We start from the raw sequence: 102,634 nt of genomic DNA, 5'->3' as shown, positions 1-102,634 counted from the left end.
CTGTGGCACCACAGACTACCTGATCTGGCCCTGGCTAGGCACAGATCCCGACTACCAGCCACGCGAAGTCGGCCCTCAGAAGGACATCGACCTTCGCTGCTCTGGCCGGCCCTTAGAAGGACAGCGACCAGAGGAGTTCCAGGGACGAGCTTGCTGGCCTTCGATCTTCACTGGCTCTTCATCTTGACCCGTTCCAAACGTATGCCCCGAGCTCTCTGGCTCTCCGCCTTTTATACCCACTTGCCACCGAGGGGCGGGGCTGTGTGGGATCACAGCATCCTCCCACAGCCCCCCAGGGTGGTTTGCGGACCGTCCGTTTCCCTCCCGTGACACCCCTACACAGGTACGCAACTTAATTATTTAATGCAGCCGGCGGTGGACTATCTGTTTACTTAAACACGTTAATATTATTAATCCTTGATCGTTTCTGCGTGGATTAAATATCGGCCGTTCTGTAGGATTCTGGGAGGGGGGGGGGGGTGCGTCAAGCGTACGTACGCAGGTGGGGGGGGGGGGTTAAAAGTCCGCGTGCGTACAGGGAGGGGGAGAGGGGTCAAGTTTTGACAGATTTTTGCGTACCTACTAAATGGATGGCCCCTTAAGTCGTATCAGTTAACGTCGTATCGTTTTAACGTCGTTCGCAAATAGGGGGCATTGTCACTCACTATTAAGTTGTGCTTTTGTGTTGCGCTATTGCGTTAGCAAAGCGACTACAATATTAACATATGGAAAAAAAACTGAAGTAACATTTTAAATAAATAGTGCATAAAGCCTGTCTTCGCCAGGCAAACATTTTCAATACATATAATAAGTAACTTGATATGGTTGAATTTTTTTTTATTTACGATCAGACATTGTTGCGGGCATTGCTTAGTGGGGTCTGCCAAGGCACGAGACGCTCGAGACACGAGACGACACAGATAATCCTTATTTAAGTTACAATAAATTTAACACATTCATCAGTAGCACGTGGCCTTCAAATAAAAATATATATGAGAGGTGACGTTTCTAACAATGGCCCTTCTTCAGAGCACATTGAGGCCAGAGATAGAGTAACGGGTGACTGCACTTTATACCATTCGGTCTGATGAGGATTTAAAATGTTTAATGTATTACGATGACGTTTTTTAATAGGCACGTGCAAGCCATATAACCATAATAGCTTTTGAATATACGAGACAATATCATGAAAAAAACTATAAATAGTATTACTCAGCACCGGGAATTATCAGTTTAATTCGGGGTTACAATTCTTGGAAAACACTACTTAAACTGATACGACGTTAACTGATTCCCTATTTCCCGTTAAAACGAACTAAAATACAGGAGGTACGTCCCACAGGACTCCAATACTCCACATGTAAAGTCTTAATAAATCACAATTGATATTGAAAATATTGTATTTTTACTGTACAGCATTAAAATAAGAAAAAATTACACAAATAAAAGAAAGCGTATTGTCAAATATATTCACGCTTAACAATGTAGTCTTCGGTGCAGTCATAAGGTTGCAATTGCCCACCAAACACCGCGCGCTGATTGGTCGAAACGACTATAAACATTTTCACCATCGCGATGCACAACACTCGACATAATTGTTTTTCTTTATGTAGCACTGTAGATGGACAATGTTATTATGTATTGATTTTAGTGTATCCATATAAAGAACTTAATCTGTATGTCTCAAAAACACCTCGAGGGTACTCTCCGACAAGGTAGAAAGCTGAAATTTGGTGCAGAGGTAGCTTTTAGGACACGAACAACAGGAACGAAAATTCGATTTTTATTTTTATTTTAAAGCGCCCAAATCTAGATTGTAAGTGCCCCATAAACATGTTTGTGCGTGTCATTCAGAAACCGTTCAAAATATAAGATTGCGATCTTAATTTTAGAACTTTCGTGACTGCAGGAATTATTATTTGGTTCTTTCGGTTAAGTCACGTCTAAAGATAAAATAATAAATTAAATTAAATAATAGAATACGACGTTTCGATTGCAACACAAGCAATCATCATCAGGTATAATGAAATAGCGACATAATATCTAACCAGAAAACTATAGACAGACATATTAGCAGACAGATATCACAAGATACATACATAGCGAGAGCAACACAGGTGACAGAGAGGGGTGATCGTCTCTGTGGGGTGGCCTTAAATAGACAGAGGGGGGGCGGAGGCAGAGAGAGGGAGGGGGGTTAGAAAAAATTAGCATATCAATGAGTGGTCCAAAAGAAAACGTGGTGCTGCGAGTACGATGGCACAGCAAGCAAGCCTGAAAATCAGGAGAAAGACACACTAAAATTAAATAACCTAGTAAAATATCGAAATGTAATGTAATACAACACAGAGGGTCGGTCAACACACAATTAACGCATAGCCTGGTTGATTACGTATTTCAAAGATTGCTAAGTTAGAATTTAAGTGTGAACATTCTAAAGAGGACACAGGCAGAGAAAACAAGTCGCCAGAGAGAGAGAAAAAAGATAAGCTTAAAACTTCCCCGTAGAAGTGGTTCAATCTTAATTTTAGAACTTTCGTGACTGCAGGAATTATTATTTGGTTCTTTCGGTTAAGTCACGTCTAAAGATAAAATAATAAATTAAATTAAATAATAGAATACGACGTTTCGATTGCAACACAAACATAATATCTAACCAGAAAACTGGTTAGATATTATGTCGCTATTTCATTATACCTGATGATGATTGCTTGTGTTGCAATCGAAACGTCGTATTCTATTATTTAATTTAATTTATTATTTTATCTTTAGACGTGACTTAACCGAAAGAACCAAATAATAATTCCTGCAGTCACGAAAGTTCTAAAATTAAGATTGAACCACTTCTACGGGGAAGTTTTAAGCTTATCTTTTTTCTCTCTCTCTGGCGACTTGTTTTCTCTGCCTGTGTCCTCTTTAGAATGTTCACACTTAAATTCTAACTTAGCAATCTTTGAAATACGTAATCAACCAGGCTATGCGTTAATTGTGTGTTGACCGACCCTCTGTGTTGTATTACATTACATTTCGATATTTTACTAGGTTATTTAATTTTAGTGTGTCTTTCTCCTGATTTTCAGGCTTGCTTGCTGTGCCATCGTACTCGCAGCACCACGTTTTCTTTTGGACCACTCATTGATATGCTAATTTTTTCTAACCCCCCTCCCTCTCTCTGCCTCCGCCCCCCCTCTGTCTATTTAAGGCCACCCCACAGAGACGATCACCCCTCTCTGTCACCTGTGTTGCTCTCGCTATGTATGTATCTTGTGATATCTGTCTGCTAATATGTCTGTCTATAGTTTTCTGGTTAGATATTATGTCGCTATTTCATTATACCTGATGATGATTGCTTGTGTTGCAATCGAAACGTCGTATTCTATTATTTAATTTAATTTATTATTTTATCTTTAGACGTGACTTAACCGAAAGAACCAAATAATAATTCCTGCAGTCACGAAAGTTCTAAAATTAAGATCGCAATCTTATATTTTGAACGGTTTCTGAATGACACGCACAAACATGTTTATGGGGCACTTACAATCTAGATTTGGGCGCTTTAAAATAAAAATAAAAATCGAATTTTCGTTCCTGTTGTTCGTGTCCTAAAAGCTACCTCTGCACCAAATTTCAGCTTTCTACCTTGTCGGAGAGTACCCTCGAGGTGTTTTTGAGACATACAGATTAAGTTCTTTATATGGATACACTAAAATCAATACATAATAACATTGTCCATCTACAGTGCTACATAAAGAAAAACAATTATGTCGAGTGTTGTGCATCGCGATGGTGAAAATGTTTATAGTCGTTTCGACCAATCAGCGCGCGGTGTTTGGTGGGCAATTGCAACCTTATGACTGCACCGAAGACTACATTGTTAAGCGTGAATATATTTGACAATACGCTTTCTTTTATTTGTATAATTTTTTCTTATTTTAATGCTGTACAGTAAAAATACAATATTTTCAATATCAATTGTGATTTATTAAGACTTTACATGTGGAGTATTGGAGTCCTGTGGGACGTACCTCCTGTATTTTAGTTCGTTTTAACGGGAAATAGGGAATCAGTTAACGTCGTATCAGTTTAAGTAGTGTTTTCCAAGAATTGTAACCCCGAATTAAACTGATAATTCCCGGTGCTGAGTAATACTATTTATAGTTTTTTTCATGATATTGTCTCGTATATTCAAAAGCTATTATGGTTATATGGCTTGCACGTGCCTATTAAAAACGTCATCGTAATACATTAAACATTTTAAATCCTCATCAGACCGAATGGTATAAAGTGCAGTCACCCGTTACTCTATCTCTGGCCTCAATGTGCTCTGAAGAAGGGCCATTGTTAGAAACGTCACCTCTCATATATATTTTTATTTGAAGGCCACGTGCTACTGATGAATGTGTTAAATTTATTGTAACTTAAATAAGGATTATCTGTGTCGTCTCGTGTCTCGAGCGTCTCGTGCCTTGGCAGACCCCACTAAGCAATGCCCGCAACAATGGGAGATACTTTCATACATTTTATTGCAAATGACAACGTTGTACAGCTTCTGGGATGTCAGAAAATTATTGCCATGATTCCCATATTCTTAGGTTTTTTCGGTAAAGTCACGTAGGTAAAACATCAAAATTAATGAAAATAAAATAAAATAAAAACAAAAATCACGACGTTTCGGAGGCAACACAAGTCTCCGTCATCAGGTGGGACCGTCACAGCCGAATTAGCTGCATCACTTGATGATGCATCACTTGATGCAGCTAATCCGGCTGTGACGGTCCCACCTGATGACGGAGACTTGTGTTGCCTCCGAAACGTCGTGATTTTTATTTTTATTTTATTTTATTTTCATTAATTTTGATGTTTTACCTACGTGACTTTACCGAAAAAACCTAAGAATATGATTCCTTGCAGTCACGAAAGCTTCAAATCTAGAAGCCATGATTCCCGTCGCAGCCCGCTACCCGGATGTGTTCAAGTTTTTCTCCTCAGTTCTGTCAACTCACCACCAACCACCTCTCCACACGCCCCAGTTCTTCTCTCCTATATAGAACTTGCAGAAACTCCCAGGTACCTTTTCTATCTTCCCAACATTCACATTTCTTTTATCCATAAGTCCCCACCACTCATCGCTCTTGCCCATTCCAAATAATTAATGAATTCCTGGTTAATCATCCTCTGATTCAGATTATAATCCGTTTAAATTGAACATTGTGTCCTTGTTAACCTTACCATGTTTACCGGACTAGTAATACCCGCATACAAACAACCTTCAGTGTGCAGGTAAGGCTGTTTCTGAGTCATCCAGATTAACCAAATCCGCATTCAAATCTCTCTGTTGCAGCACGTGTATTCAGTCACCAGTAACCCACGCAACAATGTCACTATGTCTCCGAGAAATATGCAATGGACATAGCCAAGGCAGGACGTAAATATATCATATTTGTTTTTTTGGAGGCATCAATCCACCCGAGTGCTTAAGCAGCAATATATGCGACCAAATGTTGTGATATTTATAATCGCAAAGGCAAACATTCCTGTTTCACGTTGAGACACATTTTATTTCAGAGATGCTTAATTTGCAACAATACGTGTGGTTCTTGATGGGCACATCGCTTATTGTATCTTCATCCTTGTGTCAGTTGTGACATTTTTTTTGCGTAAAGATAAATTATATATCGTTGCTGAAACTCTAACAAATGAGCACTGGTCCGTGGTCATCACCGTTATCATTGTTGGAAATAACAGATGCGTGATTCTAAGCAAAATAAAGTATTAAATACTGCACGTCACACGCAAACCCAAAGCGCCACCATCTAAAGCATCAATGGCAAACGAGCATGAAGGACAAAAAAAACCAGAAGAAATCTGAATACCAAGCACTCTATTCTTAATTTAACATTTAAATACATTGAACATCTGTCTCCAAGATCTTTTTCTATATCTCCCGCTCTCGCAATATAGCAGCTGCTACACGATGCAACACTCTTGCCTTAGACATTTTAAATGAGCCACCAGCAAATTATAATATCACGGTGCTATATTTCATTAGACATTCTAGGTTGCAGAATAAAGCAAATTATCTGTACAGCGGCTAGAGATGCGGTTGCATTTAGATGCCACGATAATCCAAGTTATATCACTCTTTGTAATACTAAGAGTAAAAAAAAGCTATCATTGCTGACGTTCTTCTTCTTGGTTCTTTCGGTAAAGTCACGTAGAAGGGAAGTAATAAAATAATACAAATAAAACATAATAAAATAATTATCACGACGTTTCGGCCACAACGCAAGCAGCCGTGACTTTACCGAAAGAACCAAGAAGATGAATCCCTGCAGTCACGAAAGCTTTAAATCGAAATTTAACATTGATGACGTTATCATTGGTTTGAGTCTGTGGTATGCATGTCGCTCTGTCGCAGTAAAGCATGTGTGACAGCTCGAGATGCGAGGAGTAGCATCCGTGCCGGATGCCGTGCGATTGGGAATGACCCGCAGCGCATTTCCAGCTTGTATCGTCTCTTTTGAGGCAATTAAGCAGAAGCTTGCGCTACAAGACCCGACGCAAAAGCCGAGTGATAATTAGTCATCGCGAACCCACTGCGAGCCGAGTACACAGCCACACGCAGCTCGCTTCGCGCAATTACATTTCTGCAAAGATAATTTAAAAAAACGTGGAATTGTGTGACACGCCAAAAAAAAAATCGCGTGTCAACAACGGGGTTTTAGGTAATTACAAAAAAAAACCTCATTTAATATGGAGAGTGGGAATAAAAAAAAATCTCTGTTAACAGCAATAACAAAATTATGAATTAGTGGCTAAAGCGGGAACGTATCAAAATTTGCCAGACGTAATTGCTCGGGTTGCACGCATGCAGTAAAATGTTGACAGGCATTTAATGTTGCGCACGTGTGACCCCTGCATGGCAGCTAGAAAGCTAATTTTAAACGGACCCCTCGCCATTTGATAAATGCTGCATTTAATACAGTTGCGAAGATTGACATTGATTTTTGTTTGTACTCTACGCGTTCCCCAGAATCTGCATTCATTCCGCACACCTGTAGACTGGTGAACTTACAAACATTCACTCAGAACACATGCATGCAGGTGAAGTGCATGGCCGCATATCCATCACTTGATAATCTGCCTCCAGGTGGATTTCAAATCGTTTACTGGGAACATTGGGCAAGCAGATTATTCCATATTCTTCACTTGACACCTGCACGCAGGCAGATTGTATCATTGTTCAATCGGGTCACCTGCATGGAGGTGAATTTAATCTTTTTATTTATACACCTGTGTGCAGGTGGCTTCCACACGGTGCACTCGACACCTGCACGCAGGCAGATTGTATCATTGTTCAATCGGGACACCTGCATGGAGGTGAATTTAATCTTTTTATTTATACACCTGTGTGGCTTCCACACGATGCACTCGACACTTGCATGCAGGTGGTGTACACATAACTCAGTGTTCAGGTTGACTCTCCGTAGCTCACTCTGCGCACCTGCACACGCGTTATTCTCTCTCTCTCTCTATGTATATCTGTGATCACTCGGCACCACTGTTGGTTCCTGCGGGAGGCTCCTCGCTGCTGCTCTGAGTGCCCAGCTCGTCGATGGCCATGTCCGGGGCAGTGCGGCTGATGAAGATGAGGCTGGGTCGGCGAGATCTGGCGAATGGGGGGTTCATGCCTCCAGATTCCTGCTCCTTTTTCCCAATCTCCTCTCGCTCCTTCTCTTCGTCATCATCTCGGTCGTCATCATCCTCGTCCTCATCGTCGTCGTCTTTCGGGTACAGGTGCTTTGCCCTCGCCAGAAATGCTTCTCCAATGTCGAGAGTAATCAGGCGGTCCTGCATATTCAGACAAGCAACACACAAATGCACGTGTCTTAGGAGCGTTCTATAATTCGTTTCGTGTAAAGAAATCTGAATACCAAGCACTCTATTCTTAATTTAACATTTAAATGCATTGAACATCTGTCACCAAGATCATTTTCTATATCTCCCGCTCTCGCAATATAACAGCTGCTACACGATGCAACAGCCCGTTGTTCATCCAACAGTGGATGAACAACGGGCATGTAAATGATCACACATTGTTACAATCATCAACGCCACGCTGGGCTGTGCGGGGTTTTTTTGAAGAGTGGGGGAGGTGTCATAGCCGTTTCAGATATAAATCGTCACTCGTCAGGTTAGCCGTGGATAGGAATCAAACTCATGTTGCCAGGTTCCGATTGTACTATATTGCTGCACCATTATAATTCTTTTTACATTTAAGACGACGCAGCAGAGGTGATCACATGGCACCAATAACCCTTGGTGACACCATTTCACAGTCTCTTGTCGCAAAAAGCTTTACTTTCCAAAAAACATTTCCAGTCGTATATCTCAATTCCGTCTGTGCCGTTAGGAGTGTGCAGAGGTGTAAATTTAAAAAAATGCACGCGTGAGGGAATGAGGACAGAGGTTTAACCCTCAACATCCTCTCTGGATGCGCTCTCCTGGTTCCACACCGCGACGTGTAGACATTTGTTTTTTGTACCGTGTTAGGAGCGCATCGTTTACCGTGGCTCATTGACCTCTATGCAAGGCGCCTAATTTGTCACTGATAATTGTCCGGGTCGCTGGTAAGGCTAGGAGTAGACACGTGACTGGTAGCCACGGCCAAAGCGAGAGGCACGCTGATGGCGTTGTGTTCCCGGGTGTGAGAAGAGAGCTCTTGTCTTTTCCAGGTTGCCCACCCGGAAGGACCCGGCTAAAATGTAGTCCTGATTATAAGGGAGGTATGATCTGTCACTAAATCTAATGATACAACCCGCATTTGTCTTGCCAGAAATCCAGTTATTGCTCGTTAAAATGAGTTCCACTGCGAATAGCATTTGGATTTAGGTACGTGTACTGCCCAATTCATACTCTTAGTTCTTTCGGTAAAGTCACGTAGGTAAAAAAATAAATTTAATTTAATAAAAATAAAACAATAACTTTAATTTCATTTTTTACCTACGTGACTTTACCGAAATAACTAAGAGTATGAATCCTTGCAGTCACGAAAGCTTCAAATCTAGAATTACTGCCCAATTGTCCATCCACTGCTGGATGAGGGCCTCCCCATGCCGTGTGGTTCATCGGGGGTTGTTTGATCATAATTCCCCATGCTGGTCAGTGCAGGTTGGTGAAGGCAGAGGAGCATAAACGTGGGAGCATAGTACACTGCAATGTATGTATGCATGTTGAACAACATTGCATGTTGCCGCACTGTAACAAATAAGATGAACATTCGCCTACTAAGAGGTATATTTGTGGGGCTATTTTGGTTGGGAGGGAGTGGGAGTGTAGAAAGCTGCAAGGGTAGAGCGGAAATGAGACAGTAGTGTGGTTAAGATGGAAACAAACATTACTCATGACTCAAAGTTATTCAAATGTAGCGGAGATCACAAAAGTCCGAAGGCTAGGCTTGTGCAGGGATAGGGTCTTGGCAGTGCAATGAACCAGAAAGGAGGAATTTGAGGCCACACTTTGTGGGAAATTGAATGGTCATTTTACTCATAGACTATCCTTTACCATAGGAATGTGAAATTCCTACCACTTGGCTAAGGACCGCAAAACGAGATGAACTCGAAATCGATTGCTTGTTTTAACAGGGACATACTCTGACTCTCCATGCACGGGGTGTGTATGTGTTTGTCGCTCAACTCACCAGAACGAATATATATCTCTCAGGAGGGCCCGAGATATCCTTGAAGATGCTGGTGTCCTCAGCCAGAAGCTGCAGAATTTCCTTGGCTCTGGTGACATTCTTCATGTTGTTGAGTGAGCTGGAGCCTGTGACGGACAGGAGGGTGTCTGCCTCCTTCTCGAATCCTGTGGGAGGATGAGCCGTGGTGTCCTTTGTTTACACGGGGGTGACGATGCTGCAGCGTGGTGAAGTATGGTCAAATCGATCACCCACACAGTGGATTGGCAATACATGCTGAGAGCAAGTTGGGGTGCCTTTGGAAATATGAACTTGAGAATGAAAATGGAAGAACGTGTTTAATTGGTGCGTACTACCTGCTATGACATTTATTCAGAAACTCGTCGATTCACAAAACAGTAGAGCGAAAACTGAGCGCCTTCTTAATCTAAATATCTTCTTATTATTAAAGGTGTGCAGAGAAGCATGTGGAGATGAGTGCTTGGAATTACATTGTATCTGTACCTGAGAATTATGAGGTGCATTGTGGGAAAATCTTTATGGCATGGGAGGCGGAATGAGGAAGTTTGAGCTGAAGCAGGGGCAAGGTGCCACGGTGGCGAGATATCAACTCCCTCGCCTGGTATGGAGCAGGCCATGGGCTCGATCCAGACCATGACGCCTGTATATTTGGAGTTTGTGTGTCTCTTTCTTCGTGGTCGCCTGGGTTTTTCTCCGCGTTCTCCGGGTTTCCCTCCACATTTGAAAACATGCGTTTAAAGTTATTGGCTGCTATACATTTCCACATGATAAGCCACTTCGTTGAGCTATCATTTGTAGCCAAGTCACTTCTGAAAAAGAGCTATATAGATCAGTGGGCCTTACCTGGTGAAATACAAAGTTTAGTTTAGCTAATATTGTTGAGGTCAGGAAGGCGAGACTCAATATGTTTGGGCACATGTTGAGAAAAAACAAAAACATGAAATTTGAAGAACTATGGATATTAGAGACTCAGACTCACATAGAGACCCACCGTCTAACTTAAGAGACCCATAGACTCATATAGAGGTATATATTCATACAGAAACTCATGCAGAGACCCACCGACTCACACTGATACCCATAGACAAACACAGAGACCCATGGACTCGCATAGAGACCCATACATTAGAAGGGCTATGGATATGCCACTGGTCCAGGGGCAGGAGTAGAGGGAGACTGAAGGTGAGAGGGAAGGATGTTGTGAAACTAGGTGTGAAGAGAGTGAATGTGACGAGAGAATAGGCACAGAATAGAAGCTCATGGGGAAATAAAATACGAGCAGCCCACCGTAGGCAGTAATGGGATTTCTGGCTTAGAAGAGGAGGAAGTGAGACTTATGCAGTGTTCACAATCAGAGATGTCCTTCTTTGAGGAGGCTTTTGAGATGTTCTGCACACACAAGGTGTGATTATAGGTGGTGTGTGCTGGGAACGTTATCTGCATTAAGCCTTAGAAGTAATCCAGCATCGATATAATATACACTATAGTGGATCTTGTGCAAGTATATCAGCCTTGTGTGATTCAATTTCTCCAGATTAGCTTTTTGGGCCCTATTTAATTCTATGGGCCCTCTGTAGGCTGATAGATCCTATGGGAGTTTATGGGCCCTATGTAAGTCTATAGACCATACGGGCGTCTATGGGTCCTTAGGTAAGTCTATAGGCCATATGAGTGTGCATGCGTCCTGTGTAAGTGTAGTGACGTAAATGGGGTCACTATAGTGTATAGCGCCAGCTACTGTCACGAGAGTGGAACTGTGCGTCTTGAGCCTCTCTCTGGCACCAGAGTGGGCATGACATGGAAGCGGGCCTTAGGGGGCATGGTTCTGGTGATGGTCAGAGAGAGGGTAAGTAAGGACGTGACAGTTTGGGTAAACCCGAGAGGGCACGTGACCAGAACACGGTAGCGAGGGGGCCCAAAGTGTGGTTTGAGGGACACGTGATGCTCGGTCGAGAACCTTCTGGTGAGATCCAGAAGGGGGCGTGGCCAAAGGCGGAGCGAGGCCACACCTCTCGGGAGCATTAAAGGGAGGTCCCGAGAGCAATCGCGGCTGTCTGCTGGATGAAACCATCGGTGCTACGTCTCTTCGGTCTTTGGTCGTTACACTCGGCATCGCGGATCAGGCAGTGTGTCGCTGACCTGACCCGTTTATGTAGTTACCCTGTTGGGGTCTAGTAACTGTGTGCGTTCATGTAGAAACGCTGTTGGAGTGTTATAATAAACGTGTTGCCTCCAGGTCAAGTGTGTACCTCCGTAGAACCCACTACATAATTAGATGGGTCCTGCGTAGGTCTATTGGTCCTATGTAAGTCCATAGGCCCAGTGGAAGTCTATGGAACGTTTGTAATTATATGGGCCCAATGTGAGTCGATGGACGATATGCACGTCTAGTGCTATAAAACTCTATTTAAAGTGTAAATAAATCTACCGGCCCAAATGTAAGTTATTGGCTCTCCAATGTTGGTTGAGTGACCATTATGTAAGTCTGTAGAGCTCAATGTTCATCTCTGAGCCTTATGAGGATAACAATGGCACATTATATGACAATAGTCTCCTCAAATAGCTGCAATGCTCACATAGCTCACGATATTATTTTCTGATTATCGGGGATTCAGAACGGGCGTCCACTTAGGGTGGCTCGACCTTTTCTCACGCCTCATTTTAAACCTCATTTCACCATGACCTGTCAACTTGTTACTGAATACACACGATGGCAGTAGCAGATTCGACTGACGCCAAAGCTAGATCATTAATAGCACGGCTTTATTGGCACCCCTCTGTCGTTGTGGCTGCTGCCAGAAGAGGCAATAACGGCACGTCTAAGCATAACCTACTTTCACCCGGGCTGCATATGAATATTTGCCAGCATTTTTTTTTATAAACTTATGCTGCACGGCTGGATAATGACGGTGTTCATCTTTTTGTTTTTTTCGGTAAAGTCACGTAGAAGGGAAGTAATAAAATAATAAAAATAAAACATAATAAAATGAAACAATTCTTACGACGTTTCGGCCACAACGCAAGCAGCCGTCCTCAGGTGAAGAATGAGACACTTCAAGCTAGGAACTTACATATAAGCTGGGTTGGGGGTGGTAGAAGAGCGCCTTAACAAAAAGAATGTGCATATCAAGATGAGTTTAGCATATACATGGGAAATGCGCAGGGGGCGGGGGGGCTTCAAAGTCAAACCATGCCCACGCACTATGCAGGATCAAGAGCATGACGGTGTTAATGCTGAGAGATGTTGTTACAACACCCTATGATGCTGTCCGTCTGTCATCGATCAATTTAAGGCACCCCATAAACAGTATGAAGGGATTCATTATTTTATATTGTATCTCGAGTGGGGTTTTCAAGCTCGTTGTTTTCCTGGGTGCCTGGAGACGAAGACGATAAAAGCAGCTGATTCTCTCCTTGTTCGTGGGAGTTGGTGGGAGGGGGGGGGGGTTCCACGGACCGGGGTTAAAGGTGCAGCCCTGCAATTGCTATCTCTCGCCATTGCTGGTGGAAGGGCCTCTCCGCTCGTAGAGAGTCCCTAATGGAAGGTGTTTTAACCTACTTTTCACATTGGCCAGGTGAGGAGTGAGTACTCACACTTTACCCCACCACGGGTACATTGGACAGGATGGGTGGGGTTCATTCCCTAGGCAAACCAGCTGTTGGCACTGGCTTTAGAATAACAGTCAACTGTGCAGCCCATTTTTCGATTTAAAGCTTTCGTGACTGCAGGGATTCATCTTCTTGGTTCTTTCGGTAAAGTCACGTAGAAGGGAAGTAATACAAGTAATAAAATAATAATTATATTATTATAGTACAATATTTAATATTATTATATTATTTTATTATTTTATTTCATTATGTTTTATTTTTATGATTTTATTACTTCCCTTCTACGTGACTTTACCGAAAGAACCAATAAGATGTTCAGCTCATTTTATGGTAAAGCATGTTGAAATTATTTCAAAACCACAAACGTCTAAACATTTATATTTTTTTATTGCAAATATCTGGCATCCCTCTTGCAAGAAATGTCTGTTTCCTCCAAAGTGGTCATCCATGATAAACGGGATGCATTGTTTGGCAAATCTGAGTGCAAATGCTTTTAATAACTGTTTTTATCGAATATGTTAAATTATTTTGAGAAGTTATAATTTTCTTATGCAAATCTCTTTTTTAAGCGTGCAAGTTTTTGCTCGCAGATATTCACGTTGTGCAGTTCTTCAAAGGGTGGCTATTCTAACCAGGAGGTCGAAGAGCAATGTTTGGTCTCCGGGGTGGCATTAGTTTCCACACCAAGTAATCGTTGACCACAATTGGCAGAGCACGCTTCACAGGGAGAACCACATATGCGGCTGCCACCATCCATGATCCATCCCTATTGATGATGGATGGTGCATTTGTCTTCAATCTCGTTTTGTGTTGCAACCCAGATCCCCTTTTGAAAACAAAGACTGTAAAATTGGAACATATCGTGACCTAATTTAAAACAACGGCTCTGTTTGTTACTACGGCAAGAGGCCTGTGTTTTTCAATTCCTGACTCTGGTAGCTTTCTGTGTGGCGTTTGTATATTCTCCCCCTGTTCTGCATGGCTTTCTTCCATGCTGCCATAGCTAAACAATGCGACTGGTATTAGTCAAACATCCCTGTGCTGGCAAAACATTTTCCCAATTAGGATGACACATAGCAACATCACCCCTTACAGTAAAAACTTACTGCGAAAAGAGACCTAATGACACTTTTCTAGGTAAACAAGCGTAAAAATAATAATTTGAGAGTATTGGACCTTCTACAGTTTTTGGGCCCCTTATTGAGAAACACCGAACTTAAGGACACTGCCGCACCCACCAAGATAGGAGAGTATCATCCTCCAACGGTCTTTGGCGTCACGCCGCACCTGGCGCAGCATGCCGATGTCCACACTCAGCTTTCGCCAGCCCTGCCAACGTGGGAAAGACGGAGAGGGGAGGGACTCCGGTCACTTGCAGTCCCAATAATTCCAATTTGTATTCTGAACAGGTGTAGAATGACGCATCGATTCATAGAATCGTACCGAGCTCGAAGTGTACGATACAAGTATTGCGTTGCGTGTGCGAAGAATTGATGTTAGATTCGCAAATGCTGTACGAAATGGGTTCCGTGACACCCCTACAACCGAACAGGTAGGTCATGGAATAATTATTTCATTGCACCAGGGTCCTGCCAACCCGGGTTCGATTCCTGATAATGTAACGCCAGTGATGGATGTTATCTCCAGAACGGATCTGGCAGTTCCCTAAATCACCTTCAAATGTCTTCTTGGTTCTTTCGGTAAAGTCACGTAGAATGGAAATAATAAAATAATAAAAATAAAACATAACAAAATAATTCTCACGACGTTTCGGCCACAACGCAAGCAGCCGTCCTCAGGTGAAGAATAGGTCTGTCGAGAAGACAGCGTCTGAATGAAACAACCCCAGGCTTGGAGCATCTATTTAAGCTGGGTTGGAGGGGGAAGAGCGCCTTGACAAAATAATTTGCATATCAAGAAGAATTCAAATGGTGCATCGTGATCAATAATTAGCACACAGCGGTGGGAATGGGCCATACCACCATGTATTTCATTCCAGTCAGTGCCGTATTGACCTCCAAACTCTTTAATTCGTCTGACTGCCATTTCTTGCGTTGTCTCTCTTTCTGATCCTCCTTTTTTTCGCTCTCTACTAAAATTAAAACGATACAGAGAAGATTAGCATGGCCCCTGCGCAAGGATGACACGCAATTCTTTCGCTCTCCACTCCCACGTTAATTTTGTCTCTCATCTCTCGTCAGTTGTTCTCATTGCGTATCCTGCCACATTTCCACTCGATTTACTTCGCTTTAACAATATCATTGGCGAGCGCTGTTACTTTGCTTATTTAATAATTCCTCCTGAACCTATTTTCTTCGAATTACAGTGCCCCGAAAATACTTCTCTCGGCAGATCACCAGCAAGGATCCGGGGAAACACTGAACCCTGGTGGGAACGTCACTTACAGCTTGTCACCTACCTCGGAGCCCCGACGGGTGTGCTCCAGGCGCTGGAGTTTGTTGAAGAGCTCCCGGTCCTCATCAGTGGCCGTGTGGGACCGGTCGTGGGGCTCGTGCCAGAGGTTTGCCAGGTCCTCACGCTGCCGCTGCGACTCCATGCCATAGTAGAGTGGCAGCACCTCCCTGCGTCCGTGGCGGTGGTGGTTGGTGGTTGTGGTGGGCCCGTGGTCGGTCGTTGACGGTTGTGTGTGGTTGTGGTGGTTCGATTGGGTGATTGTGTGGTTGTCGATGGTTATGGTGGTGGTTGTGGTCGTAGTGTGTGGTCGTGGTGGTGGTAACGGTGTGTTGATTATATTGATAGTCATGGTCGTGTGTTTGTGGTGATTTGGTTGGGGTAATTGTGGTGGTGGTTATTTTTGCGGTGATCATGGTTGTATGATTGTTGTGATGAATTTATGGTGGTGGTGGTGGTGGTGGTGATGGCAGTGGTGTGTGTGTGGTGTGTGATGGCAGCAATTGTAGCAGCAGTGGTGTGGGTGGTGATGGGGTCATATTCTCCATTATACTATACATCTCTGCACAGTCCCCAACACAGTATCGGCACAAATGTAGACTCACATGTCCACACGTTAACATGCACAGACAAAAGCCTATTGCGACTCGGAGCCTGTTAACACATTGGATGGTCACCTCTTTTGCAAGGAAGACTTGCGGCAACCACATGTTAATGGAACAAGGGTTTTCAAATATGTCCCGCTGTACGCATGCTTGGTATGGCCAGTCCCACTGCAGTGTGTCAATCCACTGCTGGATGAGGGCCTCTTCACGCTGTGCTGGTCATGGGGGATATTTGACCATATTTCACCACACCAGTCAGTGGGGGTTGGTGAAGGTGTGTGGGGGGGGGCAGGACAGGTAGAGCCAGAGGCGTAGCTAGGATATTTTGCGCCCGGGGACGAACTATAAAATTGGCGCCCACCCCCTCCCTTTAATCACATTTTCCTATTACATCGAATAAGGAATGACAAGTTAAATTTTAATGAAACATTGTATTTAAAGAATCAAATTTATAGAAATTATATTACATGGCTCACTCAGTCACTGTCGTAGACTGGTTGACATAGTCTACAAAATATAAATTTTTCTTGATTTCACTGTTGCAAACTGGTCAATCACTATTTGTTTCTTTCGGTTAAGTCACGTCTAAAGATAAAATAATAAATTAAATTAAATAATTTAATTATATAAATAATAATTCCTGCAGTCACGAAAGTTCTAAAATTAAGATTGGTCAATCACGTAATCAAAATCTGTTTTTTCCAATGTTTCTTTTTCAACGCTAAGAAGAGCAAGATCGCTGAGACGATCTTGTCCCATTGAAGCACGTAAATACGACAAAATAAGTTTCAATTTGCTGAACGACCGCTCACAGCTTGCAATTGAAACTGCTATTGTTAATAAAATTTGCAGTGAAATTGGGAAATATGTCGTCTCCATAAAACACAATAAAACCAAGAAGATCCAAAGGAGTTTCTGGTAGAACTTCATTTTGGTTACTGAGCAGCATTTTGCAATCTCCAATTTCTGTGAAAAATTCGTGGCCATTGATGTCGGTGTCTTAGAAATTTCCAAAATCTGTGCAATTTCGACGAATTGCATCGACATCTGTGTCGGATAGAAGAGTTTTGACGTCCAGCAGAAATCCAAATTTTGTGTTCAGGTCTTTTAGTCGTAAAAACCGTATTGACATGTCTTGTCGAAGTCGATAAAAAACGCTCTTCATAAAGCGCACAATTTGTTCTTCTGCTGAAAGTCCTGCATTTCTTGCCAGTTCTCCTGGCATCTTCCGACGTCGCCTAATTCTTCTGTCCACATCGATCCCCCAGGCTGTGCATCTTATTTTGGCGTTTTCTACAGCAACTTGGCTCAAATCATCACGAAACTTGACAAATTCATGCTCCAAAGATTCAAGATCAGTTGCTGCTTCCTTGAAATTCATAGTAGGATCCTGTAAGCGCTTCTGAACACGATACATTTTTCCAAGAATGACATTCCAGAAATGTAATAAAACTATGAAGTTAAAATTTAATACGCATGCCTGCAACTTGTCTGCATCACTTCTGGTTTCAGACGTCATAGTTACGTCCTCCGATAATTTGTCTAGCAGCCATACTAGTTCATCCAGTTCTTCATAGATAGCTTTAACAGCTTCTGATTGTGTACTCCAGCGTGTTTCAGACTCCCGCTTTACTGTGATGGGCACAGCTTTTTTTTTTACTCTTCCCAACGAATTGTTGAACGAGAGAAAAACAAATATATACTTTCAACTGTTACAAAAAATGTGACGACAAGTGGATCCTGCTTAGCTGAGTACTCCGGCTAAGTTTAAGCTGTGGTTGTCACAGTTGACAAACAATGCTCTAATTTTTGTCACATATTCGTTGTTGAAGGCCGGATATATGCCCAGTCATCACAGCAGCATTGTCATAACATTGTGCCCGACATTCGGCTAGAGGTATGTTGTCAGATTTCAGTCTCTCGACGATGACTCTTTTTAGGCTTGCTGCATCTTTTGCATGTATCTCGATATAACCTAAAAATTATTATTTGATAGTTACTTTTTTAGTTTGAAAATCCACATCCACAAATCTTATGACCTGAGAAAGCTGTTCCCGATGTCCTAGATCAGGAGTTGAGTCAAGTAAGATACCGTAGTACTTGTTTTTCCTGATATCACTCAACAATTGGTTCTTTACAGTCGACGCAATTATGTGGATAAATTCATTCTGGATTTCCGGTGACAAATAAGAAACTGATCCCGGATTTTCTCCTGCGTGCTGTACGTGTTTTGCTAACAATGGGTCATACTGCGCAACGAGTTTGATCAGCGCGAGAAAGTTTCCAACATTTTTATCCTCATCCGCATTCAAATTTTCCTCATGGCCACGTAGTGCCTAATTTTGTGAAACCAGAAACTTAATACAGGTGAGTATCCTTTGCAATATATCTCGCCAACGTTGTTTTTCCAAATGAATCTGAGCTTGAACCACTGCGTCAATTCCAGTACCATCAATTATCCTTCGTTCGGCTTCCTTCCGTGCGGTGGCTAGGATTGTTTTCATGAGAATTTCGTTTTTCTGGCTTTCTCCACTTGTTGAAACCGTTTGTTAACTCAAACGAAGCTCGTGAGTTTGAACTCGATGATGTAAATAATAGACAACAGAAACAGTAAGCAGCTTTATTGATTGGTGAATATAATAGCCACGAACCATTCACTTCCTCTCCGTTCGCTAGTCGGCGTTTAAACCATGCTGATGTAATTGAACGTTCTCTGGATACTGATGATAGATTGTCTCTGTGCTGAAAAGGCAAGGATCCGAGAGTAATTTCATTGCGAAGAGGTTGTGATATTTTCGATAGCTTTGTCGTTTTATCAAATTCTAAGTAGCCAACATCGTGAAACCTTAGTACAGCAGGAACAGCATCATAATGAGTATTTTCAGCGTCTCTATCAGAAGATTCTTCTATCTCATCTTCCCCGTTACTGTCAACAAGTTCATCATCATGTCGTAGTTTCCGCCACCAAAAAACAGGCCAGTGACTAAGGCTGAAAGACTGCGCCTGTTTGTTGTTTGGGACGTTCTTCCATGTAAGTTCTTAATAGGCGTACCAAAATGTAATTACATGACATGTAGGCTGTGTGTGGCGGGATATATAAACTTTTAGGTTGAGGTGTAGATTTGTGCAGTAGTTTCAGGCTGCCGCGCCCGCCGCAATAAGTTATAATGTCACGTTGTAAGCCTCATTTTGGCGCCCCTTTACCTTGGCGCCCGGGGACATATGTACCCCCCTGCCCCCCCCTCGCTACGCCTCTGGGTAGAGCCGCTCTCGCGCTCAAACGAACCTGCTGCCGTGCATGGTGATAACCCAATTCCAATCCCATGGTCAAGGCTCCAAGTCTGCTTGGCTTTGAACATCGAACGAGATTGGGCACATCGCTGGGTGAGTTCTCGAAAATATCTGGGACGTCCTCTCTGACGCAGTCGTTTCACGCGGTCACCGCGATCACGTCACAGCAGGTGGCGCACTTGTAATAAAATGTATATATGCAGGGTGTTTTAAAAAGACAGACCCAATTTCAAAGCAGTATATTTCACGACGGCAACATGTTACAATTACACAAAAAGTTACAAACGGTTTATAATGAGTTGTCAAATTTTACTAACCATTTTATAAATGCTCTATGTGCTCTCCGCCTGCTGTACGGACAACATCGAGACGATAGTTGAATTCGTCCCAAACGCCTCTCAAAGTGTCTACTTCCACTGAAGTCAACGCTGCCGTGATTCTGTTTTTGAGGTCATCCAGATTAGTCGCTAATGGTGGCACAAAATCACGGTCTTTTGTGCCACCATGCTCTTTGACATTGGCGGATCAATGCCAAAACGCCGTTGAAACGCACGCTGCACCGCAATTACGGATTCAGTCTTGCTGAACTGCAGAACGCAAAACGCCCCTTGTGTGTTGTGGGGTCACCGTCTTGCGAATAGGTGAGGCTAGGGGCTGTTTGTGCGCTGGGAGAGGCATCGAGCGGTAATCATTTGAAACTCTATGCCCCGCCCATTCAAGTGGTAAGAGTTTCATTCATGGGCGGTATCGTGGTTGCAGAGATATAGCGATTTCCAACCGGGTCCATCTTTTTAAACACCCTGTATATTTGTTAGGCAGTGACCAGAATCGAACTGTTGTCTGCTTGCATGGTGGTCTAGCGGCCAGTGGCTCTTAATCAAGCTATGCTATATATACGACACCGTATCCTGTCAAAAAAAGTTGTGTGGGTATTTATAATATTTGGCTTGAGTGTCATTGTCTTGGTGCAAGATGACACAACATTGTGGGTAATTTCCTACCTTCATACAAAAAACTATATTTGAGCATTCGTCGTGATCCGTGTAGATATAATTTTGAAAGTCTCCACTTTTAGGGTTCACACCTCCCACCAGAAGCCCAGCGCCCCGTACCCAGCCAGCCACCCACCCACTGATCCCATCTCCTCAGTCCCTGATGGGTCCGGCAGAGGCAGGCAGTGTGGGTTGGTGCGAACTGTCATCGCTGACGTTCAAAGTCAGGTTAGCGTGGAGTAAGTATCGGCATCAACCCCGCTGGTTTTTGCACGTCGCCTATATTTAGAAAACTGTAATGCGTAGTCGCCCACTGTTACATAAGACAGAGTAGGTTTAAAAAATGAAACATATGTTTACATTGCAAACCGATGGAAGCTTGCAAGAGATTGTTGAATTTGTTACCTGATGAGCGGCTCTTTCTTGCGTAGGTCATTCCTGTCCTCGCAGTTGAAGCAGCACAGAAGCGAGAACGTCCCCATGGGTGGGATATTAATTTATGAGAGGCTTGCGGGCACAAAAAGCAGCTGTCCTCACGGACTCGCTCACTCACTGACTCGCCTCCAATTAGCACGGTTGGCCACGTACGGTGCTAAAGAAGTTCAAAATACGTGCAGCTCACAAAGTAACTGACTGGCTCACTAACTCGCTCACTGGCAATCTCACAACCCAACTCACTGACTCATTAATTCACTAACTAGTTCTACTCGCTCACCCAGTCACTACTTACTCTTGCGTGCAATGCACTTTTAAACGCTACGAGTTACCCAGGATTAACGAAGGGACTTGTGATTAAGACACTGCGCGCACACAAGCTGGGAAATGCCCTCTACGCTGGCCTGCAAGGCTCGTGGTTGTATTCTCTCACGCTTTATCTTCGTCGCTCAGGCTCGCACACTTCTGATGATTTGTAGTCGCCGTCTAAAATACAACCTCGGGTGTTTGTACTGCTCCCGACTGATCTGTGCAATATTGAATTGCATTAAAAACCCATGATGCTCTATACAACTAATAATAACAATAGTACGTATACAGCGAGAAAGAAACGCCCGCAAGCAGTAGTGCGAGATCTGAAATTGATCGCAAAAAGCCCAGCAGCGGTGTTGTGGGAGGACGCCAGTGGCCTCAGCCAAACAGAAGTAATAGGTTTCCCCACCAACAGAATACTTCAAAAAAAAGCACAAAACCACGGTTCTATTTGCTTGTGTAATTTGATTTTAGCCTTTCCCCTGCCACTCCGCGAGACACGCTCTCTGCAGCTGCAGCCTGGGGTGAGGATGATAACGTTGTGGGTGGGTGGCTACGCGCAGCTGAGTGCATTTTTATATCCACCTTAGCATGGGCGGTGCCCCTTTCTCACGAGGACGCCGGCTCCTTCAATGGGGCCTTTGTCGTTTAGTCGCCGCCAGGCACCGCGGAACGTAATGTCCAGGCTGCGTGATCCTCGTTCCAGTCTCTAATCATAAACACCGCTCACATGGACATCGCGTCCAAACGCCAAACATACATGTATTTCATTACCCAGGAAAGCCACTCTTCGGTGTCGATGTTCATCCGCGTGAGGGTCACGCTTTAGGTTGTTTGTCCCGACGACTCCGTTTTCATATCTATGATGTGTCATTGCGCTGCTGCTGTTTTGAATCAACGTCTTATTCTTTTGTACGGCTGCTGATGTCGATCCACAGCAACGGCTACAATTTCACGTGCAGGTGGTCGAGTCAGACAACCGCGTCAGGAGCGGTAGCGGATTGTGTCTCATCGCCACGATGTCTCCTTCGTATTTGTGGATTGGGGGCATTGCGTCGTCAAATGTTGTACGGTCTGATTTGGATGACCACAGTCGCACATTGGAAAGTTGTTAATTTTAGATTTGGACGTATCGGCGGTTCACCGGTGTGCGATATATAAAACAAAACAGAAAAGCACATTTTTCGCAGCAACTTTTTGTGAGTTTATTTATTTTCCCGCGATTCGCAACGCCGGTCAGAAACTCTTGCGGGGTTCATCTTCTTGGTTCTTTCGGTAAAATCACGTAGAAGGGAAGTAATAAAATAATAAAAATAAAACATAATAAAATAATTCTCACGATGTTTCGGCTACAACGCAAGCAGCCGTCTTCAGGTGAAGAATGATACACTGCCAAGCTTGGAGCTTATATATATGGCAGTGTCTCATTCTTCACCTGAAGACGGCTGCTTGCGTTGTAGCCGAAACGTCGTGAGAATTATTTTATTATGTTTTATTTGTATTATTGTATTACTTCCCTACTACGTGACTTTACCGAAAGAACCAAGAAGATGAATCCCTGCAGTCACGAAAGCTTTAAATCGAAAAAAATCTTGCGGGGTGTTCGTCAAAATCAGTTCTCGTGACGTCGAGGCGGTCGCAAGGCGAATGTGGCGAGCGGCTGAAGACGAAGAAGCTTCACGGTCTGTTGCCGTATCGCAGCACCCAGCCTGATGACGATTGGCCGCTCTGTGTTTTGGATCGTGCCCTAGACTTGGTTGGAGGGTTAGGGTGAGGTTATGGTTTGAGTAATACGAGCACTGAGCTTTCATGAAGAATTCTGCATATATTGGAAAACCTTGTCCTTAAATAGCATTTAGTTGTTCACGAGAGATGTATATGTTGACCTCATTTATTGTTGCCATGACAATAACCCTAAACCAACCCTAACGATCCTAAGGCTCTACTTGCCGTACTATCCATCGGCGGTTCAAGACGACGACGAAGATGATGATGCGTGCCCCCGACAGAATTCAGCGGTCAATATTGACCCTTCTTTAGCAAGTTTCAGTAGACCGAATAAACCTTCGAATCGAGTCCAACTTTGCGACAGGGTCAATTAAAGACTGATTTACAGATTTGCTCATTTGAGTTTTGTTTTCAGACTATTTTATGAGGACCGGTGTGTTCTGCTGCACCGGTGTGTTGCTAATACGTCCATTTGTGCATCAGGTATCCGCATCTGCCATGGCTTGTGCGGATGCGGTTTAGGATGAACCACGAACTTCGTAGAGTATTATTTTGTTTGTTATATATATACTTTCCCTGTGCAGCGTGTTTCGAAGCTTGATGTATTTGGATGCTACGCAAATTCCAAATACTCATCATTATTATTATAGGTCATCCACCTTGCCTGTCTCTTGCAGGCACATCGGCTGCCCTTGCAGGTGGGAGCTCTCATCCGCACGATCTCTGCACGAGTCAACAACCCTGGCTCCAAGCCGTTGCTATTGCAGGCGTGCGCCTCCACAGCGAATGTTGTGGTCGAGAGGCCACGCCGGCGAATGTTGTGGTGCGGTTGTTCGTCTCAAACTCTCATAAGTGGGGGGGGGGAATGTGATTACACATCTGCACATTGATTTTTGTTTGGTTTTGTTCACAAAGACAAACAATGTTGGGACGCATCAATTTGGTGACAGTTGTGTACACACCGGAGGTGTAAAGGGTGGCAACAAAAACTGAAAGGGTCGTACATTTTGATAGAAATGAGCGACAAGCAGTTTGTGGGCGAAAGACACTAAACCAGCCCCGAGTACTCGCCGTCCATGAGTACTAACTAGCCTTGCAGTAGAAGATATCAGCCTTCTCTGTCGAGTGAGACATCACGACCGATGCCATCATGGACCCGGCGAACGAACATCGATCTCCAGAGCAACCACTCGGCACGAGCCCTCTTAAGCCGACCCCAGAACCCCTTAGCTGCATCGTTCGTGCATTACCAGAGGCCGCTTGTTTTAAAATTTGTCGTTCGGATTAGAGATGGTCCATCCGAGAGTCCCCCCCCCCGCAGAGCTTTTCTCGCCATCACCTTCAGAAAGACCGACTCGCAATGTCGCCCATCTCCCATGGCGAGGACGAGGGTGCGAGGGAGTATCCCGATGGTGGATGTGTTTGTGTATCCCGATGTGTATGTATGTTGAACTTTTTTCACAACGTACGTCGCTAACCGTGCTACTCAGAGGTGCGGGGGAAGGACAGCAAACCAAACATAAATATGTAGTTCGAAAGAAATTACTTTTTTCGATCTAGATTTTTAAAAGCGCATGGTTCCAGTGGCTTCCTGATATCGTGAGGAAGAGCGTTCCAGACGGCCGTAGAAGTGCATCTGAAAGCGCGCGAATGTGGTGACCACCGCCTTTGTTCGATGGCCATCCAAAAGCCGTGATGGTCTGTGCTCCTTGACGAGATCACAAAGGTTTTGTTGTTCTTGGTTCTTTCGGTAAAGTCACGTAGAAGGGAAATAATAAAATAAAAATATAAAACAATAAAAATGTTCTTGCTGTGGATCTTGCGGTGGATTTCACACCTGATGATGATTGCTTGTATTGCAGTCGAAACGTCGTGAGAATTTTTATTGTCTTATATTTATATTTTATTATTATATTTCCCTTCTACGTGACTTTACCGAAAGAACCAAGAATATGAATCCCTGCAGTCACGAAAGCTTTAAATCAAAATTTAAAGGTTTTGTTGTTCATTTGTGGCAAACGCTTTGTGTGTAATGAGTGCGATCCTTATAAAATGTATTCGTTCGGCAACCAGAAGCCAATGCAGCTCGGCGAGCACTGGACGGACACGGTAGAAACCTTGCAGTACCCATCACGACACGTGCCAGAGAATGTTGTATACGCTGCAGCTTGGTGATGTTTCTGCCAGACGTCGGTGTTCATGTTGTGAATTCATCATAAAATCTTTTGAAAACTTTTTGTTTGTTTCATTTTGTCATTAAAATCCCCTCTACCCCGAACGTTATGCCGTTTGTACTTTCGGCGTCATGTCATGAGATGGAGTATCAATTCGGATATCCCGCAGAGTAGTACATCCCTTCGTGTTCGAGAACAGTCCACTAAAGTAGATATTACAGAGCTACCTCAGAGATCTATACAGTAGAAGGAAGCACTTGGGAGTCATTATCATCGCACGATAGTTAAGCCAATATCAATCCTCGGAGCTGAAATTTGCCAAATCAAATACAGAACCAAATTTAACGTGATGGTTTTTTTTCATTGGTAACCAGGCTGGGACCATCACTTCGCTACACTTGAGAAGCTGGCTTAACCACAAGCGACTGCCTGAAATCGAAGCCAGGATCTCAGTGGTACCAACTCAGTGCTCTAAACTCTGAGCAATTCAGCCAGTTTATATATATATGGAATTATTAAAAGTTGTTTCACTCGCAAAATCCCACTTATTTATAGGATATATCAATATTTAATACATTTGACTCCCGACCTCGATGCATTTATTCTGCTGTCGTGTGGCTTCAAGATAAGTCTAACACTGGGCGTTTGTGTCTTATATTTAGCATCATTCCAAATGCTGTGTGACTCGTCTTGCTGCGTATGTCTTTATACAATGGGGCACGCTCATATCACATTCCCCCATGCGGCTTTCCTCCACTTTTATGGGATGGTTTGATAACATTTCACTAGTTTTTTTTAATTGTATTTTTATCATAACTTCAATAGTCCGCCACCCAATGGACTTGTATGCTTGACCTACGCTCTGCTGTGCGTGATGAATGCAGATTAAGCGACTTCTTTGTAGATTCAAAATGCAGTACTTTTTATGCGTGTTCATAAATAGCCTGCTTTTTATGGGTGGTTTTTTCCATCTTTGAAATGTTGGGGCAGGATTTATTTGTTTCTGTGCATTATGCGATGTGACTTGACCCTTTTATGGGGCGAGGCAGCTGATCTAACCGGCGCCGGCTGAAAACAGTGCACGTCCTTGTGTCGAAAGAGCTCTCAAGTTATGGGACTACGGATTGAAGACCTAATTTCCAGCAACAAATGAGCCTGCCAGCCCTAAATTCTTAAGAGACATCACAGCAGCTGTGATACACACACTCTCTCCAAACACAACAACGTGTACTCGATGCCCAGGTGCATTCGGCACAAAGAGTAGGTCACCATGTTCCGGTTTTGGTTAAATGTAAGCGCCATTAGTCATCACTCATCACTTTCCTTGTGCCTATGTTTAGGATGGCGGGATTAGTGCAGCAACTATGCAAAATGACAATGCAGCATGTTTTATTTTGGAGGCTGAGTGAAGAGCAAACTGGTCCAGAGTCTCCGGTATTCACCCACCCACCACGTGGAAGATTTCCCATGAAGCCTGCTTAAACTGCTGGGCCAGTGCTGTTAGCCATCGACCGTGACAGGCAGCGCCACGCACGGAGGGTTGTGTTGGCAGCACCACGGACAGCCACCTTCGTCTCCCCAGGGCTGATGTTTGCACTCTTCAACAGGTCCACGTTTAAGGCTGAGTCGCCCTAGGGGAGGCCCAGGACCGGTTTAGATATCTCTCTGCCGTTGATGTTAAAGCCATGGCCGAGAATCGAACCCCAGTCCAGATTCATTCTGAATGTTCTGATCCGCCCCGACTGGACATTCTGTGAAAACTAGCTTTATAGTTCACCCGATTCCTCCAGTATCTAACCTATATAATTCATTTTTTGTCTGTCCGTCCGTCCGTCCGTCCGTCTGCGTACGCTCCCTTGCGGGGGATGTAACTCTCGGACCGTGGGGTTCGGCGAGATTAAATTTTGCAGGTGGGCACGCCCCCGGCCCCGCGGTAAACTTAGGCATTTCCGATTTTTCGTCTCTAAACTTTAAATCGGACCGATTATCGATTTAGTGCGATTTCTATTTATTTATTTAACGCTTTCTTTATTTATTTACTCTTGCCGGCCGGCGCGGACCACGGCGGTTGCCCCTGGCAACGGGTAGCAACGCGTTCGCTGCGGGGTGGACGCCATTTTGAATTACCATTACAAATATGCGCACGCATTAACACGCGATTCTGAGGTAAATTCATCAAAGTTTCACGTCCTCTTCACTCCCCCCCCACCCCAATGTGTGCAATTACTATTATAGGGTCGGTAGATAATACAATTATAGCGATTAGACAGTATTATTGTAGCGCGGGGGGGGGGGGGGGTTAACGGTCCCAGCACCCAGCCTCAGCCGGGTGGGCAATCTAGGCGAGGCCGGAGGCTCTGCACGGTACTAGGCCTCGACACGCAACTCTGTCAGGCGTCGACTTTGTGGTATAAACTCGATATACCCAGCGTTGCCCGGGGGAAAAATACATTTAAAATCTTCTGAAAACTTTAAAACATAACATCCCAATGAAAATACAACTGTGTAATTAAAACTCTAAACCCGACCGCGCCAAGAATCGATTCTCTGAATCGCGAAAAGGAATCGAAGGTTGTAGATTCATTTAGAATCGCCTTATTTCCGTTTAATATTAGTTGGTTATAGAGTTGATATAAACTGCTACGAATGGGAAATATCCGGCGTTGACCGGGACTAAAATATAATTAAAAACTCCTGAAAACTTTAAAACATAACATAAGACTGTAATTAAAAATGGAAACCTCCTATGCGCCAGGAATCGATTCTTTGTATCGCGCAAAGGAATCATCGAAGGTTGTAGATTCCTTTAGGATCGCCCTTAACATGTGGTGAGGGGGAGAGTGGTGAGGGGGAGAGTGGTGGTGGTGTGGGAGAGTGGTGGTGGTGTGGGAGAGTGGTGGTGGTGTGGGAGAGTGGCGGTGGTGTGGGAGAGTGGCGGTGGTGTGGGAGAGTGGCGGTGGTGTGGGAGAGTGGCGGTGGTGTGGGAGAGTGGCGGTGGTGTGGGAGAGTGGCGGTGGTGTGGGAGAGTGGTGGTGGTGTGGGTGAGTGGTGAGGGTGAGGTTGAGTGGTGAGGGTGAGTGGGGAGGGTGAGTGGCGGTTGTTAGTGGTGATTAGTGAGGGGTGAGTGGTGAGGGTTAGTGGTGAGCATGAGTGGTGAGGGTGGGTGTTGAGCGTGAGTGGTGAGGGTGAGTGGTGATTGTTGAGGGTGTGATTGGTGAGGATGAGTGGTGAGTAGTGAGGGTGAGTGGTGAGTGGTGAGTGGTGAGGGTGAGTGGCGGTTGTGAGTGGTGATTAGTGAGGGGTGAGTGGTGAGGGTGAGCGTGAGTGGTTAGGGTGAGTGGTGAGGGTGAGCAGTGAGGGTGAGCAGTGAGGGTGAGTGGTGATTGGTGAGGATAAGTGGTGAGTGGTCAGGGTGAGTGGTGAGGGTGAGTGGTGAGCGGTGAGGGTGAGTGTTGAGGGTGAGTGGTGAGTGGTGAGTGGTTAGGGTGAGTAGTGAGGGTGAGTGGTGAGCGTGTGTGGTGAGTGGTGAGCGTGACTGGTGAGGGAAAGTGGTGAGGGAGAGTGGTGAGGGAGAGTAGTGAGGGAGAGTGGTGAGGGAGAGTGGTGAGGGAGAGTGGTGAGGGAGAGTGGTGAGGGTGAGTAGTGAGGGTGAGTGGTGATTGGTGAGGGTGAGTGGTGAGGGTGAGTGGGGAGGGGGAGTGGCGGTTGTTAGTGGTGATTAGTGAGGGGTGAGTGGTGAGGGTGAGCGTGAGTGGTGAGGTTGAGTGGTGAGCAGTGAGGGTGAGTGTTGATTGGTGAGGGTGTGATTGGTGAGGATGAGTGGTGAGTGGTCAGGGTGAGTGGTGAGCGGTGAGGGTGAGTGTTGAGGGTGAGTGGTGAGCGGTGAGGGTGAGTGGTGAGGGAGAGTGGTGAGGGAAAGTGGTGAGGGTGAATGGTGAGGGTGAGTGGTGAGGGTGAATGGTGAGGGTGAGTGGTGAGGGTGATTGGTGAGGGTGAGTGGTGAGGGTGAGTGGGGAGGGTGAGTGGCAGTTGTGAGTGGTGATTAGTGAGAGGTGAGTGGTGAGGGTGAGCGTGAGTGGTGAGGGTGAGGTTGAGTGGTGAGCGGTGAGGGTGAGCAGTGAGGGTGAGTGGTGATTGGTGAGGGTGCGATTGGTGAGGATGAGTAGTGAGGGTGAGTGGTTGATGTGAGGGTGAGTGGTGAGGGTGAGTGATGAGGGTGAGTGGTAAGAGTGAGTGGTGAGGGTGAGTGACGGTTGTGAGAGGTGATTAGTGAGTGGTGAGGGTGAGTGGTGAGGGTTAGTGGTGAGGGTGAGTGTTGAGCGTGAGTGGTGAGGGTGAGTGGTGATTGTTGAGGGTGTGATTGGTGAGGATGAGTGGTGAGTGGTCAGGGTGAGTGGTGAGGGTGAGTGGTGAGGGTGAGTGGTGAGAGGTGAGGGTGAGTGTTGAGGGTGAGTGGTGAGTAGTGAGGGTGAGTGGTGAGCGTGACTGGTGAGTGGTGAGGGAGAGTGGTGAGGGAGAGTGGTGAGGGTGAATGGTGATGGTGAGTGGTGAGTGGTGAGGGTGAGTGGCAAGTGGTGAGGGTGAGTGGTGATTGGTGAGGGTGTGATTGGTGAGGATTAGTGGTGAGTGGTGAGGGTGAGTAGTGAGGGTGAGTGCTGAGCGGTGAGGGTGAGTGGTTGTTGTGAGGGTGAGTGGTGAGTGGTGAGAGTGAGTGGTGAGGGTGAGTTGTGAGGGTGAGTGGTGATTGTTGAGGGTGTGATTGGTGAGGATGAGTGGTGAGTAGTGAGGGTGAGTGGTGACGGTGAGTGGTGAGGGTGAGTGTTGAGGGTGAGTGGTGAGTGGTGAGGGTGAGTGGCGGTTATGAGTGGTGATTAGTGAGGGGTGAGTGGTGAGGGTGAGCGTGAGTGGTGAGGGTGAGCAGTGCGGGTGAGTGGTGATTGGTGAGGGTGTGATTGGTGAGGATGAGTGGTGAGTGGTCAGGGTGAGTGGTGAGGGTGAGTGGTTGTTGTGAGGGTGAGTGGTGAGGATGAGTGGTGAGGGTGAGTGGCGGTTGTGAGTGGTGATGGGTGAGTGGTGAGCGGTGAGGGGTGAGTGGTGAGGGTGAGTGGTGAGGGTGAGTGGTGAGGGTGAGTGCTGAGGGTGAGTGGTGAGAGAGTGGTTAGTTTTGAGGGTGAGTGGTGAGGTTGAGTGGTGAGGGTTAGTGGAGAGTGGTGAGTGGTGATTGGTCAGTGGTGATTGGTGAGGATGAATGGTGAGTAGCGAGGGTGAAGTTGAGTGGTGAGGGTGAGTGGTGGTTGTGACGGTGAGTGGTGAGGGTGAGGGTGAGTGGTGAGGCTGAATGGTGAGGGTGAATGGTGAGAGTGAGTGGTGAGTGGTGAGGGAGAGTGGTGAGTGAGAGTGGTGAGGGTTAGTGGTGAGGGTTAGTGGTGAGAGTGAGTGGTGAGGGTGAGTGGTGATTGGTGAGTGGTGAGGGTGAGTGGTGAGGGTGAGTGGTGAGGGTGAGTGGTGAGGGAGATTGGTGAGGGAGGTTGGTGAGTGGTGAGTTGTGAGGGTGAATGGTGAATAGTGAGTGGGAGTGGTGAGTGGTGAGGATGAGTGGTAAGGGTGAGTTGTGAGTGGTGAATGGTGAGGGTGAATGATGAGTACAGTCAATATGCACTGCTGTTATCATACCAGGTACCACCACCACAATATGTACTCCTCTCATCATAGCAGATACCACCACAGCAGTATGCACTGCTGTAATCATAGCAGGTTCCACCACAATATGCACTGCTGTCATCATAACAGGTACCAACACAGCAGTATGCACTGCTGTAGTGATAGCAGGTACGACCTCAGTCGGTATACACTGCTGTAGCGATAGTAGATACTGCTATCGAGTTGGTAGATACCGCTATAGTAAATACTAAAACAGTCAGTATATACCGCTACAGTCAGTCAATACTGCTACAGTCAGTATATACTACTATACAGTCAGTACATACTACCACGGTGAGTAGCTACTAGAGTCAGTAGATACTATTATAGAGTGAGTAGATACTGCTATAGATTTTGTAGTTACTACTATAGTCAGTGGATACAACTATAGAGTCAGCAGATACTATACAGTTAGTCGTTACGAGTATATAGTCGGTAGATACTACTGTAGGCCCAGTAAATACTACTATGGTCAGTAGTTATTACAGTCACTAAATACTACTACACAGTCAGTAGCTACTACTGGCTCAGTTGATACTACTGTACAGTCAGTAGATACTACAACAGAGTCAATATATACCACTTCCTCTGTTGTATGTAAGGTGTTGTTAGTATATATACCTACGAGGGGTAAAGATATTTTTTGAGGGGGGGGGGAGACCGCAATTTTCGGAAACCTTTTGACATCAACTATTTGCCCCACACTTTCTACAACTTTTTGGACTTGTGAAAGCCTCTTATATATTTGTTGGTGGAGAAATGTACAAACAGCCCACCGGGCTTTGACAATACCTTAGTATCTGTGTATATATATGTAAGGTTTTTAAGAAATATATTTTTCACCCGGGCAAAGCCGGGTACTTTCGCTAGTAAATACATATTCGGATACTGTGCGCTAACCGCTGTGCCACCGCTCCGTATTCAACCTACTCTAAAATGCGGTCGCTTTGTCAAGCCACTGCTGGAGGCATGCCCGCACCACGTGGGTCATGTTTTTATATCTTCACCATACATGTGAGTGCCGGTTTGGTTTTAGGGGGGGGGGGGGTCGATGAGCGGTTCAGATGTCACTCGCCACCGTTACGAGCCGTCGCGAGGACTTGAACCAAGGTCGCCGGGTTCGTAGTGCAGTGCGCTAACCACTGCGCCACCCTGCAACCCACCATGCTAACATAAACGAATGTAATCAAGTGATGACTTTAGTCCATGCGTTCCCCCCCCCCTCCTATTGTCTACTATTATATACATGTGATGTCCTTGGCTGTGATGTCTCACCGAATAGTTTTCGGGTTGCTGGTAGACTGGAGTAGCTGGCACGTGGCTCGTAATGTCAGGCTCAGCGAGGTGTAGACTGGATGTGGTGAGCCGGGCGTGGGAATATTTGTCGGGTTGCTGACACGGAGAGGCAAGGATGAAATGACGTCGCGGTAATGCTTCGTGGAGTGGTGGTGCAGTGGTTAGCGCACAGCGCTACGAACCTGACGGCCTGAGTTCGAGGCTTAGCTACAAATGAACGTCGGCGGCAAGCGATATCCGACCAGATCCTGTGTCCACTTTCCCTTAGCATTTTCCCACCAATCCGCAATGATGAAATAAGGTCAAACAATCCCCATGATCAACACTGCGTGATGAGGAAGTGTTCATCCAGCGGTGGATATGAGCTGTGAAATCAGTCAATTTAATACGTAAATGTGTGGGTTTAAAAAAAATAACATTTACAAGTGACACATCCTTGAACTGTGCAGGCTCGTGTTTAACAGAGTATAGGTCCATTTGTCTCTTGATAATAAAAAAAAAGAATCCCACCTCAACGTATACACAATGGATGTGCGAATGACAGTGAATGGAGCGAATCTCTCCATTTAACGTCACACAAAAGGGGGGACCGCGTGCGTAGGCCACGTGCCACACACATCACTTCGGTTTTTTTATCGGCTCGCGGTTTGGAAGGAGTCTATTATTTCACTGGAACATGGGAATCAGTGTGCACTTGTATTCTGTCGCGTTGAGTCTACAGCACACACACACACGAGCACGACCGTGAGAAAGCAGTCACGCGCGTGTTTTAGTCGCGTGCGCGTTGAAGTCGCCTTTGAATGGCAATGCACTGCGAGAAGAGGTTGTATGAGATTACAAAAGAAGGCTGTAAAATGTGGATATGAAATCAAGAGTCAGAGATAGAGAAAGAGGGGACACGGATTTCAGACAATACGCAGATGTAACACATGCACTACTGTATGTCAAATCGTTAAGAAAACAGGGAATGTGCAGTACACGTCACTAGGGTGGACGCTAATGATAATGTAGCGTTATGTATGATATCAATTTTGCGTCAAACCAGGACCCGTATCATTGCCTATTAACATCTGGCAGTTCACCAGCAGTGTTTCAAGCAAGCCAGACTCCGCTGAGGAGACACGCACCTCCGATTAGCACGTTTGGCTACGTACGGTGCGAAAGAAGGTCAGCATACGGTATGTCGAAAAGGGTCCTAAGTTTGCTTGGACATAATGGAGCAAGACTTTTTGAAGTTATACACGCCCAGAAGGACGTGTACGTATGTTGAACTTCTTTCGCACCGTACGTAGCCAACCATGCTCATCGGAGGTGCGACTTGTGGTTGACGAGAAGTCTACGAGAATGGATGTTTGGCAATGTTCAAGAATAGCGATGGAGTGATAGCCAAGGGATGGAACGCGTCCGAGAATACGTCCACCGAGAAGATGGATTGATGAAATCAGCTCGTGTGCTGCTGCTGCTGCCAGGTGGATTACTCACATCGCGGGAGCGCCCAAGATAGCTAAGGCTTTGTGAAGCCTTCATCCAGCAGTGGATTAGAGTGCACGTGTTGCGAGGTGGAGGGGGGGTGGCACTTGTGGTGGCACAGCCCCCAGGATGCGGCTCCAACACTACAACAGCAGCCAGGCCACGTGGATGTCAATAAGGCCGACATCGTGGGTGCTACGTGCACACACGAGGGGCCGCGACATCACGCGTAGAGAGAGCCCTTCACTGCACCACGCCCGGGCTCGATCGATTTCGACGTGGGGCATTCACTTACTGGTGCCGGTGTCTGTGCAGGTTGCGCGTGTGGAGAGAGCGCGCAGGCTTCACTTGACACCGGCTGCACGTGCATATACATTGCATTGCCGCCACTGCTGCGTGAACTGCGGAGAGTGTAAATGCTGCCATCCCAATCCGGCCTCCTTGCGGCTCCCCTTGCTGTCTTCCCGTAATCTCTCATCCTCCTCCTCCTCCACGTCCCCTGCTCGCTCGCACGAACGGACGGACGCAAGCAAAGCATCCGCGCGTGAACCCAGAGAGCGAGAGAGGTGGGGGGGTGGAGAGCAATGCTGAGCGAGGGATGTCGGCAGGGCCAGACGCCCCCGCGTATGGACCAGGGAGCGACAATCGAGCGGGCTCCGCATGCGCGACCAAGAGATCCGGGGTCGCGCTGCGCGCACGGGGAGGTGGGAGAAGTAAGGCGACGAAGCAGGGCTTCCCCGGAGTGTGGAGGGCGTTTGGGGGGGGGGGGTGGATTCAAGCTCACGGCCAACTCCAGTGATGATGATTTGAATCGATCCTGGGCCTCCCCGAGGTCGACTCAGCCTCGTATGAGCACTGTGCCTGGCGCGGTGTGCAAACACCGCCTCTTGGGAGATAACGGCGGTACGGGTGTGGTGCTGGCCATCCACCCCCTCGTGTGCCGTGCCGGCCTCCATAGGTGCTCGCAAACAGCACTCACCCCAAAAAGTATCTTAAGGTTATTCGGGTGATATTTGTCTTTGTTTGGGGTTTACACGGGTGATGTTGGTACGGAGGGGTGGGGGGGGTGTTGAAAGCGTCCCCTTCCAGCACACGGGAGGCGTGGGCAGCCCCGTTGCACGAGCGAGAGAGTGAGTGTGCAACATGCACGAATTGCGCATCTCCTGCACTTGCGTAAGCATAATGATAATTGCGCCTCGACGCACGCGCGCGCGCGCGCTCTCCGCGAGGCGCAGTGGATGCACGAACACGCGGACTCGAGGCAGCGCTGGGAAGATGCGGCTATGCACGCGTGCAGCGTGAGCAGTTTACATTTGCTCTGCTACTGCTCTCGTTCCTAGCTGCGGCTGCTACAGCTCCTGCTGCTGCTGCTGCTACGACTGCTTTCACTACTCCTCGTGCTCCTGCTGCTTCTGCTGCTATTGCTTCTGCTGTTTGCTCCTAGCTGCGACCAGGACTGCTGCTGCTGCTGCTACTGTTGCGGCTGCTGCTGCTGCTGACCCTGCTACTACTCCTGCAGCTCTTGCTGCTGATGCACTACGCATGCTATTTTAAATACACACGCACGCGTTGTGTTACTGGAAGGACACGTATGCATGTAAACACTGCAAATGTCCGCCCTGCTGTTCCTGATTGATGTTCATCGGGCGCACACACGCGCAAGCTCTTTTGTAAGACAAATCGCGAAGGACAGAGTCGCCCCACTGCAGCCGTCGACCGATATCGTAATTGTCGTGTGATGCAGGTCGCGCTATTAGACAGACGGGAGGCGTAATACATTTTGCGGTGAGCGCGGTGCATCATTGACTATCGGGGCTCACGTGAATTACGAGCCTCGGTTCCTGCCCTTTAAAGCACCCCCGGGGTGAGGTTACGCGATGCTACGGTGATTCTATGGAAGATGCAATGGCAGAAGCTAAACGGGATGCTATGGAAGATGGCAGTGAGTTGCTGTGGGAGATGCTATGAGAGGTGCTATGGAAAGTGATAAGGAGTTGCTATGGGGATTACGATGATGATACTATTGTTACTGATACGGGGAATGCTAGGAAGATGCTTTGGGGATTTTGTGGAGGAAGCAATGCGAGATGCTATGGGATATGTTTTTAGAGATGCTATGAGATATTCCATGGTAGATGCTATTGGGATGATTGGGAAATGCTGTAGGAGTGTAATGGGGGACTGTAGGGAGATGCTTGGGAGTTGCTATGACAATCCACATGATGGCAGCTGTCTCGGCAATTGAGATGCATGAGTAATAAATCATGCATGGGGTTTCCCCCCCCCCTCCCCGAACTCGCATTTGAACCGCGTGCGTGCAGAGTGCAGTCTGCCGGCGGGGTGCACTGCGACTGTTTGATTTTTACGCCGTGGGAAATTGCGCAAATGTATTTTCTTTGAACGGCCACCCAATTTGGTGCGTCTTCGTCCCGTGTTCCTCAATCCGTACCTTTCCCAAAACCATCATCGATTTTCGGACATTGGTGCAATCATTCATTAATTCGGGGATGCCAACGGGAACTTAAATTTACCACCGCGCGACGCTTTGGCTCCCAACGGAGAGGATGATGAGGAACACACAAACACACACACACAGGGGTGCAACGCGGACTGAACGTGCATTCCAATCGGCACTGGGTACCTGGGCAGCCAGGATATGTGCTCGCGTGTGTGTGTATAATGAGTGTGTGTGTATAGCGAGCGAGTGTGCGTGTGTGCAATGCGTGTTTGCCTGTGCTCGTGCCCGTATTTGCGCGCAGTGTCGCGATCATGCCGCGTGTCGTTCGTTGCAGGATCAGAGCTCTGATGGATGACCGGCGTTGCTTGCTGCGTGACGGAGACTCCATGGATTTGTGGCACTGGTGAATCTCACCACAACAAACAACAACAACAAGAGACCGGATCCAAACAACACGAGGAATTAAGTGTGGGCGTGCGTGCGTGTGAGTGTGCGTGCGTGAGCACTTGCGCGCCCCTCCTGTTCCCGAACCTCTTACCAACATCCCCGACTCGGCGACGGACGGGCGGCACAACCAAAGTAGCGCTCCACTCGCCGTTCGCTCTATCTCTCTGCGGCGCGTGCGCTCGGCCTCCGGCGTGGACGCGCGCGGGAGGCTCCACGATGCACGCACCGAGGCAGGAAGCTCACGAGGCCGCCGACTCGCGCGAGCTCACGGACGAGCGCTACCGAGATGTGCGGCGGCCCAAGGTGGTGCGTTTCTACCGCAACGGGGACCGCCACTTCAGAGCGCGCTCCCTGCACATCACGCCGCACCGCTACGCCAGCTGGTCCGAGCTGCTCACGGACCTGTCGCGCGCCGTGCCCATGCCCCACGGGGTGCGCCGGGTCTACTCCCCGCTTGGGGGGTCTCTCGTCACGGGCGGAGTGGAGGCGCTGCGAGACGGCGCCTCGTACGTGTGCGCCTCCTTCGAGCCGTTCCGACCGCTCTGCTACGGGGGAGCGTCCGACGCGACGGGCACCACCAGCGCGGCGCAGCAGCAGCAGCAGCACAGTGGACCACCGAGTCCCAGGAAGGGCCCCCCTGTGGCAGGTACCGTATGCGTATTGGCAAGGATGGGGACGTACTTTTCGATGAAGTCGTGGGAAAGTTGTGTTGTTATTGTTGTTGTTGTTTTCTCACTCGTAGCGGTGTGTCGGTGACGTGTCTAGTCTAGCGGAGACGGGGCGTCACCACGTGAATTAGAGAATTGTCTCCGAAAGAAGATTTCATAGAACTTCTTATGGGATTTCTTTATGGGATCTATTTAAATCCGCACACTAGAGGGCGCAGTTTCACACACCCCTTGCTATATTGAACATTTTTACAATCACCACGATATATTTATATTTTTTATTCTCAGATTAAATGTTGTCAAATTAAGTAAAAACCTTATTATTGTGAGTTCAGTTATTGGTGACCCGGCTGAGACCATCATTTCACTATCTCAGTCAAAGGGTCCCTTTTCCGTAGGACTTTTTTTTTATCAACGCGAATCTGTCGGTATCTACGTGTATGGCTCTCTATGCGAGTATGTGTCTCTGTAAATCTATGCATATCTGAGTACGTATGTGAGTCTCGGCGTGAGTATATGGGTACTATGTGAGTCTCTGTGTCTCTGTAGGTTTATGGACCTACCGTACAAGTAAATCACTGGTGATCGTCCGGAAACCATCAACTCTTAATCACGCGACCATAAACCCTTAAAACTTAATCTCGGGCTGCTTAAATCCTGGTTAAATCTCAGAATCTCTGCAGTACAGACTAAAACGCTCTGATCCCTGAGCAGACTCAGCCACCTTCACTCAAATACATTGGAAAGGAAGCCAACATGTAAACATAGACAGATATGCTATCTCGTGAACACCAGTGGTTTTGCTATCGAGTGTGTAGGCGGTACAACTGCACCAGGGCCCACACACCGATGGATTCAGATGCCGGGCTGCAAATAGATGGGGAGGAGGGGGGGTAAATTGGACAGGGGAAGGACTGGCCCCATTTCATTTTACTCCACCAATGCCCATGCCAGGCACGCTACTTCGCCACTGGTGAACGCGTATCCGCGCTGTACCCCAGGCTGTACGAGTACGACTCTTTTTTTTTAATCGCCGTCGAGTAAAAAAAAATACTTAAAGCCACTTTCAGGAGCGCGCTGTGGCACTCCAGTGACGTCGCTGCATTGGCACCGTCAGATTCGTTGATTACGGCCACCGCATTGACGTCACAAGAGCGCCCCCACTGCGACGCGCCCTGCAAGTGGTGTCTAAAGTATTTATTTGTTGTTGACAATATTACGAGAAGTAACGAATATTCAAACTTCACGTGATACACTTGTGTCAGCCCACTGTGGGGGTGAAGGGCCTCCTCCCCCCCCAATCCCGTGTCAGTCATGGGCGTTATTTGACCAAACTGCCTCACGTTTTTGTCAGTCTCCCGAGTTAAGTGCCCACAATGAACGTTGCGTGTGTTGAACTTCTTTCGCACCGCACGTAACCAACCGCGCCAATCGCAGACGTGAGCTCATTGTTTCTTGATTAAACGGTCGCGTGGGTGGGGATATATTTGACAAGGAAAGGGTGATAGCGTCTCACCACCGTAATTATGAACTCTTCCTTGAAACATGAGCATATGCCGTAGAGAGCATTAACGTCTATGGCGGTGAGGCCACTGAGATTGGCTGTTAAACATTTATATTTGGTGTGGTGGTGCGGAGGGCACAGTGATTAACACACTTCATTACGAAGCCGGAGACCTGGGTTCGATTCCCAGCCACGGCTAACGCCAGTGGCAAGCGATATCGAGACAGGCGCTGGGCCTCCGCTCTTCACTGCACCATGACGACATTGGGTAAAGGAATCCCGTCTACGTGATGGATGGCGACGGAGTGGGGATGCCTCCATCAAGCAGTGGAATAAATCACATACGGGCTGTACATGTGTAGTGAGTCATTCAGAGACACTATTCAGGAGGCAACAACATTTATTCTACACTTTACGCAACACCGCTACACACGGGACTAAATACACCTATTCTCACTCTTGTTACGCATAGGACCACAATACACCTATTTATCTTGCATACGGGATAACTATAATCAGAGCAGCCACGTGCTGCCTGACCCACGATGTCGAAGACGGGGACGAAGACGTAGCACTTGGGTTCCACTTTACCTGCAGACAGCCCGGATCTGTGCTCGGGGCTTCCCTTTTATCTCTCTCGGCGCGGCCTGGCTCCACCCTCGGCCGCGCCCAACGTCCAGAATATTCCCGACGGTTCCAGGCGACATCGCACCTGTTCCCACTCTGGCTCCGCCCTTAACCACGCCTCTTTCAGGAACTCTCCAGACGTTCTCAGCCACTCCCCCCCCGTGCCCCCTCGTTCACCTTTGGCCCACATTACTCACGCCGGCCCATCACGTGCTTAACCCGGTGCCGGGGTGACTCGTCCCCACATGGCCCCCACCGCACTCTCCCAGCGGCCCCCTCTGCGCCGCTTGTGGAGGCTGCAATCCCCGACTCTGTTGGTGGGACTCGTCAGCGGAGGTCGCAAACGGGTTTTGATTCCTTACCCGTACCCGGCCGCACCAGGGTCGAAAACGGGTACTCGTACCCGGCCGTACCCGTACCCTACCCGTACCCGGCCGGGTATCGGGTAGGGTACGGCTACGGGTACCCGATTGCGACCTCTGGGATGAAGCCATGTTGCAGGCGCGGGTGGGTTGATTCTAGGAACTTGAATTGTGAGAAGAGACAAGACGTTGGGAAATGAGTGACAAACGGTGACTCACCAGTGACTCACGGCCTACCCGTACCCGTACCCGGCCGCACCAGGGTCGCAAACGGGTTCCCGTACCCGGCCGGGTACGAGTTCGATTCCCGCTCACCACCAACATCGGTTTAGAAAATATGAACCTCTTATTGGTTCTTTCGGTAAAGTCACGTAGAATGGAAATAAAAAAACTACAAAAAATATAACATAATAAAATAATAATAAAAATATTTATTTTTTTATGTTTGATTTTAATTTGTATTATTTTATTATTTCCATTCTACGTGACTTTACCGAAAGAACCAAGAAGATGAATCCCTGCAATCACGAAAGCTTTAAATCGAAATATATGAACCTGTTCTCCGTCTCACCGAGATCAACTCAATCTTACATTAGTGCCTGGTGAGTTGTGCCACCATCCGTTGGCGAGACAAAGGCGGTCGGTTGTGGTGCTGGCCACACAACCTCCTCCTGTGCTATGCGGGTCTCCTTCATAGCTACTCACTCACCCAAAGTCTGTATCGCTTTAGGGAGCATCTTTTTTGTCAATTTATGTTCGTACACATACACGTGTGTGTACTCTTGTCAGTGCCTGGGGTTATTTGCCTGCTGCACGCTGTGACGAAATGCCGCATGCCGTGTTTACGATCTATACTGGATGGGTTAATGAACAATTATCAGGGTTCCCACCGAATTTCGATTTAAAGCTTTCGACACTGCAGGGATTAATCTTCTTGGTTCTTTCGGTCAAGTCACGTAGAAGGGAAATAATAAAATAATAAAAATTTTACATAATAAAATACAATTCTCACGACGTTTCGGCCACAACGCAAGCAGCCGTCCTCAGGTGAAGAACATGTCTGTCGGAAAGACAGCGTCTGAAATAATCCTGAGATTCTTAAAAAAAAAACGGTACTTCCAAGATGATGAGTGATTCAATGGTCAGGTATTGTGCCAGTGTTAATAACTGCGAGCCCTGGTGTAATCTATCATCTGTTCATTCAATCATACACTTTCATGATACATTTCTTGGAGACTCAACCTTAATACATGGTGAGCTGGCAGCCCCTCCCTCCATCAGCCCCACCTACTTTTACATAGCGACGCCCACTTAATCACTGGCTCCGCCTACTGCTGATCGGCCCACCCACTATTCAGATAGCTCCGCCCATTACAAGTAGCCCCCGCTCACTTCTCAGATTGCTCCGTCCGATACTCTGGTAGCTCCGCCCACTATACGGTTATCTCCTCCCACTATTCAATTAGCTCCGCCCTTTGACCGCACCATGAGTCAAGCATCAGGCCAACACATTGTCAGCTGGGGGCACATCCTGAATTTCGCTAAAGCTCTGTTGGGTCGGGTGTTGGGGGGGACATCGGGACAGACTTTCTGAAACCACCAGGACAGTCCCTGCCAAACTAGGACGCGTGGTAGCCTTTCTTATTGCTAACCAAATGAGAGCCAATTGAGACTACCTTTCTCAATATACTTAGACGCATCAATAATGCTCAATATACGTGGAGCCTTTGGCAAAAATCCCATGGCCCGCTTTTCAGAGAATTGTAATCCGAAGGTCGTCATCGGGGGGCGTCAGAGCAAAGCAATAATGCGAACACCCCCACCAACTTTCCCGCACTGCCGCATCAACACGATCCACAATTTCCACCGCGGAACGTGGTCGCTTTTACAGACAACAGGGGGTGCAGACGCGTGACAGGTTTCTGCCAAACATCTGGCACGGAGTAGCGCATACGGGATTCCCCTGAGCGAGCCCGCTTTCCTTGGCTGAAGCTGAAGACTTAAAATATCGCCCAAAAGCCATGGGATATCGATGACGACGATCCCGGTACCTTTTGGCTTCGGCAAATGTCACGTGGTACATCTCGAAGGCTTCCGGTAAACATCATGCATCATTAACCAATGCACCCACTCAGCCCGGAGAAAACGGAACGTGATGTGGCGCTACAAATGCAGAGTCTTTATTTAGACTGCAGGAGGAATCCGATGAGCTATGAAGCTCTTTTTCACAGATGTCCAGTAGGGCATCCGTGACACTCCAAACTTCACCACCCTACCCCACGCATCACCTAACGAGGAATAAGTAGGAAAAGATCGTTTGCTCGAGAAATTGGATTGGCATGGCTGGTGGTACTTATTATTTGGCAATCATCGTGAATAATGATTATGTATGATACTTAATAATATTGTTCTAATAATCAGCAGCGGCATTAATAATGACCATAATTACCATCGTGAGCATTCTCATCGTTGGCTGAAACGTTATCATCTAACTTTTTTAGAATCATCATCATTCATCCAATCTCATTAACCGAGTCGAGAGCCCAATGGGACTGTTTTTCAAGGGAGACACCATCATCGTTATCGTCATCATCGGCATCATCGGCATCATCGGCAGCAGCATAAATGCCATTGGTATTGGTAGAATCATCGTTATCGTCACATTATCACTGGGTGGGAGACAGCTGGCGTGTGTTCAAGCAGAGCAGGACGTTTTACTCGTATTAGTCACTTTGATTTTTATTGGTACCCTACAGCGAAACCACAATGTTATGGGTATTTTTTAAATGACGACCAATTAAAGATGTTTGGAGATGTTTTCTCTCCCTCGTTCGTTGCCAAAAAAACGAATGTCCAATTACGGTCAGATCTTGTGATATTTTCGGTCACAGAAATTTAAACCGCCTGACACTGATTTCAACCAGGAAAGCAGGCCAACTCCGAGGACTCCAATGCCTCTTATTGTTCGATGACGTTGCCCATGACCAAAGAATCCTCAGGGGCTAAGAGCATGCACAGCTGGACCAACTGTGATTCCCATCTGCCGCCAACACTCGAACACGTATTATGCGTTCTGATCATTATTAACCCTGAACATTGAAACTAGCACACACAAACGTTTTCATCTTGAGTATGTATTATTCTTATTGTATCACTTGTTTACCCAGGCAACGCTCTTTTTCAATAGGGCCTCGCCAAGTGTTCGCACTCGAACGGCAATGTTGCTGCTGTGTAAACCCCATAGAGTTATTTTGCAGTTAAATTTTCAACATTGAGATGTTTGGCCCATACCAGTTACGAGGTGTGTTTTTTTCTTCATTTCACGGTAAAGCCTCGATTCCTTCAAGTCATAAAGCGGCATCTTTCTTTTTGTATGCCTCTTGGCCTATTTCCCAAAAGCCTGCCTTGCAGGAATTTCTTTGCCAAGCTCTCACCTCTGAGAATGTGCCCAATCAACATCTTTCTCCTTTCGATTTAAAGCTTTCGTGACTGCAGGGATTCATCTTCTTGGTTCTTTCGGTAAAGTCACGTAGAAGGGAAATAATAAAATAATAAAATAAAAACATAATAAGATAAAATTATCACGACGTTTCGGCCACAACGCAAGCAGCCGTCCTCAGGTGAAGAACAGGGCTGTCGGAAAGACAGCGTCTTTCAGCTGCTTGCGTTGTGGCCGAAACGTCGTGAGAATTTTATTTTATTATGTTTTATTTTTATTGTTTTATTATTACCCTTCTTCGTGACTTTACCGAAAGAACCAAGAAGATCTTTCTCCTTTTCTGCATTGTTCCACTCACACTTGTCTCCTCCTGAACATGCTCAATAACTTAATCATTGACTCTTTCTTTCCAGACAACTGATTTTCAATATTTAATTCCATTAACAAACATATATTTCATGAGTGTAGTTAGGGCTACGAGGTGACCACCAGGTGGCAGTCCAGCAAGCAGCCACTGACTTGTCCGTATATTTAGCATAATTTATTTTGATATAGTCCACGCTATTACTGCATTGTAAAAATACCCAATATGGAATTGACCCAACCATCGCAATGCAGTACGCTCGTTAAGAGCCTTGAGATTCAATGAGAGAATTCCTTGGTTGATTAAGGTCATCATTATTATCAAACTTTTGGAGAGCAGTAGCGAGGCGGTTATCGCATTGCGCTATGAACCCGACGACCTAGGTTCGTATTCTTAGGTTTTTTCGGTAAAGTCACGTAGGTAAAACATTAAAATTAATGAAAGTAAAATAAAATAAAAATCACGACGTTTCGGAGGCAACACAAGTCTCCGTCATCAGGTGGGACCGTCACAGCCAGATTTGCTGCATCAAGTGATGCATCAAGTGATGAAGCAAATCTGGCTGTGACGGTCCCACCTGATGACGGAGACTTGTGTTGCCTCCGAAACGTCGTGATTTTTATTTTATTTTACTTTAATTAATTTTAATGTTTTACCTACGTGACTTTACCGAAAAAACCTAAGAATATGAATCATTGCAGTCACGAAAGCTTCAAATCTAGGACCTAGGTTCGATTCCCGGCCATGGCTAAGATCAGTGGCGAGTAAATATCTAAACTAATCCTGGCCATTCCGTTGACTAACCCGCACTGGCCAGCGTGGCGAAGTATGGTCAAACAACCCCCATGATTGAAAGTCTTGGGGATGTCTTTATCCATCAGTGGGTTGATAATAAAAAAGCTATATATTAATATCTAGTAATAGAGTAATATATACTGTACTTCCTATTAAACCAACTAATGTGAAAGCAGGATTTTTTTAATCTATTTGTTTTTTGCTGGACAAATAAAGGACTGTTGTATTATCACTAATCAATATGACCCCACCGCGAGCACATTGACCCTTGTGCATAGTGGACGTTGTTCTTTTGCCGTTTTTCACTCCGCACACACAACAACAAAACACATGGACAGCCGGAGGAGCTGGCTTCGTCTGCGGCTCGGCACCAACCCGAGGTTGACATCGATTTTCCTGAGTCGATTTGCGAATTTGCTGCTGCTGCTGCCACTGCTACTGCCGCACAGATCTCTGCGCCCGTCCCAATGTCTCATCGCCATCCCCACTTGGTGCAATCGTCAACGTCCTCGTGCTACGCACGGAGAGTGTGCGCAATTGTGACAACGTAACTGCTTGTCCAAGAGATGAAGCAATTTGCCTTTTCTGATGCACCACATTGCAAAGTGCTGTCCCTCACTGCAAGTCACAATCTGCTGCCTTTCCCATTTTTCTGTCCGTTCCTTCCAAAAGTGGCCATTTGCCTGTAACATTAACTTATTGCATGGCAGCCTTTGTCATTGACGGAGGTACGGAGGTGGTAATGGTTTTTTTGTTCAGGTTAAGGAATGTATTGGTGAATTTTTACTTTGGTAAAAGTTTACGCTTTTCAAGGCACTTGTGACGTTTATTCAATGCTTCACTCAACTTTTAAAGAGTATTTCATACGCATGTAAACCTTTTTTAACTGCGTTGTTATGAAGGAAATGTGTTGTATCATCAATAACGTCATCAGCTGCAGCACTCTATATTCAGACAGCATTGCCTGGATATTGTATTGTTTCCGGGGATAGCAGGCAGTCATTAAAATACTTTAAATGATGATAACATCGCTTTCGCCAGCAAAGCAAAGTTGATATCATGTTCCCTGTACAGTTAAAACAACGTTATCAACAGAATATTAACTGAAAGATTTAAGCCGAGCGGCGAATGAGAGTATGGGCCCGTGATGACATTTCTGGCTTGATTCATCATCATCGCATGCGTGCGTGCGTGTGTGTGTGACGCTTGTGCCCCATCCTGTGCCTCTGAACCGTGGTGAGATCACACGGCCCAAGCACGCGTGGTGTCAATCAAGAGGTCATGTCACAACCACCACCTCCTCCAGGGCCGTGATGCACACAACGCAGCCGCGGTCGGTGGCGCACACGGGATAAACGATTCAGAGGCGAAAACAATTCGGTGTCCTACCGCCAAAAGGTAAAGGTGCAGTCCTGGAATTGCTTGCAGCGACGGTGGCCAGGAAATGTCCAGACAGCGAGTGGCTTTGTGATCCCATCTTGTGCGGGCGTTTGAATTAAGTGCTAGTCTCTCGTTACGCGTGGGGTTTCTTTTCTGGGTTACTCCATCCGGGTTTTCTGCACACGTAAACACGTATGGATAGAATTGGGAAAGCATTCTAATGCAGGATCCAATGTGGAAACGTCTTCAAACTCAGCAAGGCATTCGTGTTTAAAGAGCATTATGATTACCATATTATTCCAATGCACGGTGCACCTAAAACGGATTCTTTAAACTCAGAGAGGCTTTCCTGGAAATGGAAACATTACCTGGTGAGTATTAATCGTTATTAAAACAATAAGATGAGTCACTTAACCGCTGCCGTTCAGCTACAACATCAAATCAGCCGCATTCTAATTGGTGGTCATTAGGGGAATGTGGTGAGTGTAATACGATACTGTAGCTGACCAGTTCGCGGTTAAAATTGAAAAAAAAACCTAATTGCTCACAAATGTCAGCATAACACAGCCAAATTCACTGCTGTTCGTGTCAGACTCGTGACCTCTGTCATGTTCGGGATGTCCTAGACCCGCACTGGTGTAGTGGCTGGACATGTCCAGGCTTAGAGTGGCTGCCCTCTGTGATGCACTGACCGCCGTCACATCCTATGGAGGCTTAATTGCCTCATTGATCGACCAGGGCGCTCAGCCGTTTTCGTGGACAAAGTAAAGGGGATGGTGCTTAGGTTTTCTGTGTTCGCGACACTGCTTATTATCGAAATCCATCATGACGCCCCCTTTTCCCCGACTCTACAATGGGGCACCGAATTGAACTCGAGCTGATATAAGAGCAGTTAATGTTTAATGTGATTTCTGCTGTGGGTATGTTTCTCCGTAGCATCATTATCATCGATTTTCACCAGCCGTGGTGAATCAACTTCTGGATTAAGCCCTTCCAAAGGCATCGCCACCTCTGATGATTTTGTGATGTCATTAATGATCAAAATAGGGCCTACACGTGGTGTGTTTCCATCGCTGCCATCTCCTCGTTAATGATTTTGTGGAGCCAAAGTAAACAAACTCCAATGATCATGCTGCTGCTGGTAGTGGTGATGTTGTTGCTCGCTAACAGCACTTACCCCAAGAGTTTACTGTTTGGGGAATCGTTGTAGATGGCGGTGTTGCTGCCGCTACTGATGATGATAATTATTATTAATGAAGCGTTCATTTTTATGGAAAGTATTTAGAATTTTAATAGCTTAGTTCCGACCTAATTATATACCCTCAGGCTTGTTAAATGTCTTAAGGTAAAGTATTAGTCATAATCTACTGTACGGTAATACATGAATAACTAAATAAAAAAGCGGTACATTTATCGTGAAGCGTCGTTGACGCAATGTAAAATTTTGCCCATGCGAATCACGACTGTTAAACAATGCTTGTGGCGGAAATTGTCAATCTATTTTTCTTTACTGTTTTATATATATATACCGTAAAGGAGGTGGAACAACATTACCTGAAGATTCAGGTATTTTCAATCACGCATTATCTTGCTTCCCACGGTTCAATCGCTCCCTCAAACGAGTGATAATCAGCCCGATCCATCAGCGGGGGTTGGTGCAACGTAAATGCGAATCGTTGTTTGAAAACCAGAGGGCCCTCGACCTTACCCTGCGCTTCACAACCAACATTTTAACTTCAGCCAGGACCTGACCGGGTCAGTGACCCGAACAAAGAATGTCCGCGCCCGGCACGCCACATCCAGTATACACATCTCGCTACTAGTGGTCACGTACCCACGACGGCGATCGGTAAAATATTCAATGAGAAATAAATCCCTGCCACAAAAAAAACCTATTGCCCTCCCCCCCTCTCTCTCCTCCTCACTCTGCATCTGCACCCGCCTCCTGCGCATTTACTCTGCTGTGGCATTCAGTTTCCTCACGATTAATTTCGCTCTTGATCCTACATCTCTCTCTCTCTTCTTTATCTTGCTTTCCTGCCTCTCTTGCGTCGCTCTGTTCCAACACGTCCCGTCTCAATGCTCTCGTACAGTCGCTAACCCCCTTGATGATTATTTCGCACGCACGCATTCCCTATTATAACTCCCGTCGCTCTCGGTCCCCCGCCGCTTGCTCCTCTCTCTCTCTTACTCTCTCTCTCGTTCTCTCACTCTCTCACTCGTTCTCTCTCCACCGGAATGACGCGTGCGTGGGAGGTGAGGATCGGTTGGTGCCTGGCAGCCAGTGATGCTGGTTGCTTCCTAATGAGGCTGGGAGAATCTACGAACCCACTGTGGCCAGAAATAGCACAGCGTAAAGAAGGGGAGGAAAAAAAGCCATTGCCTCTTGCTTATTCCTGCAATGTACCCGTCACTGACATGAGAGATATGCAGATGGTCCACCCGAGGCCTACCGAAAACCCCATTGCACTGTCTGGGATGACACTTGGTGGAATTCGGCACTGCGATGAAGGTGATTGATACTGCTGCTTAATGAATTAGCAAAAGAGCCGAGACTTTGGCGCGGTTCGCCGCAAATTTGATTTTGATGCAATTCTGAGACTCTAATCTATCAGTCATTTCCTGGTGATTACACATGAAGGCAACGGCGCTTCGGTGACGCCCTCATATTTCTGCTCGTACGTAATGCATTGTAAGTGGAACCAATTTTACTTATAAAAGACACCGGACGCAGCAGAGCATTCAGGCAGTACATTAAACGCTGGGTTTGTAATAAAATATTGATACTGCAATATTGCAATGTACAGAAAAATAAAGCCCTGGATTATTTTTTTGCATAAAATTACGTTGCAAAAAAAGGCCTACGTTTAAATTCCTGGCATTCACTATTCAACGCAAGCAAAGCAAATGATGTTCTTGCAGACCATCTGCGTGCTTGTCACACTGCTGCTGCTGATACTGCTACTGCTGCTGTTTTTGTTTTGTGGTGAAACTGCTGCCACTGCTGCTGATGTTGCTGATGCGGGTGGTGGTCATAATGCTGCTGCTGCTGCTTTTTCTAGATATTGCTGCTACTACAACGGAGTGATGCTGCTCTCGCTTGTGATTGCTACTGTTACTGCTGTTGCTGGTATTGCTGGTATTGCTGCTGCTTCTGCTGCTGGTATTACTTTTGCTACTGCTGCTGTTAGACCTTGCCTTCCGCAGGCTGCCAATCTCCCGAATGAGTCGTACGAGTTGCACGCCGGCGAGATTTCGCACGGCGCGTAGCCATGGCCCTTCAGCAGCAACACAATCGTTGCATCAATATGCATGCCGTGCGCAAATGTTTTATACGTGTAAATGTACGTGCGCATATATGCATGAGCCACACTCTGTGGGTATCGTGCGTTTTGGTTGCGTTATTTGCAAGTGATTTGTGCACCGTATTACAATGCTGTCCCGCTTTGATTGATTCCTGTCCCTCATGCACAACACAGCAGTTGTAGGATACCGAACCCGACTTAAGGCTCCCGTAGTATGGTGAATGCACATCCCTGTGGTTGTGCGCGGTGTTGTGCTGGTCTGTGCAGTGGTGTGTGGTGGTGTGCGGTGGTGCGGTATTGTGTGGCTGTGTGTGGGGTGTTGTTTGGCGCCGTGCGGTATTGTATGATGGTGTGTGCTGTTGTGCCGCTCTGTGTACTGCTGTGTGCTGTGGACCACAGCCCAACACTCCCGCGTGTGCCATGCTGCCCTTATAAGTGCTCGTGTAGAGGTTCCAGTCTCAGATAAACTCATGAAACAATAACAACAACAACGGGAGAAATTAAACAACAAATGTATTGATAATGATGGAATTGTACAACTTTGTGGTGTTTACGCATACCTTGCCAATACTTTGATCACAGACTCTGCCCACTCGTGTACAACGCCGTCTTTGCAGTGCTCTCATTCCACTCTACAGAAACTCGTTGCAACAGCTACATCTCCACAAACTTTGATTCAAGATTTCTCTCTCTGTCTCTCTGTGACACAGAGCTTGCCAGGCCCTCAAAGGTCAGTCACAAGCTCTCCTCTGCAGAATGCAAACCACTCTTTTTCATGATTATAAGTCTCTTCTTGTTTTATTTGATGGAACATATTGAAGCCATTTCTGGTTTAAGGCATCCTCCCATCACCGCGTCTCTCGTGGGGGTTGTTTGAGCCTACTTTACCATACTCGTTCAAGTTGAAGTTCATTTCATTTATTAGGTATAGCCCTGTGAGCTATTCGGCTCTTGAATCGGGTGCAACCGCAACAAACAAAAAACTAAAACATGAAAAAGAAACATCTTAAAGTGAATATGTGACTAAGTGCAAACAGAAAACCCAAGAAAAGACAGCAAAATATTGCAGAAAAAAAATCACCGTTAGTGTCCGTCGGTGACGGGGAGAGCCAGGACTGCATCAGATATCATTCGTCACTGACATTTCGCCTTGGCTGGGAAGTGAGCTCTGTTTTCTATGTTCATTGTACAGTGCGCTAACCAGTGCACCACCAACCACTTCACACACCCCCCCCCCGCCTCCATTTGTATCACTTCCAAATTAAACATTTATTGCTCATGAAGAAACCCATTCTTGCGATGTTGTATCCAATTAAACTGTCTGCTTACTCTTTGCTGGTCCCTCATGTTTACTCGACTGCTCACAAATTGTAAAAACCATCCCTTGCCGAAGTTTCCAAGTTCTTTGTTTTTATTATTATTTCATCAGTTTATGCAGCAAAGCCTTACTGAGGCTCGTGTCTATTTTTCAGGAGAGTCTTGCCAAGTTTAGGTGCTAGGTGGTGATGATTTTCGATGTGTATTCTATTGAGTAATGTGCAGGTAATTTCGCTGTTATTTGGTAATAAAATATTCAAAATTGTGATGTTGAGTTATACTGTGACATAAGATTAAAAACACACACAGTGCATTTTGAAGAACAGGAGAGATATGAAAAGGGATGGAAATGCCAAATAAAAACTAATTGCACGTAATCCCGTCAAACCATTCAAACAAAATTAGAAATTTGAAAAACACAATGCAAGCGTGGATGAATATTTCATAACAAGTAATCGTGGGTTCGATTCCGACCTTGACACCTGTATATTTGTAGTTTGCATGTTCCCCCTGTGGCTGTGAGGATTTTTTAGGTTTTCCCTCTACATTTAGATACCTGTGTTTAGAGGTTTTGGCTGCTACATGACAAGCCACATCGTTTAGCTATCATTTTTGGCCAGGTCGCTTCTGAAAAATAGCTCAGTGGGTAAAATAAAATTAGTTTAGTTTGAAAGTTTAAAAGGGAAGTGTATGGCTGGTAAATCATGAATAGTACCCATTAGAGAGCAAGATGGGACCATAACACATGAAAGGGACAGAATTGCAAAGCTAGTGGAGGAATGATTATATGTAGATCTGTAAAATAGTGTAAAATGTATACCCCGGGAGCGAGTATTTTTTTTAGACAATGAGAGTTATTCCAGATGTCACTCTTGAAGAAGTGCGCACTGCCCTCCTGAGTATGATAAAAAATTAACCCGTAAAAACAAAGTTTTTCACTATAAATGCTTTATATGCGTGGCGGCTAGAGTCCTCTCGTCCTCTGGCTTGAGATAGCTGCCACCTATGAGTCAGATGATTGCCTGCCACCATTAAGCAATTGGTAATTAAATATGAAATTTTTTTTCCTAAAAAGTGTAAAGTTATGGAAAAAAATTTTCACGAAAATAAATTGTCACGCACAACGAGGGTGTGTGCAAAATGCCAGCTCGATTGGATCACGGGAAGTGGGTTAAAAAACGACCGAAAGATTTGCACGGTCGTAAGCAAGCAAGCAAGCAAGTGAACTTAATATAAAGGATTTAAAAAAAAAATGAAAAGCTCCCAGACAACGGAGACGAACTGTGGACATCACGAATAACTGTGGAATCGACGCCTCAGTAATGATTCTGTTGACGAAAGGAGACAACCCGATTTGATGAATTAATAGTCTATTACTCTTTGGTTCTTTCGGTAAAGTCACGTAGAAAGAAATTTTATTAAATACTAATAGAATACGACGTTTCGATTGCAACACAAGCAACCATCATCAGGTACAAATGAATGAGAAAACAACATAGTAAACTTGGAAATATAATTCAATACAACACAGAGAGTCGGCCAACACAACAGTCAACACCCCACCTGGTTGATTACATTCTTCCAAAGATTGCTAAATGTGAGAGAGAGACGAAACATAGACACGGAGACACACGGACAGACACACAAGAAGAGAGACTCACACAGAGACAAACAGAGAGAGACACACACATAGGCACACAGAAAGACAACGTCTCTGTGTCGCAGCCTTAAATAGAGAGAGAGGGGGGGGGGCAGAGGGGGAGTTGTGTGGAATTCCTGCCCATAGGGGACGGACGAGCTGAACACTGGACTTCTAAACTAACAAGCACGGAGCGTTGTGTGGAATTACTGCCCATAGCGGCCGAAGGAGAGAATGGACTTATAAACAAGCACTGTAAAAAGCAAATTTAGTAAAATCAGGAAGTGTAATTCAATGTCTGTCTGTGGTGTGTCTCTGTGTCTATGTTTTGTCTCTCTCTCAAATTTAGCAATCTTTAGAAGAATGTAATCAACCAGCTTGGGTGTTGACTGTTATGTTAGCCGACTCTCTGTGTTGTATTGAATTATATTTCCAAGTTTACTATGTTTGTTTTCTTTTGTACCTGATGATGGTTGCTTGTGTTGCAATCGAAACGTCGTATTCTATTATTATTTAATTTAATTTCTTTCTACATGACTTTACCAAAGAACCAAAGAGTAATTACTGCAGTCACGAAAGCTTCGAATCTGGTAGCCTATTGTCACGTGTATGTCAATTGTTCGCAAATGCACAATTTACCAATCGGCCATGTGAGAAAAATTGATTTAGAATAAAAAAAAACAATTCAACTACTGAGCACATAGTACTATCAATTATATGTGAGATCAGACAAATGAATGTTTAATACCATTTTGGCTGGCTGCATGTTCGGCGATGAAAATACATTTAACTAGAAGGAAACTGACACACAATCATCCATTGCGGTCTTAAACCAAGGCCTTAAGAATACAATACTGAAATACAAAAATGATCAAAATCCATTTACCGTACAATAATCGAACAACTACACTCAGATTGCATGCAGTAAGTAACAAAATACAGATCGGGAGAGGAGTCGGGCAAGGAGATGGGATCCACTCTCACTAAGGCCAGTCACAGCAACATTGGAAGATATCTTCCAAAAGTAAACCACTGCACACGGTGCACACCTGGTGGCTCGTGATTAAAAGAAGTCTCTGACGTCAAGGTCATGAGCACCGGATTTGAGAAACACTGGTTAAGAAAATATACTAAACTACAAAGATTTTTTATTTTACCAGGTACGACCGACTGAGAAAAATTACTGTTTTTCAGAAGCGACCTGGACACAAATGATAGCCCAATGAAGTGGCTTATCACGTGGAAATTTATAGCAGCCAAATATTTTAAGCGCATGTTTCTAAATCTGGAGGGAAAAAAACCGGAGCACCCGGAGAAAAATCCTCGCGGTCACGGGGAGAGCATGCAGACTCCAAATACACAGGCATCAGGGTCGGGATCGAACCCAGACCTCCTGTAAACCAGGCGAGGTAGTTAACACCTCCTAGCCACCGTGGAGCCCCAATAATAACGCAACATGGAGGGGCACGAATGCTGTCGGCGAAGGTTGCCGGTGACAATTGCCCTCGTGTATCATGGCGGTCTTCCATTCTAAAAAAAACGACGTTTGTATTGATCCTGGCCTCTGTTGAAACGCGTGTGTGTTTACCTCCACGAATGCGGGTCAATTAATAAACCCAGTATGGTCAGTTCGATATATATATAGCCCTCTCTACAGATATGGCATGCTTGCACCATTTGCAGTGGGGACATACAGGATAATCAAATTTTCATCATGTGCACGAGAAGATGTGGGTTTAATGTGTCTCTCTCCAGTGCAATTGGATGCAGCTTGTGACCAAATCAACAGGAATGCATCCGATCTCGACAGATCTCCGATGTTTAGCGCGGCTGAACCTGCATGGGCGACTGCTCTGCGTAGCAGGTGCCATAGGATGTGGGGCTACGCAGTGCGGGGAGCGGTAGTGGACTGGTGAACGCGCTGCACTACGAACCCGGCCTCCCGAGTTCGATTCCCACTCGCGGCTAACACCAATAGCGATTATTTGAATCGGTCCTGGGTGGTCTCCCCTAGGTCAACTCAGCCTCAAATGAGTACCGGGTGTGGTGTGTAAATATCGCCACTAGAGAGACAAAGGCGGTGGGGCATGATACTGGCGACCCATCCACTCGTGTGCTGTGCTGGCCCTCATAGGTGATCACTAACAGCACTTGCCCCAACAGTTATAGGGGAGTCTTTGTCTTTGGGGCGATGTCGTGGGCTACGTAGTGGGCAGCGGAGAGAGAAGCGGAGAGGGTAGTGCAGACACATCTATTGTTGCACTGCACTCTGTTTCCACGTCTATGCTCCTCGCCTTTCACCAACCCGCACCGACCACCAAGGAGACGTTAGGTCAACTAACAACCCCACGACCAGCACGGCGTGGGGAGGCACTCATCCAGCAGTGGATTGACAAAGTGTGCGCAGCAATGGCACGCGTTGTAATACAAACTCACGAGGCGCCACCCGACGTTGCCCATTCATACTGAGATTCCTCACTTCTACGGTGGGTTAGGCAAAGGCGTTAGTCACACAAACCTGTCACGGCCAACCTTTCAAGGTCTCTTATGATGTGATATCAGACAGACCTCTCTCTCTCTCTCTACCTGGCCCTTCGTTGTACACTGAAACACATCACCACCTGGCCTCGCACCAGCTGTTCCCATACCTCGCGTCCATCATTTTCAGAGACTCCACGGTGGGGATTTTCCTTTTTGACGTGGTCAGCAGCTGCGCGTCCAGAACAAAGCCACGGGGGCTTTGCTTCCATCACCGCAGGAGGCCCAACAGACACCGCCATGCGATGCCTGTCTGCCACGATAGAGCACGGGGGTGGACTGACACTCGCAGGGCACATGGTGGACTGAGACACCCAATGTCACCCGGGGTCACCGAGTTCATCAGTCCACCTCGTGCACGGCTCTCGTTGACCCTGCCTCTCTCTCTCGCTCATCTCTCTCCTTCAACTCGCTCTCGTTTTTGGACACTAATTGCCCAAACGAATTATATAATCAGTGTCAGTCCGCCGTGCACTCTACTCGCGGTGACTTTGAACTCTGTCACCGAAGCTGACTTTTGGAGGCTTTACAGGCATAGGTTTGTGTTCGGATGCAAAGTGGATAAATTGGTCATTGAGTTTGAGAGGGTGTCAGGCCTGAGCTTGTTAGTTCTAGACACCCGCCGCCTCGGTGTTACACGTGTTTATGTTACACATGTTAGTGTTACACATGTTAGTGTTACACATGTTAGTGTTACACATGTTTTTGTTACACATGTTAGTGTTATACATGCGAATAACCCAGCGCGTGTCGCGCACTTGCATATCCCACATGGCCCGATATCAACATCGCCGTCTGCTAAGTCACCTTCTAACGAGATTGTAATACACAAGGAAAGTGTTGTTCATATACTTTGCATGTATTGTGTATTTACTGTGTAATATACTTTGTCTGTATTGTGTGTATTTACTATGTATGTATTGTGTGTGTGTCTATATACTGTGTACGTATTGTGTGTATATACTGTGTACGTATTGTGTGTATATACTGTGTGTGTATTGTGTGTGTGTCTATATACTGTGTACGTATTGTGTGTGTATGTATATACTGTGTATGTATTGTGTATGTGTATGTCAGTGCGGGCTAGGAAAGTGAACAAAAGCGAGATTACACACGGGACGTGGAGGGGGTGTTCACAGAATACCGTGTGAGTTTATGTAGCGAGCAGAAGATTGTCTCTCACTCAGCCGACAAAGGACATCATACAGGTCAGGCTCGATTTACAATTTTCATGTTCGCAGTATATCACGCGAAGAGTCCGTGCCAGTTTGGCATGATTGGAGGACATCACCCACGAGGACACGTTCACTCTGGTTACACGGGAACGCAGTCACTGCATATGGAGGAGAGTGTATTTTTTGTGTGCGTGCGTAATGTGATTGAGAGGAAAATAAATTAGAAGGGAAAAAAAGCATCAAATCTTTTTGGATAAGTTTTTTAGAAATAATAATCAAGCACTTGCATGAATTATGTAACGCTTTCCAGCATGTGAGTTATCCTCAGAAGTATTCAATTAGCCGTAGGGAAGCTGACGGCTAGCTGTCGGAGCACGACGTGCTTGTATATTCTGACGGCTGCTTGTCAGTGTCAGGACAGAATGCGTGTGCCTGTTTGCACATTCTGTAGTCCTTTCTGCTTCGGTTTGAGTCTCCAAGTTTAGAGCGACCCTTTGATGAATGTGGCCAGATATCAACAGGGTAAGTTCCTTATAGTAATACAACTTTATCATTCAGGTGCGTTTATATTGGACGAAAGGTTTAGTGCCTCCCGTTACAGATGCACGGGCAGAGGTAATGCATGAACCCTTTCAAGCTCAGTTGGAAATGGTGAAAATTGTATAACAATCTCTAAACTACATTACACCATGCCGGGTGCCAACAGAGATTTATTTCTCACTCAACATTTTCCACAGTGCTGCTAGGCTAGCTTGGAGAATGGATTATCAGCGTAAGGCACTACCACGAAACTCGAAGGTATAACATACTCATGGATATGATATCCTCTGATGAGCACGATTGGCTACGTACGGTGCGAAAAAAGTTCAACATACGTACCTTCATTGTTGTCGCCTATATTCCTATAATGTTGTGATAACTGCAGTATCATGAGGACAAAAACAAGGTGATATGGCCTGTCATCATCATGCCTGGAACAGTGATCCCAGATTACTCTGGCTGAAATGCAAGTACGAAGCGTCCATCATCATTGTTCATGATCTAGAAGATGACATTTCCATCACATTTGTAAAGATATAAAAATGCATTGAGGCAAGAGATGTTTTAAAGATTTTTTCTCAAAATTCAGTCATACCAGATGGTCTATCGTGGACCCAGGCTGGCACCAGTGGCTGATCCACTACTTGGTGACCAACCAGTTGTCATATTATTTGGGTTTTTCGGTAAAGTCACGTAGATAGGTTCAAAGAAAATAACAAAAAAACTACGACGTTTCGATACCTGGAGAAAACCCACGCCTGCGAGGGGCCAACACGCCATTCCCATACAGATGGAAACAGATGACGATTAGTCCGATGGCCGTGATGCTTTCTGCTGGAACGGCACCTCCAAGCCCACGGGAAGGGAGTATCATGCTCGTGTGATCCATCAACCCTGCCTCCACAGTGCTGGATCACAAGGCGCGTGTAGCACGCAGCAGCGAACGTCGGGACACACTTGTATTTTATTTTCCCAAATCCATGTGGCCACACGGCACAACGCAGCCGCTGCTGTGATCGCTCACAGCAGCGCAGGTCACGTGGAAGAATTGCGGTTGGGGGGATGAAGGAACCCGCTGAGCATGTCGCTCGAGAGTGGCTCAAGGAGACGGTGACTGCTTTGCTGGCGTCCTCTGCCTCCGTGTTCTGGTTTTCTTTCGTTCCCCTTGTGTTTTTTTCCCCACAAGGGGCGTCTCATCAGTAGAGAATCACGGCTTCAATGCTGCTGGATTTGGAATTGGCAGAAGTGCCCTATATACACACAGTGCGTTTATCCACCTGGATTTCTGTCTTCCTCTTCTACCTATGGCATTCTCTCTCTCTCTCTTGTTAGCCACTATCACTGCTTGGTACAAACCCTGCCCTATATTCTCCGAAATCCTGTACTGATGCGTCTCTAATCGACCTGGTTTTCAATGCAATACCAAAGCAAGAGGAGTGTGCGATCTATATTTGAGTCTGTTTTAGCTCTCTCTCACACCCAAGATCAACAGAGCCTTTGATGATGTCATCACCGGTGGTGACTCATTAATTTGAATCAGAGAGCCGGGCGCGCGGCATTGAGGGCATTACATCAGCGGCTCTGTGCGCCTGTGGAGGAGGAGCGGCACAATTTCTGGGTCCTGCTTCGTGGAATTTTTAAAAACGCTCAATGGAATCCAGGGCCCCTTTCTCTGCACGTTATAATCCAGGTAAATTCATTGATAGATACCACAATGCTGTTGACTGATATCGGTCTGGAAGGCCAAAAAATAGGCTGGACTAAAATATAAAAAAACGGTATTTTTGTATGTGGATACACAGAATGGTGTTCTGCTTATACAATATGAGGGAGACATTCTTGATAATTTATTTTATTTTATTTCAAAGTCTTCGAGATGACTTCCACCAGTCTCTCTCAATTCACGTATTCACAACAGTTTGCCGATACGCTTTGTCCAATGTAGCCCCGGGGATCTAATTTGCTAACAACCTTCAGTGATTCGTACGTAGGTCATTCATATGTCAGTGGGCTATCTACAGAAGGATCATCACGTGCACAGAGTATACACTCAGCGATGTGTTACGAAGGTCATCGTTTCGTGATCGCCGGGTGGATTTTCGAATGCACTCTTTGAGTACATCTCAAGGACACTGGCGCTCGGGGAGAGATGAGAGGGTGCCCGAGATGTGTGACTCATTGTTTTGCGCGAACTTTCAGCGGTCGGGCACTTGCGTGGCGCTTGAGGCCAGGAGGTCGCTACGACAAGCCCCCTCAGCTGGTGTTTGGAGATGGCTTGAGAGGGCATCTGTGAAGCCGCGTGTGGTGGAATGCGGAGTCGGGTTGCCATGGGGTCTCCCGACAACACACGTGTACAACCACAACAACATCATCGAAGAGCACTTCTGCTGCTGCTCAAGGGGCACATTCCTTCAAGGAATTACAATAACAAAATTTGAATTTATTTACTGAGAAAGTAAGCCTCAATGGATAGTCTCGAGATTTTGTTTTTCCAAGACGTGTCATGCATCGAGATGTTGGGCAAATTTCTCGTTTGTGCGTGTGTGTTTTATCGTTAATAATCATGAGGTTTCTGCACAACCAAACAATGTGCTTGTCAGGAGAAGCAAACCATGCACCATCTACTGAGATGCCCTGCAGCACAACAATGCACTCCTCAAGGTTTGGCAATGCCAACACCAGAAGCGGTGGCCTGTGCAAAATATTGGGAAAAGACCAGGAGACACGACGAAGGTGAAGATCCTTAAAAACAGTAACAGCAGCAACTCAATATGGAACGATGCTGACATCTGCGAACAACTTTGGATGTTTTAGATTAATTCTAATAGTAAAATAAACAAATAAAACCCGGCCTTCTTGCTGAAAACGAGCGTGGGATGGCTCTCAGACAATGTGATGAGTCACAGAACCCCAACCGGGTACAGTGACTCCTCTACTTACGAACACTCGGCTTACGAAACGTGCCTCTAAAACAGCTCGTTCGTAAGTAGGGGAGTCATTGTACTGTAATAAAATATTTTCTGTTGCAAAGCAGCGCTCTTTTGCAAACAACAGGCGTGTAACTGCATCGATTCATTGGTTTAGAAAATATATATATATGCGCGATTTATTAACTAATTAATGCAAATTACGTTTCGGCTACAAAAGTCGTTGCGATGTAGGTATGTGGAACTTCTTTCGCACCGTACGTAGACACCCGTGCTAATCGGAGGTGCGAGAAAGGACAACAAACACATCGGAAAAAGCAGTTCTAAAGAAATGAGTCTTCAATCTAGTAGATCTCAAATCGCATAGCTACAGTGGCTTCCTAACATTAGAAAAAAGAGCGTTCCAGAATGCCCGCAGAAGCGCATTTGAAAGCGCGCGATGTGGTGACCGTCTTTGTTCGATAGCGAGTCAAAAGCCGCTGCGAGGATGGCCGCAGTTCGTGTGATGGTTTATGCTCCTTGACGTGATCAGCAAGGTATCGTGTTTCCTTTGTGGCAAGCGCAAAGTGACATACTGCTACAATGAGCACTGAGGCGCTGCTCATCTTCTCTTTGGTGGAAATTCCACGTTCAGATGGCGGGGGTGATTATATCCATAGGACAACCACTGTTTGGATTCCCCACACAGCGGTCCTTTTTTATCGACGCGAGAGGGATGATTGGCTGAGCCAACCCTCCAACCAGGTTAGAATTCAATCTAGATTTGAAGTTTTCGTGACTGCAGGGATCCATACTCTTTGGTTCTTTCGGTAAAGTCACAAAACGTCGTGATTTAATCTATTTAATTTTATATCTACGTGACAGGTTAGAATTTGCTGAGCCACCGGGCCATAGAGAAACAATACAAACGAGATAGAACAATGGATAACGAGACGGAACAATAGAGAAACAATACAAACGAGATAGAACAATGGATAACGAGACGGAACAATAGAGAAACAATACAGTACAAAAATATTAATAAAGCATATTCCGGGTGTGGCAATGTATCGATTCACCGATTGCAAAACATTCTAAAGCACACGATACTTACGAACATCGCGTTACCAGTGTCAAACATTCTGTTTTTTTTACATTTGTAATAAAAGACTCGGACGCTTCTCTCTGTCCTTTATTTGGGTTCGATCTCTTTTCCCTCACGGCACTCCCCTATATACTCTCTGCTCTGCAGCCCCAGGCTGCTGTCGCTCACGTAGCCCAACTCCCTCCTAGCAGACCCGCTGCTGTCTCGTCGCGCAGACCCCTGCTGCCCAACTCCTCCCTTGCAGACCCGCTGCTCTCTGCAGCCTCCTCGCTGCTCCTGCTGCCCGGGGGTCGGTCACCGTTGGCTGACGGTGCCGATCCTCGTGGCCCGGGTGTGTGGCGATCTCGCCACTCTCTCTCTCTCACCCTTCACCCTGCGTGGCCTCACACTTTCCCAGTCTCCGATCACTCCCCACTGCTTCCGGTTACCCCCCATTATAGACCTCTACCCTCTCCCCCACGTGACGTAACTCCTCCCCCCATGACGTCACTTCCGGGAGGTCGTTTATGCCCGCATTACACCACCCTCCCCCGTAGAGAAAATCCAGCCGACCTCGGCTGAACACAACTCCAAAAAGCAATGCGAGCGAACACGACCGAATACGTAAAAGGACACAGAACACACGATAATATACCGAAAGAACAAGAACACAACACAATAATTAACGAAATGTGAGGGATTTAGAGCGGGTGCGGGTCGCCGGGCCGTCCCGGACGGTCGGTGGCCCTCCCGCCGAGTGGGAACGTGGCAGGGTTTTAAGAGCGACAGGCTGAAGTTCGTCTGTCGCTATCGGAGGCCTGGCAACGTCCCGGTCCCCTATTCTCGAAGGCGCAGCATCAGAGGCGTCCCGCAATCGTGTCCGCGGCGGGGTTGGAAGGGCTGCGGGCCTCAAAGGTTCCGCAGCCGTGGTAGGCGTACACCGAGCTGAGTCTTCTTTACCCTGCCGCGTCACGGCCGGCTCGTCTGTGCTGGCGAATCCTTTCTTGGAGCGGCCGCTGTCGAGGCCTCCTGCTGGGGCGGGCCCGGGACGCGGGCCCAGCAGTCCCTGGCATAATGGCCCTTATGCCCGCAGCGGAAACAGTCGATGTTGTTGCGCCTTGCTGCGGGCGCCCCGTCCCGACGCGGCCGTGTCGGCGGCGCAGCCCGCGGCCCCGGCCATGGAGCAGCGGCAGCCGACAGCTCCTGCGGGCTCCTGTCGTCCGGCACATAAACTGCCTTCTTGGGGTCCCAACCCACGGCTCCCCCTTCGACGATGGGCCCACCCGTCCACGCCGTAACTTGCTTCCACCGGCGCAGGTTGAACTGCGCGTCCAGACACTTAGCCGCAGCCCGGGATGTGAGCTTCTCGTGACCGCACACCGGCATGGGAATGCCGAGATCCCGGGACAACTCCAGCATCTTCCCCAGGATGAGAGGTTCCAACAGGTCAGGCTCCATCTCCGGGTATGCGGCCATTGCCAGCTCCAGTACCGCGCCCCTATACGCCACCGGAGACTCCTCGGGTGCGCGTTGTCGTTGCACAAACCGGCGATGAGCATCATCCGGCGGCTCGTAAGCGTCTGCCATTTCGTCGAACACACCACGCAATGTTTTCTTCTTCGCGGCTTTTATAGAGCGAAAGAATCTAACGGACTCGTCATCAAGGAGAGTCGGAAGAACTTCTAATGCCTCGGCGTCAGTCCACCTCGCCGAGCGTACCGCTGCCAAAAATCTGCAGGCGAACGCACTCCAATCGCCCCCGATGGAGAATTCCTTGACAGTCGTTAGGTGATGACTGCGACTCCTTGGCGCGCTCCCTCCAGCCGCTGACTCATCCGGTGGCATGTTCAACATGGTGTCGCAGCGTGGTGTCGACAAGATGGCGGCCTTCCGTCACGGAGGGCCCAAAATGGCGGCTTCCCACCTTTCGTCGTGCGCCACGCCCAAGATGGCGTCTTCGTGCCACGTGGCTGATGGCGTCGACATCGAAAACAACCCGGGCTCCTGCGGACCACCAACATCTCCTTCCGACGCCGCCCTCGGCGTGACGAGCTCACACAACTGTGCAAGTATGTTCTTGAGAGTTTCAAGTTTCTCCGCCATCTGACTCCATCTTAAATCCGCGTCCTTCGGTGCAGACTGGTCCGCCGACGCGGCGACATCTTGGACCCCCGGACCCGCACTCGTCCCAGCACGGATCTCCTCCTCTGCCGGAGTCGGGTCCACCGCAGGAGGAAGGTCATCGTCGTCGGAAGATGAAGCCGATGCCGGAGACGGAATATTCTTTTTTCTCAGTTGTTTAGCCATGCCGTTACACTTTTGACACCAGTGTAATAAAAGACTCAAACGCTTCTCTCTGTCCTGTGTCCTTTATTTGGGTTCGATCTCTTTTCCCTCACGGCACTCCCCTATATACTCTCTGCTCTGCAGCCCCAGGCTGCTGTCGCTCACGTAGCCAAACTCCCTCCAAGCAGACCCGCTGCTGTCTCGTCGCGCAGACCCCTGCTGCCCAACTCCTCCCTTGCAGACCCGCTGCTCTCTGCAGCCTCCTCGCTGCTCCTGCTGCCAGGGGGTCGGTCACCGTTGGCCGATGATGCCGATCCTCGTGGCCCGGGTGTGTGGCGATCTCGCCACTCTCTCTCTCTCACCCTTCGCCCTGCGTGGCCTCACACTTTCCCAGTCTCCGATCACTCCCCACTGCTTCCGGTTACCCCCCTTATAGACCTCTACCCTCTCCCCCACGTGACGTAACTCCTCCCCCCATGACGTCACTTCCGGGAGGTCGTTTACGCCCGCATTACACATTGTATGGTGGGGGAGCGGTGGCGCATGTGATAGGGCGCACTGCGATTTTAATGTGGCCACCTGAGTTCAATAATAATTATCGGCTATCAGCGTCGAGCGATATCTGAACCGTTCCTGTGCACTCCCCTCGTTCACACACTCGCAGCAGCATCCACACACGTGTCATTAACGCTGCGTGTGGCCTTAATAGCAAAGACACGTGATAGGTCACGTTTCGGGCAATAGCCCTTTATTCATACCACATACATAAGAGGGCCGGAGTGGATAATACGAATCGAAGACTCCACTTTACCCCATGGGGCCTGATGAAAATTACATTTAAGTATAATTGGGAATTAATGAGTTTTTACATTGGTATGTGAATAGCTACCTATTCAAATCTATTGAGTAACACACTCCTTTCCTAATGAAACAAAAATTTGACTTCAAAATCGTAACACGTTGACGACAGCATCGCATGTGGGCTAAAGAGCGCGGCGAAGCATGGTCAAACAACCCCCATAATCGACGTGATGCTTGGAGGCCTTCATCCAGCAGTGGATTGACGGAGGGACAGTAAATGATTACTTTAATTTACTGCAGTATATACTCAGATGAATGTAATTGATTCACGTGACCAGTCCAACCACAATGTTAAAAAAGCTAATCAATACGATGCCTTTAATTGAATCGAGTGTATCAACCGCACGTCAATCAGCGTGAGGTATGTTATTTTCCCAACGGTGATCTATTTAGACGGGCAACAATTGGGCAAGGAACTCCATGACAATACAAGCGCCATGACACAACCGAGAGCGACAGCATCGCGGAGTTCTTCACCCAGCGGTGGGTTGACTCATCCAGCAGTGGATTGACTCATCCAGCACTGGGATTGAGTGTCCCATCCAGCAAGTGGTTGGTATGATTCATCCAGCAGTGGATTGACTCATCCAGCATGGGATTGAGTGTCCCATCCAGCAAGTGGTTGGTATGATTCATCCAGCAGTGGATTGACTCATCCAGCATGGGATTGAGTGTCCCATCCAGCAAGTGGTTGGTATGATTCATTCAGCAGTCGATTGACTCATCCAGCACTGGGATTGAGTGTCCCATCCAGCAAGTGGACGGTATGATTCATCCAGCAGTGGTATGAGTGTCCCATCCAGCAAGTGGTTGGTATGATTCATCCAGCAGTGGATTGACTCATCCAGCATGGGATTGAGTGTCCCATCCAGCAAGTGGTTGGTATGATTCATCCAGCAGTCGATTGACTCATCCAGCACTGGTATGAGTGTCCCATCCAGCAAGTGGTTGTTTTGACTCATCCAGCAGTGGATTGACTCATCCAGCACTGGTATGAGTGTCCCATCCAGCAAGTGGTTGTTTTGACTCATCCAGCAGTGGATTGACTCATCCAGCACTGGTATGAGTGTCCCATCCAGCAAGTGGTTGTTTTGACTCATCCAGCAGTGGATTGACTCATCCAGCACTGGTATGAGTGTCCCATCCAGCAAGTGGTTGTTTTGACTCATCTAGCAGTGGATTGACTCATCCAGCACTGGTATGAGTGTCCCATCCAGCAAGTGGTTGTTTTGACTCATCCAGCAGTGGATTGACTCATCCAGCACTGGTATGAGTGTCCCATCCAGCAAGTGGTTGTTTTGACTCATCCAGCAGTGGATTGACTCATCCAGCACTGGTATGAGTGTCCCATCCAGCAAGTGGTTGTTTAGACTCATCCAGCAGTGGATTGACTCATCCAGCACTGGTATGAGTGTCCCATCCAGCAAGTGGTTGTTTTGACTCATCTAGCAGTGGATTGACTCATCCAGCACTGGTATGAGTGTCCCATCCAGCAAGTGGTTGTTTTGACTCATCCAGCAGTGGATTGACTCATCCAGCACTGGTATGAGTGTCCCATCCAGCAAGTGGTTGTTTTGACTCATCCAGCAGTGGATTGACTCATCCAGCACTGGTATGAGTGTCCCATCCAGCAAGTGGTTGTTTTGACTCATCCAGCAGTGGATTGACTCATCCAGCACTGGTATGAGTGTCCCATCCAGCAAGTGGTTGTTTTGACTCATCCAGCAGTGGATTGACTCATCCAGCACTGGTATGAGTGTCCCATCCAGCAAGTGGTTGTTTTGACTCATCCAGCAGTGGATTGACTCATCCAGCACTGGTATGAGTGTCCCATCCAGCAAGTGGTTGTTTTGACTCATCCAGCAGTGGATTGACTCATCCAGCACTGGTATGAGTGTCCCATCCAGCAAGTGGTTGTTTTGACTCATCCAGCAGTGGATTGACTCATCCAGCACTGGTATGAGTGTCCCATCCAGCAAGTGGTTGTTTTGACTCATCTAGCAGTGGATTGACTCATCCAGCACTGGTATGAGTGTCCCATCCAGCAAGTGGTTGTTTTGACTCATCCAGCAGTGGATTGACTCATCCAGCACTGGTATGAGTGTCCCATCCAGCAAGTGGTTGTTTTGACTCATCCAGCAGTGGATTGACTCATCCAGCACTGGTATGAGTGTCCCATCCAGCAAGTGGTTGTTTAGACTCATCCAGCAGTGGATTGACTCATCCAGCACTGGTATGAGTGTCCCATCCAGCAAGTGGTTGTTTTGACTCATCTAGCAGTGGATTGACTCATCCAGCACTGGTATGAGTGTCCCATCCAGCAAGTGGTTGTTTTGACTCATCCAGCAGTGGATTGACTCATCCAGCACTGGTATGAGTGTCCCATCCAGCAAGTGGTTGTTTTGACTCATCCAGCAGTGGATTGACTCATCCAGCACTGGTATGAGTGTCCCATCCAGCAAGTGGTTGTTTTGACTCATCCAGCAGTGGATTGACTCATCCAGCACTGGTATGAGTGTCCCATCCAGCAAGTGGTTGTTTTGACTCATCCAGCAGTGGATTGACTCATCCAGCACTGGTATGAGTGTCCCATCCAGCAAGTGGTTGTTTTGACTCATCCAGCAGTGGATTGACTCATCCAGCACTGGTATGAGTGTCCCATCCAGCAAGTGGTTGTTTTGACTCATCCAGCAGTGGATTGACTCATCCAGCACTGGTATGAGTGTCCCATCCAGCAAGTGGTTGTTTTGACTCATCCAGCAGTGGATTGACTCATCCAGCACTGGTATGAGTGTCCCATCCAGCAAGTGGTTGTTTTGACTCATCCAGCAGTGGATTGACTCATCCAGCACTGGTATGAGTGTCCCATCCAGCAAGTGGTTGTTTTGACTCATCCAGCAGTGGATTGATGAAGACAATCACCACGATCATCTTCGGCACTAGCGTGCGGACACACTCATGGCTCCGTTCCCTGCGATGTTGTCTTCTGACGAGATCATTTCCTGGCGCGGTGTAGCAGCAGCAGCAGCAAATAATAAAAATAGTAATAAAAAAATCAAGCTGAATTTAAATGTCTCTCGACAAGCGCAAGAAGCCACACCCGCTCGGAATGTTATTGGTCTCGTCCGCTTGCGGTGGAGCCACGCGTGAAAAAGGAAGCAGCAAAAAAAAACCCAAAGCTCACTCGCGTCTTCCACGAGCTTACAACACACCTACGCTTACTCAACAGGTTAGAAGACAGTCAGTCAGTGAGGCAGGCAGGCAGGCAGTGAGCCAGTCAGTGAGACGGGCGGTAAAGTCGCCAAGTCAGGTCGACAGACATGCGGTTGGCAAGCCAGTCAACGAGACGGACGGTCGGGCAGTTCATAGTCAGTGAGACACGCAGACACACAGTCGGCGAGAGAGACCGACGGTGAGACGGACAGACACGGGAGAAGCTCACGGAATGTCGGAGGAGGACAGCATTAGCAGCAGCAGGAGCAGCATCACCATCATTAGCTGGACTTACAGCGACACCCGCACGGAAGAGCTGCAGAATTCTGGATGTTCTCACGCAACGGCTGGATGCGATTTATTTGCGCGCGTCTCGTCTACGCTTGCTGTAGCATAGAGCAGCGTGTGGTGGTGGTGGTGGTGATGATGATGACGATCGTGCTGGTGATAGAGATATAGCGGCTTGCTTCGAGCTGTGCGTAGCGAGGCTGTGTGCGGCTGTGTGTGCTGCTGATATGGCTGCTGTTGCCGCGTGAAGAGCGGTAGGTGTGAATCATGATTCACAGAGTGTACCAGGCGTGTGTCAGCGAAGTCAGCTTCAAGCGCTACATCTGGGGCAAACAGAGTAAGTGCTTAACTGATATTTGATTTTTCACATCGGGCTCCACGCATATCAAACGCTAACCGAATCGAAATATATATATGCCGTATACATTTCTGTGCGTATATCTATATACTGTATCCGTGTTGTGCGGGTTGTAGCGATCGCAATGCTGGTCGTGTTGCCGTTGACGGGCGCCTTCTGATGCCGTTTGACGTGGATGACGTTTTGGAATCATCGCCTTAAGTGCCGAGAATTAGCAATGCTCGTTGTGGAATTGGCGCCAATGCTTCCCGTCGTTTATTCCAAACAAATCCGAGTGGCCGGCCAGGCAAATCGATATGCGTCGGAGACGGAGGGCGTCCAACGTGGGAGACGGAGCGATGGAAAGGAGCTCGCGTGCCTCGCTCGGCGGGATTTCTTTGGAGCGGAACAGCGAGAGATGGTGGATTGTCTTCATCCAGCAGTGGATTGATCGTGGCTCAGAGATGATTCTGAACAGATGCAAAGGGGCGGGGGGGGGGTAACGTATGTATGGGAGATTGAATGCACAGTGTGTTTTTTTTTAAAGCGATGCTTGCTGGAGCCAGTGCACGCGCGCATGCTCGGGGTGCAATGTGTTTAAACAAATAGGAACGCCGGGGAATATGAATGCGGATTCAGAGACGACGGCTGCTTGCCGCGCTATTATTATTATCAGAGGGGAAATAGCTTGAATGCAGAGAGACGGGGGGAGGGAGCGTTGTGTGGGCGGTGGTGATGATGTGTGTGTGTTGGCGCTTATGCACCGTCCTTCTTGGGATGGTTCCTTGATTGGCATGATACCGTCACATCCACATGTAATTTGTAATCACGCAATCATGACATTATATATGTATTTGAACTGCATTGTTTATTTATGGGGACAAAAAATAGCGTCACAAAATGAAGCTTTGTGACGCCTTATTTGAGCAGATATAAATGCCAGACCTGCCTAAAGTGTCTTTCATATACATTTGTTATTCAGCCCTCTATCAGTCCGCTTCGAGACGCGTGCCTCGGTCCTGTAGTTGGAGGTTATTTTGGCCACGCCGATCAGTGCAGATTGTTGAAGTGAGGGGGATGCCCGAACTGGTCTCGAATATCACTCGCCACTGATGTTAGTCGTGGTCGGAAATCGAACTCAGGTCGCTAGGTTCCTAGCCTCAGTGCTCTTAACCACTACCGCCACTGCTCCACACCACCATTGTACCAGTATAATTGAAATTTCAATTGAGAGATTTAATGAGCACGTAATGATTTTACAGTGACGTATGTATACAGCCAGACAATGAATTGAACCACTTCAAGAGGTATATTGATCGTGGATTGGGTGGGCCAAACTGTGGGTAACCCACGTTTATCCCCAGCAGGTCAAGCTGGCTTTGAAATGAGCAGTCAGCCGCTTGTTGTGGCTTAAACAGATTTGTGCAGGGCAGACCAAATGCCCCATCACCACTGAAGATTGCCTAAACCCATTTTCTAACACTCGGATCAAATTGCTCTGTTGTTGATAGCGTTCCCACCTGTCCTGGATTTCCCAGGATCGTCCTCTTGTTGTTTTAGTTAGCTGTCCAGGGAAATGTTTAAGTCTTCCCGATAAATTAAGAGTCCCGGGTTTTGTAAGTTGCGTGATACGCAGTTATCCCCTCTCTTGGTATTGTGAGATATTTTTATTCCCTTGATATATCAGAGGTGGCAACCCTTGTGAATGGAACACAGGACAGACCCACATGTGGTTTACCTGCATTACAAATGATGACATCAGCTGATAAGGAAATTAAGAAACCATCTTCTCGTAAAAGTGCTGGCTCGGAAGGTATTATTAACCCAGATTATCTAATCTCATACATTTGTATTTGACCAGATAAGGCCCAATGAGCTACATAGCTCTTTTTCAGAAGCGACCCAGCCACAAATGATAGCTCAAGGAAGTGGATTATCACGTGGAAATGTGTAGCAGCCAAATACTCTAAACGCATGTTTCTTAATGTAGAGGGGGAAAACCCAAAAAAATCCACGCGACCACGGTGAGAACATGCAAACACCAAATATACGACCTCCTGGATACCAGGCGAGTTGTTAACATCTCGTCACCATGGTGCCCGGATCAAATTGCTCTGTTAGAATGGTGGCACAGTCGTTAGCACACTGCAATGTGAACCCGGCGACCTGAGTTTGATTTCCTGATTCCTGGCCACGGCTGACATCAGTGGCGAGTTACAGCTGAACTGGTCGTGGGTTTCCAACACCATCCTGTTTCACCAATTCACACCGCCCGGCGTGGCGACACAACCCCGACAACCGCCACAGCACGGGGAGGCCTTCATTCAGCACGGAATCACTGACAAAGGGCTGTGAATTATGATTATTATTATTCAGTAAATACCATGGCAACATCAGTACATAAAAAACGCTGTTTTTGTTACATTGTGGAATATTTGATTGCGAAAAAATATGCACATTGGTAAACACACACGTGAACTGCAAATACTGTAATCTCGAGTTATTGCATTGTGGTAACGTTTGTAGCTGCGACATCTTTTATTTTAACAAAGAATTGTAACGAAATTAATCAAACGTTGCTCGTTAACATTAATCGCTCTTCCTATGCCAAGCAAGGCTCCCAGTGTGGGGGCTTTCACTCCAGTTGGGTGCACACATGCCAACAGAATTGCTCTTAGCATTTCACTTAGATTTTATTTTATTTCAGAACAATCAGATGAGGGTTTATTAAAAAGATCGCCCTGTAGCCTTTACAGGCTGTTGGTGAAAGTACTGTTAGCAAGCACCTGTGAAGGCCGGCACGGCACACGAGGGGGTGGGTGGCCACCACTCAGTGGCGACGTCTCCCAAGTGGAGATGATTACTAGACACCGCACCAGGTACTCATTTGAGGTTGAGTCGACATAAGGGAGACCCAGGTCCGGTGCAGACAATCGTCACTGGTGTTGGCCGTGAGCGGGAATTGAACCCGGGTCGCCGGGTTCGGAGCGTAGCGTGCTAACCGCTGTCCCACCACTCCCCAAAGCTCCCAGTGTGGGCTTTGGCTAAAGTCAAATGCACATATGCCAACTAAAGAGTTCTTAACATTTGACTTAGATTTTTTATTTGATTTCAGAACCATCAGATAATGACTCCAAAGACAAACAATCTGTTTACATATCTCATTATCTGCCATGTTCAAACAAATCGCGAGCGATTTTTAGATTTCTCCGATTCAAGTCCTTGCTCGAGACGAACTGCCTGCAATTATAATCGTCATTTGTGTCAATCTTATTCCTATAGTAACTGCTCGTCTTTGTCAAAACTAGTGAATAACAGTACCAACTTTATTACAAGCCTTCCTACTCATCCTTTTCACTTGACCTTTTCGAATAATTAATTTCTCACTGATATAATTCATCTGGACATGTGGCCGAAATTAGATTGCCTAAAATTGTAATTATATTGTAAAGAGTATAATATCAGCCACAAGGTCTCTATTAATAATGATGATTCATGGTCTTTTGTCCATCCTCTGCAATATGCAGGCCTCCCCACTCCACGTCGGTCATCTAGGTTATCGTTTGACCATACTTCACCACGCTGGTGAGTGTGGGTCGGTGCAGTTGGGGCCCATGATTGGTTCAGACATCGCTCACCGCTGATGTTACCCATGGCCGGGAATGGAATTCAGGTCTCTGGGTTGCTGTTGCAGTGTGCTCACTAATGCACCACCACTCCTCCTGTACAAAACACATAAAAACGTTGCGTAGAGCAGATCTGTACTTCCACAATCTCGTGCGTGTGCGTGCACGTCGTAGGACAGAGATGCCCTCTGGAGGAGCGGTACAGCGACAGCTCCTGTCTCGCCATCGAGAATGGCACCAGCGACACGCGGCGCGCAACCAACGGCATGCGGGCACCGTCTCCCCTGCCGCCCAGCAGCCGCGACACATCCAACATCAGCCCGTCGTACAGCCCGCCCGAGCGGGCCAGGAAGGGTCACTCCGAGGGACTGCTAATTCGCAGGGCCGACCGCAGCCAGCGCCGCAGTTTCCACGGCCAGTCCGAGAACCAGGCCGCGGCGGTGGCGGCCGCCGCGGCGGCGGCCGCGGCGGCAGCGGCCAGGCCGAAGGTCGTGACCGTGGTCCGGGTCGGCGGCCGCCCCCCGCACCGCCGCATCACCCTGCTGCTGAACCGCCGCTCGGTGCAGAGCTTCGAGGAGTTGGCGGTGGACATCTCGGAGGCGCTGGGGATCCAGCGCGTACGGCGCCTGTTCACGCTGCGCGGGCGCGAGGCGCGCTCTATCTCGGACTTCTTCCGCGGCGACGACGTGTTCCTGGCCACGCCGGGGAAAGAGCCGCCCTCGTCCGAAGACGTGCAGAGCATCCTGGAGGAGCTGTTCCCGGAGAATCCGTACGCGCAGCGGCTGGTCGTGCGCGATAGTCCCAAGTCCCAGACGCTTGTCAAGAAGAGCCCCGAGCGGCCGCTGAGGCCACGACGCAGGTCGCACGACACGGGGCACCTCCAGCCCGACGGGGAGTTTGACGACGACGTCAGGACAGAGGTTTCCAGCCCCCGGGGTGCCGTGGCCCAGAGAGATTACGTCGAGAGGCAGAAGGCCAAGGCTAGGCAGGAGGAGAGGGACAAAGCGCATCGGTGGGAGCGCGAGCGCTGGGAGAGGGAGCAGAAGGAGGTGGAGCAGAAGCGGCTGGAGAGGCTGAAGGAGGCCACGCGGCAGGAGTCCCCCGAAGACCTTCACGCCGCGGAGGACGAGAAGAAGCCGGAGAAGCTCTGGGACCTTGACGAGGAGGTGAAGAAGATGGAGAAGAGGAGGGATCAGAAGAGGCGGAAGAAAGAGGAGGAGGAAAGGGAGCAAGAGAGGTCGCTTCTGGAAAGGGAGCGGAGGTGGCAGGAGTCGGAAGAGAAGAAGAGGGAAAGGAGGTATTCGGAGAAGGATCAAGGCAGGAGGACTCTGAATGAGGCTGACGTAGACCGGCACAGGCGGATCGTGATGGACGACCGTGAACGATTGCGACAAGAAGAGGAGGCTCGGAGGAGGAAAGAGGAGGAGCTCAAAATAACGCAGGACGAGCGCAAGTTGGAGGGTGACAGGAGACGGCTCGCGGAGAAGGAGAACGGCGCGGAGGAGTACATCAATGGGGACTTCGACAAGAGAGCACAGAGGCAGCAGAGGCAGGAGGAGAGCTCGGCGGACGACCGCGACAGGGCGAGGCCGAAGCACAAAAGCAAGGACAGCGAGAGGAGGAGGAAGCAGAAGAAGCCGCTGGCCAACCAGCGGCCCGTCGTGACGCTAAGGGACATCGAGAGCCGCTACGAGATCGGCCGCACCATCGGCGACGGCAACTTCGCCGTGGTCAAGGAGTGCCGGCGGCGCGTCGGCGGCGGCGGCGGCGGAGGCAGCGAGGGCCGCTCGACGACGCCGGGCGAGTGGGACCTCGCCATGAAGATCGTCGACAAGTCCAAGCTGGCCGGGCGCGAGGAGATGCTGGAGAACGAGGTGACGCTCACGGCGCGCCTGGGCCACCACCCCAACGTGGTGCGCCTGCTCGAGTCGCTGGAGACCCCCGGCCACGCGTACTTGGTGCTGGAACGCGTGAGCGGCGGGGACCTCTTCGACGCCATCACGGAGAGCGTGCGCTTCACTGAGCGCCACGCCGCCGCCATGGTGGCCGACCTGTGCCGCGCGCTGCAGTACCTGCACGCCAACCTGGTGGTGCACCGCGACGTCAAGCCCGAGAACCTGCTGGTGAGACCACGACGGTTATAACCATCTTCGTCGTCGTCGTCGTTGCCACCGTGATTGTCTTCTCACAGGCGCAGGTTTTCGCGTCCGGTATCGTGATTTGTAATTGATTTTTCTTTTTTTTTGGGCCACGTCGCGTGAGTGAAATGTGTGTTGTACACCCTTCGTCCACATGACGTGAACGAACGTAGAAAATATATTCCTGCGTCGGCACCAGCTGTGTGTTGTTTGAGAGCAATACACACAATTATGGCGACGCCTGATGATGCTGATTGTGACTGCTGGAGAAACGTCGCAACTACCCAATTGTACATTTTTTGTATTGCTCCGCAGTGTTACCGGTGTGCTGAAGCAGGAATACATTGGCATGTTTGTTCATCACGAGACGACTAATTGGCTGTGTCGGATGGAGTAGGTTGTACAAAACACATTTTACTTACGCGATGGAACCCCAAAAATGTTAATTTGTAATCATTATCATCGTCATCACATACCGTGAATAGTCCACTGCTTAATAAGGGCCTCTCCAAGCCAATGCCCGATCTTATGCTTGTGCGACATACACTAATAATCCCTCCTAGTGCCCACACACAGCTAATATTATTGCTCCATCTCTGCACTCGACATACCCTCAAGCATGTGCCCTCCCCTGGTCGCAATACTATTATTAGAATCAAAACTACCGGTCATCATCATCCTTCCTAACCATTACATGTTCTGCCCATGTCAGGATCATGTATTTTTGTACCACGCCCTTCTATCTGCAGGCAACGCTCGATTATCCTGGTTAATGGGTGCGAGGGGTGGCCTGGATAAAACAGAAATGCAATGCAGAATATATGTCAATTATCCAGCAAACACAATTATTCTTTTACTTTGGAGGCGTCACACCACGTCGTCTGTTTGTTTTGTTTCTTAATGGAGTCAGTTTTTCGTGCCGTCGCGTCTGCAGTCAAGTATCATGGCATGTCACGAGGCAAAAAACGTTGCATTTGGAACTCTATGCAGTGTGCAGTGCCAGCCAGATGATGGTCCTGTCTCAGAACTACTTCTAAAGTCCCTTCAGTGGGACTGTTACCCACACGCAATTTATTAAATTATTGCGTATCTATTAACATAGAAGATTATTTAAATATTTTCTCCTGGGAAAAAAAAATCCCTTGCCGGTTTCCAAGGTGTCAAGTGATACGTGACAAACACGTTCGTCACATAATGCGAGCATTTTAGCACTGGAAAGAGTGTTGATCACAAGTGAACTAAATTTCGATTTAAAGCTTTCGTGACTGCAGGGATTCATATTCTTGGAGTCACGTAGAAGGGAAATAATAATTATAAAACAAAATAAAATTCTCACCGACAGATCCAAGAATACAAGTGAACTAAACTGAAGTTTTACAGTCACAGAGTAAAAAGAAGCTAAATGAAATAAAAAACGAATTTAATATTTTTTTGTTTTAATGCAGACACAAGTGAATGGACCGATCCTATCAGTTGACAACACTGAGAACCCAGTTTAATCAGCGTTAACTGCCTGGATTTGAACCCAGCTTCTCGGTGGTGCCAGCTTAATATTCTGAATTAACTCCTCTATCCATATGGCCGACTCACTTTCCATGGAATTATAATGAAGCAATCAATAACAATTTTTTATATGTACGTGTGTGTGTTTTTCCCTGATTTGTGTTGCGACAGAAGGGAAAGCAAAGGGCACTGCTTCTAACATTATTCAGCATAAGTATGCAAAGGTGGTTTACCGTACAAATGAACATGGAAATTCCACATTCATATGATAGGAACAGGTCTACATGCAAGTACATCCACTGTTGGATTCCCAAAGAGTAGAGCTCATCCTATCGAACCTGGAGAGATGACAAAATGTAACTTTGCAACCTTCCCCTTGCACTATAACCACTGTGCCACCTGGCCAGATCAAGAATAATGACGGTGATAACGATAATGACGATGTCAATAACACTTATTCAACTTAATAAATCCGAGTATTGTTAAGCTAGCCTCATCTCCCTCATAAATACATTGTCGTGAATTCCACGTGAATAATTCCTAAATGCTAGAAATTGCCACAAGTGTACACATTGCTCCAAGGGGCATCATGCCCAGGAACCGGCTCTCAGGTCAGAAAAAAAACACATTCCTGCGGAGGGAGCTGGTAGGAACGTTGGGTTGCCCAGTCAATGGCCAGGGTCAACGGCGGCGTGGTGTATTCCGCAAATATGCCCGACTGTAAGGGCGGGCACAAGCCGGCGTGAGTAGGTTAAACGTTGAGTTTTATAAGGGCACCACGGAGTGACCAGCCCCTCCCCACCCAGCCCCACACCTCCCACCCCCCACCCAGCCCCACCCTCCCCACCCAGCCCCTCCCCACCCTCCCCACCCAGCCCCTCCCCACCCTCCCCTCCCCACCCAGCCCCTCCCTCCCCACCCAGCCCCTCCCCACCCAGCCCCTCCCTCCCCACCCAGCCCCTCCCCACCCAGCCCCACACCTCCCACCCCCCACCCAGCCCCACCCTCCCCACCCAGCCCCTCCCCACCCTCTCCACACAGCCCCTCCCCACCCTCCCCACCCAGCCCCTCCCTCCCCACCCAGCCCCTCCCTGCACGACGGACACATTAATCCCCTGTGGGCTGATGTAACCAGGAGGTTCCTAACAGTACAATTGTCATATTGTCACATCAGCCGGGGCACTCGCATCCCGCCATCGCTGTCGATAAGTTGCCACCTCTTCAATGCGCCCTCTGGTTGCTTCGAGTCGTTATCCCGCACTTGGACTTTCTGACCCTGGTTGGGTCATTACCCAAACAAGTCTCTCCGCCGTGTTTTACGTCCAGCTGGTGTTTCCCGCAATGGATATTTTTTGTTTGTTATAAGTCACCTTTGCCAAATTCTTATCCTCCACTCGTAACTTTCCTCTTATGCCCATTTCAACTTGCTCCAATATGGCCCTAAATAAGCGGTTATGAAGGACGGTTCTCCCCAACCGACAAGGGCTCACGAGAGAGGTGGTGGCACAAGAAGGAGGTCAGCGAGTGGCACTTTGGAACGACGCAGCACGGGGGGAGGACGAGACGCGTTGGTGCCGTCGTCGCTTTAGTTGGTGGCGCAATCGGCTCGTTCCAGGCATTACGAAACAACGTGGAGAGTAATCGACGAGCATCGATTTTTTTTTATCCATGGCCGGTGACACTCAAAACGTGTACGGTTGTGCGAACGACAGCACTCCCGACTGCAGTTGCTATCGAGTGTTGGGCTGCGTGTCCTTGTTCGTGCTCTGCCGGTGAAGTTATCTCACAAAGGGTTTAATTAAGGTGGTTCTCCCGCTTGTGGTTAACAAAAAGTAAAGCAGTTTTGTAATGTGCCGACTACACTGGCAGTGTTGTATCAGCTACACATAAATTATGCACACCTTGGAAATTATACTGAAACGGCACCATCTCCCAGATATTTTATCAGGGTTACGTGAACCCATCTGATGGAATATATTGTGCTGATTAAGTGGTTAAGGCGTTAAAGTGAAAATGCATTATTATTATTTTTATTATGGAACAAATTGATTGTTCAGAAAGACTTAGATTAATGTTGTAAAGCCAAAGGCATAATCGGGCCTTTCAAAGACCATCACTTTATTTGTAATAGATTAGTTAATCATGCTGGTAAATCTTTAAGTTCAGGTTACAGATTGTCAATTATCCATTTGTAAGACATTAGTAACGTCGCAAATTTTTACTGCGGGCCAAAAACACTCTACAGCCTAGACAACCAAGTTTGTAAAGTAAGCAGTAAAATAATAGGGATGCTTTATAGGTGGTAATAATTTAATATATTTGATATTCACGCCATTCTCGTAGTGCACGGCTATTGCGAAGGTGCTGTTTCCCATACGTGACCTGCAGAAGATTCATAGTAGGGGGTGATGTTGCTATGTGTAATCCCGATCAAGAACATTTGTGGGTACATTTTCGAATTTGGCAAATTTGGACCGTGACACCAGCCACACAATGAGCTGCTCATTTCAAACGACGTCACAGGATCTCCTGACGTCCACCGTCAAGGGGATGGCGCGTATTGCATCGTCAGTACGCTCACAGTAATAATTAGGGAGGTCTGCCGGATTCGAATAACGAACCTTTGCAACAGCGCGCTGCCGCCGGGAACTTAGTTCTCAGCGCATGAGACACCGGACCCGTTCTGAGTGGACCTGATGAGAGCCCCATTCTCCAAATATCCGTACAATTTCTAAAGGGGGTTACCGAAGAGGCATCATTATGAATCACAAGACAGTGCGTGTTGGAATTAAAACCCCCACGATTTATAAATGGCTCCTTCCCAAATTAATGAAAAAAATGCCTTCTTTAAAATTATATGTCGCGAATGTCGGTGGGCTCTCACATGGTGTCAGACAAGCCCTTCAATGGTAATGTTGGCTGCTATTTCAATGAATTGGCTTGGAGATGATAGCATTGAACCACCACTGTTAATAACCTGCTTTGGAATCTCTGTTTTGGCCACCTGTCATTAAACTGGGTTCTGAGTGTGTGGGGGTTGATGGCCTTAGCTCAGTCATCAATGACCGTGCAGAGAAAAAAAACATGTTACATTTGGGTTTTCCACTCACTTTGGCTACATTTAATCCCTGAGATTACAGGCACAGACCTCGCCAGATGGGGGGGGGGGGGAGTTACATTCCTGGAAAATGCCGTTCGACAAATGACACCGGAAAAATATGGTTGCGTTAGTGGGATCTAAATGTTCACACCGTCTGCTTCTATTGAATTAATTCAACATAATTTCCACCCGTGTTATTGTACTACAGGATTCTGAGTGGTTCTCCATCTCTTGTGTGTACACCCTATTTAGTTTTCAATTTAACCTCAACGCAAGACCCCCGTCTCTATTACTCTTCCCATGCCGGGGTGCTCGCGACCAACGCTCGCCCCCTAACACCGAATGATCACCCCAACATTCGCCGCTGACGCTGTCACTTGAACGTTAATGGTTCGCCATGTAGACGTCCGTCTGACTTTCAGGCCTCCACGAGTGGACGGCTACATGCATGCGGCAATGTGTGAACATTTGCGGCGTTCTGTTGTGCTTCGGCGTGTTGAGTGTGTTTACATTATCAAGATAAAAAAGACTTCGTTCACGCCTTCCAATGGATGCAGCACTCTCGCAGAAATACTTTTCAGCGTCAAACCGTGTGGAGCCGAAACACGCGTTTCATAAATCCACGTTGGGCAAGGTTTTTCCCGTAAATATATATGAATAAAATCTTGACTACATTGCGATTAATATTTCCATTCTTTGGGTCTTTCGGTAAAGTCACGTAGATAGGTTCATAAAAATAAAAACTATGCCGTTTCGATCGCAACACAAGCGGTCGTCATCAGGTGGAGAAAAAAGATGGGTTTGCCTCTAAAGGCAAACTGTTTTTAGAGGTTTAAAATGGGCGTAGCCCAAGTGTCAGCAGCATGGGCGGAGGAGCTTATGTTAACGTGAGGGATTCAAAACGGTGGGCCTCCGCATGTAGGCCAGAGAAGGTTATGTTAATGTGAGGGGTCAAAAAACTATATATCTCTGAAGGAGGGCACGAGGGAAAGTTCAGCGCCCCCTATGAAGGATAAGATGAGATGCCACGTGAAGGAATCTCAGAAGCTGTTCTGTGATACCTCCCTCTGCAGGCCATTTTGTCACGCGGAGCGATGCACGTCTCTGCGAGAGTTCCCCAATAGAAGTTTCATCTCGTGACATGAAGTCCAATGGCACAATTGAAATGTCGTTGGGAAACGGACGAGTGTTTATTTTAGAGAGACGCTTGCTGCAAATGTGACCTGTGTGTGTGTGTGTGCAGATGCAGTGGTTAGCGCACTGCACTACGAACCCGGCCATCCGAGTTCGATTCCCGCTCACGGCCACCGATATCAAGTGACGAATATCTGAATTGGTCCTGGGCCTCTCTTAGGTCGACTCAGCCTCAAATGAATACCTGGTGCGATGTGTACACATCGCAACCCGGGGAGACAAAGGCAGCCGGGCTTGGTGCTGGCCATCCACCCCCTCGGGTGCCTTGTGTCGGCCTTCATAGGTGCCACTCGCGAACAGCACTTGCCCCCAAGTGCTGTCAAGGCTCCACGGGGAATGTTTGTTGTCTTTGCAGATGCAGCGCAAGCTGGACGGCAGCACCATGCTGAAGCTGGGCGACTTTGGGTTGGCGATGGAGGTGAGGGGCCCCATCTACACTGTGTGCGGGACACCGACGTACGTGGCGCCGGAAATCCTGGCCGAGACAGGTACTCATGCTCCTACGCACACAAAGACAAAGATCCCCCGTGTAGCCTGTGACAGACTGTCGGGGCAAGTGCTGTTAGAGAGCACCTGTGAAGGCCGGCGTGGCACGCGAGGGGGTGGGTTGCCAGCACCACTCCTGGCCCGGCTTTGTCGCCCCAGTGGCGATGTTTTTTTACACACCGCACCAGGTACTCGTTTGAGGCTGAGTCGACCTAGGGGAGGCCAATGACTAGTTCAGATAATCGTCACCGGTGGTGGTGGCCGTGAGGAGGAAGTGAACTCGGGTCGCCGGGTTCGTAGCGCAGCATGCTAACTGCTATTTTTCAATTCCCCTACATACATACATACACACATGACGACTCGCACAATGACAGAGCCGTTAACAGTTAGCGAGTACCTCTGAAGGCTGGCACACGAGGGAGGTGGGTGGCCATCACCTTGCCTGCCCGCCTTTGCCTCCCCAATGCTTGTGTTTTAACGCATCGCACCAGCGGAGACCCAGGCCCTGATCGAATATTTGCCACTCTGCCCAACCTTCCATACACATACTCTTTGGTTCTTTCGGTAAAGTCACGTAGTTAGAAAATAAAAATTTAACAAAAATAATAGATCACGACGTTTCGATCGCAACAACAAGCGATCGTCATCAGGTGAAAGAAATTTCAATTTTCTATTTACGTGAATTAAACCGAAAGAACCAAAGAGTATGGATTCCTGCAGCCACGAAAGCCTCAAATCAAGATTAAACTTCCATACACGTCTCACTGCTCTCCTCTCCTTCAACAACTTCACTGGCTTCCTGTCGATCACCGCCGTCTTTTTAAATTCCTCACCCGAGTATTCAAAGCTTTGCACTGTCTCGCCCACCCCCTACGTTTCTTCTCCCATTTATTTATACGTCCCTTCACGACCCCTCCGGTCTCAACATTCACTTTTTCTCACTGTTCCTTCACCTCCTTGTGCCCAGTCTCGCTTCCGTTCCTTCTCTCTTCTTGCCCCTGTTCCACCGGAACGAACTCCCTCTCCACGTCGGACTCTCACCCTCCACTCTGCCCTCAGCTCCTTTCTCTTCTCTGTTGCTTTTTCTCTTCCACTGCCTCCACCCCGACCGGTTCCTTCCCACGTCTCTAACCCACTCGCAGTCCCCCGGTCCTCTTCTTCCTACGACCCTATTTCCTGACCCGGCTCCCACGTCTAAGTGCACCTAACCGCATCTCTCCGCCAGCCCTCCGCTGTGCTCCTCAATCAGCTCAGCTATCCGGCCACCAGACCTCTGCCCCTACCACCCTTCACCTACCTTCATCCATGCCCAGCCACAGCACCTATCTATCTTACCACTTCACGCATGTGCCACACACCCCGCTGCCTCTCATCCATGTTGCCTCTCATCCATGTTGCACCCGTCTGTCACCCTCATTCACCATCACACTGCACCGTATTCCTCCTTCCCTACCCCTGCAACATCAGCAGCTCCATTCCCAGCCCCTGTCCCTCCATCCCTTCCATCACCTCCCTCGCTGATAACCGCTCCACCCCACCTGTTGCCCGCCTTTTGCCCCTTTGTGTCTTTGTGTACCCCCGTCGTTTTGCATTGTAAATCGACCTGGAAAGGGTGCTATATCATTCCTAAATAGAACAGAATTGGTTGTGAGCGGGAATCGAACTTAGGGCGCCGGGATCGTAGCGCAGTGCACTACCAACTGTGCCACTGCTCCCCAAAGACATGCAGACACACGAATACATTCCGTCTCACACATACACATGCCAGCTCACCGCACGCACGCTTCTGTACACAGCTGCAGAATGTCACATGCTCACAGGCACAGAATGACCTGAACAATTGCTTTTAAAACCACCCCGAATAATCATAACAAAAGCAAATTACATAAACATAATAGGGTGCGATTCTCAAGCTTTCAACTCCAACCTCCCCACTCACCCCTACGGAGGTGGTGCTTCCAGTGGTAGAGCAAGGGGTGCTGAAAGCGAAATTGTTCACACGCCAGAGTTGACTGCTCATGACGTGGATTTTACCGTGTCCAGTTTTTAGTGCTCGTCCCAGAAAACTTCAACACTCGAGAGTGAATGTCGTGTCCGTGGTGAGCGCGGCTGCCGATGCCGTCGTTAGCTGGTGTGAGCCCCCTGTGGAGCCACGGATTCATCCGCCAGGAGTCCATGCACGCAGCCTCCTTCGCAGCAAACCTATGAGCCACCCTTCCAGCGTTTTCCACGGCATTCATTCCGTTAACCAGCGGCTGTTTCTGGGGGGAGGCGGGGGGGGGGGAACATCTACCGCATTGGGGTTTTCAATCTCGGCTAACGCGTGCGGATGGGTTAATTGAATAATGGGAATGCATGGTAGTGGTGTCGTATTCATAACCGCAGCCATTTTGATGACAACTCAACACTGGTGCATTATTGCATCTTGCTTTGGAGGTTGAATTTGGACTGGATTATCCGGTGTAATAAAAGAAGCAATGGCAATGTGCAGTGGCATCAAAAGCACTGGTCTCATGATGAATTTAACCGAGACAAATTGCCTCTGCAATGAAAATGATGAATATATAATTAATAATGATACATGTACCCAGGAAAGCCCCAAGTCTTTTTTTTTCAGCAGAGCACCCGGTTTTGAAATGTTTGCCCAATTCCATCTTTGAGTGTTTTGCTTGTGGGAGGAAACCAGAGTACGAAGGGTTAACTAGGAAGTAACACACAGAGCTCCACACAGAATCCGTTTCAGTGCTGCCATTCCCAGACCGCATCGTATCCCAAGCTAACAAAAGCTTCGTTCTCTGAAGCAGTCCCCCATTCCAGTAATGAGCAGGCTCCAACTTCGCTTAAATTCCAGGATATGATGTTACGATCGGGGGCATTCAGGATGAATTGGTCATATGCAGGCTATATTGGATGTGGTGTGCTGGGTGCGAAAAATATATTATTTGGGTTACCGAGCTGAACCGACCCAGTTGAAATTAAGCCCTGGTTGTAGGCAATTACTTGGTTTATAATCACGTGCCCGTGCCAACTGTAGTTGTAAAGGTGAGTCAGAGTTTGCTGACACCTCAACTACCCATTTCTCACTGACACATCTGAGCCAAGCCAGCTTAGGGCCCTAAAGGTACTGCTGGTTTTCCATTGGTTATTTTAAGTGCCAATCCAGAGCCAACCCGGGAAAGGCTGGCCTCCAAAGAAAATTTGCATCTGGCTCGGGGCCAAGCAGGGCCAGGTGCGGGGCTCATGATGCATTCATTGCGTATGACGTTATTCGGTACACCGTGTGGAGACATGTGTCACGATTAGCTTATTCGGAAAGGCTCGGCTTCTACAGTGGAAAGCTAAACTAAACTCAACTTTTTTTATTTTTAGAAGCGACCTGGCCACACCTGAGATCTCAACTAAGTGTTATATCATGTGGAAATGTACAGCAGCCAAATACTCTAAAACACAGATATATATACATGTGTAGGGAAACACCAGAGGACCCGGAGAAAAATTTACACGACCATGGAGAGAACATGCAAACCCCAAATATACAGGCGTCAGGGTCGGGAATCGAACCCACGACCTCATGTATACCAGGCGAGGTAGTTGGCACCGATTAGTTAGCTCCACTGTGCCCTGAGCTGCGCCAATCTGGCTCTGCACAGCCATAACATGGATAGGGTGAACAGTGGAAAAGGTACATCCATGAGCGGCTTGTGTGCTTAACCCTCGCTCCCCTCCCTACCTCCCTTCCTCCCCTCCCCTCTCTCCCTCCCCTGTCTCCACCACTGTGCGGTCAGGCTACGGGCTGGAGGTGGACATGTGGGCGACAGGTGTCATCACCTACATCTTGCTGTGCGGCTTCCCGCCATTCCGAAGCCTGGAGCGAGACCAGGAGGAGCTCTTCGACACCATCCAGCTCGGGGAGTTCTCGTTCTTGTCTCCGTACTGGGACCACATCTCCGAGGGTGAGTGTTGGCCTCGTGCGTGCGCGTGCGTGTGCGTGCCTGTGTCTCTGACTAGTCACACCATTTGGGCTTTTCTTTGTGTTGACATTCTACGTGGACGTCTTCACGGATGTGTATTTTTCTGTAACAGGTAATTTGTGGCGATAATGGGTCATGGGATGGACGTGAGGTATACACATTATAGAATAGGCAGAGCTGCTTCTTTAAAACATAATGCATTTTGATCATAACCTGTCCACGCTTGAGTGGAAATTTTTGGAAAAGGTGAGCTATTATGTACAGTCCTGTTATCAACGTCATGTCTCCCAACGCCATGCGGGACATGGGGGTTATCTGAGCGTTCTTCACCACGCTGGTCGTTATGGGTTGAAGGTGGGGAGCATAAGACATTGGAGCAAAGTACAGTCCAATAATGGATTTGCTGCAGTGCCCTCTGCTGACAATGCAGCCCCGTAGCAGCAGCCTACAGCACTTATTTTACGTACAATGGTCGCCCATCCAAACACGAGCCCGCTCAAAATTTCTGATTAGCTTTTGAAATCTGTCAAAAAACCAGGCGCATTTCGGGCGATTTGTTCGAAGGTTTCACATTCTAACCCTTTTTTAAATTGTCATAAACGCCTGCTGTATACTCTGTTTCTCTTCCCTCTCACGTGCTTACAGAACAGGAGATTGAATGTAATTGATATATGTTGTATATTTCTTCCAAAACCATGCCCATGCAGACTAGCACTCCAAATGCCTCCAAGGTAACATACCAATGCAGATCGTTCCTTACCGGAACACACGCACGCATCTCTTGCACATATTTCACGCGAGATTGAGGGAGTTTCATTAAATGCGCCGTGTGGCAGAGCTCCGCGCCAAGGGCTGTAGCCTTCGAGGTTCCTCGCCCCCCTGTGCGATGGTGCCTGCAATGAGGTGGGCATGGCGGCACACAACTGTGATATCCGGCGCTTTGAAGACGCGCTGGTGGATCACACAGCGATGTCAGACTCGAATAGAATGGAGGATCGCCGATGTGGTCAATGCGGAATGCATGCGTGTCGGAATGTGACGTCGTAACTCACTCCGTTAGCGAGGTGGGGGGGAGACCCAGACACTCAGAACGCTTGGTCAGCTGTTTATGCCCTGGGCCTTAACGCGTTGGCATCGCCAGCATCGCCGATCGATGCTCGCAGAGACAAACTAATTGCAGATGCCCACAAGCATCTCGTCCTACATCGTCAAGGTGTGATGCTAACGCGGAGTATTTTTTTAGGGGCATGGTGTGGGAAAACCTCTTCCTTGCTGACCACCGAAGAGCACTTTCAAAGAGCATTTGGCATTTGGACCACATCCATTGACCATTTGCTTTGAACTTCTTGAATGGCGAAAGGTGACTACGCTTGGGAATGCATCGTTGTTACCAAGACTTAAATAAGTATCCGATTGGTGCGGCTAAGACGCTTGCAGTGATAGATAAATATCGTTTGCGGGATGTTTAGAAGCGGTAGGCCTCATGTGGCCATGGGGGGCTGCATGATATGAAGTCGCAGAGCGCATCTGGCCCATGGGCTGCAGGATTCCCAGCCCTGTGCCGTGGTGTCTACTGAGCAGGGAACGGTAGCGAACGATGCCTGTGATCCAGCACTTTGGAGGCAAACGTTGGTGGATCAGGCAATTCTCTGAGACTCTCCATCCTGCCAGGCCTGCGATGTGGCCAGAAGATGGCACCACAGCAAGTGGATTTGTGAACCATCTGTGTGGACATGTGAGTGGCCCTGTGTGTGTGGATGTTATTCACATTTTCTCCCACCTGCAAAAATATATATAACAGAAATTGGTCAAACATCCCAGTGCAGGATCCTTCTGAAAAAGAGCGTCAAGTCTTGATGAGGACTTCCTGAATAAACAGATAAATGACAGTGTATGTATATTGAACTTCTTTTGCACCGTGCATAACCAACCGTGCTTATCGCAAGTACGTGGGAAGGACAACATCCTACGTGGTCGTCGATGGGCAGGTCATGTTTTGTGGAGTGAAGTGGGGATACTCTGACCTCTTCCAAATGGCCTGGCCAGCATTGAAAAGTAGGCCAAAATATCATCAGGAGGGGCTCTCCACAGTTTCCCTTTTGTGTGGAGGCCCTTCTGCTGGCAGCGCAACGAGCAAGACAATTGCAGGGCTGCACCTTTACCCATTAAAATAATTGCGCAATATCCCCATCACATTGTTTACTCTCTAAGTGAAACGTGCATCATTCTGTTTCGTGAACTTAATGCACGCTGTATTCTTTGGGTCTTTCGGTAAAGTCACGAAGATAGGTTTAAATGTATAAAAATAATAAATATAAAATAAACAAAAAACTACGATGTTTCGATCACAACACAAGCGATCGTCATCGGGAGGACGATCGCTTGTGTTGTGATTTTTTATTAATTTGAACCTATCTACGTTACTTTACCGAAAGACCCAAAGCATATGAATTACTGCAGTCACGAAAGCTTTAAGTCAAGATTTAATGCACACTGTTTAAAAATACACCACCGGCACCTGCTCGGGGGTGCAACAAGGTAAACGAACGTCATCAATTACTGTCGATTCTTAAACTCGCAGGGTGCGTGCATCGAATCGCACGCGTAAGCTAGAATCTTTATGCCGTGCGTGGCGGCTCCGCGCCACCTCTGCAGCAACCGCCGGAGACGACCTCGGCCATTCACCTCTTCATGAAACAAAAACAACAACAGGAACGAAAATCGATTCTTGCATCGAAATTTTCGCATTAAATCGCGGCAATTCATGAATCACTCCACCTCCCGCGAGTCACGTGCCATAAAGCCGACTTCCCCTGGAACGTTTCCACACTTCAGTTGTGAGATCCAAAGAGGAAGATAACGTGATCGCTTCGCCATGTGTAGAATATCACTCTCCCACTCACATCATCATCATTATTATTTCATGGTGTTTTACTGCAATGGTATATTTCTTGGGACGAGTTGAGGCTATTTTGCTACAACAGAGGACTGCACAAAAATCCATTGTTGTAGTCCACGATGCGTCGACTTCAAAATCTGGCGCCTTCACCAACACGCATTGACCAGCGTGGTGAAGTATGGTCAAACAACCCCCGCGACCCGCACAGCATTTTGACGGAAGAGCGGTACATGTTCAGACCAGCTTGCATTTTTCGAAATGCCCCACACGATAGTGGGCAGGGTGTCAGAAAAACACATTTGATTTTTAAAGGAGAATTTTACTTTCGAGTCATCATACCACTTGTACATCTCATGGCCCAGTATCGACATAAATAACCTTTTTAATGTAATTGTGCAGTCAGATGTATGGTAGCAGCCTTCATCCAGCAGTGGATTGACAGGAATATTGTATATATACTGTAAATTATTTAATCCTTCCTCCTTTTTCAATTCCTCCTCCTTCCCAATCCTTGTGCTCCTCTTCCTCCAACCCTGCATCCTCCCTCCTCCCTATCCTGTCCTCCCTCCTCCTCAAGCCCTGTCTCCTTCTCCACATTCCTGCTCCTCCCCTTCATCCCCCTTTCCCCCCCCCTTCCTCCTCCTGCACTTCCTCCTTCTCGTCGGTCCTCCCGTCTCCTCCTCCTCCCTCCTCCTCTTGGCTCTTAGCTGCCAAGGACCTGGTGAGCCGGATGCTGGTGGTCGACACCAAGCGGCGCTTCACGGCGCGCCAGGCACTGCACCACCCGTGGGTGACAGGCGGTGGCGCTGGAGACGCCCCTGACCTCCACCGGGAGGTCACCATGAACATCCAGAGGCACTTCGCCGACCGCCGGCGTCCTCACCAGCAGCAGCAGTTCCAGAGGATGCACCCGCACCACCAGCAGCACCGTACGCGCCCCGCGTCCGTCAGCTCGGACGTGTGAGCGCGCCGCCGGCGCTGTTACTGCGGCAGTGGCAGACGTACACCGATCGCGACGAGTGGGGAGGGGCTCGTGTGGAGCCGTGAAGAGTGGGCCCCGTTGCTTCATCAAAGTCGTCCCCTCCTCCGTTGTTCCCCTACCGATCGCTGCCACCCCCAGTTGCAGCTGCAGAAGAACCAGCGCCACCAGCAACATCACTAACAGCACCATCCATTGCCACCACCAGCACTTTAAAAAAAAACACCTCCCTATGTGTGCTGCTTCTCACAGCCTTGGAATTCCTAGGGGCCACGCGCTTACGGAACATTTTCCCGCAAACATCTTTTCTTCAAAGTGGTAATTGGAGGTGTGGGACAGGGCTTAATTTCGCTGGGTCTGTCTGGGTCATTGATCCGGAATTTTTTTTTCTTTCCCCAGCACACCGCATGCAGTATACCCTCCTTACAATGGCTGTGGCTGCTAGTCACGTGCCTCCAACTCCAGTCTACCTGCGACCCGGACGGAATTCAGTGAAAAATTAAGCCCTGGGTATGGAAACCTCAATCTTTTTTGGTCTGTGTAAGGGAATTCCTTTTGTGCTGTGTTAACCATGCGCAATTAATGATAATAATTATATACCCTGCAATTGCAGCATCGCTCCACAACAATTGCTGAAAATCTAGTCCAGCCCACACAACGTTTAAGAAAAACTTCCCTATTTACCATAAAACAGTCGCTAATTTTAACTCACACTTTTTAAAGATGTCGGGCGCGACATCTCAATTGTTGGCGGAGGGCCGTTCGAGGCTGCTGCATTGCTCGAGGTGTTTTGTTTTCTTCCCCCATTTCGGTCCGCCAAGACGGAAATCTGCCCGCGCTAACGTGGCCCTTGGCCAGCATTGGATTCACACCCATCAGCACCAAAATCTTCGTTAACTTACAAATGGCAAGGTGTAATTCCTCCAGTGTGCATTTGCACACGTGCAGAATGCCTATTCACCGGGCTTAATTCGCCAATGTGCCCAGCACTCCTCACGAAGAGACATTTCCATTGAAAGGAAAGAAAACGTTTCGCACCTGCGGTTGCTGAGCGCTGAAATCTTTCTGCAGACGTTAAGAAAAAAAAAACCTCATCTCGTCCGTGTGGCTTTTGTATTAGCAGGGTTTTTAATCGATTATCATTTTGTTCAATTGTAGTTTTCGCTAAATCTATGATCAATTTGCCAAAATCGTGGTGTCGATGATCGGAATCCAGTTCAGTTTTAGTTAACGATCGAACCGACAGCCTCGCGAGCGAATCTTCAAACCGCGTGGCGCGTTGCAACGTGCTCGGTGGACAGGGTTCATCGGTCACCTCCTGGTTCATTTGAACAGACACGGAGACACGCACGCATGCACAGGGTTGGACTTTTATTGTGAGGCAATCCGAAATGTGGGGCAAAGCCGATCTTGAATACGATTCTCGATAACGCAAAAAAAAACTGAAATGAACAAACGTGTTTGTAAGAGACGCGCACGGCTGTGAGTAGCGTAGCCACGGGGGGGGGGGGGGGGGGGCTCTAATGTTGTGGGTCCGCCGCCTGCTTCCGGAATCTTCCACTCTCGCTCCGCCACTACGACCCCAAACCACTTCATCCACACACCCGCTCGCCGACTATGATTTGTAATTCAAGTTTATTTAACATTGTACATTTGATTCAGGATTCCCTCATTCAGGTCCAAGCCAAGAGATGGGTTTATAGAATGCGTTAGGGTTCTATGAATAATGAACCCGAATATAATTAAGTTGCCGAACCCAAATGAATGATGGACGCGCAAAGTTTTAAAAATTATAGTATATTTAAAGAGTATATGCTGCTCAAGATGGACAAACCAAATTCCAGTGAGCGGAATGTTTTCATTTAGTTTCTGTTTTAATACGTTTTCAGTATTTTCGTGTTATAGTTAAAACTTTTAAATATTTTCGATCGAAGTTTTGACCTTTGGAATGTCACAGTTGGAAGTGTAATAAAGTATAGTATATATATATATTTTAGCAGTGTTTATTCAATTACTGGAACAAATATTTTAAGGGACTTCCCAGATGTATTAGCATTGCCCCGATGCTAAGGACAATGGATTTTATGCTGACAATGGCTTTACGCTGAACCAATCGGTAAGAAGAATTGTGGTTTACAGCTTGATTTACCCCAACCCTTTATGCACTGGTACAATCACGTTATGATCGGTCATGGTATTTCTCTCAGCTACTTCGGACTGTCGTGCTATAATTCAGGATGTATATTAAATGAAGACAATGACAGTGACGATGGCGTGAGAAGTGATGACGATGGTGATGGTGTTGATGGTGACGATATTGTGAAGAGTAAACAGTGATGATGATGATGATAAAAGGCACTTAAATTGTGTTTAATGTCGCATTAAATGCATCTTGTATTTGCATCACGGTTTACTGACATACTTAGCCTCTTGATTGCCGATTCGTGTTTGGTGATGGTTTATTCATCATGTATTGTATCGACGACAAAAAAGCAACTTAGTTATTTATTCTCGATTATGGGCCAGTGTTTTGGAAAGGCGTAGCATATAACTCATTATGACAAAAAAAGATTATCTATGGTAATTGTTGTCATGTAAAGTTTATTACGAGTATGCCAATTTTCTTAAGTGTTGAGAGTGATGTAACAATTGGTGTTTCTAATAAACATAATTTGCACTGAATTTAAGTCATCGTACGCCCTGCACTGGCATCGAAGTTGCTCACGAGACTTAAATTTACTGCTCCGAGTCCTCCGCTTACTTCCGTTAATAGGGTTGTTTGTATACGTGAGTATATACATACAACACCAGTGACGAATATCTGAACCGGTCGTGGGCCTCGCCTAGGTCGACTCAGCCTCAAATGAATGCCTGGTGCGATGTGTAAATATTGCCACTATAGGGAGACGAAGGCGGCCGGGCATGGTGTTGGCCACCCACCCCTTTGTGGGCTGTGCCGGCCTTAATAGGTGCTCGCGAACATAACTTTCCCCAACAGTCTGTTAAGGTTATTGGGGGGATATCTGTTCAAACATACACGGCCCCTTTGTCAATCCACTACTGGATCAACGACTGGTCAGCAAGCACAGCATCTGACATACTCGAGTGTACATTGAGTATCAGCATCAGAATATGTATTTATACTGGTAGGAACCTCCTGGTTCCACCAGCCCACAGGGGATTATTGTGTCCGTCCGTCGTGCAGGGAGGGGCTGGGTGGGGAGGGTGGGGAGGGGCTGGGTGGGGAGGGTGGGGCGGGGCTGGGTGGGGAGGGGCTGGGTGGGGATGGGCTGGGTGGGGGGTGGGAGGGGTGGGGCTGGGTGGGGAGGGGCTGGTCACCCTGTGGTGCCCTTATAAAACTCAACGTTTAACCTACTCACGCCGGCTTGTGCCCGCCCTCACAGTCGGGCATATTTGCGGAATACACCACGCCGCCGTTAACCCTGGCCATTGACCGAGCAACCCAACGTTCCTACCAGCTCCCTCCGCAGGATTGTGTTACTGGAGGAATCCGATGAGCTATTAAGCTCTGTTTCACAGATGTCCACCAGGTGAGAACGTTACAACAAGAAACAATACAAAAACACAATAGGAGTGCAAAGTATATGAATGGTAAACAAATCAATAAAAAAATTACAAATAAAAGTAACATTTTTATTTTTTATCTCACCAGTATATTAGCGAGACTGGCAGGTCGAGAGCTGGCAGGTTGAGAACTGTATGAGATCAGATTATAGAGCACCTGGGAAGGTTGGGCAGACAGCTTTGTTTGTGTGACTAATCCCCTTGCCTATCCTACAGTGGAAATGAGAACCCTGAGTGGCATGGGCACCGTGCGCAATGCCTGGTGGCGCCTCGTGAGTTTGAATGCAATCGCGCCCCGTGCTCAGGCAGCCGAGTGACCGAGGCCAAGCGAAGACGCGTGCCATTGCCGCACACACGTAACAGCTCACTGTCAATCCACTGCTGGATGAGTGCCTCCCCACGCCAGAGGTCGTAAACGGGTTTTGATTCCTTACCCGTACCCGGCCGCACCAGGGTCGCAAATGGGTACCCGTACCCATACCCGGCCGGGTACGGCTAGCCGTTCCCTACCCGTACCCGTACCCTACCCGAAATGAGTGACAAACAGTTACTCACCAGTGACTCACGGCATACCCGTACCCGTACCCGGCCGCACCAGGGTCGCAAACGGGTACCCGTACCCGGCCGGGTACGGGTAGCCGGGTATCGGGTAGGGTACGGGTATCGGGTACCCGGTTGCGACCTCTGCCCCACGCCGTGCGTGCCGCGGGGGGTGTTAGCTGAGAGCGCACTTCACAAAGCTGGCCGATGCGAGTTGTAGAAGGCGGAGCGGGCACAGGCGTAGGAGGTGACAGCCCAAAAATGGCTTTCGCTGCACTGCGCTCTGTCGATCGTCCCACGAAGTCCCGTGAGCCCCACGCCAACCAAATGTTTGCGCGTGGCGGTCAAAAGTCCGAGAGTCAAGTTCAAGTTCATTTATTAGGTATAGCCCTGTGAACCATTCGGCTCTTGAATCGGGTGCAACCGCAACAAACAAAAACAAAAACATAAACAAAAAATATCTTAAAGTGAATATGTGACTAAGTGCAAACAGAAAATCCAAGAAAAAACAGCAAAATATTGCAGAAAAAAAATCACCGTACACCAACGCTGTGTGCAACAATCCCAGTGGGATGCAAGTCAAACAACCAATGAGATCCGTGCCATCGTGAAGCGTCCTCCTCATTTCCTTGAGCAGAGGCACCATGCTCACGTGTACGGGGCATTTAATTAAACTCGGTCGTAGTTGACTCGTGGTTATATCCACATTATATATCTGGGTTTGCCGATTAAAATGCGATGTTAACACCACGCTAATTGGCGCCTCTTACGCTGAGCAGGCAGATAAATTGAGTATTGGAAGTACTTGGATGGGTGAGAGCCATGCATAAAACAGCTGTTGTAGGCTGCTGTGGGCCTCTGTCGTTTGCAGCAGAGAGTAGCGCAGAAAAAGGCTCCATGGTACCTGTGTAGTGACATAAGAAGGGAGGGGCTGCTGGGGGCTCTGGGTTCCCGGGCGGGTCCAGACGCTTAAGCCTCTGGGCGCCAGGCGCTGGGTTCCCAGGGGGTCCAGACGCTTAAGCCTCTGGGCGCCAGGCGTTGGGTTCCCAGGTGCTTAAGCCTTTTGGCGCCGCCAACGGGGGGGGGGGGGGGGGGCTGTGTGTGCTCTGTGGGATGTCTGGTGGCGCACACGGCCCCACCCCTCGTTGGACTAGGCATAAAAAGCGGAGCTCCCTAGACGATCGGGGCCAGTCGTAGCTCAAGACCCAAGACCCAAGACCCAAGACCAGCCATCGGAGGACCCTGGGACGCTGTGAGAGCCAGTGGTGGGACTCTGGAACTCCCGACTCTACGACCTTGTGAGGGCGAGCTCCAGAGCGTAGCCAGAGTAGAGTATCTAGGCTGTGTACCTAGGCTGTGTACCTAGGCTGTAACAGAGTATCAGGACTGTTGGAGTGTTGTGTTGTAATAAAGAAGTTACCTCTACAAGTGTCTCCGGAACCCGTTACATTTGGCGTCAGAAGTGGCAATGGAAACAAGAAGTAAGCCACGTACCTTCAGTCCTGACGGCGATGTTGAGGAGCAAGCGGCGACGGGGCAGCCAACTCGGGCCGACAACGACGCCGCACCACCGGCTGAGCAGTCGTCCACCACACCTGCCGATCCTCCTCCAGCGTCGGGAGCAGCAATGGAGGAAACGCTGCTTCGCCTCACCGAGCTGCTCCACGCCACCGTCTCCATCCTGGACGACATGCGTCGCTCACAGGCGGAGACAGGAGGGAGAGAGGCGGCGCAGCGGCCGCGCCATTCCGCCGGCTCCCACACAAAGATGGCAGCCGTTCCCGCCGCAAATACATCCGGGTGTGTCGTCACTTCTGCCGGGGAAGCAATGACCGCTGGGAGCGACGTCACTTCCGGGCCCAGCGTGGGCCAATCCGACGACGCCGCGTCATCAGCGCTGCGTCCCTCACCGCCGGGTGACAGCTATTTGCAACCTAGCAACGCCGCGTCATCAGCGCTGCGACCTTCACTGCCGGACGACAGCTGGCTTCAACCTAGCATTTCGCGTCATCAGCGCTGCGACCGGACAGTGAGGGCGCCATTCTTACTGTAACCGGCGCCGGGGCCGGCACATCGACCGACACGCTGATCGCCGCCTTTGCTGCTCTGGCCAAAGGTTGGAGGTCGGGAGACCAGGCTCCTGACATTTCGTACATTTACGCGCTCCGGATTAATGATTTTTTTGTTGACATTCTCTTCGTTGTCGTCGGGGAGTCGTGACTGTTGTTGGGTAAACTGTGTGGAGCTTCGCTCGTGAGTGTTGTCAATGTGTGTGCGGAACTTTGCTTGTGATTGTTAACAATGTATGGTTTGTATTGAGCTTTGTTCGTGATTGTTAATGTATAGCTTGTGCTGTCATTGTTAACGATGTATAGACTGTATGGGGCATTTATCTTGAGATGATGACATGCTGCCAAGGATTTGGAATTGTCAGGCTGGCTCTCAAATATCTTGGGGTGCAGATCCTGACCAGGATGGACCAGCGGGTGTTGCGTGTCTAACACGAGAGTTGTGGTCCCGTCATGCTATGGCTGACGGCTTGACCTGACAGCCCGGAGATAGAGACACTCCGTGGCATGTCTAGCCTAGTGGGCTGTGTGCTCACATGGCTCGGAGAGTGTGGTCCCGTTATGCTATGGCTGACGGCTTGACCTGACAGCCCGGAGATTGAAACACTCCGTGGCATGTCTAGCCTAGTGGGCTGTGCGCTCACATGGCTCGGAGAGTGTGGTCCCGTCATGGAATCGCTGACGGCTTGACCTGACGGCCCGGAGGTTGAGACCCTCCGTGGTGTGTCTGGAGCAGTAGGTTCGCCCTGACGGCCCGGAGATTGAAACACTCCGAGGCGCATTGAAACAGTGGGCTGGAGATTCGTGGTGTTCAGGTGTAGTTGTCCCATTACGTTGGGACTGTTTCCCTCAGTTGTTAGGGTGCATGTTGTGCAGGGAGTGAACGATGGGTCGTCTCAGCTCGGTTGGTACAGCTATATGCTGCGATGCGAGTCTTGGAGGGAGATTGGGTCTCAGCTCGGTCGGTACAGCTATATGCTGCGATGCGAGTCTTGGAGAGAGATTGGGTCTCAGCTCGGTCAGTACAGCTATATGCTGCGATGCGAGTCTTGGAGAGAGATTGGGTCTCAGCTCGGTCAGTACAGCTATATGCTGCGATGCGAGTCTTGGAGAGAGATTGGGTCTCAGCTCGGTCGGTACAGCTATATGCTGCGATGCGAGTCTTGGAGAGAGACTGGGTTGAAGCCCCCCAATATGGCCGACGTGCGCGGTTTTAGGATGGAGACGCCACGTTGGAAAGGCGGGGGGTGCTAACGGTTGACATGTAATGTCGGTGGTGGTCCTCATTGAGGGCTGCTGGAACGCAAGCACGGGATGCCTTTTGGAGATGCGGTTCACGCGTGCGGCCACCATTTCTGGGCAGGAGCAGGCAGATTTATTTTGTTTGTGTCATGTACATTTTATATATATATTTAAAAATGTAGATACTGGAGCAGCCCTGAAGTGCGACTTCTTTGCCCAGTACATGGGTCGTCCCTGAAGTACGACTTCTCGACCTGGGACGTAGACAGACGTCCGGATAAGTGTGTGTAGAGGGGTGATAGACATGTTGGTCTTCGCCTTCTCACCACCTGAAGGATGGGAGGGTGGCAGGGTGGTGTGGATCCCTGCCATCCATTCGGTGATTGTGTGATTTCGGTTCGATTACCGGTGTTGGTTGTGCATCCAACGTGTCGGAATCTGTATATTTGTTGTTAATTCCCCGTTTTCTATGCGGATCCCGAGGAGGGCTAGGTGTGCCGCGGGTCGTTTGTTCACGTGTCATTGCTTCACCTTTTTGTTGATTGATGCTTGTATATAGTGTAAAGTTGTACAGGTTGGTTATGGTATTCATGGTTGCTTTCTTGTTCTCTTTTCTTTTCCTGTTGAGGCTCGCGTATTTTTTTTCTCTCGCTCCCTTTCGTTTATTTAAACTTTCTTATTATTGACAGCCGGGACGGATGGAGGCTACATAGAGGAGGGTAATGTAGTGACATAAGAAGGGAGGGGCTGCTGGGGGCTCTGGGTTCCCGGGCGGGTCCAGACGCTTAAGTCTCTGGGCGCCAGGCGCTGGGTTCCCAGGGGGTCCAGACGCTTAAGCCTCTGGGCGCCAGGCGTTGCAGAAAAAAAATCACCGTACACCAATGCTGTGTGCAACAATCCCAGTGGGATGCAAGTCAAACAACCAATGAGATCCGTGCCATCGTGAAGCGTCCTCCTCATTTCCGTGAGCAGAGGCACCGTGCTCACGTGTACGGCGCATTTAATTAAACTCGGTCGTAGTTGACTCGTGGTTATATCTACATTATATATCTGGGTTTGCCGATTAAAATGCGATGTTAACACCACGCTAATTGGCGCCTCTTACGCTGAGCAGGGAGATAATTTGAGTATTGGTAGTACTTGGATGGGTGAGAGCCATGCATAAAACAGCTGTTGTAGGCTGCTGTGGGCCTCTGTCGTTTGCAGCAGAGAGTAGCGCAGAAAAAGACTCCATGGTACCTGTGTAGTGACATAAGAAGGGAGGGGCTGCTGGGGGCTCTGGGTTCCCGGGCGGGTCCAGACGCTTAAGCCTCTGGGCGCCAGGCGCTGGGTTCCCAGGTGCTTAAGCCTTTTGGCGCCGCCAACGGGGGGTGGGGCTGTGTGTGCTCTGTGGGATGTCTGGTGGCGCACACGGCCCCACCCCTCGTTGGACTAGGCATAAAAAGCGGAGCTCCCTAGACGATCGGGGCCAGTCATAGCTCAAGACCCAAGACCCAAGACCAGCCATCGGAGGACCCTGGGACGCTGTGAGAGCCAGTGGTGGGACTCTGGAACTCCCGACTCTACGACCTTGTGAGGGCGAGCTCCAGAGCGTAGCCAGAGTAGAGTATCTAGGCTGTGTACCTAGGCTGTGTACCTAGGCTGTAACAGAGTATCAGGACTGTTGGAGTGTTGTGTTGTAATAAAGAAGTTACCTCTACAAGTGTCTCCGGAACCCGTTACACCTGCACATGCTACTTTGCGCTGCGTCGTCACCAAGACGCACTGCTCAGCGCGGTGAACTGTGATCAAGTAAACGCCCGTACGGTGTGGAGAGGCCCTCATCCAGCAGTGGATGTACATAACATTTTCGCATTTTTCAAATGCCCCACTCAATGTTGGGCAGGGTGTAGGCAAAACACATCTGAATCTCAAGGAGCGGTTGTTTCATATCGATATTGCACACATTATGTGCCGGTCCCAGTTGTCAAAAGGGCCAGTAGCGCCAAAAAATACCTTTTTAGATAATTGTGGTGGTTGGAGGTGGGGGTTGAAGCTGATATAGGAGCTGCTATAAATTGCCAATATAAATTGCTCACTGGCCGACTGTTAATTTGACCGTGACACCAGAAAAAGTCGGTCTGCTGTCTAAAGAGCGAGCAGTGACATCTTTAATCAGCCAACCGCCAGCACCCATTTCCAGGCAGGCAATAACATATAGCTGTAACCCATAAAGGCATCGTCAATTATTAATGATTTGTAATAAGCAATTTGAGCAAGGTCAATATAATTCTACACATACAAACAAAGCGTCTGGCGGTATTGTAAAGATTGTATTGTATGAGATTAATTTCTCTGAACCGTAAAAAATTGGCGACACACTTTCATCTCTCGAGGTTTCACTCGGTATTTGCCGTCTCACGTTTGGTTCGAGCGCTGCTGCGATTATCCGCTGTTGAGGATCACTCAATATCCTTGTTTGTGTGTTTTTTTAGAAAAAAACTTAATCTTTCCCATAACGCAGCCCAGATTTCAACCGCACGGTTGCAAACTGCTCTCGGAAAAAAGGATGCTTCCTTTATGGACGTCCTGCAAAAGTGGTTATTAATAAACATGCAATAACAGCTGTTGCTGTTTTGATCATTTAAGCCCTATTTGCCTCTCTTACTCGGGCTGTTTCATCCTCCTCCTTGCCACTCTCATTGATGCCTCGATGATATGTGCTATTTTTTTTTATTGTACCAGGCAAGGCCCACTGAGCAATATAGCTCTTTTTCAGAAGCGACTTGTCCACAAATAATTGCTCGACGAAGTGGATTATCGCGTGTAAATCTATAGCAGCCAAATACTCTAAGCGCATGGTTATACATTTGGAGGGGAAAAACCAGAGGACCCGGAGAAAAATCCATGCGACCATGGGGAGAGAGAGACAAGCAAACTCCATGTATAAAGACGTCAGGATCGGGATCCAACCCACGACCTCCTACATACCAGGCGAGGTAGTTAACGTCTCAAAACCGTGGTCCCCCTGCTTCTGAAGTCGCTCGCTCGCTCGCATTATTCCACCCCGTCTGTTCAGCAAATGGCGTTACTCGCCTCCGTCGAGCCGCGTTCAATTTGTGTTTACACGTCTCCGTCTCCTTCATGCTAAAATCGGATAAACGCTGAACTTCATTGGACCCACCTCTGTCGACCTTCCTGAACACCTAAAATGTAAAAGGCGCAGCCCTGCAATTTCTTGCTCGCACCACTGCTGGCGCTAGGGCATCCACTAGAGGAAGCTTCTAAAGAGTGCATTCAGATCGTAAGCAATTATAAATTATTGCAATTTATTACAATCAAATTTTTGTCTTCGTTTTATATCAGCCAGCTACCCACTCGAATCCGTACTGCTGGCGATGACGAGGTTCACAGCAGGTTTAGACCTTTCGTGAGTAACTTTCAATAGATATTTAGAAAAATCCAAATATAAAAGGTGCCGGAACTTGCAGACCACACTGCTGCTACTGATTTGTACGTGCGGATGATAAACACGTCTAATTAGTGATGATGTCGTTGCATTCGCCGCGTGGAATTGAATATGGCTCGTGCGGCACTGACGAGTGAGTAGACCGCGTCACGTGGCTCCCGCGTCCAAAATACTGAACCAAATCCATGCCACGGCCACATGCACCTCCGCTCTGACTATCTTTGTGTTCCGTTTGTGCTTTCGCCATCACGCAATGAGATGATATGATGTTTGTTTCGAATTCCTGCAGTGAGCAGTGCCTTTTGTTGGGGAATATCCCTATAAGTTGACGTCACATAAATACTTCTCAAATTCTTTCAATTAACTAATTATCCACACAAGGAAGACAGACCCCTTATATGATCTGCAAAGAGCGTTCAATGAAACCAAATGTATAATTCTCAGAGCTGGATAAGCCAAATTAAGTTAAACACTGAATTTAATCCGAAGGCTTTCGAGCGGTAATTAAATGTGGACTATGCCGAGACACCAACTCACTGCAATCGAGAACCCATTTGAATCCAGGATCTCACCAGTACTTGCTTCATGCTCTAACGCCGGAACCACCCGGTCACTTCAGTGCCACGCATGTGAACGCTCCCGGCGTTACAACGGGCAACACTGGCTGCGACTTCTTCTTGGTTCTTTCGGTAAAGTCACGTAGCAGGGAAATAATAAAATAATAAAAAATGAAACATAATAAAATAATTCTCACGATGTTTCGACGCTGTCTTTCCGACAGTCTTTCCGACAGACCTGTTCTTCACCAGAGGACGGCTGCTTGCGTTGTGGCCGAAACGTCGTGAGAATTATTTTATTACGTTTTATTTTTATTATTGTATTATTTCCCTTCTACGTGACTTTACCGAAAGAACCAAGAAGATGAATCCCTGCAGTCACGAAAGCTTTCGGAAAGACCCTGTCTTTCCGACAGCCCTGTTCTTCACCTGAGGACGGCTGCTTGCGTTGTGGCCGAAACGTCGTGAGAATTATTTTATTATGTTTTATTTTTATTATTTTATTATTTCTCTGCTACGTGACTTTACCGAAAGAACCAAGAAGATGAATCCCTGCAGTCACGAAAGCTTTAAATCGAAACTGGCTGCGACTGTTGTCCTCCTGGCCCTGAAAACAGTCTCGTTGTGACTCTCCACTCTGCTGGTGATGAAACAAACCAGGCCAGACAGGTGGGGGTGGTGGTAGCGCTGGTTGGGGGCATCGTTGACCCACGTGCTTACAGCTGCGAACAATCCTCAAATCCAAAGTCGCAACACTCATCATCCAATGTCCTTCCAAACCTTCAGTGAGTAACGTGGCTGTTCTCTCTGCCGTCATCTTCATAACTGATGGTTGATGTGCACAGCAGATGCCTCCCACTTTTTGTGATAATCAGCGTCCCATCAAACTGCTCACATTGTCCCACCAACAGATGGACGTGGCTATTGTGTATCCTATAATTAACTGGACATCCTACGTGGTTGTCAGCGGATTTCAACAGATTATACAAATAATAATATATATGATCCAGTTTTTATTTTATTTTGGTAAATGTTCTTCACCATGCAGAATATTAACCACGAATTCTTATTTGGAGAGACGGTGCAAAAATCGCACCCACGCGAAAATTAGCACTCTCGTATCAGAAGGTAGCAGGTTTAATTAATCGTAATAATTTTATACTAATTAGCCTTTGGAATCTACAGCTGTGTTAGCCGCCATGCCAGCTTACCCTTGTATGCCTCAATGCCTGACCCAACCCCGACACCCCCCCTCCCCCCCCGTTTTAACGAAAGCTCCCAAAGGCCGTTCCCCTCGCTCCGATGAGCTGAGTGATTCATGATTAATGCTGCAAATTTCATACCCCGCTTCAAGACTTATCGTGATTGGCGCCAGCAAGTAGCGGTGGGTGCACGCGCCCGTAATTGAAGGTTAACCCAGGGGGACAAAATGGGCATTGGCTTCCCTCCCACCTACACCCAAGTAGACATCTTCAGAGGACAGAGGGACATTTTACAGCGCAGACCAGTGGTTCTCAAGCAGGGGGGCTCGTGCCAATGTCCCAGGGGGGTACGTGAGGTGATTTATCAATGTGTGAAATGATATCATACTTGAGAGTCATTGGTGAATAATCGCGTACGAGTATTAAATAGCTGCGATAAAATGTCCATCCGTATAATAACCGCGAACGATATAATGGACCTTTCTAAACTCATTGATCGCAAACAATGTGGTTTCCAAGAGTAACCAGCGAGCACGAATAAATAACGTCATGCATGTGTAATAAAAGACTCGACCACGGTATCTGGCTTGGTGTCCTTTATTCGGGTTCGTCTACTTTTCCCACACGGATGTCCGTATTTTCTTAGTCCCAAGAGCCGCGCACACTTCCGCCAATAATTTAGAAGAAAAATTTCGGCCCTGGTCCGTGAGGAGTCTCTTCGGCGCACCCTTGTCCATAACGTACCCGAATAGAAAGGCATCGGTAATAGCCGCGGCCGATTGGTCGGGCAACGGCCAGGCCATCGGCCAACGGAAGAGGTACTTGACCCCAACCAGCAAATATTTATTACCCCTCGCAGATGGTGGGAAGGGTCCCAAAATGTCCAGTGCCACCAATTCATTAACCCGAGACACCTGAATAGACTGTATAGGCGGCACATAAGGATGTTTAGGTGGCTTTCGCCGGGCACAATCGGGGCACGCGCGCACGTGCCCGACGACATCTGTCGCCATGCCGTGCCAAAAGTAATGACGCTGCAACGTCAATAGGGTCTTTTGCACACCCAAATGTAAGAGCGTGTCACAATGGAGAGTCCTGATTAACTCGTATCGCAGGGACGCTGGCACAACCAGACGCCAGCGTTCCTGAAATCCTTCCCTCCACATGAGCAGACCATCCCGGAGAGCGGTTTCCGGCACCCCACCCGTACCCGGGCCCCCACTCTCCACCGCAGACCGCTTCCGTAAGGACAACAACGACTCATCCATCATTTGTTCCCGAATCCACACAGACCGTGGCAGATTCAAAACCCCATCAGTCGGACCCGGCTCCATCGGAGCATCCGGCCTCTCGACGGCCAACGCAACCGGCTGAGGGGGAGATAGAATCGGCGTACACCTATGCGTCCCCGATGCGCACGCGCAAGGGGAGCACTGCGGCAATCTTGAAAGTGCGTCCGCATTCGCATGGCGCACCCCCTTCCGATGGTGAATTTGGAAGGAGAATTCTTGCAGCGTGTCCAACCAACGCGCCAACTGGCCGGATGGCTGATCCATCTTAAGAGCATACTGCAAGGCCGCATGATCCGTGCGCACAATAAACGAACGACCGTACAGGTACGGTCGAAATTGGCGTAGAAAAAAAACAACAGCCAAAAGTTCCCTGCGAGTGACGCAGTAGCGGGTTTCCGCGGGAGACAAAACCCGGCTACCATACGCCACCACGCGCTCCACACCCCCTTTAGACTGAGACAACACCGCGCCAATACCTGTGTCACTCGCGTCCGTATCAAGAATGAAGGGGTGATCGAAATCCGGATAATCCAACGTTGGCGCCGTAGCCAATAGATCGCGCAGGCCCTGAAAAGCCGCCTCTTCCGGCGGTCCCCAACCAAATTTTCGTCCTTTACCCGTAAGGAGGTGCAAGGGCCTCGCGATCGTCGCAAAATTCGGAACAAATCTCCGAAAATATGAGGCGAATCCCAAAAATCGACGTACATCCCCCACGGTGGCCGGGGTTGGCCAATCCCGGACGCACGCTGTTTTGTCCGGATCCGTCGCCACCCCATCAGCGCTCACGATATGCCCCAAATAACGGACGGACCGTTGCAGTAGGTGACATTTCTTCGGTTTGAATTTCAAATTCGCGGAACGCATCCTCGTGAACACCGACTCCAACCGCAGTAAATGTTCATCAAATGTGCGGCTGAAGACGATAATATCGTCTAAATATATGAGACATGTCTCCCACTGCAACCCCGTCAATACCAGCTCCATCAACCTTTGAAATGTGGCAGGGGCCGCATTCAGCCCCATCGAAAGACAATTGAATTGAAATAACCCCTGCGGCGTACGGAATGCAGTTTTCTCCCGCGAGGGCTCGTCAAGGGGAAGCTGCCAGAATCCCGAAGAGAGATCTAGCGTAGAAAAGAACTTGGTCCCCGACAAGGCATCGAGGGAGTCGTCCATACGCGGCAGGGGATACGCATCTGCCACCGATATTTTATTCAATTTCCGGAAATCAACACAAAATCGCAATTTGCCGTCCTTTTTCTTGACCAAAACAACAGGCGCGCCCCTCGAGCAGGTCAGGCTTCGTCTCCGGATATGCGGCCATAGCGAACTCCAGCACCGCACCCCTATATGCCACCGGCGATTCCTCGGGCGCTCGCTGTCGTTGAGCAAATCGGCGATGAGCATCATCAGGTGGCTCGTAAGCGTCCGCCATTTCGTCAAAAACTCCACGTAATGTTTTCTTCTTTTCGGCCGTTATGGAATGAAAGAATCTGACCGACTCGTCATCAAGAAGAGTCGGCAAAAC

General features: G+C 47.9%; 2 protein-coding genes and 1 non-coding gene across 15 annotated transcripts; 2 read left to right on the top strand and 1 right to left on the bottom strand.

Moving 5' to 3' along the window:
- Nucleotides 1-6,768: 6,768 nt before the first annotated feature.
- On the bottom strand, nucleotides 6,769-36,762 carry LOC144934506 (melanoregulin-like). 7 transcript variants are annotated; one of them, XM_078860345.1, is made up of 6 exons: nucleotides 34,038-34,225; nucleotides 21,033-21,070; nucleotides 15,747-15,909; nucleotides 14,566-14,656; nucleotides 9,701-9,864; nucleotides 6,769-7,851 (listed from the first exon to the last, which is right to left on the bottom strand). In XM_078860345.1, exons 1-6 carry the CDS (start codon nucleotides 34,218-34,220, stop codon nucleotides 7,549-7,551), a joined length of 942 nt encoding a protein of 313 aa, XP_078716471.1. In that variant the 5' UTR covers nucleotides 34,221-34,225; the 3' UTR covers nucleotides 6,769-7,548. The 7 variants fall into 7 exon arrangements, with proteins under 7 accessions (XP_078716471.1, XP_078716476.1, XP_078716474.1 ...); XM_078860350.1 differs by lacking the exon at nucleotides 34,038-34,225 and adding an exon at nucleotides 21,960-22,249; XM_078860348.1 differs by lacking the exon at nucleotides 34,038-34,225 and adding an exon at nucleotides 21,960-22,249 and having other exon boundaries at nucleotides 21,033-21,065.
- On the top strand, nucleotides 15,397-15,503 carry LOC144934660 (U6 spliceosomal RNA). Its single transcript, XR_013637185.1, has one exon. It is a non-coding gene; the product is annotated as a U6 spliceosomal RNA (small nuclear RNA).
- Nucleotides 34,336-89,947, top strand: DCLK3 (doublecortin like kinase 3). Of its 7 annotated transcripts, none has more exons than XM_078860340.1 (6): nucleotides 34,336-34,455; nucleotides 36,535-37,293; nucleotides 71,076-73,024; nucleotides 79,192-79,324; nucleotides 83,108-83,275; nucleotides 86,900-89,947. In XM_078860340.1, exons 2-6 carry the CDS (start codon nucleotides 36,552-36,554, stop codon nucleotides 87,154-87,156), a joined length of 3,249 nt encoding a protein of 1,082 aa, XP_078716466.1. In that variant the 5' UTR covers nucleotides 34,336-34,455; nucleotides 36,535-36,551; the 3' UTR covers nucleotides 87,157-89,947. The 7 variants fall into 7 exon arrangements, with proteins under 7 accessions (XP_078716466.1, XP_078716467.1, XP_078716465.1 ...); XM_078860341.1 differs by lacking the exon at nucleotides 34,336-34,455 and adding an exon at nucleotides 34,900-35,040 and having other exon boundaries at nucleotides 36,541-37,293; XM_078860339.1 differs by lacking the exon at nucleotides 34,336-34,455 and adding an exon at nucleotides 34,900-35,040.
- The last annotated feature ends 12,687 nt before the right edge of the window (nucleotides 89,948-102,634 follow it).

This window comes from Lampetra fluviatilis, chromosome 10 (genome assembly GCF_964198595.1).
Source record: "Lampetra fluviatilis chromosome 10, kcLamFluv1.1, whole genome shotgun sequence".
NCBI classification, from domain to species: domain Eukaryota; kingdom Metazoa; phylum Chordata; class Hyperoartia; order Petromyzontiformes; family Petromyzontidae; genus Lampetra; species Lampetra fluviatilis.
This window is presented reverse-complemented; position numbering and strand designations above follow the sequence as displayed.

Excerpts from the sequence above, each read along its gene's own strand:
- DCLK3 (XM_078860340.1), top strand. The coding sequence starts at position 36,552 with ATGACCGGCGTTGCTTGCTGCGTGACGGAGACTCCATGGATTTGTGGC. Across the intron at positions 37,294-71,075 it reads GAAGGGCCCCCCTGTGGCAG|GACAGAGATGCCCTCTGGAG; the intron begins GTACCGTATGCG and ends TGCACGTCGTAG. Across the intron at positions 73,025-79,191 it reads TCAAGCCCGAGAACCTGCTG|ATGCAGCGCAAGCTGGACGG; the intron begins GTGAGACCACGA and ends TTGTCTTTGCAG.
- LOC144934506 (XM_078860345.1), bottom strand. The coding sequence starts at position 34,220 with ATGAGAGATTACGGGAAGACAGCAAGGGGAGCCGCAAGGAGGCCGGAT. Across the intron at positions 21,071-34,037 it reads CTGCACAGACACCGGCACCA|GACAGGAATGACCTACGCAA; the intron begins GTAAGTGAATGC and ends TTCAACTGCGAG. Across the intron at positions 15,910-21,032 it reads AAGAAAGAGCCGCTCATCAG|GGAGGTGCTGCCACTCTACT; the intron begins GTAACAAATTCA and ends CCACGGACGCAG.